Raw genomic sequence first — 133,109 nt, 5'->3', positions numbered from 1 at the left:
TGTCATCAGTTGGCCCAGTGCCTATGATCCATCCGGCTGCTAGAGATTCCCCTCCCCTGGGCAAGTCCCATTTTTTTTTTAAAGGAAAACAAAAACTAGGATTTTTGGGAAGCAATGAGACACCCATCTGAGTCCTACCAGCAGAGCTCCTGGCTGAATGGCTTATAGCTCAGCCAATCGCAGAGGCTCAGTGTGCTTAAAAGAGCTGGCGCGGAGAGCAGCTGGGAAGGACCCACAGGGAGACCCACAGACACATAGACACGGGAGAGAGAGGAGGAGAGAGACAGAGACAAAGGCACAGCGGAAGGAGGCAGAGAAAGGGCAGGCACAGAGGCGAAGCCAGAAAGAGTCTGAGGGAGTACAGAGGGAGAGGCCAGAGAAGCTGCAGAAGGCACAGGCAGGGAGAGACAAAGATCCAGGAGAGGAGGGTGTGGGAAGAGAGTTTGGAGGAGCAAGGCCACTAGGCACTGCTCCTAAGCCTAAGGGCCAAGTTTTCTCCATCTCCTCTGAAGGTCCCCAGCCCCTCTGAAAACTCTGTCTCTGACTCTGGCATGAGTCTGAGCCCCCAACCTGCAGAGAGGAGCTTTCCAAAGCCAGGGTGTGAAGGACTTAGTGCCCAGACGGCCTCGGTCCCTCCCAGCTGCAGCATCAGTGCCATGTCCCGGACGGACTCGCATCCCGGGAGGGGCTTGGCGGGCTGCTGGCTGTGGGGAGTCCAACCCTGCCTGCTGCTCCCCACCGTGCCCGTCTCTGGGCTGGCGCAGCTGCTTCTGCTGCTGCTGGCCTGCCTCCTGCCCTCAGCCCGGCCAGCCAGCCCCCTCCCCCGGGAGGAGGAGATCGTGTTTCCAGAGAAGCTCAATGGTAGCGTCCTGCCTGGTTTGGGTGCCCCTGCCAGGCTGTTGTACCGCTTGCCTGCCTTTGGGGAGACGCTGCTACTAGAGCTGGAGCAGGACCCCGGCGTGCGGGTCGAGGGGCTGACGGTGCAGTACCTGGGCCGGGCACCTGAGCTGCTTGGCGGGGCAGAGCCGGGCACCTACCTCACCGGCACCATCAACGGAGATCCGGAGTCAGTGGCATCTCTGCACTGGGATGGGGGAGCCCTGTTAGGGGTGCTGCAGTATCGGGGGACCGAACTCCACATCCAGCCCCTGGACGGAGGCACCCCGAACTCTGCCGGGGGACCTGGGGCTCACATTCTACGCCGGAAGAGTCCTGCCAGCGACCAGGGCCCCATGTGCAACGTCCAGGCTCCTCACGGGAACCCCAGTCCCAGGCCCCGAAGAGCCAAGGTAGGCAGCCCTGGAGTCTGTGTCCTGCAGTGTCCTCCCGCCGTATCTGTCCTACTGACCCCTATTCACCCTCTCTCCACCCACTTCCACTTCTGGCCATTCTGCTGCTTCCCTCCCTTCTGCCTGCCTTTCCTCTTTGCACTAGTTTCCTTTCTTGGGAAGGCTCTGGCTTCTCCCTGGCCCAACCCTTCTCCTGGCCAGACCACTGATTCCAAGGAGGGTTCCCAGAGGTGGGTCAGAGCCTCTGTGCTGGGAGTGACTGCTCCCTCTCCCCACCCCTCCTCTGCCTGGCCATGGCATCCTACCGGCACAGTCCCCAGCATAAGGCTCTCCTAACGGCCCGTTGGCCTTGACTCTTTTCTATGCCCCAGATTTGATTTTTACCCCACCAGCTAAAGAAGTGAAGTTTGAGGCCCAAGGGATTGGCCTCTGGCTTCTGATGCTGCCTTCAAAATTGTTTTGACAAACTGCAAACTAGGGTAGGAGTGAACAGAGCAGGAAAGGCATCCCATTCCCCCTTCTGGTCGGTCCCTTTCCCACACTGTGGACTGACTGCAGAGCTGCCTGAGGCTCCATCCTTTCCTCTTTCCCACTGCCAGTCTCCCCCTTCTTCCCTCCCTCCCTCCCTCTCTAGCTTTAATCCAGACCAGACGCTCCCTCTACACCCGCCACGCTGAGATCTGGCCCTCGCCCTAGCTGCTGACTGAATTGTTCCTCCAACCACACAGAGCAGACACGTTGCAGCCCAGCCCTCTAGCCCCAGTCCTGCAGGCCCCCAGCCACATTCAGGCCTGGGGGACCCCAAAGCCCCTCCTAGAGGCAGTCCCAGCTGCTTTTCACCTCTGGGGCCCACACAGCCCTGGGACGTGGCACCTCCCCCTCCTCCCCTTCTCAGAAGCAACAGCTGATTTCTCAGAGTTACCACAGAAGCCCTGGGATTTGGGGTTGGGGGGAGGGCCCAACCAAGACCCATCAAGAATCCTGTGGGGTATGTACAGCCAAGCTGGCTCTGCTGAGTTCCAGACCCAGGGAGTAAGGGAGGGGAGAAGGGATCCATGCGTCTGGAAGGCTATTTCAGGATCTTCCTCTCCTTTTGTCTCTCCAGCGCTTTGCTTCACTGAGCAGGTTTGTGGAGACCCTGGTGGTGGCAGATGACAAGATGGCAGCATTTCATGGTGCGGGGCTAAAGCGTTACCTGCTGACAGTTATGGCAGCAGCAGCCAAGGCCTTCAAGCACCCAAGCATCCGCAACCCTGTCAGCTTGGTGGTGACTCGGCTAGTGATTCTGGGACCTGGCGAGGAAGGGCCCCAAGTGGGACCCAGTGCCGCCCAGACCCTGCGCAGCTTCTGTGCCTGGCAGCGAGGTCTCAACACCCCTGAGGACTCGGACCCTGACCACTTTGACACAGCCATTCTGTTTACCCGTCAGGTGAGGCCCCCATCAGCACCACAGGCCACCCACTGCACAACTCCAAGAAGCACCACTGCGTAGACTGTGATGTAAATGGTGCCCCTGGAGTTGTGCAACATAGTGCCTGGGCCCAGCCATACCACCAATGCTGTCTGGGCCCTGGCGGTGCTGGGTACTCAGTGCCCAGGTCCCCATTAATCAGGATCCCAGCCCAATGGACTGAACCCAATAGTGTCTTGGTTCCTCATGCATCTTCTATGATCCCTCTCCACAGGACCTGTGTGGAGTCTCTACTTGTGACACTCTGGGCATGGCTGATGTGGGCACTGTGTGTGACCCAGCTCGGAGCTGTGCTATTGTGGAGGATGATGGGCTCCAATCGGCCTTCACTGCTGCTCATGAACTGGGTAAGGTGGGGGTGGGGTCAGTGGGCACCTGGGATGGATGGGAGAGGTATCAGGGGTGAGGTGAGGAGACAGTGAGCTCACCAGAGTGCAAATGGGGATCACAAGGTGTTTCTTCCTCCTCCCCAGGCCTAGGTCCAGGGCCATTATCCTTCTCTGTTCTGGGTGTAGACAAACATTTAGATTTTTCTATTAAATGAGATAGTGTATGGAAACCTACTGTGAGTTCTGTGTGTATATGTGTTTGGAGGGGGATGGTATAGTATTGAGAGAGATATTATTCACAAGAGTCAGTGATGGAAATGGATGGGTTCAGCGTTGGTAATGTTGACTACAAGGAAAAGTTGGTAGAAAAGGCCCTGAGTGTATGTTGGAGGAACAGGAGACAGAGCAGTGGGGGCTACATATTGAGGAGCCCTCAGAGCACCAGAAGGGGATTGGGGTCAGGGTGGGATGGGGAATGGATCTGACTGTCCACAGCTGCAACCAGATTTATGATGGGCCTGCAGCCACCTGAGGGCACAGGGATGGGACCCTTGGACCCTAACAGAGCCCCTGCTCTCACAGGCCACGTCTTCAACATGCTCCATGACAACTCAAAGCCATGTGTCGGTCTGAATGGGCCTGGGGGCACCTCCCGCCATGTCATGGCTCCTGTGATGGCTCATGTGGATCCTGAGGAGCCTTGGTCCCCCTGCAGTGCCCGCTTCATCACTGACTTCCTGGACAATGGCTATGGTAAGTAGATGGTACTCCCCTTTCCCTGTGCAGGACTCAGTTCATGGCCCCGACTGTACTGTGTCTTCCGCTGCATTTTTCCTAAGCCAAATTGACTCCCTCAAATGTGCTCCCTCTGCAGTATGGGCTGGAGTGACAAATGCTACTGTCATTGCGTGGTTCCCACTTCCTCCCAGAATAAATAGCACAGCTAAGGGAGGCAAAATTTGGCTCAATAGAATTAGAACTGACTTTCTAAGGGCCAGAACTATCCAACACTGGACTGGGCTGGCTGTGAAGGAGGTGACTGCCTTGTCACTTGAGGTGTGCAAGCCCAGCAGGATGACTACTACTGGGCAGGGTTGTTGATGAGAAGCAGACTCAAGAATTCTGTAGCTGGTTAGAAGAGGTTGGGAGACTTAGTGCTTTGGGCTCCTATCCTGATTCTGTCCTTTAGCTGTGTGACTGTGTAGATGTGTGAATGTGTAGATGTGTGACTGTGTAGATGTGACTGTGAGTAAGTTACTTCATCCCTGTGTAGCTGGTCTATACAATAGGCATTATAATGGTAACTACCTCATAAGTGTTGGCCATGATTAAATGAAATAGTGTTGGTCAAGCATTTAGCCAATGCTTATCACATAATAAGTATCCAATAAATTGTAGCTGCTATTTTAAGCTTCTTCCAGCCCTAGGATTTGGATTTTAGGATCCCTCAGGCCCCAGGGAGCCCAAGCCTTCGGTGGCAATCAGTTGACACCCGTCAACCCATCGCTGACATCATACCCCTACCTCCTTCCCAGGGCACTGTCTCTTAGACAAGCCAGAGGCTCCCCTGCATCTGCCGGTGACTTTCCCTGGCAAGGACTATGATGCTGACCGCCAGTGCCAGCTGACTTTTGGGCCTGACTCACGCCATTGTCCGCAGCTGCCACCGCCCTGTGCTGCCCTCTGGTGCTCTGGCCATCTCAATGGCCATGCCATGTGCCAGACCAAGCATTCACCCTGGGCCGATGGCACCCCCTGCGGGCCCGCACAGGCTTGCATGGGTGGCCGCTGCCTCCACATGGACCAGCTGCAGGACTTCAATGTGAGATCCCAGGGCAGGGGTGGGGCAGAGGGCCTGGGGGAGTGCGGACTGGCCCTGAGCCCAGAAGAGTATATTTATCCCACCCTTCCCTTCTGTGCTTTTGCAGATCCCACAGGCTGGTGGCTGGGGTCCCTGGGGATCATGGGGCGACTGCTCTCGGAGCTGTGGGGGTGGTGTCCAGTTCTCCTCCCGCGACTGCACGCGGCCCGTCCCCCGAAATGGTGGCAAGTACTGTGAGGGCCGCCGAACCCGCTTCCGTTCCTGCAACACTCAGGACTGCCCAACTGGCTCAGGTGAGGAATGGGAGGCCTGGGAGCCCTTGAGAGGGATTGGTAGAGCAGGAACGATTGTTGCTTGAGTGTGGGGACCAAGGAGGTATTGACTGTCCCTGCTGTTGAGGGGAGTGACTCTACCCTTCAGGAACCTTCCCTGGCAGTTTGGGGGAGAGAGAGGTGCCATGCTGTCTGGAGGTCTGAGGGGCTAGCTGGAGGCGCTGGTGGGGCAGTGTGAGGAGAGAGGATTCTGACTGTGCATTCTACCCCTACAGCATTGACCTTCCGTGAAGAGCAGTGTGCTGCCTACAACCACCGCACTGACCTCTTCAAGAGCTTCCCAGGGCCCATGGACTGGGTCCCTCGCTATGCGGGTGTGGCCCCCCGGGACCAGTGCAAACTCACCTGCCAGGCCCAGGCACTGGGCTACTATTATGTGCTGGAGCCACGGGTGAGGACCAAGATGCCCCCAGGCCCCTCTGCTCACACATTCCCCAGCAGTCCCTCTGCTTTCTGTTGGTAAAGATCCTCCCAAACAGCATCACTGCTGGCATTCCCACAACCAGGCCAGGCCAGCCCGGGGGGCCACTCAGACTTATCCATCCATGGGTATTTGGAAAACCTGTTAGCCCGGGACTCTGGAGAAGTTGCCAGTCAGGCTGCTCTTGCCTGCCCCATCTCCCTCGGTTTCTTTTCCTCTCTCTCCCTATCTTCCAGTGCTCTATCTCACTTCCGGTGAGAAGGGAAGTATGTGCCTTTCTGGGCAAGTCTTCAACCCCCTTTCCTTGGGCTCCTCTGTCAAATTACAGTGGTGGTCTCATTCAGCTCAGGGACGGCCCGCCCCTCACTGGACAGGCCTCTTGGAGACCGTCCCTGTACTCCCTCTCTGTGATAGGGTGGGAGGTTGGAGGCTGAAGAAGAAAGAACAAGCCCTAGCAGTTTTGCTCCCTCACCCCTTCCCTGGGGAGAATTCCTACATGTTGGCTGCCCTCTAGTGTCCATCTGGGATGCTACCATCAAGGTTTAGGGCTTGGTATTCAGACTCAGACAGACCTGCAGTTCCCATCTTGGCTCCTCCACTTGCCAGTTGCCTGCAAGTTCCTTAATCTTTCTAAACCTCAGTGTTCCGTCTCTAGAAACCTCAAATAGTGGTTGTGAGATTTATATTCATGTTTATAAAACACTTAGCACAGTGCCTGATTCATAGTGAGTGCTCTGAAAATGGCAGCTTTTATCATCATTATTGTCATTACAATTATCATCCTTTAGTGACTGCCGCTCACTCCACACACTCCGTCCACATCCCCTCCCTCACTCGACTTTCCTGACATCCTCTGCCTGATGGGATGTGGGTCTTGCTTGGCTTACCATCCCCTCTTGACTTAGCAATAACCTTTTGCATCACTTTTTCTCTTCTCCTCAGGTGGTAGACGGGACCCCCTGTTCCCCGGACAGCTCCTCGGTCTGTGTCCAGGGCCGCTGCATCCATGCCGGCTGTGATCGCGTCATTGGCTCCAAAAAGAAGTTTGACAAGTGCATGGTGTGCGGTGGGGATGGTTCTGGCTGCAGCAAGCAGTCTGGCTCCTTCAAAAAATTCAGGTTCGTTCACTATTTGTTTCCTCCTCCCACCTTCCTGGACACTGTTCTGGGCCCTGGGGATACAGAGGTGAACTCAACACTGTTTGTCCTCTCAAAGAGCTTACAATCTGGGGTGGGGTACACAGGCAAATAAGCAGGTTCGGCACAATGTCCCACCTATTCAACAGGTGTCAGCCTGGGCTGCTGTGAGGGCCCTTGTGAGCATCAGGGAAGGCTTCCCCAAGAGGTGACCTTCTTCCTGGAGGGAGAGTGGGAACTGGACAGGCACCGACAAAGTGGGCTTAGAAGGGCATCTCAATAAGGAGGCAGCAGGTGTAAAGCCCCAGAGATAAGGAGAGGGAGGAGGGCATATTTGCATGTAGCTCAGATCTAGGCTGGATGGCCCACATAGGTCTGGGGAAACAACCCTCTACAAAACCCATATACATGCATATGATCACACAAACACAGCTCAGAAAGGCTGAGGAGACCCAGGAAGATGCTGAGCCCCCCTCTACTCCTTCCACATAGGTACGGATACAACGATGTGGTCACTATTCCTGCGGGGGCCACCCACATCCTTGTCCGGCAGCAGGGGACCCCTGGTCTCCGGAGCCTCTACCTGGCCCTGAAGCTCGCAGATGGCTCCTATGCACTCAATGGTGAATACACGCTGATGCCCTCCCCCACAGACGTGGCACTGCCCGGAGCAGTCAGCTTGCGCTACAGTGGGGCCACTGCAGCCTCCGAGACACTGTCAGGCCATGGGCCACTGGCCCAGCCCTTAACACTGCAGGTCCTGGTGGCTGGCAACCCCCAGAAGGCACGCCTCCGATACAGCTTCTTCGTGCCCCGGCCAGCCCCTTCAACGCCACGCCCCCCTCCCCAGGACTGGCTGCACCGCAAGGCACAGATTCTGGAGATCCTCCGGCGGCGCCCCTGGGCGGGCAGGAAATAACCTCACCATCCCGGCTGCCCTTTCTGGGCACCGGGGCCTCGGACTTAGCTGGGAGAAAGAAGGGGCTTCTGCAGCTGCCTCACGCTACGACCCAGTGGGGGGAGGGACTGTGAGGGTGAGCCCCGCCCCTCCTCTATTCCTAATTCGCAGGCTGGTCCTGCCCTGGTTTTCTGCCCTGGAAGGCAGTGATGGGTGATGGATGGAAGCGGCTGGGAGACATTCTTCTATCTAAACTGCCCCCTCTGCCCTGCTGGTCACAGGAGGGAGGGGGAAGGCAGGGTGGGCCCCAGTTGTATTTATTTAGTATTTATTCACTTTTATTTAGCACCAGGGAAGGAGATGAGGGCTAGGGTCCTGGGAAAACTGACCCCCACCCCTCATAGCCCTCACTCTGGCTAGGAAATCCAGGGTGGTAATGATAGGCATAAGTGATCTGTGTGTGTTTGCGTGTGAGAAAATGTGTGTGTGTGTGTATGTGGGTGGGTGTATGTTTATGTATGAGGTACATCCTGCCCTGCTTTCCTCTCCCTGAATTTTATTTTCTGGGAAAGGAAGAGTCAAGGGTAGGATAGGCCTTCAGGGAGTAAGAGATTATCATATTTTTAAAGTATAAATTGAATTCTATTTATGTTCTCCTTTTGGAGTCAGACAGATGTGGGTTGTACCCTGGCTCCTCATCTCTGAAGATTAGTTTTCTTACTTGTCAATAATAATACCTCTCTTGGAAATTTGTTGTGAGGATTAAATAATCTAAATAAAGAACTAGCATAATGCCTTGCACTTGATAAGTGCTCAACAGATAGCAGGTACCGTTAGTTATTGTCGTCACCTTTCTGTCCACCTCCACTGTCCATGGAGTTTGCAATGCACTTGAAGGTGGTGAAGATCCACTTCAGTGGTGCCTGCCTTTACCCCAGGCTCAGTTCCTTTGGTTGGCAGAACGCTATCGTGGGTTCTAAGGGACTGTCAGAAAAGGACAATTCTGTCCTGATCTCTGGAGGCTCCTGATCATGGAGACATGATAAACACTTGGCTACAAGCACAATTGATAAGAACGGTGAAGGGGCAAAGATAACAAGAACAACTACTTCAACACAAACAAGCAGCTTAGTTAGTGCGAGTCAAGGGCTCTGGGGGAACTGTTGTGGTAGCAAGAGCACCGGAGTGGGAGCCACTGGGTCTGAATTTGAGTTGGGGTTCAGCATCTTATTAGCTGGTAGTGTTGGGAAGTCACTGATGCTGTGCCTTAGGTTGCTCATATGTGCAAGGGGGCTAATAATACCTGTTCCCACAGGGTGTTCTGGGAACAAATGTTACAATATTTTCAAAATAGTACAGGCTGTGCCCATGGGTCAGGTTACCCATGGGCACTATGACTACTGAGTGCCTGGGACAGGATCCCCAGAATCAGCCATGGTAAACCCAGCAGACTTTGAAGATGTGAGATTAGAATGGAATTTAATAAGAGGAACAGGACATGGTTTGGTAGGGGATTGTCAGGAGGGTAAGAAGAATGGCATGGAGAAGGATCTGAGGTGAGGGGGAGCCAGGTGTTCAGTGGTGGCAGAACACCTGAAGGGCAGTAGGGTACTAGAAACTGGTCTACTTTTCCTTCTGAGCAGGTGACTTTGCTTAAGAAAGAACTTGGGCAGTCCTGTGTGTGTCATGGCGGGAACGGGGTTGGGAAAGGGGGGCAGGTGGACCCTGCAAAAATTCTTGAGTGACGGTACCGGGACTGCTAGGGATTCGGGAAGGGACTGAATGTGGAGGTGAGGGAACGAGGAGGTAAAGAAGACCCTGAGTTGGGGATGGAAGAGGGGAGAGTGGGGGAATAGAATGCTTCACTCTGCCGTTACAGCTCCTGGCTGGGCTGCCAAACATTGCTTGGGATCTGGAGCTGGGACTAGGGGGTTGAGGCAGGCTGTGGAGGTTGTGGCGGTTGTGTGTGCTGTGCACACTGGGGCTGGGCTTTGCTGATCAAGTTCTGTACCAGGCAGTGCCTTACACAGTGCCCTGTACGTTACGCCACCCAGCACAGCGCCTACTCCCTCGGCAGCAATGGGAACAGGGCCACACCCTCTCCTCTCTCCGGTATACATGGCCTCCACTGCTGTTCTTGGCCCCTGGCCCTTCCTCCTGTCCTCCTACCAACCAGGCCAGAAGAGGTAGAAAGAGGAGAGTGGACAAGGCCAGAGTGATCTTCAACTGTTTCATCTAGTTAGCAAAATTGGACCACCCATAACATGTTTACAGACCTTAATACTATGAGCTCATGGTCCAGTAAGCAGAGCTCTGTGCTAAGTAGATGTGAGGTACAAACACAAACAAGATATGACCAAAGAAACTCACTGTGTGCCTGGGGAGGTTGTGTACTATACCTCCACGAAGAGAAACAATGAGATAGTACAAAGAACTGTCTGATAAGGGCCAAATGAACTGTGCAGAGACTGAGCCTGGGCTTAAAGGGCTATGAGGCTTCTGGAGGGTGAGTCTTGGGCTGGGCCCTGAGCATCACGTCATCATGATAGCCCTTCTTACCTTTCTTTAGTGCTCATGGTAATTCACCCTTTGTAAATCACTTTCATATGTGTTATTTTAAGAGGAAGCTCTTTATTCACTGACTGGCATAAAGAAGTTATTCCTAGAAAAGGACTGAGCTTAGAAGCCATGTCTGTGATTGCGTAGGTGGGTGAAAGAGGAGGAGAGAGTGAACTAGCTCCTCAAAGAGAAGTGATGGGTGTCCCAGCCCTCAGGCCCAGGCAAAGCCTGACCCCTTTTGGGAACGCTCTCCCCCATATCACCCTTCCCAGACCCAGACTATAGACTCTGCCTAATATCCTGAAGTCAGGGGTCCAACAAGTTCTTGCTATGGATGTGGGGAGTGCATACCTTCCTCCAAGAGCCAAGATGAGCTCTTTTTCTCCTGTCTGCCTACTTATTGCCTTCATGGGCCTAAGCTGGGGTGTGGGTGTATCAACAGGAGGAGTAACAAGAATAACAGGCAGGAAAGTGGCACCAAGACAGTTCAAGTATCTGGTCTGGTCTTAGAGGGGAAAAGAGGGAACAACGACAAGGTGGAGAAAGAAGAACCAATGACTGCTGAGGCAGTGAGTGCCCTGTCCCTGGAGAAGTTTAAGCAGAGTTTGGACTACCATTTTACGGGATGGCAAGTGCCGTGCATGTGCATTTGAAGTGGGGGAGGAGGTTGAAGCAATAACTGTGAGTTGGGCCAATTTCTTGAAGCTCTTTCTGCCTCTGAGATTCTCTGCCTCTGTGGTTCAAGCAGAGGAAATCTGGGCATTTGTCCAAACACTATTTTTGCGGTGGAGGTGGGAGAGCCAGCTTTTCTGGAGGGTGTTGTGGAATGGGCTACTCATTTACACTTCTACTCCATCACTAGCCCCACTCCTTTAATCTCCATATAGTATTACAGTATTTTGTTTTCTAAAATAGCAGATTGACAGTAAGTGACAAAACCAGCATCTCATTGGTCAGGGCTTGTGGGGGAGGAAGAGAGAAGAAAATGGAACTCAATGTATTAACATTTTATTGGCTAAGAGGTTGCTTCTGAACCAATTGAATACCTTCCCCATTGACTGTTGCTGGGGGGAAGCCAAAATCTTTGGCAGCAAGAGTAACCAGCTGACAGCTGGGAGAAACCACCAGTTCTAAAAAATGCTCACAAAGAGGCGGGTGAGGGGAGGGAGGGAGCAGAGCAGCTACACTGAGCAACTTCCCCAGACAGGGGACAGGCCCAGAGTACTTAAGCAGCCTTAGGAAGGAAAGGGAGGGGAGGAAGTAGATTTCAGGTATCCTCCACAGTCTTTGGGCAACCAGCAGCAGGCCCTACAAACCCAGTAATAAACAAGTATACAAACAGCGAAACACATTGACATACACATGTCTCACTTCATAGAGATACACTGGCACATTGATAATGTAGATGCAAATAAGCACTGAGAAGCTGAGAATTTTGGCCTGAAAATGAGTCTGAGGAAACTATATTAATTGACCTAATTTCCCAATTAGAATTAACTGTTTATTCCATTTATTTGCTCAATAAATAAACCATTGGGTTACAAATTGGAATCAAAGCATGCTCTCTCAGCATCTGGAAAGGACACAGATTTTTGGAGTCAGACTGAATCTAAGCTTTGCTACTTACGTGTAATGTGATCTTAAATTACTTGATCTCTGTGAGCTTCAGTTTCTTTATCTGTAAAACAGGTATATTACTACCTGTCTTATGGAGAGGCTGTCAGAATTTAAGAATATAATGATGTAAATACTTGGCCCTATGTCTGGCTTCCAGTAAGTGTCAATACATGCTGATTCTCTTTTTCAAAATCTCTTCCTTTGTCCCCTTCCCACTCCTGTATTAGCATGAGAAAATAATTATACCAAGGAACTGTTGGATCTAAGGTGGGCTATTTTGTGTGCAAAAGGTCTGAGTTACATTCAGGAGATGATAAAAGGGAAGACACTGTCCCTGTCCTCAGAGTGTTCACGATCTGGTGGCTGAGACAGGTAAGACAAAAATTGCAAACCTGTGTGATAGATGCCATGATAAAGGAGGCACACCTAGCATAGAATATGGGGTCACAGAAGTGTTCCTGGAGAAGGTGTCTGCCTCCCCTTTTAGAAGTAAGCTGTAAACCTGCAGGGACCCCCTGGAGAGTAGGGTGATGTGGAGGAATAAAGAATTTCAGCTTGCTAGGTCAGCTCCAGTGCCTTTCTCTGTTACGCAAAACCAAAGTGAAGTAAAGACAACATACTTGAAGCTGGAAGATAATACTGTAAGGACTTGAGTGGGATTCGAAGGGATAGGTTTGGGGAGAAGCTACCATCTAGGTGGACAATGTTGAATGGGAGAGAGAGGATTTTAAAGACATTGGGCTGTGCATTAAAATGTGCTCCTGCTCCACTCTGCCCTCTCCCACGCCTCTGATGTTTCCTTGAGAAACTAAGTAGAGATTTATATTATTTTAAAATAGTTTTTGATTACTAGACTGGGTTTCTTCTATTGTGTTGTGTGTCATGACTGGGCCACTAGGGGCCCCAGGATTTATTCAGAATATAGAAATACAGGATGTTGTGGTGGAAACCAGCATACTAGAATTTAAGTTTTCAGAAATGTAGCAATTCTAGGTGATGACTAAGTCCAGGGCGTGGCCAGGGTGAGATGGAATGGAAGTGAAGTTTCTTGAAAATTGGGAGCTTACAAATGAAGGTAGGGGAGTTATCAGAAAATGGTAGATACAGAGGAGGGATAGAAGGTGAAGGTCAGTTTTATAAGAACAGAACACTATGGAGGAGTAGAGGCTCAGAAGAAGGGTCCTCTAGGAGAACCAGATTTCAACTATCTGTATGGGTCTGTCTTTTCCGCTACACAGTGAGCTCCTTAAAAAAAATCAGGGCTTTTACTCAACTCCTACTTTGTCCTCAAAATTCAGATGTACTGAATATCTGCTGTCTGTTGGCACTTTTCCATAGTTCTCACTAATTATCACAAAACACTTTAAGGTGGGGTGCATTTTACAGATGAAACCCAGAGAGTGTATTGCTCAGCATCACACAGCCAGTGGATTCCAAAGCTGGCATTGTACTCAAACCCAGTATTATCTCATTTTGAGCCTCCACAGGTACCTCAGACTCACAAAGTCCAAAATTTACTTGTCATCTCTACCATTTCCCCCTAAATGTACCTTTTCTAAGTTTTGTTTCTCGTTAAATGGCACCATCATCCATCCAGTGGTCCACAATAGAAATCTGGGAGTCATCTTGGAGTCCTCTAACTGACTGACGTGGCACATCCAGACAGTCACCAAATCCTGTTTGCCTCCTAAAAACTCTCAAAGATATCCTCTTTCCTCTAGTCCCACTGATATTACCTTATTTTGCATTAGCTTCACCTCACTTCTGGATTTCTGCAGTAACCTCCTAAATGGTGTCGCTGCTTCCGGTCTTGACCACTTTAATTAACGCTCCACATTTCCACCAGAGTTAACTTCCTAAAGTTCTGAGCATACTCTCTGTTTAGAGCATTTTAATGCCTTCCTCTTGCCCTCAGGATCAAACTCAAACTCTTTTAATGTGATTTATGGAGTCTTTCATTATCTGGCACCTATTTGCCTCTCCAGTCTCAACTCTCTATTCCCTTCACTCTATTGTCCAGCCTTACTGATCCATTTTTAATTTACCAAACTCCTTAATTTCTTCCTTATTTCCAGGAAATGAGGTTTATGGTTTCCTCTGCCCAGAACACTATTTATCTGTCGAAATGCAATTTTCAGAAAAAGGTAAAATTATGACTCTCACACTGTTAAAGGAAGAATTATTCTGACACTTGTTAAAATGGTAGGGAAGACTTCATTCAGGAGTGTTGCCATAGGTGTCAAGACTGTCCCAGTCGCAGAGAAATTGGGCTCAACTCTGAACACAGCACAGACAAGTAGATATTTATAGCCAATGAACAAAATGAGAGTCAGTGGATGGAAAATTACATCAAGGGTAGGGAAATTCTTGCTAAACTGACTTAAAATTCTTGCTGACAGCAGGCTAGGGTGATTAGACGTTAAGGGTGGGTGATTCTCACTAAACTGACTCAGCAGGATTCTAGCTAAAAGTGGCTAGGGGCCCAAAGACGAGTCCTGTTGAAAGCAGGGCTCAAAGGAGCCTGTCTAAAGTTTGGTCAAGGAGAGTTTTTGTCAATACTTACATAAAAAAGAACACATATTAAAGATTTTATTTATTTATTTTTGAAAAAAATTTTTTTTATAATTTTATTTATTTATTTTTTCCCCCAAAGCCCCAGTAGATAGTTGTATGTCATAGCTGCACATCCTTCTAGTTGCTGTATGTGGGTCGCGGCCTCAGCATGGCCAGAGACGCGGTACGTCGGTGGCTACGTGGGATCCAAACCGGTGCGGCCAGCAGTAGAGGCGCGCACCTAACCGCTAAGCCACGGGCCTGCCCCATAAAGATTTTATTTAACTTGTGAGGAACCGGACGATGTTATTACTGGTTCAAAAGAATATCTAAAGAAGAGACACATTTACAGATCGAGAATACAGAAACGAATATGAAAATGGAGGCAAAAACTTTTTTCCACAATGTGGGGAGTAGGGGGTTAACTGAACCTCTATGAGACAGGACTGGAATTTGCATGTCTATCAATTTCCTACATAGAGCTGTAAAATCTCCCCCATGGAAACTGAATCTTATAAAGCATAAGGATGTGCAATAGACAAGTCCTTCAGGTTTCCCATTAGCCATCACTTCTTCTGGGAAGGCTTTCCGGATTTCCACATGTGAATGAAGTGCAACTTCTGGGCTATCATATTTATCACACTATTGGTTACAACCCTCCGTTCCTCCCATACAAGCACACAAGACCATGAGCTTTCTGAGGCAGACACTGTGAGTTATTCAAGTTTCCTCAGTGTGAACATCTGCTTCTAAGGAACACAATATGCTAACGGAGTAGTGGAAGCCACAAGATAAACATATTGCATATTAATGGAGTGTCCATTTTACTCTAATATCTGGGGAAACACATTTTTACATTAAAGCAGACGCGCTTCTTCCCTCCACACTCAATGTTTCCTTGTTTTATTAACTGTTTCTATTTTAAGGCCTGCGGGATACCATGGGATACAAAAACGCTCCAGAGCAGTCAGCAGTGATGCACCCTGACAAGAAACAATTTTGAAACTAAATGGCGCTTGGTTGCAAGCCCGGGGTGATAGTGAGGCCTTGGGAAGCGCCCGAAATTGTCCCACCGGCCTCTCGGTCAGTCTCGGCCCAGAGGAAAGTCCTGGTTTGAGCTGCTGTTTTTACAAGTCTGCGGGGTGGGAAATGGAATCCCCCTAGGAGTCGGTCCTGTGGGGATGAGCCGCCGCGCAGCCTCCCCAAGGGGTCGAGCCCTTTCCGGCCCACGGCACAGCCTCCTCCCAGCCCCGCCGGGCAGCGCTCCGGCACCCCCATGCCCGGCCGCGGGATGCTCGGATCCCGCGCTCCACCAGCCCGGGCGGCCCCACCCGAGGCCCCGCCCCGTGACGCGAGGCCCCGCCCCCGCAGCGCCAGCTTCCAAGATGGCGGCAGCGATGCCTGCCCGGCTGTCAGAGTGGCGGTGACGACGGGAAGCTGAAGATCAGGTATGTGGGCTCGGGGTGGTGGGGTGAGGGGCCCGGGAGAAAGGTTCGGGCGATTGGGAGGATGAGAAGTTTTGGGTAAAGGCTGAAGACAAGCTTGAGCAGGGAGGGGGTCCCAGATGGAAGTATGGACAGAGGCCGGGTGGGCTCACATTGCAAGGTAGGGCAAACGCAAGAGGAGGTTGGGGTGGAATGGGGGTGCTGCGAAAGAACTGGGCTGTAACCCGCTGCAGAGCGCTGACCACGCCCCTCTAGGTGAGTTAGCCCAGGTACTCTGGACAGGTTCTGTCCAGCCCGCCCTCTCCCTATCTTCCTTTAGCAGTAACCCTCCTCCCCACCCCCCAGGACTGAGGAAGGGTAGAAAAGGTAGAGGACGCCTCCCCCACCCTACTCCCCGCCGCGCTCCAGGGCTGTTTGCTTGCAGCTCCCAGGTGGTCACACTCCCTGCACCTGGGGAGCTAGCTCCCAGGCACGTGAAGAACGGAAAGGAGCCTGTTTCCTACTCCACCCTGGGTTCTCTTGAAGCCACTCTACAGTCCTGTCATGACTGCGTCACCCCCTGTCGAAAATGTCTCCATTAGCTGCCCTGTCCCCACTCCCCAAACAGGTTGGTCCTGTTGGGGTAGGGGAATGGTTAAGTACCGATTGAACCTGACACTCCAGGATAGCCCCGGGGAGAGGCCAGCGACCTAACCTCTCCTGCTCCCCCCTCTTTTCTTTCCAACCACTTTCCCTCACATCCCCTGCTGGGAAACCGGCTTCACCCTGATCCTGATCTCTGCCCCTCTGTGGGTGGCTGGTTATCCTTGACCAGCTTCTGTTCCAGCTGGTCCCAGGGTCACTGTTGGAGTGCTAGATGGAGCCTTTCTCTGTCCTCTGTGACATTTCCAATTTTAGATAATGCCTCACATCTCTGTCCCCCCGGGACCTCCTGGAGCCCCCATGATCCAGAAGAAGACAGCTTGAACCTAGGTGAGTCTTTCTCTTCCCCTCTAAAACTGGAAGAAAGGTTCTCCAGAGACTCCTCTGATATGGACTTGGGACCTGAATGATGTAAGCATTCTTGAGAGTGGGGACTGAGTAGATGCAGGAGTGGTTTGAGAAGGGGGTGGAGGAGAGTGAAACTTGGGCTGAAGTGACAGGTGGTAGAGCTGCTGGTGGTTACATTCTATGTCTTTTTCTTGCATGACCGGACACGTTTGTGGTCCCTTCTGTGACTTTATTTTTTGCCTCTTTTTCCTCTTTACCCCTGGCACCACCTTCAGCCCTACCCGATGATTTCTGTGCTGGCTTGATCTCTTCCTGCCCACCTCCAGAACTCTCCTCTCTCCCTCCTCAGACCTCACCCCAGGATGTTGCGGAGGCTGTTGGAGAGGCCCTGTACACTGGCCCTGCTTGTGGGCTCCCAGCTGGCCGTCATGATGTACCTGTCACTGGGGGGCTTCCGAAGCCTCAGTGCCCTATTTGGCCGAGAGCAGGGGCCGACATTTGACTATTCTCATCCCCATGATGTCTACAGTAACCTCACTCACCTGCCTGGAGCCCCTGCTGCCCCAGGGGGCCCTCCAGCTCCTCAAGGTCTGCCATACTGTCCAGAACGATCTCCTCTCTTAGGTGAGTGCGGAAGGAACGAGGAAGTGAAGGGAAAGCCGAGATGTGGGGGCAAGGAGGCTTGGGCAGGCAGAGGGTGGCAGAAGTAGGACTCAGAACAGGAGGTTAATGCAATTGGAAGATGGGCCGAGGCTGAGATATAGTGGACTCTGAATTTAGAGTTTAGATTGGGCTCTTGGATTGAGCCACAACTTTCTATTGCCTGCCCATTTATGAGCTCTTCCTGCCTTGGGTTAAGAATTGCTTCCTTTGTAGATGAGACCAGGCTTAGTTAGTTAGTTGGAAGTCTTTCTGTTCTCTCCATCCCTTAACTATAGCTTCCAACCTTGTGAGGCAGGAGAGAGTTATGGAACCCTAAAATACAAAGGTAGACTAGGTTAAGGAGCCTGCATCTTCCAGACTTTGCAAAGCTCTCCCAATGATGGTGAACTCAAGGCTGTGAAATTTCTGAGTCAGCCCTTAGGGGAGCTGAGCCTCAGAACCAGACTATGGGGGCCTGAGGTGTTCCCAGGCCCTGGCGGTCCTTCTTTTCTCCCTGCCCCTCTAATCCCTGACCTTGCCATTCCCTCCCAACAGTGGGTCCCGTGTCCGTGTCCTTTAGTCCAGTGCCGTCGCTGGCAGAGATTGTGGAGAGGAATCCCCGAGTGGAACCGGGGGGCCGGTACCACCCCGCAGGGTGTGAGCCCCGCTCCAGAACAGCCATCATTGTGCCCCACCGTGCCCGGGAGCACCACCTGCGCCTGCTGCTCTACCACCTGCACCCCTTCTTGCAGCGCCAGCAGCTTGCTTACGGCATCTATGTCATCCACCAGGTATCCCCAGTCCCCACTCCACTCTCTTTTTTGTAAGGCAACTTCAAGTAAATGCCACTCCACTCTCATATAGTGGGTCCCGGGAATAATTTTAAAAGTCAGACTGTTGAATGTGGGAAAGCACCTGGCACTGCTCTGCCGACTTGTTAGTTATTCTGTTTAGGGTATTCCCACTGTCCTGTACTCTCCCATGATTTTTCCTTTGTTGAATTTGGAATTGTGCAAATTTGGAATTGGACAGATTTGGGCTAAAATTCTATTTCTTCCATTTGTCCCATATGTGACCTTGAGCAAGACGTTTAACCCCCTAAAATGAGGCAAAGAACGATAACTAATATACATCTGTTTCCCATGGTTGTTGTCAGGATTAAATGCTAAACAGCAGCATGTAAGTATCAGGCACATAACGATGCTCAAAAAAATTTTGTTGAATAAAAAAATGAAAGATAGTTTGTCTTTCTCTTGATTCTCCTTGCCCCACAGCCCACTTTGGTTTCTCTCTTTTCACTTTTATACTCTGCCCCCTCTTCTCCATGCTACCTACAGACATAGTCTGGTCCTCTTCCATTATTATATTCCAGGCTGGAAATGGAACATTTAACAGGGCAAAGCTGCTGAATGTTGGAGTGCGGGAGGCCCTGCGTGATGAAGAGTGGGACTGCCTGTTCTTGCATGATGTTGACCTCCTGCCAGAGAATGACCACAATCTGTATGTGTGTGATCCCCGGGGACCCCGGCATGTTGCTGTTGCCATGAACAAGTTTGGATACAGGTAGAGGGCATGAGAGGGTGCTGGAAAGGAGGTAAACCCACTATCCATTGGAAGGAGGAGAGCTGAGGGGATTGTGGGTAGGAGTGTCTCCCCAGACTTGTGGAATTCAAGGATCTTTCTCTCTCTAGCCTCCCGTACCCCCAGTACTTTGGAGGGGTCTCGGCGCTCACTCCTGACCAGTACCTGAAGATAAATGGCTTCCCCAATGAATATTGGGGCTGGGGTGGTGAAGATGACGACATTGCTACCAGGTCAGACTTCCTGCCATGGCATCCCTCCCTCACCCCAGCCTGGATCCCTGTCCTCTGAGACCACCCCTGGCCATAGCCTTTTAACACTAACTTTTAGCTCCCTGATCCTGCACTGTGCCCATTCCTCCTTCTTAGTCTTTTCAGTCTACCCAGGTCAGGCTTTGCATGCAGCCCCCCATTCTGTCATCCTTCAGTCTCCCAGATCTGGTTAATTATGTTCCTACGAGAGAGGATAAGATCAATAGGCTATAGTGTCATGGGATTCCAGAGCTGGAAAGGGGCCTAGAGATAGTTTAGTCCTGCCTTCTGCTAGGGTTGCATCCAGAGCACTTCCTATGAGGCTGGGGGAGGAAGGGCTCTCCTCCATAGAGCCCAGAATCACTTTTTTTTTTTAAGCCTGTGCCATTGTCATAATGTCAACTCATTTTTAGCATGTGAAACATTTTGACCTTCAGCCTCAGCTGACCTAATTTCATATCTGTGGTGTGGTGTGAATATTTGGGCTTGATATGCTGGATCCATTGCCTGCCCTCTCCCTGTGTCCTTTGGGATGACATCTCTGTGAATTCTGGTCCTCTGTATGTGTGTAAAGTACCCAGCAATTTCTAAATGTATGTATTCTTTCAGTACCTTCCCAGGCCATCTTCACGTCTTGCTTCTGTGTGTCAGAGTTGGGATTTGTTTCTCGGTCCTGATTACGTGGTTCCGCCCTTTTCTTAACATTGTGGTGGGGCCAGGGTGTGGGGGGGTGGGGGGTGGGCAGGGGCTGCTGGGCAGAGGAGTTGAGGCAGACCAGCCGCTATTCTAAATAAGAATTGCTGAGCTTGGGTCTTAAACTCTCGGTCTTGTCCTGTCCTTTTGACAAAATGGCTCCTCTCCCTGTCCTTCCCAGACTGCAAGGGCAGCTCTGGGCGCCAGTTAGGAAACAAAGATGGGAGGTGCAAACCTACCTCTGCCAATTGTTTAAAGGCCCCAGGGTGCCTGGCACTAGGCCCTGAGGATTTCGATACATCCAGCTTTTACATTCTCTTCAGCCATTTCCTTCTTTGTTTAAGTCTCTCCCCTTCCAGTACTGGGCACTTTTTTGTCTAACTAGTAATAGTTGCTCTTTGTGTACAGAAACATGCCATCCCTTCCTTGCTGGCATTAGTTCTTCTTGCTCGCCTGTCAGCAGCTTTCCTCCACTCTGGATCCTCCAAGGTGCCCTCACTTTTCCCATAGGGTACGCCTGGCTGGGATGAAGATCTCTCGCCCCCCCACGTCTGTGGGACACTATAAGATGGTGAAGCACCGAGGAGATAAGGGCAACGAGGAAAATCCACACAGGTAGGAAGGGAGGACTGCCTGGGAATTGTTTCTGGATCCTTGGGGTTCTGCATCCTAGCCAGGAAGTTCCTAAAGGTCCCTAGATTCCTGGCTGTTCCTTTCTGGGTCTTAGTCTCCAACCTCTAACCCTCAGATTTGACCTCCTGGTCCGTACCCAGAATTCATGGACGCAAGATGGGATGAACTCACTGACCTACCGATTGCTGGCTCGAGAGCTGGGCCCTCTCTATACCAATATCACAGCAGACATTGGAACAGACCCTCGGGGTCCTCGGACTCTCTCTGGTCCCCGTTACCCACCTGGTTCCTCCCAGGCCTTCCGTCAAGAGATGCTGCAGCGCCGGCCCCCAGCCAGGCCTGACCCGCCACCTACTGCCAACCACACAGCCCCCCATGGTTCACACTGACTCCTCCTTCCTGCCTACCTTCAGGAATCAGAGGGGTTGTATTCTCCCTACCCTCAGCTCCTCACTGCTCAGAGAGATGTGGGGGAACTGAACGCTAGTGCTGTGCTGGGGGCAGGGGCCTCTCCCCACTGCTGGACTGGAGCTGGGCTCCTCTAGACCTGGGAGTCCCTCTTTCTAGGGTCACTTGCCAGGGCTTAAGACTGTGAATCCTTGGTGTCATGATTTTATGTGATGACTCCTGGGAGTCTCCTGCCCCTGGGGCAGAAGGAGGGCTGGACCCCAAGTCCCTTCCTCTTCAGTGGAGAGAAGAGTGATCTGGCTTCTGGAGGGACCTCTGTGAATATTTATTCTATTTATGGTTCCCAGGAAGTGTGTTTGTTGAAGGAAGCCCCTCCCTGGGTACTTTCTGCCAGTGCTGGAATAGCTCCCTCTTCTGGACCTGGCTCAGGGGGCTGGGATTTTGATATATTTTCTAATAAAGGACTTTGTCTCGCCTCTGCTCCTGCTTTGTGAGTCCCAGGCACCCTTTGCCTGTCTTTGCCCCCCACCCCACAAGCCCACAGGTGACAGAACAGCCAGACCACGCCAAGTTCCAGCAACTTTTATTTTCATGGGTGAGAGAATTCCCGCCAGCAGGGGCAGGAAGAGGTGAGAGCTGCGGATTAGCTATTAGGTTCTGTGCCCAGGACTCGAAATGCTGCCTGGCGCCCACTCTCTATACAGTCATTGACAGCAACCCCCTCATAGGAGGCTCCGGCCAGAGTCAGGGGCAGCCTTTGAGCAGCCAGGAATTGGGTAGCTGACTCTGGAAAGAAAGGATAAAAGGAAAGTTACAGCTGGGGGTCTAATTTCCTTGGTCCTCCACAACCCAGGTGCCTTCCCAACTTACCTAGTTTTTGCCAGTGGCCTAGTGTATACTGGGGGATGCAGTTCTGCGGGAAGAAGAGGAGATACAGGGAAAAGTTTATTATTATTATTATTTTTTTTTAATAATTTTATTTATTTTTTCCCCCAAAGCCCCAGTAGATAGTTGTATGTCATAGCTGCACATCCTTCTACTTGCTGTATGTGGGACGCGGCCTCAGCATGGCCGGAGAAGCGGTGTGTTGGTACGCACCCGGGATCTGAACCCAGGCCACCAGCAGCGGAGCGCGCGGACTTAACCGCTAACCCACGGGGCCGGCCCGGGAAAAGTTTATTATTGATGTCCCAGGTCTTGGTGGACAGTGACAAAGATACCAGTCCCTGCCTTCAAGGCCTTCAGTGGGGAGCTGAGGGGCGTTTACCCCAACTCACCTTGTGTAGATGGACCAAACAGTGACTTGGTGGCTCCTTCAGTCCTAATTGTGTGGCAGCTGCTTCCTGTGCTTGCTGTTGGAATAGCTCCCGAGATAATACACAGCCCCTGGCTTCCAGTGTCTGTAACCAGGAACCTCCCAGCATCACCTAGGGAGGGAATATAGCACTGACCAGCCTGGCCTTACCTACACTGGGGCACAGAAGGTCCCTTGGGAAACCCCCATAAACAAAGCTGCTTTCTCTCACAGTCACTCTGAGGCCAGGGGGGCTCCCATCCTGCTCAGGGAAAGCAACTGAGTCGTACACAATTCCCAGGGTGCTTGGGTCTTCTGAGGATGGCACCAAATGTCCAAATCCCTGGAGAAAAGGAAGAGACCGGGTCAAGTGGGGAGGGTCCCAGTTGAGCCCATGTCTCCCCTTCCTCTGGGTCACACCTGGACAGGCAGACAAGCTCCTCGGTACTGCAGATTCACCACAGCCACAGACACAGCAGTGATGGTACTCAGGGCACGAGCCAGAGGCGCAGCCTCAACAGGGAGTAGCTGGCTCAACACTGGAAGAGAGCAGGCAGAGACCTGCCTTAGGAGGCATTCACACTGCAGTTTCATCAACCCTCCTTGGGATGAGACTCCCATAGGGATGACCAATTCAGGGGCATGGTATGGTCCTGCTGGCCCAGAGAGCTACAGCTTGCCTCAACCTGGCAATGGCGGGGGTGGGGGGTGGGTGGGGGGGGCAGCTACCCCATTACCTGAAGCTGGAACAGCACTAATGATGTGGTCAGCGTCCAGACTGCTGTCCCCTAGAGACACCTGAGAGGATGAAAACATTTGAGAGAGACAGAGGTAATGGAAATTTTGCCTCAGTTTCCCAGGCACCCAAGTGGCAGGACAGACTGGTACTGACCCAGGATGAAGAGATAAGTGATGTGCAGTCAGCACAAAAATCACTCCCCTATTACTCTAGGAAGTGGGCCAGACTGAGGCCAGTGTGGCCACTCTGAAATGTTTAATGGAGCTGGGTTGTTTCTTCCCCTATCTCTGAGCCACTTATAAGCACTACTTCTATCCACAGACTTGGATCATACAGGTCTTGGAGGAAGGTCCAACAGTAAGGCCTAAGAACCTGGGGGAGCCCATGTTAAATAGTTTCTAGGGCAAGAAAACAATGAGTAAGCCCGGTCCTGCCAGCCCTGGCCTGGTTAAAACATTGAGGCAAAGACGGAAACTCTAACACACAGGTTCATTACACTCAAGGGGGCTCTCCTACCTTCCAGCGCCCTTCTGCCTGGAGGCTGAGCCCACAGACCGGCCGGCCTCTGAGAACACTGACCCCCCTACTAGTCAGGTGGGTGTTAAGGGCCTGGGGCAACGTCTCCAATCCTCCACGGAGTGACCACTGGCTCCAGCGCTCAGCCCGGGCCTGGCGAATGAGTGCTGAGTCTGGCTGTGGGCTCCGCCCTGCAGAGGAGGAAGCAGAGAAGAATCAATAAAATAGCATCCCTTGCCTCCATTCCCTCACTCTGGCAGTCCTTAATATCTTCACCCCTTGAACCAATCCCCCCCTCACCTGCCCCCAGCAGAAGCCCCAGTAACACGGAACGATGGGTTTGCTCAGCTTGGAAGAGACTGGGAAAGCAGGACCTGATGCTGAGCTCACGGCTGTTGCCTGCAAACACTCCACGGCAAAGACTGTCCATGGCTAGAGACGCCACCTTAAGGGTGAGACTGGGACTGAGAGGCCAAGGAATAAGCTACGCTGGTTTCCACTGCCCCTACTTGGTAGGGAATGGGGGTGGGGTAGGGTTTGGTTTGGGGAGCAGTCCCACTATAACTTATGAGAAGGAAGTGAAGGCATTCACTGCTACCACTGAGTTTTGGGGACTACTGGGTAGAAAGAGAAGATGGCATTCCCAAATGATACAGAAGAGCTCCTAGGTAGCAGGTTTGAGCAGGGGGCTCTGCAGCTGGTTTAGGAGGGGAGGGATTTGGGGCCTCCTGGCAGTGTCACCTCAGGTCCAAGGCGGCGCTGGGTAAAACTGTGCACAGTCTCATCAGGGTCTTTGCCTCGGGGCGTGATCAACTCCCTCAGTCCAGCCCAGAACAGAGGTTTGGAGAAGGGAGGTGAAGGGCGGAGTAGCCCCCTGCATGGAGGAAGGCATAATGAGGAGGGAGCTCTCATTTACCTCCCAGCTCCAGGGGGTCATTTCCATTCACTTGGCCCCTTTTGCTGGGAGGGCTGACAAACTGGGAGATGAGAAAATGGAAGGAATATGAGGATGGGGGCACAGTAGAAGAATGTGCAGTAAGGAGGTGATAGTGTTACCTGAGACCAGTGGGCAGGGCGTGCAGGGCACCGCCTACATACAGGAACCTGTTCTGGGCAGCTGGATGGTCTCCCCGGACAGGTAACACTTCTGAGTCCAAGCCAAGCTCAGAAATCTGCTCTCCGCACATCCTCAAGAAGAGGAGAAACTAAGGAAACGACTGACCACCAAATATACTTTTTCGCCTCCCCTCACCTCTATCCTCTAGTGAAGGCCCTTGTGAACCTCTCCTGGCATTCCAGAAGCCTCTCACCATGAGCAAGGTCCGGGCTCCTAGGGCTCCCGCCGGCCGAATTCCTCGAGGTCCAAGTTCAAAGATAGCACCATCCGGACCTCGTACTGAGCGGATCCAGCCTCCCAGACGCTCGCTGCCCTCCACCAGGACCACCTGGGGACGAGACGGAGCCACTGCAGCACCGCCTACAGCCGTGGGGTAAAAAGTGTGGAGGAAAAGGGGGCGGCGATTCCGCGGGCCAGGATCCACCTTTTGCTGGAAATGGGAGAAGGGTATTAAAGGGGGCTCCCTCGGACACAGTAGGGCACTCACCTTGGGTGGACAGGGGGCCCGGCTCAGGTGGTAACTGGCGGCCAAGCCGCTGATGCCTCCGCCCAGCACGACCACAGTCCGACCCATTGGGAAGCCTGAGGGAGAAGGAGCGATAAAGACAGGCTGACCGGGGGACACCCTGCTCTCCAGAAGCCCGGCCGATACCGCGTTCCACCCCCGGCCATTCACTGCTTTAGGGGAAACTAAGGCAGAGCCGGAGAATGGGGTGGTGGAACGGTGAAGTCCCCGCCCAGAGCCCATGACTCACCACGAGAGGGACGAGAGAAAAGGAAGGAGAAAGAGGTAGAAGTCTCAAGACTTCACCCAGCCGGCACTCCGCGGGGAGGCCGATAAGGGCCACACCCACGCTATCTGCCGGCGCGGGGCTCGGGGCGCCGATCGGCCGCCTGAGCTCTGAGGCGCTCTGCCTGTCGCGCCTCACTAGGCCTAGTGCTTTGAGTCCGCTACCTCCTCCCCCAACCCTTTCGGCCTCTCCGACCTTCCGTCCACTCTATTCTCGCGGCACGCTCCCGCCGCTGTCTTTCCTGCTCCTCCATTGGTGGGTCCTGGAAAGCCCCGGATCACATTCACCAATGAAAACGCTAGGCTGGCAGTGCCCAGCGTAGGCGGAGGGACGGCGTCTTCAAGGGGCTGCTCGCTGGAGCTGGAGCTTAACTGGTTCCGTGCCGGGTTAGAGTGAGCAGCTGTATCTGGCGCTGCCCTCCCCCAGGGCTGGGGCGGGGAGAGCTGAATCGGGGTTAGCATTCCCCAGCTCAAACTTCCCAGGCCCAGCTGGGGTGGGAACCCTGGAGGGAGGGCCTCATGAGCTTTGGTTGTAGGGAGAGTGGATAGGGGCACTGGAGGCTGGTCCGTGGGGAGGCGGCTCCATAAACAGCTCCTTGATATTAGCAACAGCCTGGGCCTACGGGAGCCAGGGCCGCCCGGCAACGTACCCAGTGTTTGTCAACATGGGTCCTTGGGTGGCTCGCCCTCGAGGGGCAGCCCCTTTACCTGCAAAACCCGTCGCCCCAGTGCCTGCACTCTAGTTCCAGGCTTTCCCGCAGCTTCAAAAGTCTCAAGTTTGCCTTCCCTTTTTTCCTCCCAACGTAAACATTCATTGCTTGGGCAAACGTTGGCATAAACGTGTCCGGGTCCGGCACCACCATCCCCACGCCCGCCCGGCTCCGAGAGCACCCCCATCTGTTTAGAGAGGGAACTGGGTCCCAGGAAGACTCCAATTCGGCCCAGTTCTGTATCTCCACACCCTAAGCACAAACATAAGTGACATCACTTTTTCTTAATAAATTTATTCACAAAAAGTGAGATTGTAGAGGTTCTGGGGGCTGTACACGGGCAGGGGCCTGGGGAGCTCTGTAGATGGGGCCGGGAGACAAGGGACCCTCCAGATGGAAAGGTACTTTTTAATAAAAATAATGGGAGCTACAACCACCCCCTCCCCCCTCCCCGATTAAAAAGACACAAAAATAGACGTCTCTGAGGTAAACGGGGAGCCTGGGGCTTAAGGGTGTTGAAAGGGTTTCACAGGTGCCAGGGCTTAAAGGGGGTGTCACAGGCACCGGGGTGGCTCCTGCATCAGTTGGTAGAACAGCACGTAGCCTTCACTGGATGCCACCTGGTTTTCACTGACAGGGGAGACACTAGGAAGAAGGGAGATGGGGAGGGGGTTGTGATCATTCCTGTATATTCCCTCCTCCCCACAAGATCAATCTCACAGTAAACAGGAAGAGATCAGGAGAGACCCCACCTGTCCTTTCACCAGGCACTCTGTTCTCCTGGGGCTTCATATTAGGGAGAGGGGTGAGGGCTGCAGTGGGAACGGGGCAGGAGTTGAATAGGAGGCTGTTCTCACCGAGAGTCATTGTAGACATGCCAACCAGACTGGCACCGGCACAGGGCTGTGTAGTGGCCATAGTGGACACTGCCCGAGTGGTTGCAAAGGGCGTACAGCTGATATATGGGGCTTCCTGCAGGGTTAGAGATGATCAAATTCCGCAGAGCTGTGCCCCACTCCCACTCTCTCCCTCCCCTTCGTGGGGCTCCTTAGGACCTTCCCTACCAGACTCACCCGCTTTGTCACTAGCAAAGTCCCCTAGGCTCAGTCGCTGCAACGGGAAGTCTACACCTATTGAACTTTTCTTGATGGAGCCTCGGGAGGCTGAAAATCGATTAAGATCTAAGCCCTGGTTAAGGAGCATCTGGGAGGCAGAGGGCCCCTGAGGAGGACTGAGGTCTTGAATGCTGCCCACTCCCCTCCCTGAACACACACTGGGAGCACGGTAGGGAAAGGTGGAGTGGCAGGCTTTTCCTAAGGAAATTTCAATGCCCAAATGTCCAGCCTCCACAAACATGGAGAATGAGAAAAAAGAATGGATAGGAGAAATAAGAATTTGAAGATTAGGATACGGAGCACGAGGATTCGGGGGAATCTTTGTACTGTCAACTTTTTGGTACTTCGTGTTTTCTGCCGACATCGGTCACACACCTGAATAAACGTCAAATAAGGTTCCGTTAATGTACTCCTCACTTCAATTGGCTTTTCCAACACCCTTACTCACATACCAATTTACTATGCTCCCCAATACTTCTGTATCCTCTGGGCCACTCCCCCTTTGCCCTAGAAGTATGAGGACATATCTGAGACTCCAACACAAATCCAGACATATATTATTCCCTATACTAAAGCATCATGGAATCCCTTTTACCCATATGCAGCTCCCTACCCCAGGTCTCCCACCCCTACTATATCCCTTGTGAACCCCCACATACTGGGGCATTCTCCGACTCTAGCTCTTCTTCCTTGGTGAAAAGGCTGAAACAATCCCGCAGAGACACCTTGCCCCCAGCAAATCCTTTCTGGGGGGGAAGGGGAATGAAGGGTCAGCATGTTCTGAATTTCCTTTTCCAACTCTTCTCAATCAATCCAGGATTCGATTCTGCTCCAGAGACCCACAGGGTTCCCTCCCACACTCTGGGGGTGGGTAGGGTTGGGTCACAGAGCCCATGTCCCATCCACCCCTGGAATCCTCTGGAATCCCACCTTGGGGATGGGCAGGGACAGGTCACAAAAAACCTCGAAGGTCGTGGAGCGATACCCACAGGCCTGGCACTTGAGACAACTTTTCAACTGGCCCACAAACAGGTCTAGACAGAAGCAAACAGGCAGGAGAAACAGTCACTGTGGGATGCCTAAGATGCTTCCTTGGATTCCCGCCTCTTCCCATCCCTCCGCCTGACCCTTCCTTTCCCACCACCACCACTCCTAACAAAGCCCTCACACCTTTTCCACATTTTCATCATCCAGTCTTGTTCTCACACCCCTTGACAGCAGCAGTTTTTCTCCCAAGCCTGCACCCCCACACACTAATTTTCCGCCACTGCTCTGCCCCATTCCATACCCACAATCTTGCTGTCCTCTCGCTCCAGGTAACGCTTCCACATTAGGTTGGCTCGGTCATCATCACTACCACAGATCAAGGGAAGTGGGGAGCACCCATGAGACAGCAGGAACACTGGGCCCCCAACACCACTGAAATGATCCAGAGCCCTGTACCCCATCCATACCCCAGCTCCTTCTCTAAATTTCAAGGAAGAGTCAAAGGAGTAATGCTTTGGAGGACTTTGGGGGAATCCAAGGTGAGAAGAAGAGAAAGGCATGTAGACAAAGGAAGAATGTGCTGTCTTCCTCTACCTGGCCTCAAACCCTTTATGTACCCGGTTGTAAATTAATTATCCCCTCCTCCCTCAATATGGTGACATCCCTAGCACTCTCCTCTGCCTCCATCTGCACCCCTCAGCCTCCCTCCTCCTCCTAGCTTCCTCCTACTTCTGCACTGCTTCTCAAACCATTTCCTAGGCAAAGTGTTTCCCTAGACCCTACCTCCTCAATCTTGACTAGCTCAGTTCTGTGAATATGAATGCTGCTGATAAACTACTGGGGAGAAGAGGGAGGGAGGGCAACCTTACCTTAACTCAGGTTCTTCTAGCAGAGCCCCTCCGCGGCGGGGTGCAGAGGGAGCTGGACTGTTGGCCAAGATTGGTGGAGCCCGGCGGCCTCGTCGGTTGATTTCAAGGTGTAGACGCTCCATGAGGAGCTTCAGGAACTCTTGGGCATCCTGCTGGCTACAGCCGGACAGAGTATGGGCAACTGGCCCCTGCCTAGTCCACAGACACTATCCCCTACCTAGACATTGGTCCCCACTTCCTGGATGAAGAACATCTCAAGGCTCAGAACAATGCTGCCAGGGCCCCTGATCGGCCCTACCCCCAGATATGGCCAGAGAGAAATCCCATACCCTTCAGCTCTCCCACCTGTATCCAGAGAAGGAGGGAACGTATTTCTGGAAGACAGCTCGGAATCGAGTAGGATTCACAGCTTCGCAGGAGTCAGGGTGCCACAGGGCACCAATCACATCTGCAAAGGCTATTGGGGTGGGAGTAGGGAAGGGAAACAAAGGTTAATGACTGGAAGAGACAAGCAAGAGGAGGCTCAGAGGGTGGAAAACAACCTCTAGGAAAGCAGGTATTGGGAAAAACAGATGCAAATGCCAGATTTAAGGGCTGGGGCCACTAGCACTGGCAGATGGATCTGAAAGGGGCTGGGGAAAAGAGGACTTGAAAGGAGGCGCAGGAGTTGTTGCCCCACCTTCAGTGAGCTCTTGGGCTCGGCCCCCTCCAGGCACCTCTTGCCGGAAGTCCCTTCGCAGACAGAAGTCCCGAAGAGGCCGAGTGCTGCTCAAACACTGTAGCACAGCATTCAGGAAGCACTGGGGAGCAGCAGAGACACTGCCATTATCTCTCCAGACCAGTGCCCAGGAAGCCTCAGAAGAGCTTCAGTGCTCTCCTTCCCCCTGCCCCCAGCACCATTTCACATTCCTGTTAGAGAGGAAGGACAGGAGAATGACTCTCACCGTGTTTCCCAGATTTCGGAGGCCAACATGGCCAGAGCCCAGAAGCAGTGTGTGGTGAGCCTGGAAGGTCAGAGTACAGTCAGGAGGTTCCCGTATGTCCCAGCTGGCACTTTACCCTTTCAACAGCATGCTGCCCACTGCCTCCCCCACCCCTGCTTCACCCCCAAACTCTACCCTCTTTCCCTCACTGGGTATTGGGGTCTCCCTACCTCACTGGCCATGAGCAGTAAGCCCATCACAGCTGAGTGTACCACGGACTCAGCCATGGCTGTCCCACCTGTCCACCACTTACTCCTCTGCCCAGCTAGCCGGCGTTGCAGCTCCTGGGGCAACTCCCCAAGCACTGGCATGGTTGCCCAGCTGCTCCCCACCCCCACCTTGCTGCCCCCAAGGCCCCCTCCTGCCCCCGTGGCCCCTTCCTGCACCCTTTCCTGATGGCTCCGACTGCAATCAGCCTAGCTCACTTAGCTCGGGAAATGGGCAACCACACTATCTCAGCTGTTCTGAGCCCGCCCCTCTTCAGCTCCAGAGATTAATTAGGCCTAGGCAGCGTCCTAGGAGAGAAGGTGCAGCAAGGGAAAGTAAGGGCCCGGAGACCCAAAGAAGAATTCCAAACAGTTGGGTTAATTCCCTGGGGACTAAAATGGCACACCATGCTGGGAAGTCACAGACAACCCCGAAAAGGGTCTATGAGGCTCCAGAGTACTTAAGTAAGGGAGAAGAGAGTCCAAACTGCTGTAACTAGGGGTTGAGAAAGGAGCTTGGAGTAAAGCGGGAAAGGAAAGCCGTATGATGGCAAGAAAGCTGGAGGCATGGAGGAACACCGGCATGGAAGGCCACATGTGTTGGCAAGTCCTCACCATCTTGTCATCGAAGTAGAAAGGCTCAGAGGGCCGGGCAGATATCACATGGAAGGAGCCATGGGAAGTAGGGGGCTCCGTCCGTATGCTGAGCAAGGTGGGGGGCCCAGGAAAGCCCCCGAGGCGGCGGAGAGAGGTGCTACGTCTCAAAGTGGGTGGCTCAGGTCGGAGTGCCAAGCGGCTCAGTGCAGCCCCTAGCTCTCCAGCGCCACGGTGCCCTCCCAAGGCAATCCCCATTGGACGCAAGTCTCCACTGCTCACAGACTTGGAACGGGCTAGGTTGGTCCTGGATGGGACAGGCAGAGCCACAGTTGGGGGTGGTGAGCCAGGAAGGGGAACTCCATGATCTGCCCGAAGGGGTCCTCTGGGACGAGGGCCTGAGGTCCGTCCTCGTCCCAGCTCCAGTTTCTTGAGCCGTTCCTCAGGAGGACCTGGCCGGGGAGGCAGAGGTCGGAACACGGGGTTCGGCCCAGGGGCTGGGTTTCGGCGCTCCTTGCTGCGGGCCCGGGGGGCAAATGGTAGCTTGGATCCCACTCTGGGCTGGACATTAACAGGTGGCTCTCGGGTCCGGCCCAGGCGGTGCTCAGAGGCCTGGGGCATTGCGGACACCACAGGCTGGACCTGGGAGGAGAAGAGAGGGTCAGAATTTGAATATGGAGGGAGGTAAGAACCTAGGCTACCATATTAGCTTCTACAGGCACTGAGGGTAGGAACCACGTGTACCATATCAGTCATTGCATTCCCCAGTACCTAGCATAGTATGTGGCACAAAGTAAATACTCAGTATCCATTGAGTAAATAAATGAATGAAAGATAGCAGTCCATGGCTTTGACTTTATATTCCTCACCCCCTTCCTGCAAAATACATCTTTACTGAACAAGCCAATGACTGATAGTCCCTATCTTGTCTGTCTATAATCTAAACGCTCATGACAAGGGCCCCCATACCTGGCTAGTCAAGTGGGATGTGCCCTGGGTCACTTAAGACCTCTGGCCAAATGGGGGTGTGGATGCAAGGATAAGAGTCCAAAAGACAGCATTCCACCCTCAAACCCCGGCCCCCCACCCCGGGGTGCAAATGAAGCAGACTAAATGGGTGACTTGCGAATCACTCCCTCCCCCACCTTTGAGCGCCTACGTGTTGTCGGGGCTCAGGGGCAGTGGCGGAGAGGGAGGACAAACAACTCCCTGGCCCCTTATCTCTGCACATCTCCCACCACAGCAGTGCTTTAGTCGGGTCCGCCCCCCTCGAGGGCAGAAAGGCCGAGGCCGCTGATTGGCTACGGGGTCTGGCGGCGTATTCCCCGCGGTCCATGGACGCTGTCCCTCCAGCCCAGTTCTCCCAGGCCTGCTGGGCCCCCCGCGCATCTGCCTTTGTGGAGGGCGTCGCCTCGGGTCTGGAGCAGTCTTCCCTCGGCCCCCCACGCCATAGCGCCCCGGACCGTACCTGTCCCCCGGTGAGGCGGCGGGGGAGGCCAGCCAGGACCAGGCCCCAGCTCAGGGCCACCCCCTACTACCCCCGTGCAGCCCCCCCGCGGGCCCGGCTGCAGCTTTAGCCGCAGCTCTTGCCCAGATCTCTCCCGCCGCAGGGGCCGCCGCCATCTTTGCTGGTCCCGCCCAGCCACCGGCCACCGGCTTCACCGTCTCTCACAGCGCCTGCGCACCCACACTCGGAATCCACCCACCTGCTTCCTTGGCGCTTGCGTGAGCCCGCCCCCTTGGCTTCGCCGCCGACACCATGGAAACGCAGCCAACTTTAGGACAGCCAGTTCCCAGCTCTGCCCGGGATTTCTTTAAACCATCGCTCCAAAGCAAGTTCCTGAAGGATAGATTTCCGTCGCCCCATCCTGTAGTCCATAGGGACGTAGATCTAACAGTCGTAGTATGGCCCCCAGGCTTGCAGCACAGATCCTTCCCAGGGAGCAGGGGTGCGAGTGTGGGAGGCTGCAGGGCCCGGGTCCAGCCAGCGGACCTCTGGGGAAGCATCCAGCACTCCACACAGGAATGGGAAGATCCCTGGAGGGCAGGGAATGTTGGCCCTGCAAAATCATTCATCAGGCACCTTGCAGGCCAAAGCAGTAGGTTCCTTGCTAAAGGACAGAGGCAGATCTCAGCAGCAGGGAGAGCAGTCAAGATTTCCTTTCATTCCCCAGCTCCTGACCGGAACATCCTCCATTTCCCCCTCCCTCCCAAACTAGTGTAGTTGTACATGTGCTTTGGGTCTTGGCCTGCTCACCCTTAACCTGCTCACCCTCTGTCAACAGCCACCAATGAGAACCATAGGCCACCAGAGGAAGCAGCTTTTATTGATGAGTTATCTTCAGAAACCAAAAAGACTATGTACCCACTTTCAGTCATCCCCTGTCCCTCCAGGATCTCACATTGTTCCACCTGGGAAAGGGATATAAATTGCCTTTTGGTTTTCCAAAGTCCCAGTCCTTCTACTCCCTGTGTAGCCAAACTTAGAAATTCAGTAGGAACACTGTTGGGTTTTTTTTCCCAGCACTGCCTGCTGCAGCCACTTCATAACAATTACGAGTGAATGGGTGTGGGGGGAAGCAGCTAGATGAGCAAGAAGAGTAATGCACAGGAAAACAGGAACGTAGCCAATCAAAGGTCCCTCTGTCCTGCCTCAGTGGCTTGATCCTTCATTGGTTGCATTTCTCTTTATGCTGAATCACACCCTTCTGAATCAGATCCGGGATTTCCACTGCCAGCCATGGACCCAGCTGAAATACAAGGGAGACCCTGTGAGATTACTACCACCGAGTCAATGCCTCTTATTTCATCAGAAGCTCCTTCCTAGAGAGATTCTAGGGGAACATGCCCAAAGGAAGACACTGTTATTCTTTGTTTACTCTCAGATACTTTTCTTACACCGCTCAGGGTCTAACCTATTTGTCCCCTTATATACCAAATACTCCAAACTTACCCCCAGAGCCATGAGATGAGCTAGTCCAAACTTGGGCACGTTCCTGGCCCACAAAGGCTTAAAGTGATCTGTCAGGCATATTTTGCCACCCCTATGAGAGGGACAAGAGGAAGAAGGTGTTGACATGCAAGGTTTACCATATAGCATAGCAGCCTCTTGGGAGCACAGGAAGACTACTTGTAATCAGAATTGAGAACAAAGTCTGCTAAGTAGTTTGCCCAGGCTTAGCAGAGGGAGGCCTGGAGCCCCTCTAGGTCAGCAGATTCTGGGAAAATTCCTGCCTCCCACAGTTCTTCCCTAAGGCCTTCTTTGACCTTTTCCCATCTCCTATTCAGTCCTACCTGTACATCTTTGCTGTTTTTCCATCCAGTTCAGGGACAGCAATTTCTGGAGCAGTAGTGGGATATGTGATAGGAATCTGGAGGAATTATAAAGCCTCAATAAAATAGAATCAGGATAGAAAGGAACTAATCTAATCAGACATACACATTTCTTGGTTGAACTGAAATGTCTGGCAAACTCCCCAAGCAGCATGTACACACTAGGATTCTGGACATGGAGATGAGTAACTGTAACCTATGCTTGCTTCGAATCTCAGCTTTTCCCTCCCATTTTAAAAGTTTTCTTTGGTCCCTCCAAGAAAGGTTTGCTTGTTAACAATCACCTAATCTCTCCCCTCCATGTTTCCCACTCTATCATACTCACGTCAAACTCGATGTCAAACTCATATTTGAGGAGGTCATGGATGTACCAGCATTTTCCAAACCACCTGTAACAAAGACCAAACCTCAGTCCAATTTGCCCATTCTTCTCATACTCAAATGACATGTTCTTCACTTAGGCGACCAGCCTGGGAGACTTATGGGATGGGAATTGGAGAACTCCGGAGCTGTGGGAGTGGAGACAGCTAATATCAGGCAGAGAAGGCCTGGAAGTGGGCTTTGGGACACTAAAATGCTCAAGCCATGTAAGATTCCCACCCCCACACCTCCCGAGAGGGTCTGCCTACCGAGTCCCTTCCTTGTTGGACTCCAGTCGGAACCAATCATTGTCCGCATTCTTGTTGTTTTCCACATACTAAAAGCAGAGAATGAGGTCTTTGAGGAAGGAGTTGGGGCCAAAGGCAGTCCCCCTTCCCTCAAAAGAAAAGTGTGATTACTTTCTCTCAATATGTTTACCCAACTTTTCTGACATAAGCAAACCTGAAGACAAAGCTATGCTGATAAGTAGTGGATTTGCCCTGGGCAGAGGAGAGTGCTTGGGTTCCACTCAATTTAGCAGGCCCAAAAGACTCGATGATATCGCCTGGGTTCTTTTCTCCCTTCTGATAGTGTCTGCCCTCAGCCCACAACTCATTTTATGGTATATCACCTCCACAGAGGACCATATAGTCCTGGTTTTGACTAGCACCCACATGCTGATGACTTCCAAATCTTTATCTTTAATCCAGACATTTTCTTAGAGCTTCAGGCTCTAGTATCCAACTATATATTGAAATTTCTACCTTTATTTCACAGATACCTCAAACTCAGCATTTCCTCCTCATCCTTCAGACCGGTTTCTTCATTGCATCAATCTCAGGTAGCAGTATTAATATTCACTCAGTCACTCAAGCCAAAAACCTTGGAATCATCCTTGACCCTCTCTCTCTACTTCATCAATCCTTCATGACGTCCTGCTGATTTTATCTTCTGAATATTCTTCAAATCGACCTTTCCTCTCTATCCTCACCATAACTGCTGAGTTTAGATATCATCTTTCTTTTGCCTGGATTAATGACAGCCTCCTAACTTGTCTACCTTCAATCTTCTCCCTGTCAATTCTATTTTCCTCTTTACCGCCGCTGTGATTGATCTAAACCCAAATCTGACCATGTCACTCCTTAAAATCCTTTAAAGGTATCCCAATGCCTCCAAGATAAAATTCAAGTGCTCAAACCTATCTCTCAAGCCTTGTCTACCACTCCCTGCCACACATTTGATGCTCTAGCAACTCTGAACTACTTGTGTTTCTTTGTACACATCATGGTATTTCTACCTTCTATGCCTTTGCTCATGCTGTTCCTTTTGACTTGAATGTCCGTCTCTTACCCTCATGTTTTATCAGGTTGATTTACGTTTACCCTTTAAGTCTCAGCTCAAGCATTGCCTCTTTTAGAAAGCCTTCTCTGACTAGACCCAAGCTGGATTAAGTATCTCACCTCCTACTTCAAAACATCCTAGCAATTTCTCTGTCTCCCTCTCCCTGTCTCTTGCCACCTCCTGTATTATAATGATTTCTGTCTACCTCAGTAGGCTCCACCTTAGTCGGCTTTGGATCCCCTTCCTAGGACTAGGTCTACAATAAATGTGTCTTTTTTTTTTTTTTTTTTAGTGAATATGAATACATGCAGCAGGAGAGCTGCTGGCTTTTGAAACAGACAGAGACCACTGCAAGGAAGACAAACTTCTTCTCCGTCCACAGAAGGGAGATTAGCAGAGAAGATGTCTCGCTCCTGTATGCTCAGCTCCTCAACTCTCAACTCTCTGCAACCAAGACCTACTTGAATTTTCAACTATAACGTGTCTCTCTCCCTCAGGAAGAGCGAAGGAGGGAGCAGAGAGATGCAGACCGCGACTTAGGGCCCCAGAAATTCCTTCTGACCACCTCCCCTACATCCAGGAGAGCGAACACCTGGAGCCAGAGGGACACGTCACCTTCTGTGGAGGCATATCCCTCGAATAACTGCTGCTTTCAGCCAGCAATTCTGGCCCCACTGTGACTTCTAAACTGAGTCTCTTCTGCCACCTCCCTACCATTCCCCGCTCAGTCCCCCAGCCCCGCAATCGTCCAGTTTCTATAATTTGTGGAGATAAACTTTAAAACCGGAAGCGGCTTCCACACGGAGCCTATTCCTAAGGACACCTGATTACCCCCAAAACTTCTGAGACGCAGTCGGGCGCGGAAGCACAACTGACCCGGATAAGAGACTGATATTCCTCCTTGAGTCGCTGCACCCACAACTCCCGATCTCGAGGTCCGGCGTTAGTCTTCAGCACCGGGATCTCCGACACGACACGCCGGGTAGCCTCGTCCGCCATCTTGGACGAGGGCGTAAGAGAAATGCGGAAGTGGTATTACGTGTGGTTTACATTGGAGGTGCCGCCATCTTTACTATGGGAAGATGAGCAGTTGGGCTACCTTAAGACGTCTTTGAATTCGATCTTTATATTCTAGTAACAAAGGCAAATTCGTCACCTGATCACCTGCTTGTGGGTACAACAGGAAGAACAGAATGGAAACGGATTGCTCTGTCCTGAATATGGCACCTATCATTTAAAAAAAAACAAAACGCAGACTACTCCAAGGCTGACTTCCGCTCATGCTCAGAGAAGTAACCTCAGAAAACCCTTCCGGACACCTTCCCAAACTTGGAGAGCCGTTAGAATTGCAGGCTGTTCTAGGCGCTGTTCCGGGCACTGGTTTCCTAAAACGCGCGATTCTTATGTTTCCGCTTGGAATAAGCTTACTTAGCTTCCATGTAGTCCGGCTGAATTAGCAGAGGCCAATGCACTCGTCTGATGGAAGGGTATTGTACTCCTGATCATTATTGGAAACCATGAAGAATCAAAGTATAATATATAGTCTCGGCCCTGAAAAATTAACACAATCGAATTAGAGAATTCTTAAGTGCCAAAGGAGTTTAGAGGTCACAGGAAGGCTTGCCTTAGTCTAGCCTAGACATTTTCGGGTCTGGAATTAACTCATCTAGGAAGGAATCATATCTCTATCTCTAGTGAATGGCACGCAGTCGGTACCCAGTAATCCTTTTGCAGAATTTTGTATCTTTTAGTTGGTTTTTAACCCTAAATACATTAATTTTGGCTTTAATTTAATATCTTGTTTACTCCGTTAATCCTTCCAGCCTGTGGCAGTAATTTTGGATCAGATTCTATTAATCATCAAATTCTATAGTCCATCTACAAATTTGATAAGCATACTATAACTTAATTTCTAATGGCTGAGATCTCCAGTACAATGTTGAATAAAAGTGTTGGGAGCAGATATTCTTGTCTTGTTCTGATTTGAGGGGGGAAAACATTGCCTTTCTTCATCAAGTACAATTTTAGCTGTAGGCTTTTCATAGATGCCCTTTATCAGGTTAAGAAAGTTCTCTTCTGTTCCTAGTGTTGAGGGTTTTTATCATGAATGGATATTGGATTCTTTTCCAAATTTTTTTTTCATTGAGATGATGTGGTTTTTGTCTTTTATTGGCATGCTATATATTTCTTTCTTAAAAATATTGGTTATTAGATAAGGCTAAGGCAAAGCTTTGTAATATCTCGCTAGAGATCTCTCTCCTATGGGAAAAAAAGATTTATTCCCTTTTGGGTGTAGGCACTGTGGTGTGGTACAGAGTGCAGAAATTTGGAATGAGACTTTTTGATTTAAACGTCATAAGAATTTGGAGATGGGGGAGGGAGAAATGGGAAAATGTAGGTCAAACGATACAAACTTTCAGTTATAAGAAGAATAAATTCTGAGGATCTACTGTACAGCATAGTGACTACAGTTAATAATACGGTATTGTATATTTGAAAGTTGCTGAGAGTAGATCTTAAGCTTTCTCACCACAGATACACACACAAAAAAGAGTTAGCTATGTGCGGTGATTGATGTGTTAATTATCTTGATCTTAGTAATCATTCCACAATGTATGTCTATAAAATCATCAGGTGTATATGTATATGATATACATGTACATGTATATCAAATCATCACTTTAAATATATACAATTATATTTGTTAATTATTCCTCAAAGTTGGGGCGAAAAAAGACTTTGGAGAATTACTTTAACTCTGTGAAATGCATTTTCTCACCTATAAAAGGAGGATAGTAATGCTTATAGGGTTAGTTGTAACTATATATACAATGTCTTTTCATTCAGTCACACAATAGACTTTCAGGATGAAATTCAGATTCAATATATGGCAGTAATTTTCAAACGTTTTTTAGTAGTGGAGCCAGGTTTATAAACAAAATCTTACTTGGAATCTCAAAATACAAAAGTGATCAATGCAGAGCTGCTCTCATTCAAGCGCAGGCAGAAAACCTCCATTCCTTAGAATACTTGCCCTGGGCCGACCCCGTGGCTTAGCAGTTGAGTGCGCGTGCTCTGCTGCTGGCGCCCAGGGTTCGGATCCGGGCGCGCGCCGATGCACCACTTCTCCGGCCATGCTGAGGCCGCGTCCCACGTACAGCAGCTGGAAGGATGTGCATCTATGACATGCAACTATCTACTGGGGCTTTGGGGGGAAAAATAAATAAATAAAATAATAAAAAAAGAATACTTCTCCTATGGTAACCACTCATCACACTTTATTAATTGTTTAATTGTCTTGAAAGACTGGAAGCTCAGGGTAGGGATTGTGTGTATCTTATTCATTGCTGTATTTCTAAAACCTAATACTGTAATGCCTGGTACAAAGGAAGTAATCAATATTTTAAAAATAAATGAGTATCTTGATGAGTAAGGTATGCGCCAGAAAATCTGTCTTTTTAAATCTGCATTTTATTTTTCTTGCATTGTTTTGGAAAATTGCCTTATTAGACCACCTTAGTAAAGCAGAGCTCATAATATGTATGATAATACAAAGGGCTGTTTCTATTATGAACATATGGCTGTCTCTATTGTAGGCATAGTCGTGTCTCTGTAGAGTATATTTCTTTTAGATAAGTGTTTATTTTTAAATTATGGATCTAGCTTAATTAGTTCTCACAAGAGATCAGAAGCTAAGATCAAGAAGACTTAAAGATGAGTGTGTAGGCCTGAACTGCATCCTTTTTCAAAGGAAGAGCTCATTCATAAGCAAATGTTTATGGGGTTCCTACTACATCCAGGCATTGGAAATATGTAGTGCACAAGGCAGGCAGAGTCCTTGCCCTCATGGAAATTATCCTAAAACAGTTATAAAAAGGAATTGGGCAGGACTGATCGGATAACTCAATTCTCAGAAATACACTGATGTCAGACCATTGTTTTGATGGGATAGTACAATTGAGTACGGGGGAGCCCCTGAAAGTAGTTAAAGGTCCCACTGTCAGTCACCATGGGAAAAGGTAGCCCTGGGACAGAAGGAGAAATAAACACTGGATTAGGGAAATAAACCCTGGATTACGGAAGGAATTGAAAATTTTCCTCCATCTGGTCTTTTTTTTTTTTTTGAGGAAGATCAGCCCTGGGCTAACATCCATGCTAATCCTCTTCTTTTTGCTGAGGAAGACCGGCTCTGAACTAACATCTATTGCCAATCCTCCTCCTTTTTTTCCCCCCGCCAAAGCCCCAGTAGATAGTTGTATGTCATAGTTGCACATCCTCCTAGTTGCTGTATGTGGGATGCAGCCTCAGCATAGCCAGATAAGCAGTGCGTCGGTGCGCACCTGGGATCCGAACCCGGGCCGCCAGTAGCAGAGTGCGTGCACTTAACCGCTAAGCCACAGGGCCAGCCCTCCTCCCTCTGGTCTTTATTTTATTTTATTTAATTTTGGTGAGGAGGATTAGCCCTGAGCTAACATCTGTTGCCAATCCTCCTCTTTTTGCTGAGGAAGATTGGCCCTGGGCTAACATCCGTGCCCATCTTCCTCTACTTTATATGTGGGACGCCTGCCACAGCATGGCTTGATAAGTTGTATGTAGGTCTGTGCCAGGGATCTGAACCTGCAAACCCCAGGCCAGCAAAGCAGAGCGTGCGAACTCAACCACTACCCCACCAAGCCGGCCCCTCTCCCTCTGGTCTTTAAAGAGTTGGTCTGGACTCCAATATGCTGGAAGATACCTCAGAGGGAAATGCCGGCTCTACTGCAGGGAGGGAGCCACCCTATAGAGGATCAGTGTAGATGGGTAGCCAGTTTTGGAAAATGTTCTCTTTTGTTATTTCCTTTAATTATTCTGGAGACTTCAGCAAAGAGTTATTGTAAATTATAACTTGGCTTCTGTTATACTGTGGGGAATTAGGTCCACATTTAAAAGAACTTGGTAAAGAGAATGATAAACACTAACAGTGCTTACTATGTGCTAGACACTGTCCTAAACATTTTACAAAATTAGCTCCTTTAATTCTGGCAACAACCTTAAGATAGGTACTCTCATTATCCTCATTTACATTTGAAGAAATAATTTTTGAGGAACAACATTTGAGAAACAACAAGGTCAAATGAAAGAAAGCCTTATATCACACAGCCGGTAAATAGTAGAACTGGAATTCAATCCCAGGCATAGTCGGGCTCTAGAGATCACATCCTTAACCAGCTGATATGCCTTTTTATCATTTCCAGGCCAATGTGAAATTAGCAGCAGGAGTCTGAGGGGTTGGAGGTGGCGGCGGGGGACTAATGATGGCCCTCAAAGGGCAGACAGCTATCAGTAATGAACCTGTTTCTGAAAACACAAAGAGTCACTGGTGATTCTAAAGCAAGCAGAGTAGAGCTTCAGGAACACATATGAGACAACCAACCCCCTCCCTGGAATGGGCTAAAGTGTGCACAGGACCCTCTGAGGTGTTGGTATCACCCACAGGGTGGAACTGTGGACTCTGAGTTGAACTGTTAATGTGATTTCACCTCTACTGACTAGCTAGTAAGATCTGGGCAAGGGTTGGGGGTGCCAGAAGGTTTGGTTAACAAAGATGGAAAGACATAGTCTTTGGGGAGGAGAAACTAATATGCAGAGAATTACCATAAAATAAGAAATCTCTATTCTGGAGGCATACAAAGTACTGTCTGAGTAAGTATGCCTAAGAGAATTGAGTAAGGCTGATAGCATTTGAACTGGAACTCTTAGGATGCGTCCATTGGACATGCAGGCAAAGGAGAGATCAGGGGAAGTACAGCATTCTAGGCAGACAAAAGAGCATGTATAAGGCAGGAAGGCATGAAGGAATATAGTATTATATTAATAAAAGCAAATATCCAGTGCATTACTTATAAGAGACGGGAAAAAAGCTCCTAGAAACCATTAATGTTATAGTATCAATTCTATGCAATATGCTATATGGAAATATTTGCGAGATAAATATGATAAAATCAGAACAAAATTTTACATACATGTGGTTTTAAAATATTTATTTTTGAATAGGTAACCCATGCACCTGCTCAAAATTCAAAAGGTGCAAAAGGATGTAGAGTGAAACATAAGTTTCCCTCTTAACCCCATTCCTTAGCTGCTTAGTTCTCTTCCCCAGGGCCCCCTCCCCTCCAGCTAGTTTTTTGTATATCCTTCCAGGTATATTCTATGCATTTACCAATACACATATCAATGCATTTACCATTTACACATATACATTCTTTTAAAACTTTTTATACAAACGGTAGCATACTATACACGTTTCTGCACCTTGCTTTTTCACTGAATAATATATCTTGGAGGCTGCTCCATAGTAATGCATATAGAACTACCTCATTCTTTTTTCCTTCTCTCCCTCCCTTTCTTCCTTCTTCTTTAACAGATGCATCCCATTATATGGATCTACCATAATTTATTCAACCAGACGCACATGGATGGATATTTAGATTATGTTCAGTCTTTTGCTATTACAAACAGTGCTGCAGTTAATAGCCATGTCATCTCATCATTTTGTACATGTGCAATAAATACTTAGATATGGAACTGTTGCCTCGAAAAACTTGTGCATTTTAGATTTTGTTAAATGTTGCCAAATTGCCCTCCATAAAGATTAAACCAATTTGTATTACTATTAGCAATATATAAAATGACGAGGTTTCCCCAAAAGCAAATCAGAGTATTAACAACAGAGTTGTTTTTGCCAATTCCATGACAGAAATAGAATTTCAAGACGATTTTAATATCCATTTCTCTTATTATGAGTAAGGCTGAATACCTTTTCATAGGTTTGGTATCCATTTTGTATTTCCTTTTCTGTAAATTCTTGTATCCTTTGCTCCTTATAAATTGTCATTGATTTTTTTTCTTACTGATTTGTATGAGGTTTTTTTTTTTAATGAAAGAGATTAGCCATTTGTGATAAGTTGTAAATATTTTTCCCAGTTTGCCATTTGTCTTTTTGCTTTTGTTCATGGTATTTTTTTTTTTTTTTTTTTGTGAGGAGGACCAGCCCTGAGCTAACATCCAATGGCAATCCTCCTCTTTTTTGCTGAGGAAGACTGGCCCTGGGCTAACACGCATGCCCATCTTCCTCCACTTTATATGGGACTCCACCACAGCATGGCTTAACAAGCGGTGCGTCAGTGCGTGCCTGGGATCCGAACCAGCGAACCCCGGGCCTCCGCAGCGGAGCACCATGCACTTAACTGCTTGCGCCACCAGGCTGGCCCCAATTCATGGTATTTTTAACCACATGGAAAATTTTCATATATGAAGTTGAGTTTATCAGTCTTTTTGCTTATAGCTTCTGGTGTGTGTCACAAGAATAGTCTAGAGTTAAAAAAAAAATTATATTATGTTTTCCTCTAGTAACTTTTCCCCTAAAATGAAAATGGTTTTGTTTGTTCCAGCTTATTTAAACAATACAGAAAAATAAAATTAATTCATATTCCTTCCCTACGAGAGAAAAACTGCTATCATTTTAAGTATATATCCTTCCAGATACTTCTATGTGCACATTTCCTTTCTTCTATTTTTTTGGGGGGTTTGACTGTTACACATTCTTGAGATGGATGCAAAACTCTTGAATTTTCAGCTTCTCTTTTTCTCAAATATGTACACTTACTATACATTTTCTTGTAAGCACAGCTTTAGCCACATCCCATAAGTTTTGGTATGTAGTATTTTTATCATCATTCAATTCAAATTATTTTCTAACTCCAATTGTGATTTCTTTTCTTTTTTGGGGGGGGGTTATTTAGAAGTGTATTTTATAACTTCTAAATACAGAGACTTTATAGTTACCTTTTTGTTACTGATTTCTAGCTTAACTGCAATGAGGGCAAGGAACTTTGTATAATTTCAGTCCTTTGAAATTTGTTGAAACTTGCTTTATAGCACAACATGGTCAGTTTTTAAAATGTTCCAAGTGTGCCTGAAAATAATTTGTAATTTGCAGTTGTTGGGTACAGTGGACTATATATGCTTGTTGAATCCAATTTTCTGCTCAGATGTTATTTTTTTTATATCCTTACTGATTTTTTTTTTGGGGGGGTCTCTTGGTTCTGAAAGAGGCATGCTCTATCAGTGAATGACAGATGTGTTAAATCTCCTATTATGATCATGAATTTGTCTATTTTTTCTTGTAGTTCCGTAGCTCTATATAATTTGAGGTTATTTTATTAAGTGCATACAAATTTATAACTTCTTGGTAAATTGCACTTATTGATATGAATGTCCTTCTTTATTTCTAGTAATGCTTTTTGCCTGCAAGTCTACTATATCTGTTATTATATAATTTTCTTTTGGTTTATGTTTACATAGTATATCTTTTACCACTTTTACTGTCAACCTTTTTGTACCCTTATGTTTTAGATGCTATTTTATATAAGTTATATATAAGTATTTTATATTAATTATGACTGGCTATTAATCCATATGGAATTAATTTTGGTGAAGGGTATGATCAAGGGATCCAACATTTTTTCCTTAGATGTCTATTCAGTTGTTTCAACACCATTTATTAAATACTACATATTCTTTCCACTGATCTAAGGTGACACCTTTGTCAATACAAAATTTCCATACGTATTTGGGCCTGTCACTGGGCCTTCTATTCTCTGCCACCAATTTATCTATTCACAGGGCATTACTCTACTGTTGTAATCATTGTAGCTTTATAACACATCTGTTTTTTTTTTTGTGTGTGTGTGAGGAAGGTTAGCCCCGAGCTAACATCTGTTGCCAATCTTCCTCTTTTTGCTGAGGAAGACTGGCCCTGGGCTAACATCTGTGCCCATCTTCCTCCACTTTATATGTGGGACACCTGTCACAGCATGGCTTGACAATCGGTGCATCGGTGCGTGCCTGGGATCCAAACCCTGGGCCGGTGCAGCGGAGCGTGCGCACTTAACCACTACGCCACCTGGCCGGCCCTATAACACATCTTATATCTGGTTGGGCTGGCTTCTATTCACCGCTTGTCTTTTTCAGAATTTTCCTTTTAATTCTTCCTTATTTTTCCATGTGAACTTCAAATAAGCCTGTTTTATTTTTAAAAATCTTGCAGGTATTTTGATCTAGATCATATAAATCTATAAATTAACATCATTATATGTTCTCTGTATCCAAGGACAGGTGTTACTTTCCATTTGTTCAAGTTTTCTCTTATACGGGTAGCATTTTAAAATTTCATTCATATAGATCTTTCACATTCTTGTTAAGGTTATTCCTAGGCATTTTGTTTTGTTGCTATTGGGTATTTTCTTCAATTATATCTTTAACTTACTGTTTGTATATATAAAGGATATTTATTTCTGCATGTTACTTCCCCTCACCTTACTAAATTCTGTTATTATTTGCAATAATTTTTAAGTTGATTCTCATGAGTTATGTAGGTAAATAAGCTATCATCTGCTATAATGATAATTATATTATTATTTTAGCTACATAAAAATGTATAAATAGCTAAAGCTTGGAAGAACACATGAAGAAATGAGGTAACGCAAGGAGTTAGGAAAATTCTTTTTGTTAGTTATAAGTTCATTAATGATTAACTAAAATAGTAACAGGATTCTTAGCATTTTAAATGAGTTCAGGGCCTGGACACATGGTATTCTAGAAATAAGAAGTATTACATAAGTGAAATTGTGTCCCCTTTAAGTAATCTGAGGAACTCACAATATGGCAAATGTCCACATTGCAAAGAGGGAAATTCTAGATGGTGAATTCTGGAAACTAAAAAACTAAGATTATTAATTCTTAGTAAAACTATAGGACAATTATTAAAGAGTAATTTATGAGCAATGAGAAAAGCAAGCAGCGATCCCCAGATGTCTACAGTGGTTCATCATGATGTGATTCAGTCTCCCAGGGCGTCAGATCTTCCTTGCGTCCAGGTTTTTTGCAGATGTCCTTTCAGCCCAGGATACTCCTCCCCATTCTCCGAAAGATGGCTGGCTCCTTCATGTCCCTTGCGTCTCAGCTTCCATGTCACCTCCTCAAAGAGACGCTTTCCCTGATCATTCATTTTTCTGTCACAGCATGCTGTTCTTTTCCTTCACAGCACCTATCTCAACTCAGAATGATATATTTGTTATTTTCTTAGTGTCTGTCTACCTATGTAAAGAGTGAGCTCCACGACGACATGTCTGTTTTGTTCACCACTGTGTATCCTATCCTATATGTCTATCACAGTACCTGACATTAGTAAATGCTTCACATATATTAATTAAGTGAATGACTGAGTGACTTTCCTTGCCAGTGTTACTCTAGAAGCAAACTAGGAGAACATCATAGAGGCAGTATATCCTGATTGCAGAAAAACATAACAGTTTCCTGATGTTTTTTGAAAAACATAGACAATGGGATAGAATATAGAAGCATTTTTATTTGATTGAACAACAAACCAAAGAAGAACTGATTAATTTTCTAATTAGCTGGTGGGTTGGTGAGACAGGGCTGTTTTTGTCCGGGCCTGCAGGACTTGAAAAGTCATCCCCATGGGGGCAGCAGAGAGCATTGATAAAGAACCTACTGAATTTCTGAAACCTGAAACATATATACTGTTACATATAAATACTAGGTAACAGTTATCGAGCACTTACAATAAGTTAGGCCCTGTGTTAACAATTCATATATATTATTGAACATAATCATTAAAACAATGACCTATGAGGTGGATGTTATATTTGCCCCTTTTACAGGTAAGAAAACAAGCTCAGAGAAGTTAAGGAATTTGCCCAAAGTCATATTAGTGAGGGTCAGAGCTGGTGAATGAAGAAAATAAAACAGGTTAAGGAGAATTCTAGACAGCAGATCATTAGGATTCAGTGACTGATTGTGGTCCCTATTCTATTCAGGAGCCAGGAGACATCAGAAGTCTAGCTAAGGGCTTACAGCTAGGTTTGAAGCTCAACTGAAATTAGGAGCCAGTACGAAGTCTGGGTGAAAATGAATAACCAGAGCAGCTTGGAGTTAACGGGGAGCCAAGAACTAGAGAGGAATGTCAGGTCAATAAGTCACTGTAGGATAAAGTTCAAGAGGAAAGCCCAGGCAGGGACACAGGGATCAGAGTGGGCCTGGAAGCATCAAGAGGATACTCATCCGAACAGGTTGCTAACAGGGTATAGACTTTTTTAAGGGAATGTCTGGTTTGAAATGATCTTAATTCTGGCAGAGCTGGAGAACAGCATGAACTGGGACAAGTAGCCTTAATAGAGTATTCAGATCAAGAAAGATAACGGATCTACTATACTTTGAATTGGTACTACCACTGCTGTGGAAAAAAATATTTAGTAAGGACACAGTAGTTTTCTTAAGGGTTGACATATAGCTACGATATGTTGATCCACAGAGAAAAAATAGGACCAATAAACGGAAGTTACAAAGAGATAGATTTTTCTAAGTACAGAAAAGGGCTTTTCTAATCACTGAGAACTACAGTTAGTTGAGAACTATAGCACAGGACGTAGTGGAAATAGAGCATGTGAAAGGTAGCTGAAGGATGTCAGGTTAAAGAGTTAGTGAAGGAAGAGATAATGGTGGGAATAGAGTGTGTTGAGAAGCAGAAAAGCATGGGAATCAGCGTCAGGCTGAAGGGGCCAGTCTTTGAAAGCTGGAGGGAGTTTTCTCCACTGAGGTTCCAAGGAAGAGACAGGAATTGATGTAAAGGAAGGGATGTGAAAGACAGAGGACTTTGAGTAACAAGAAAATCATACACAGGGTTCTCAATCTTCTCAGTGGAGTTTTCTCAAGTTTTTAGATGAATCAAGGAGAGGATGGAAAAAGAACATAAGGCAAAAGAGGAAGTTTTTGCTGTAACTATTGATGTATAGTTTAAGCCAAGGGGGAACAGGTGTTTAGCTATGGCTAATGAAAAATCTTTAAAGTGTTTGAAAGATTTCTATGCCCATCTCTACACAGGTCTCCTTGGTTTAGCTAGTTGTTACTCCATTTCACCTCAGGAAATCTGCTCAGCTCTCTTATTGGCATTATGATCTCTTCAGCACCTATTAAATCTCAAGTGAACTCCCAGGGCCACTCAAACAGAAAACACTCCTACAAATGCAACCATGAGTGGACTGATTAGCTTAGGAACAGCTGGCCAGACAATGTCTGTCCCAACTGTCTGGAATTCGTAAAATTTAGTTGTTAAGGTATAGCTCCAGGGAAAAAGATTGAGTCCTACGAGTCCTGTAAAGGCAGAGGGATTATTTTGAAAGGCTGATGAAGACAAATCCCAGCCCTTCCTTTACCTTTCCATTCTGAGTGAAGAGGGCAATATGTTTTTCCTCCCATAGGCTGCAATGAGTGGACTGGACACCACACTATTAGAGAAGGCCGTCTTCAGTATGGACTTTTCTGTCTAATCCTCTAAATGGGGTTGGGTTAGCTTTGGAGAGGAGAGGTGGGCTCACAGAAAGGAATTACTACCATGATGCCAAGATTACTAGGTGTCAAACCACTTCAGAATATGGATACGGAGAGAATATGATTCTATTTTAGGAAGTAGTGCCTGTGCCTGCCTCTTTCGTGGACTTATGTGGGTGGGGCACATTCCACTTCCATACACCATGGCTACCTCTGTCCTGATGACTCTTCCTCTAGGAAAAGCTAGGGAGTAATCTGTGAGGAAAATTAGGATATAGGGGAGGTTGTTTACAAAGGAACAGAGTTGCAGTGGGTATAGGGGGAAAGATGGGTAGGGTAGAAATTTTTGGCTTTTTCTAACGGACACTTTTTCCCTCAACATTCTAAAATAGAGGCTGTTCATTCTAGCACTCCTGTAGGAAAGGGTGACAGAGTATCATCCTTCTCTTTGCTATCCACTGCTACTTTTAGACTACTGTGCTTCCATCCTCTTGCAAAAACTCTTCCCTCTTTAAGCTTATGCCATTTGGCTCAACTACCCTTTAGCCCTCAAGCTTACTGAGGACTTCAGCACCTATTAAATAACCTCTCTGTGCCAACTCTTCCTATCTTTCAAGGTGGTTTTAGGAAAATCCATGTGATCCCTAGTTAGTTCCTGACCTCCTCAACTCCAATTTATACTCCTACTTTCAAATCCTTAACTTCACATTTTGGCAACACAGGTTTTTCTTGATGGCAGCTTCAAGGCCATAGTAAGGAATGGGAGAGGTAGCATTCTTAAGTGTGGAAACACTGATGATGCCAGAGCTGGCTGGTGTTGACTTCAAAACCCATTGAAAGACTGGGACTGGCAGCCACGATGCATAAGGGTGGAATAGCATGGGGGTCAGATTCCACATGATACTTGGGGGAAGGTTCAAGATCTGGATTTCACCTTTGTGCCAAGCTTCCAGGAAACCTGGGTCTGGAGCTAAAAGCATCTTTCCTGTTAGCTGTCTTTCTGGAGCCATCTAACACTTTTAACGACTTCCATCCTCTTGAAACACTCTCTTCCCTCTGATTTTGTGCCAATTTATCACCTAGTTTTTGTTCTTCCTTATTGGCTATTCCTTTTCTTTTTTTTTTTATTAGTTTTTTTTTTTATTGGTTTATAACATTGTAAAAATTTCAGGTGTACATCATTGTACTTCTATTTCTGCATGGACTGCATCATGTTCACCACCAAAATACTAATTACAACCCATCACCACACACATGTACCGCATTATCCCTTTCACCCTCCTCCCTCCCCCCTTCCCCTCTGGTAACCACCAATCCAATCTCTGTCCCTATGTGTTTGTTTATTGTTGTTATTATCTACTACTTAATGAAGGAAATCATACGGTATTTGACCTTCTCCCTCTGACTTATTTCACTTTGCATTATACCCTCAACAATTGGGAGAAGATATTTGCAAACCATACATCTGATAAGGGCTTAATCTCCAAAATATATAAAGAACTCATGCATCTCAACAACAAAAAAACTACCAACCCAATTAAAAAATGGGCAAAAGACCTGAACAGACATTTCTTCAAAGAAGATATACAGATGGCCAACAGACACATGAAAAGATGTTCAAAATCACTAACTATCAGGGAAATGCAAATCAAAACTACAATGAGATATCACCTCACGCCCGTCAGAATGGCTATAATTAACAAGACAGGAAACAACATGTGTTGGAGAGGATGTGGAGAAAAGGGAACTCTCATACACTGCTGGTGGGAGTGCAAACTGGTGCAGCCACTATGGAAAACAGTATGGAGATTCCTCAAAAAATCAAGGATAGAACTACCATATGATCCAGCTATTCCACTGTAGGGTATTTATCCAACGAACTTGAAAACACCAATTTGCAAAGGTACATGCACCCCTGTGTTCATTGCAGCGTTATTCACAATAGCCAAGACTTGGAAGCAACCTAAGTGCCCATCAAGGGACGAATGGATAAAGAAGATGTGGTATATATACACAATGGAATACTACTCAGCCATAAGAAACGATGAAATCCAGGCATTTGTGGCTATTCCTTTTCAAAGATTCTCCAGTGGCTCTTCTTCTACTCGTGCCTTAAATGTTGGAATTCCCCAGAACACTCTTCTTAGCCCTCTGCTGTTCTCTGGGGAGCTTCTATAAATCTATGGCTTCAACTACCACTGAGATGTGCGTGATTCAAAATTTCTGGCTACAGCCTATGGCCATACTACTCTGATACATCTGATCTCATCAGAATTTCTGGCTATATACATTGAAGTTTTTAAAAAGTACTTTTCTATAAAAATAATATACATACACAGTAAAACCAATCCCAACTGTAAAGACACATCTAAAATAAAAAGTATACGTTTCATCCCTCCTAGGCCCACTCTTCATGGTTAACTTTTCAATGCCCGTGTAAATGTGCCATATGTATTCTTCTGCACTAGCTTTTTTCCCATTTAATATATTTTTTCTCCTACATTTTATTTTAAAAAATTTTACTTATTTATTTTTCCCCCAAAGCTCCAGTAGATAGTTGTATGTCATAGCTGCACATCCTTCTAGTTGCTGTATGTGGGACACGGCCTCAGCATGGCCAGAGAAGCAGTGCGTCATGTGCGCCCCCAGGACCGAACCAGGGCCGCCAGCAGCGGAGCCCACGCACTTAACCTCTAAGGCACGGGGCGGCCCTCTCCTACATTTTAGATCTGTATATTCAACTGCCATTAAGACATCTCCATCTGGCTGCCCCACAGGCACCTAAAACTCCTTTCCTTTCTCTGGAATTCTCCCTCATTCTACTGTTAGCCTCTTGTTACAGTCAACACCATCAAAAAAATTGTTTTTATACATTGTGCCTTTCCAGACACACTTTACCTCAGTCTGGTTTCCAGCCCACCGGATCTCTGAAACAGCTTTCTCCAAAATTACTAAATGACTTCCTTGTTGCAAAATCCAATGGACACATTTTAGTCCACATCTTACCTGATCTGTAACGTTTAACACTTTGACCAGTTTCTTTGATATTTCTCTCCTGGTTACATTCTTTCCTTTCTGTTTGCCCCTGCTCAGTGTTCTCTTTTCGGCTTCTTTCCCTCATCTCATCCCTCAAAGGCAGATATTCCTCTCACTAGGCCATCTTATCCACTTCCACGGCTTCAACAACCATCCATATTCACAGGCACTCGAGCGCACCCCCCCCCAAACCTTTCTTTTGGGTCCCCAACCCAAATTATCTAATATTCAGTCGTCTAATAGATATCTCACAGGCACCTAAAACTCATTCTCTCCCCCAAACAAAAAAGAAAATGGCATCATTATTGCTCAGTTGCCCAAGTCAGAACAGCGGGAAATATCTGGGATTCCTCCCTCTGCCTTATTCTCATTTCCCATCTATTTTCCCCGTCTGCACTTCCCTTTCTATTGGAGAGAACACAGTCGTCTCTTGCCTAGAAAAGATCTTCCCAATTGTTCTCCTTGCCTCTAACTTCGTCCCTTCTAATCCATTCTCCCCATGGCAACCAGTGATCTTTCCAAAATCCAAATATAATTTGTCACACCTCTGCTAAGACTCTTCAATGCCTATTCACTGCCCTTAGGATAAAATCAACTAATTTACAAGGCCTTGCGTAAACCGGCCCCTCTCAATCTCACAGGCCTCATCTATTACCTCTCTTAAAACCACACCAGGATACTAGCGGCTCCAGAAAGTACCCAGCCCCCACCCCCCAATCCCAATAGTCCAGGATTCAGCTTAGGAGACACTTCCTTCAGGAAGCGGGTGCTCAAAAAGCAAATGCTCAAAGCATGAAATCCGAGAGGGCACCTGAGCAGCGCTTTCTGCTCCAGACCCAGGTTTACGGAACGTCCGGGTTACCAGGAAGCTCAGAGCAAAGGTCAAATCCAGATCATGAACCTTCCCCCAAGTTCGCGGGGCCAGCCGACCCCCGTAATATTCCGCCCTTATGCGTCATGGCTGCCAATGCCAGTCTTTCGATGGGTCTTGAAGTCGACACCAACCAGCTCTGGCGCCACCAATGTTTCTAAACTCAAGAATGCAATCCTTTCTCATTACTACGGCCCTGAAGCCGCCGTCAAGAAAAACTTGCGTTGCCAGCTTGCCCCAAAGCAAGATGGCTGCCATTGTCTATTCTCTCCTCTCGAAGTGAAGCTATCCACTCCCCGTTTAACGCCGCTGCCAGGCTGCCCTCACCTAGCATGGCTACTCCAGCTCATGCCTCACTATGGTCTCGAAGCCACCACGAACCGGCCAGGTTCCGGGAGGCGCTGTTCAGGATGCAGCCACCCCCGCCCGCCTCTCCCCTCCCCCACGCCCGCGGCGGCGGCGGCGGCGGCGGCGGCTGAAGCCCGGATGCGGCGCGGTGAGACAGCCCCGGGAGAGCGGCGCGGATGGATCCAACATGGCGGCGCCGAGTCTGAGCCGAGAGTGAGGCGGCGGGGCGGCCGGAGTGGGGAGGGGGAGTCGAGCGGGACGGGGCGGGGCCGGGTGGGGCCGCAAAGGGCTTGGGGAAGGAAAGTGGAGGGGGAGGCGGTGGCGACGTCCAGCCTGAGAACCTCAAGAGAGGGAGGTGACGGGACGCTGCGAGGTGGGGGAGGGGAGCGGCCGAGGGGGGCGTGCGGGGGAGGTGGCAACTGTGGCAGAGGGCAGGGGTCGAGGCGGAGGAGGGGGGCATGGGGAGGGGCGTAAACAAGGGCCGAGGCTGGGCCAGGCTGGGGGTATTAGAGAGGCCGAGGTGGGGAGTGGGGCTGCGATCCCGCCGGGTTGAGGGGGGTAGGAGCGGGATTGAGGGGCTGAGGGTGAGAAGGGGAAGGGGGCTTGTGGCTTGTGGTTGGGAGGAGGACGGGACTCTGAAGGGTGTTGGGAAGAGGTGGGAAGAGGTGAGAATTGGACTTAAGACGTTTGGGGGGAGGTTTTGAAAGTGTTAAATTGGAGGTGGGAGGGGGAAGGGCCTAGGGGAGAATTTGGGTGGAAAACGAGAGAACGGAGGTTTGGGGAATGGAGAGCGTGTCGGTGTGACGAGGTAATGGAGAAAGTGAGAGACTAGGAGGAAAGTTTGGGAGGAAAGGGAATGGGATGGGAGATAGGACGGTGGAGCTGCACGGGTGGTAGAGGTTCGGGGGTTTCCCTTTCCCCTGTGGAAAGGAAGAGAGAGCAGAGTTAAGCACCATCAGTTGCAGCCAATTCTAATTGCTAGGCCTTTAGCTTTTAATGGAGTGGGAAGGGCAGAAAGGAATGGTCATGTGGGTTTGGAGAATTGGGGTTGGATGAGGGTTCAACTGGATTTGCTTTCCAAAGGCTCTCTAGCTTACTGCTCCCTTGTTTTTCCTGGTTACAAGAACGGAAAATGGGGAAGCTGGTGTCGCCGCCAGTGTGTGGAAGGAGTAAAGGACTTTTGTAGTTTTTAGCAATTAGCAATGCAAGAATGGGGAAACAGCCATGCTCTGTTGGAGCCGTATACGCTAAGGTGGAGGCTCTGGAAGTCTGAGAAAGGGAGCAGAAAACACAGGATGGCATCTAGGCAGCCAGGCTAATTAAATGAGTGTTTTAGTTTCCAGACCCTTCTTTTGCTGCTTAAGTGCTAGGAGGGAGGGATCGGTATTCATAGACAGAAAACATTTCCTGGTGAAATGTAGATGTATGAGTGGATGCTGCCCTGGTGGATATTTTGTTCTCACTGTGTGCTAGGTAAGGGAAAGGGCAAAGATAGAATTTGGAGGATAGTTCTGGTCTGAAAAGGGAGGTGATGGAAAGAAAGTGCTTTCTTTTGCTGTAACCACTTTCCTCCCACTTCTACCTAAAGTTGAAAGTCAAGGTTAATATTGTAACAAAACAGGTGAGTCTCATAAGGAATTGAGGAGTCAGGTGAGAAGCTGTCAGAGGATAATTGGTTTTCCCACAAGTTGTTGAATTTGGGACCGTTGTTGCTATGAGCCATTGAGGCTGGAAATTCTCAGAGTTGGTATTGTCTTGTGAATTGGCTAGTAGAGAGTTAGGGAAGCCTGGGACTTTGTTGAGGGTGAGTTCTCTCATTTAGCTTGGAGTAGATCATTTCAACAGAAATGGCTTTAGGCTTGTCTGTGTATTTTTGGCAACTGAGATTGACTAATGCTTTGGGCCTGTGAGGTTTCAAAATAAAGCTTGAAAATTGACTCTCTTTTCCCCCTTATTTGTTTTTGTTTTGCTGCTGGCTTTGAACCTTGTGCTAGGAAGAGACCTGGGAAATTAAGTTTCTTGCAGAGGTAAGTCTGGAACTTTTTATTGTTTTCAAACAATGGAAGGGAATAGAAATAGCATGAGAAATGTATGGCGGTTCAGCCCAGTAATGGGGCAGATGCCAGGGAAAATGAGTTTCAGCCACCTAGCTGAGGGCGTAAGATCTGTTGCAGTCACTGTCTCTTTGGGTTACTAGAGATTGGTAGGAGGGAAAGAAGAGCAGAAATTAGGTGTTTGGGGGCAAGCCCCCAGCTTTGTTTTGTTGTTATCTAGTCTTCTTGGTTAGCTCTGAGAGAAACATTTATTTTTTTTTAACATATGCAACATTGTACTCTAGTACAGTGTCTACTAAATACTACCCTTGGAGGGTCGCTGAGGTGCCTTCGATGGGAAGGCTTTTCCTCTAGCTTACTCTTTTTCTAGTTGTTCAGGGTTCCTGGAATCTTCCTTTTGAAAACATACTTATGTAATTCTGACTTCCAGATACTTGGTTACATTTTCCTATCCCACCAGCAAGAGGTTTCTTTATGTACTCTTAGCCATCTTTAAGTTTTCCATGTTGTTTTCATTTCAAGTTTCAAGACATAACTCTTTTTTAGTTCTTCCACATGACTTTCCTCTTTAAGAGCTTCTGAGAGAGTCAAATACCTCTAGTCCTGTGAAGATACAGATATCACCCCTGTTGGGATGAAACTAGACTATCGTTTTCATTTCAAGGCATCACTCTTGATTATTTCTTCCACAGGACTTTCCTCTAAGGGCTTCCGAGACAGTCAGATACCTCAAAAAATACAGATATCATCCCTGGTTGGGGTGAGACTACACTTTGCTTGGAAATAGAAACCTAATACAGAACGACCAATCAAGAGGAAATCCTGTAGATACATACAGACTGTCCATTGGCCCTTGACTGGCTTGGAGCTTCCTAAAGAAAACAAACAAACAAACAAACTACAACTCTAGGAAATGCTGCAATTCATCAGAATAAAGAATTATTCTTGGGAAACTGTAGGGGGGACCCATATGTTAGGATCTCAAATGGACTCAAACCAGCCAGCGGGATCAGAACTCTTGTTTACTGGAGTGTTTGTCTCTTGGTATCTGGCAATATTTCAGACACCAAGACTCAAGAGTTCCTTTTGATCTTCTGTTTGTTTATTTATTTTTTTTTATTGTGAGGAGGACTAGCCCTGAGCTAACATTCGATGCCAATCCTCCCCTTTTTTCTCGAGGAAGAGTGGCCCTGAGCTAACATCCGTGCCCATCTTCCTCCACTTTATATGGGACGCCGCCACAGCATGGCCTACCAAGCGGTGCATCGGTGCACGCCCGGGATCCAAACCTGCAAACCCGGGCCGCCGAAGCAGAGCGCGCGCACTTAACCACTTGCGCCGCTGAGCCGGCCTCCTGATCTTCTGTTTAGAGGGGTTACATTCTTCTCGCTACTCTGATACCTTTCATCTAGGATCACTGTATAATTTAAGCTGAGTTCCCTTACTTCACTGCCACAGAAAGCTGAGTATATTTTGGTTTAAGAGGAAGTTGGCCTCGTTCTTTTAATGCTGAAGTTCAGTAGATTCTTGGAACCCCTATCTGGATTGCTGAGTGAGTGAACTCACCATCCTAGACGATAATTAAGTGGGGAAGCCTGCCTACTAGCCTATATGCCAGCCTTCTGACTGTTCTCCCAAGGACATGGCCTTGGGAAACTTATACCCCTTATTGAATAAGCAGTATAAGTCTGTTTAGTAACCTAACAAGGGAGGGTCTGCTACTGATCTAGTTTCAGGACTTTAAAGATGGCTGTGAGGGTTTAGTGCAGGATCCTTTTTGTCTGTCTTGCAGAGGATGGCATTTTTCTTATCTTCACAGAGATCAAGATTGAACTAGGTCAAATGAGACCTCCTGGGATGGGGCAGAAGGGAGTGTAGCCCTACCAACCTGCTGTTCACCTGAATGGCAACAGCAGGTGATAGAGAAGCCAAGGTTGGAGTGGGATGGAACTCATTAGTGCTAGTTGGACTTAAGAGTTAAATGAGCCTATGTCTGACTGGCTTTTCTTTACTTCCGGAATATTGTTTGATGAGTTAGGGTCAGAGGGACCAAATGGCTTCCTTTTCCAGATCTAGGGTGGCAAGTGACAATGCTGTCTCTTTTCCTTTTGACCTGTCATCATGCTCCATGTAGAACAGTTTCTCATCCTCAGCATTATTGACATTTTTGGGCTGGATAATTTTTTGTTGTGGGGGACTGTCCTGTGCGTTATAGGATGTTTAGTGGCATCCATGGTCTCTACTTACTGTATGCTAGTAGCACCCTCCCTAACCCCCCTAGTCAGGACAATCTAAAATGTCTCCAGACATTGGCAAATGTCTCCTAGGGGGCAGAGTCGCTCCTCGTTGAGAACTACTGACCTAGAAGCTCTGATAATTCCTGGCACCTTGAATGGTCCAGCCTGGGAATCTAGGCCTTAAAAGTGGCTGTTTTTCTTTTCCCCTCAAATGTAGGGAGTTAATCCTGAGAGGATTGAGGCCTATTGTAGAATTGTATCCATTGATGAATAATTAGGACCATAGTGCTTTCCTGTGTTGTGCCTCATTTTCCAGTGGCCAGGTATGTGGGGACAATATTTCTTCCTTTCCTGGGGTTTACAGTCAGTACGCTTTGAATTAGGGAGCTCTGGAGCAACCTGCTCTTCTGATTGGTTGAATATAAAATCTGCCCATCTGCTTTTTCTGGGATCCTCATAATCAACAGCTGGCCAAAGGGAACAGGTGGCATAGGGAACAACGAGAAATTGTAGGGGCTCTAAGGAGGCTCAGGTTTCTCATGTTGCCTGCTATGAGCTAGAAGTTATCTTCCTTCAGTCCCTTCCATTTGTACCCAGTGACTGTAGCAGGTGAAACAAGAAAGGAAGAGACAGGGAAGACCAGTCTATAGTTGAATAGCTATTTTCCCAGCTATTTCTCATGCTCTGGGTGGGGCATTTGGGCTCTCATAGCTAGATATGGGCTATATTTCCTGTCCACATATCAGAACCCATGGTATGGGGCTAAGTGATTCCAGGGTGGACCTCCCCTTTTCTTAAGGGTACAAGTCTTTTTGTGCTTCCACTTGAGGATTACTGAGGAAGAGAGGACCAGGTCCTACTTGCTCTTCAGTTTTCCAAGACTCCGTCAGCTTGGTTCTTCGTAACTTAATCATTTTATTCTCTTTCTTAACCTAGCCTCAGTTTCTTGGTGCTTAAAATGGACAGAACAGCCTGTGTCATTGTTGAGTAGGGTGCTGTGGTGTGGGTAGTTCTGCACAGTGTAGGGGAGGTTATAGCTAGAGTACAGTACAGTCATATATCACTTAACAATAGGGTTATTTTCTGAGAAATGGGTCATTAGGCGATTTTGTCGTGCGAACATCATAGAATGTACTTACCTGAACCTAGGTGGTATAGCCTACTACACACCAAGGCTGTCTGGTACTAATCTTATGGGACCACCATTGTCCATGTGGTCCATCATTGACCAAAATGTCATTATGTGGTGCATGACTGTATATGCATGGTAAGTGAGTTGCAGGTATCTATTTTTAATGGGGTCCTCTCATTTTTGGACCTATGTGAGTTTGTTTCTTAATTGGTATCGTTCATGGTGATCTCTTGGAGATTAAGTTCAGTTCAAAAATAGGTTGCTCCTACTATGTGCCAGCCTCTATCCATTGCTAGGCACTAGGGATATAAAGATGAATATGACTTAGTTCCTCTACATGAGTTGCTTCAGATCTAATGGGATAATAAATACACAAATGATTCTAGTACACTTTGATAAATGGTTTAAAGGAATTATGCAGTGTTCCATAGGCACACAGAGGAGGTCTACTTATACCAGCATGGGGGTGTAGAGAATGAATTTGAAGATGGCTTCTGAGCTGACTCTTAAAGGATGAGTAGGAGTTAGCCATCTGAAAAAGGGTGGTGATGGGGGTGAGGAATAGAGAAGGGAGAGGGGCATTCAGGCAAAGGGAGTAGCCTGAAGAAAGGTAAAGAGAAATGAATTGTATGATGTATGTGAATGATAAACAAGCTGATAAAGTTAGAGAATAAAAAGTGGGTTATGAGGTTGAAAGGTAGGCAAGGCCCAATCTTGGAAGGTTTAGTGTGTTGTGTAAGGACTTGGGAGTGTTCTTATAGGTCTTAAGCAGAAAAGTGATGTGATCAGTTGTGCATTTTGGATAGCTAATTCAGCTGGATGTGGAGGATGGATTTAGGTGGGCTAAGATTGGTGGTATGGAGAGCCCTTAAAGAAGCTGTTGTAATAGTCCAGAGACATTATTGGACCTGAACCAGGGCAGTGGCAGTGGAGGTGGAAAGGTGAGGCAGTTTAAGGAATATTTGGAAGTAGCATCAACAGGAATTTATAATTGATTGGGTGACTGAAGGTTGTGGTCAGAGGGTGGAGCAGTGTTGGGTAGTACTATCTGGTGGGGCAGTAAGTATGACTGACTAGTTGTTATTAGTGCCGTTGAATTGATTCTGACTTGTAGTGATCCTGGGTATAGTAGAACGGAACTCTGCCAAGTCTTTTTGTTCCATCCTCTCACCTTCTGGCGCTATGTCAGACAATGCTCCGCTGCTATTCATAGGGTTTTCATGGCCAATTTTTTCAGAAGTGGGTGGTGAGGTCCTTCTTCTTAGTCTGGAAGCTTTGCTGAAATCTGTCCATCATGGGTGATCCTGCTGGTATTTGAAATACCAGTGGCATAGCTTTCAGCATCACAGTAACACGCAGCTGCCACAGTATGACAACTGACAGATGGGAGGTGTGGTTCCCTGACTGGGAAATGAACCAGGGCCATGGCAGTGAGAGTGCTGAATCTTAACCATTAGACCACGAGGGCTGGCCAGTATAAGTGACTGCAGTGGAGGTAAAAGTTGTTGGACTTCAGGATTGGATATTGGCTGGGTCATTGACATTACCCAGGATGATGGAGGAACTTTGTGAATCAAGTCCCAAATTATATAATGAATGTAGGGCTATGATTGGTCATTTTTTTTTTTTAATGAGGAAGATCGGCCCTGAGCTAACATTTGCCAATCCTCCTCTTTTTTTTTGCTGAGGAAGACTGGCCCTGGGCTAACATCCATGCCTATCCTCCTCCACTTTATATGGGACGCCGCCACAGCATGGCTTGCCAAGCGGTGTGTCGGGGCACTCCCGGGATCCGAACCTGTGAACCCCGGGCTGCCGCAGCGGAGCGCGTGCACTTAACCGCTTGTGCCACCGGGCTGGCCCTGATTGGTCATTGACAGATTGGTAAATGACAACCATGAGGAAAGATTAGAAGGTGGTATATCCAAATGGTGTCTGAACATCAAGGGTGTACAAGTGGCATAGGAGGATTATAAGCATGCTCAACATAGAAGCTTAATAACATTTGATTTAAATCTATGAGTTTTGGTGAATATTAATAACCTGAGCAGTTATGCTTCTGGATTTGGTTGGATTATGGGAAAAATGAGGATAGGTTTGTGGAAGGATGGGTCTGGGCTGCAGAGGTCAAGGATGCTTATCTCTTTGAAATCTCTTTCACCACCATTTGTATAAGGCTTACAAGGTGATTTCACATGTATTTTCTCATTGGATTCCTAACAAGTCTGAGTAGTGGTTTGTTTCATCCCTGTTTTGTAGATGAGGGCAGTGAGACTTTGAAGTTAAGTGACTTGCTTATGGTCACACAGCTTGTTAATGATACAGACAGAATTGAAACTAGTTTTTGTGTGTGTGTGTGAGGAAGATCAGCCCTGAGCTAACATCTGATGCCTATCCTCCTCTTTTTTGCTGAGGAAGATTGGCCCTGGGCTAACATCCGTGCCCATCTTCCTTTACTTTATATGGGACACTGCCACAGCATGGCTTGACAAGGGGTGCATTGGTGCGTGCCGGGGATCCGAACCTGTGAACCCCGGGCTGCCAGAAGCGGAGTGTGCGCACTTAACCGCTATGCCACCGGGCTTGCCCTGAAACTAGTTCTAACCCTAAAGATTTTCAGTTTCCCTACTATCGGTCCTTAAGTTCGTCTGCTGCAGCTTTCATATTAGAAATGAGAGTGAACTCTCTTCTACTACTCAATTTTGCCTACATTTAAGACGTGAACTGGTTGGGGGTGGTGGGGAGAGCACAGTTCTCAAGGGACCAAAAGCAGTGTTTTGGTGGCAGGAAGAACAATTGAGGTAATGTCTAATAGCACCTTCTGCTGGATATATAGCACTAAAATTGCATATAACATTCTCACTTAGAGGAAGTGACTATATTTCTCCAGTAGGGTTTGGACTATATTTCTGCAGTAGCATCTGTTGGGTATGGAGAGCTCTAGGCTTTTTTTAATAAACACATTTTTTGGGGGGGTAAGGAAGATTAGCCCTGAGCTAACATCTGCTGCCAATCCTCCTCTTTTTGCTGAGGAAGATTGGCCCTGGGCTAACATCAGTGCCCATCTTCCTCTACTTTATATGTGGGACGCCTGCCACAGCATGGCTTGATAAGCCATGTGTAGGTCTGTGCCCGGGATCCGAACCTGTGAACCCCAGGCCACCAAAGCAGAGCACATGAACTTAACCACTATGCCACTGGGCTGGCCCCCAATAAACACTTTTTAAAATTTAATAAATACTTACTAAGCACTACACTGCACCAGGCATTGTGTTAGGCAATGGGAATATAAGAATGAACAAGACCAGTTCTTGCCATTGAGTGGCTCATAGGTTTTTTCCTTTCCTTACAGTATAGTGGGGATTGCAGCTGCTGAGCAGGGATTCTGGAAAGCATTGCATACCTGAGCCCCCAGCATGGCGGGCCTAAAGCGGCGGGCAAGCCAAGTGTGGCCAGAAGAACATGGTGAGCAGGAGCATGGGCTGTATAGCCTGCACCGCATGTTTGACATCGTGGGCACCCACCTGACACACAGAGATGTGCGTGTTCTTTCCTTCCTCTTTGTTGACGTCATTGATGACCACGAGCGTGGCCTCATCCGAAATGGACGTGACTTCTTATTGGCACTGGAGCGCCAGGGCCGCTGTGATGAGAGTAACTTCCGCCAGGTGCTGCAGCTGCTGCGCATCATCACTCGCCATGACCTGCTTCCCTACGTCACCCTCAAGAGGAGACGGGCTGGTGAGGGTGCACTGGGGGCTGGGTACACAGGAATCAGGCAAGAGTTGTGGGAACCTAGGAGTGAGCAGCATAGGAGTCCAAGTGGGAGGAGACATTGATTCTGGGGAGTACCTAGGAGAGTAAGTTATGAGGCCCGTTGGACAGTTGGACTAGGAGAAGGGAGGGGTGTATCTTTTCCTGAATGACTCCCTCTCCCCCTACAGTGTGCCCTGATCTTGTAGACAAGTATCTGGAGGAGACATCAATTCGCTATGTGACCCCCAGAGCCCTCAGCGATCCAGAACCGAGGCCTCCCCAACCCCCTAAAACAGGTGAGAAGACATTAACTTATTTCCATAATCAAGAAAGAGGACACTGAACCCATCATATTCCCAGCTTTGCCAGCTTAAATGAAAGGACATTGTCCCCCCATATCTAGCCCCATAAAAATCAGGTGAGGCGTTAATGCTTCACTTAGGTCCTATAATTGTTCCCACGGTGTGTCTGCCTTTCGATCACATTATTGCTATTGCTTTTAATGCTAAGTGTAAATGATTCCTTCCTCATTCCAAGAGAAGTGTTTGAAGTGCTGCCTTTACCCTACTATGTCTTCTCCCCTTTTGCCCTCTGGTCAGTGCCTCCCCACTATCCTGTGGTGTGCTGCCCCACTTCAGGCCCTCAGATGTGTAGCAAGCGGCCAGCTCGAGGGAGAGCCACACTTGGGAGCCAGCGAAAACGCCGGAAGTCAGTGACACCAGATCCCAAGGAAAAGCAGACATGTGGTGAGGAAGTTCAGGGGTTCCAGAGGTGGAGTAGACTTGAGGGGAAATACAAAGAACTGCTGGGATGCTGGGCAGTTTATGCTTTTCAGTGCAAGGTTCACTTTGATTGCTGTTGCAAAGTGAGGTTGAGTGGTTTAGTCTCTAGGGGGAGAATTCCTCTATCTTTGTGGCAGAGTACATTTCAGCTGTTTTAGTTAATACTAGATCCAAAGGATGCCGTTATGATATCCTTATGGTAGGGTGAACCAAGTCATGCTAGAGTATTAAAATGAACTTCTGTGCCTGTTAATTGGAAAAATATCTCCTAGAAGCAAAAGGTGCTGTTTGAGTGATGGGAATAACCTGACTTGGGCATGGCCCAATCAAGGGAACCTTCTGCATTCAGGCAAGGATTTCAGAGGTACATAGAAAAGAACTAGTCCTGGGGAAGAGGTAGAGCTGCTGTCTGGTGATGTTCCCGACTGTGCTACTCTGCTATTTAACCTTTCAAACTTGGGTTGTAAACTCACCCCTTACTGCAACCACTCCTATGTATCTTCTCTTCCCCACAGACATCAGACTGCGGGTTCGAGCTGAATACTGCCAGCACGAGACTGCTCTGCAGGGCAATGTCTTCTCTAACAAGCAGGACCCACTTGAGCGCCAGTTTGAGCGCTTTAACCAGGCCAACACCATCCTCAAGTCCCGGGACCTGGGCTCCATCATCTGTGATATCAAGTTCTCTGAGCTCACCTACCTCGATGCATTCTGGCGCGACTACATCAATGGCTCATTACTAGAGGCACTTAAAGGTGTCTTTATCACAGACTCCCTCAAGCAGGCTGTGGGCCATGAAGCCATTAAGCTGCTGGTGAATGTGGATGAGGAGGACTATGAGCTGGGCCGACAGAAACTCCTGAGGAACTTGATGCTGCAAGCATTGCCCTGACCTTTTCCCCTTTCTCACTTCTCTGGGGGACTGTTCCCACCACCCACCTCTGGAGCTTACATACTGTTCTGGGGTTTGTTCTCTACCCTTCCAACCAATCACACCCCTGCCTTTTTTTTTTTTTTTTAAAGGAAAAGACAAAGGAAAATGGAAGTGGTGTTCCCCACCCCTCCCTGCACCCATGTGCCTGGGCTTCCCCTTTGTTCCCCTTTTCCACTTATCCCCCTAATGTATGTCTCTACAGCCACCTTGCCACTGAGCCGTAAGACAAATGTATAGAGAGAAGCAAAGTCTATGGAACATAGTCTTTGTAAGGGATTGAAGTGAACACTGCTTTTGGGTGCATTGAGGGGTTATCAGTACTTCTGGCTTTATGGGGGCTCTTAAATTTTGTCTGAAAAACCAAAGGGCTGTGAGTAAGGGAGCTATGTGGAAGGTGGGACTCTGAAGTGTATTTTGGAAATTAATCACCACCCTCTCCCAAATTATAGAATTTTTAAAAAACAAAGAAGCTGTGGCCCTTTCCACTCTCTCCTGGCCTCTGGTGCTGCTCCTCTCTGCCTTGTTTCCTCCATTCCATGGCTTGAAACCTCTGCCTGGTGTGGTTCCTTTTCTTCCTTTGTCAAACCCTCTTCAAGGGAGTAATAGGTAAGAGGACTAGGTCAGCCTAGTCGCCTCTCCCAACTGTGGTGTGTGTGTGTACACACATACACAGGGTGGATGGAGAAGTTGTTGCTAATTAAAATACACTCCCCCTAAAAAGGGGAAGGGGGAGTGTGACACTTTCCTTCCATGTTCAAGTGAAAATAAATAATGTACCCTGCAGCCCTTTTCCCCTTTGCTTTCTTATGACTTGGGCAAAGGGCATCATAGGTGAAAGTGAAGTAATTCAATATCAACTCCTTTCTTCTTTTTCCTTCCCCATCCTCTACCCCCAATCCCACTCCCAAGCTTGGGAGCATGGGGCTGGGACATGCACTGAGTGTTGCACTTTTATTTAGGTGGGGAGGCATGTTGAGTGAGCCAGGAAGCCTAGAACTGGAGCCCAGTCCAGCTGGTACAATACCACCTCCCTTTCAGCTCCCAGAGGAGATGTCCAGACACAGACTTTATGATTATATTTTTTTCAATGCCAGTGCTGCTCAGCCCTCAGCGTAACTTCAGTTTTCATGAAATAAACAGTGACTACATAAAATTCCACTTTTCTGAAACTGAAATCTGAGCTCAGGTGCAAGTTTCTTCTTTCCCAAGAAGCTGAGCCTGTGTTCCATCAAGAGAGTCAAGGTTCCCCAAGTGAGGGGAGCTGTGCCTGGGTCCTGCCTACAAGTCACAGCAACACCAGCTCACAATGGGGGTCTCAACTCACAGAAGTCAAAAGTCTTAAGACCGTGGGTGACCCAGATTGCCATAGAGGTCAGGCCTGCGATGCTGGAATACAGGCAGGTGTTGGCGCAACTGTCGCAGATAATTGAGGTCAATTCGGGCAAGGCAGAGGCCTTGTCCCTCAGAGCAGCGGGCCACCACTGTTCCCCAGGGATCCACCACCATGCTCTGGCCATAACTTGATCTCTTCTCATGGTGGCGTCCACACTGTGCTGCTGCCACTACATAGCACTGGGTTTCAATGGCACGTGCCCGCAGCAACACCTGGGGATGAGGAGATGTGTGTTCGCGTAAGTAGACACAGGTGCTAGTGGGGAAGTGATAAGCAATGGACATTACAGGCCAATATACCCATCGGGGCCATTCTGATAATTGTTTAGGAATGATTTATTTATTCTTTAACATAAGTTAGGCAACGATCTGGGGAATGAATTTTCTCACTAGCTGGGAAGGGGAAGAAAGTCTTTCAACTGGTAGGGCCAAGGGAGAAGAATGAGGTCAAGAGAAGGCCCTTATATTTTGAAGAGGTGTCCTCTTACCTCCCAGTGGGCTGGGCCTGTTACAGATCCAAAAGCTGAAGGGTAGGTAAGTATTTCTGCTCCAGCCTGAGCCAATGCCAGAGACAGTTCAGGGAACCGCATGTCATAGCAGATAGCTAGACCAACCTGGAAAGAAAACGAGCCTAGTTAGCCCCCCTGTCCTGTGTGTCACAGCATCTAGTTATACCCCTGCTACCCATTCCTTAGGGCTTTCTATCCTCTACTACCAGGTCAAAGTATTCCTAATTCCCCTCCCTCTTGTTTGCCCACCCTTATCCTTTCACAACTCCCACCTTGCCTGCTGGTGTGCTGACAGGTGACTCAAGACTGGGCCCAGGCAGGGTAGAATTGCTTTCACGCATAGGTCCCTGCCCTGGAATCTCTACGTCACACAGATGTGTCTTCCTGTAAGTGGCCACTACTGACCCTAGAATAAGAGAGAGAAGGAATACTCAGTGCTGGTGCTTTAGAAGCTCAGCTTAGTTCTTCTCCTCCCAAGGAGGAGACAGTTTATAGGTATGAACAGAAGTACAAACACCCTGAAACCCTAGGCCGAGGAAATAGAGTTGAGAAACAAAACAGAATTCTGGAGAATCTTAGTTTAGGTAGAAGAGCCTGCGAAGAGGCAGGCTAAAGAGTTATGAAGTCTCACCCTTGCTGTTCAGAAGCACATGACAATTGTAGATTTTCTGAGTCTGCTCCCAGTCTTGGCCACGCTCATGGAAACCACCCAAGGACAGCCAGAGTCCACATTCCCTGGGAGGAAGGGACACTGACAACTCTTCTCAAGGCTCTACTCATATCTGGCAATCCAGGGACACTGCCCAACAAAGAAACTACCTCTCCCTCCCCCTTTCCCTGATACCTGGCAAGCTGGGTATATTCTCCCAAAAGGTTCCCATCCAGTGGCTCAGACAGGCGTAGCGTCTCTGCAGGATCTCGTGCAATGAAGTCAAATGCCTCAGGCAGAAAAGCCAGGCAAGAGCCCAGTCTGGCAGCCTCTCGAACTAGCTCAGCACAAGTTTTAAAGTTCTGCTGTTTGTCAGGTGTCGATGTTACCTGGCACACAGCCACAAGGGGCAGTTCACAGGAGGAGGAGGAGATAGCCATGGCTCTGGGTCTGTGGATGGCACAGGCAGGACTCACTTCCCAGCATGGGGAAATCCAAGTTTGATGATGAAGGGATCAAATGGGGAGGAAGGAAGGCTGAACTGCCCTTTGATTCTGTTCTCACAAGGCACAATGACCCACCAATCAAATGTTCTGTGGATGGCTGGTAGCCCAGTGTTTCCCACCATCCATTCATTTAACAAACACTTATTGAGCACCTGCGATGCGCCAGGCATTGAGGACACAACAAAACACGGTTACCTGGGCTGAGCACAAAGTACTGAGAGTCGAGGTAGCCGGAGTCCAGGACACAAAAGAAGGGACAGGAGCTGGTGAGGAGGCCTGATGATGAAGCCCAGCCTGAGGAAGATGAGAAATCAGGAAACCAACCCGTCCCTCAAGCGATAAATCTCTCGGATTTTCTGACTTCTCTCTTCATACTGTGAGGCTAAATCAGGGCTCTGCCAGGAAAAACTCCCGTCTTCAAAACACTCTTTACTATAAATAATTATGGGCTACAGGAAGAGATCATAAAGTGGGAAGATGGAGAAAAGGGCTCTGCTCGGCACCTGAATACCTCGACTTCTAGTGATCTCACATTAACCTGAAGCCCTTGTCCTCTGCCAAACTTTTCTGCAGTTCAAAAGTCACCCCCGAGAAATTTCCTTGGTTTTCTCAGCCTCTCTCCTTGACTGTGCACCTGCACAGCCTTACTGACTCAAAGCATATTTTCCCCATTACACCACAATCTCTGAGTGGAAGTTCACCCTCCCTGGTTCCCCACCACCCCGTGGTAGGCAAGGGGCACCGGCACCCGAATCCCAACCCGCGCCCCCACTCTCCAGTTGGCCCGTCCTTCCCCGCCTCCCTCAGGGGTAGCGTCTCTGCTGCACAAGTTAAAGCACCACAGGTGGAATTCACCGCGGCCAGCGGGCTAGGAAGCAGGTCCTACATGAAGGTACTGCCAAAACCATTCGCAGGATCCGAACCGAAAAGCGGCCTGGAAGCAGAGGCGCCGGGGGCGAGTGGGCGGTAACTCCGAGACCGGACGTGACGCAAGGCGGGGGCTGAGCTGCGCACGCCGGGAAGCCAGCAGGCGGCGAAGATGGCGGAGAGCAGCGGTCGCGCCGGCAAGAGCAGCGGGAGTGGCGCGGGGAAGGGGGCGGTGTCGGCAGAGCAGGTGAGGCGCGGAGAACGCGGAGGGGGCCAACGCGGCTGGGCGTGGAGTCGATGCGAGAAGAGCGGGGAGCCTGAGGCTGGTGCAGGCCCACATTTGCGTGGCCGCCGAGAGAGGGGAGGGTACTTGGAGAAGCTAGCCGAACCCCCGGGGAGAGAGTGGGCGGGTTGGTGGGTGAAAGCCACGCCCCCCTTGGGGTGTTGGTGAGCCTGGGGGAGGGGAAAGCCCTGAGATGCAGGGTCTGGGAGGATGCACAGGTCTGAGGGGAGATAGTCGTCACTTTCCCCACCTCTCCGCACCCTCAGACGGGGTGTGTATGGCAGGGCAAGACAGCTGGTAACGGATCTCAGGGTATTAGTCAACGGGCTGGTTGTGTAGTTTGTTACGTGACCCTGAAACCACGTTGACAGTCGCCGTCACTCTGCAGAGCCACGTGCGTGACTCACATACTCGATAAGTCTAGTGTTCCATACTATTTTAATTTGGGAGTCATTGTTAGATTGAATTTCTTTAGAGACCAGAAACCGTTTTTAATCCGAGTTTGCATTTCCCCCAGTGCCTGACATCGAGAAACGTTTGATAAATTAATTAGAAAGCCCTTTGAGGCTTGGGAAACCATGGTTTGCTGATAGTGGGGCTAGTGTTTAATAGAGGTAAGAAACCTACATAATATAAAGAAAAACGCAGTTAAACAACAGCTCTTTAAATTATAGTTTTATTTATCAGTTATTTGTTGAACAATTACTACAGGCGAGGGTATCTGCATAAAGATTTTTCAAACTGACCTATGCAGTCAAAGAGCTCATAGTCTGGTGGGAAAATAAGACATACAAAATGCTAATATGAGGCAGAAGATAAATTTTATCTTTAATAAAATTTATATTATAAAATTTATAAATTAAATATGAGGTATAAAGTGCTATGGGGTTTTGGGGAGGGGGGAAAGAGAGAGTTTCTGGCTTAAGGGAAAAAAGGGAAGTGAGAGGGAACCTAATACCCTTTTTGAGGGTCTGCCATGTGCCAGGAGCTCTGGTGGGTACAGGGAAACAGATAAATGAAATAGACTTTGTTTTCAAGTTAGCTCCAGACTCATTTGAGAAAAGACAAACGAAACAATAAGATGTACAGGGTTACACAAAGGCCCTTCTTTATGGCAGCTAGAGGAGGGACCTCTAACTAAGCAGGAGGTTATGGGATTTGAGGCATGGGTGGAGAAGGCAAGCTGTGGTATAGTGGGGTGGCCAAGAGTGTCAGAAGTGCACTGGGGTCAGTGGGGTGGGTCAAACCTGTGTTTGAATCACATTTCTCCTGCTTACTGTCTATAGATGACCTCCCATGAGTTAATTCTCTCCACCTTCCCCTCCTATAAAAACATAATGGTACCTACCTCATCACTGCGTTTGATTATTAGGCAAGACAATGCATGCAGTGTTTTGCACAGTGACTGTAATATACTGTGTATTTAATAAGTGCTAGTTATTTTGTTTTCTAGAGGAAATAATCCTTCAGCTCAATTCTAAAGGATGAGAGAAGTTAGTGAAGCAAAGAAGGAAGTGAAGGATTTTCTAGCTAGAGAGAATAATGTGTTTAAGAGCACTAAGGCATGAAACTGCCTGACATGTTTGGGGTGCAGGTGGAGTTAAAGTTTAGGATGGACTACCAGACTTGAATGTGGAGAAAAAGGGATAAAAGAGGATGTGTCTCAAGTTTTTGTCTTTGATGGATGCTGGTGCCATAGGGAATGTAGGAAGATGGACCAGTTTGGGGGGAAAATAAGTTCATTTTAGGATTTTGAGTTTGGGTTTCTTGTGGGACATCCTGGTAGAGACATTTAGAAGGCGGTTTGATTTATAAATCTTGAATTACAGAAAGAAATCTGAGTTGGAGATTCAGATTAGAGAACTATGAGTTTATGAATGGTAGATGAAACCATGATTGTTGATGAAGTCATCGGGGATTTGTACAGAAAGTGAAAAAAGAAGCAGAACAAGGGTGGAACCAATAGTTAAGGGGTTAAAGAAAGAGAGCCCTCAGAAGGGACTGAGGAGTTGTGATAATTGAGTTCTGAGGCTGTTCCTTGCTTAACATTCTCTTGCCTTTGTGCTTGTGTTCCAGAGAGAACACTGGGTAAAAAATAGAAGATTTATCACTGCTGCAAGTTTGATCCACATATGTCCCTTATAAACAAGATGGAAGCAAGTAACACATTGTGCTAGGCACTTCACTTGTTTTATCTTCTGTTATTTAATTACAGCCATTCGAAGTAGGTTGTATTGTCCTCCCTTTATAGATAAGGACATTTGAGTTTCAGGGGCTTCAGTGAATTTACCCAAAGTCAGTAACTGGAAGTGCAGGGCTTTTAATTGAGGGACTTGAGAAGCAGACCTATTTTTTCCGTCTATACTATGATCATATTAGAGATATTTGGGCTGAACCTGAAGGATTGGATAGATTTGAACAGGCGGTACTGGAAATAGAATGTAGGGACAGAGTAGGAAGAGGAGAGCTAGGGAAAGCTTAACTTGACACAAAGTGCAGTGACTGCTAAATTTGTTTAGCTAAATCATGAGGTGTAAGTCAGAAAGATGTGGCCATTAAGGCAAGCTGAGTCTTTGCATGGCAGAGAATTTAGGACTTTTTAATGTAAGCAGTGAGGGAGTCACAGAACGATATATATTATACTATTGACTTTTTTTCCCTGTTACATAAAATAATACATGTTCATTGTAGAAAATGTAAAAACACAGGAAAAAGTACAAAATAAGAAATAAATTACCCATGATGGTACTAGTAGTATCCAGAGATAACTGTTCTTACCATTTTGGAGTATATCCTTTGAGAGGTTTTTCCTCCCTCCTTTATGTTTTTGTATATGTGTGTGTAGATGGAAAGAGAAGGCATGTGTATTTTATGTATTTATGTATTTTGTTTTATAAAATTAGTATTATACAGTATATACTGTTTTGTAATCTACTTTTTAAGCCTAATAATATATCATGAACATTTTTCTGTGTCATCCAAGTGTTAGGAAAATTAAATTAGCAGTAGTGTGTAGGATGGATTTGGAGAGTCCAAAAATAGGGAGATAATTTAGAAGACTCTTGCAGTAGTTCAGACAAGAGATGATGAAGACCTGAACTAGGGTGATGTTAGTGAGCCTAGGAAAAATTGCTGATGCAATAAATCTAGCAGTTGATGGGATAAAGGTGTGTTCGAAGATGAAACCAGGGTTTCCTACCTGAAGGGCTAAAGTGGTGTCGTTAGCAGAAATAGGGGAGACAAGAAGAGGAACAATTAAAACGAGGTAAAAGACGATCAGTTCAGCTTTTGAATGACCTGAGTTTAAGGTATCCATAGGACATTTAGGTGGAGATGTTCTGTAATAATAGCAGCTACTATTTATTGACAACTTGTTATATGCTGGATGTTGTCCTAAGTCCTTGATGTAATTAATTAATCCTCACAACATCCTGTGAGACAGATATTATCTCTACTTTATGGGTAAAGAAACTTAGATTCAAAAAAGAAGTAACTTGCTCATGGTCAGACTTGGAAGCCATTTCTGTCTGACTCCAAAGCTCCTTCCTCTAACTTGGAAATTGGGTTTAGAATTTCTGAGAAGGCTTGGGTTTGCAGGCAATTATAGTAAAGGCAATTGTTGAAACCATAGAAGTAGCTAAGAATACCAGTTGAAATAGTGTAGGTAATAAAGGGAGAAATATTATGAACAGAATCTTAGATCCTGTCTCCATTGTAGGAGCGAGCGGAAGAACGTTCAGAAGGGAGAAAGGAGAGTTGAGAGAAGTAACAGAACCAGAGAACTGAAGGGTCCTGGAAACTACAGGAGAGTAGGGGACCTGCATTGTGTCAGGCACTTGCCATATTATCTCAATTTAGTTATCATTGTTACCATTTGGCAGTGGTTCTCAGCCGGCTGTGATTTTGCCCCCTAGGAAGCATTTGGCGATGCCTGGAGACATTTTGGTTGTCACAAGTAGGAGTTGCTATTGGCTTTTAGTGGGTAGAAGCCAGGGATGTTGCTAAGTATCCTACAATGCACAGGACAGCCCCCCATAACAAAGAATTATCCAGCCCAAAATATCAGTAGTGCTGATGTTGAGAAACCCTGCTCTATGGTATATTAGCTTCGTTTTATAAATGAGGAAACCAAGAGGAGTTAAGTAACTCAGTTATCTAGCAAGTAAATGGCAAAACTATTTGAACCCAGGTCAGAGTCTAAAGTTTGAGCTCTTTCCACCATATCATGGTGCTACTTAAGGAAGAGAATTTCAAGAAGCAGATTGAAGATTGAGAAAAGGTCGTTGGATCATGCAGTTAGGTAGCAGCCCATTCATGATCTTTGAGAAGATAGTTTAATAACTAACAATAGTTTAATAACTGGTATAGATAGAAGACAATTAAAAGGGAATTTAAAGTGGGTTAGGAGTGAATGGGAGTTAAGAAAGTAGAGGCAGTGAGTATAGACTAGTCCTAAAAAAATTTGATGAAGAAAAGGGATGAGAAGCATTATTGATGGAATAGTGGATGGAGTGAGTAGTAAGGTCAGAGAAGTTTTTAGAGTTGAGTATGTTTGTCAGAAAGGGGGTACTGAATTGAAAAGAAGATGTTTAGTGGAGCAATACCCCATAAAATGCTTTTCCCGATGCATCCAATCATAATTCTCTACCTCTTCTATCTATTCTGCTGTTGAACCCAATAAGAGTAAATATGTAGGAAAGAAGGCCAGAGGACGTTTTGGGGATCAAGGTAATGATTGTAGATTTTTCCTGAAGTTATCCAAACTATATGGTATTGATTAAACAAAAAAGAAAACAAGAAAATAAGTCAAATGGAAATAGTTTGACTTTTATAAGAGATTATATATGGCAGCCAGGAGTAATGCCTCAATAGAAATGGATTCTTAGGGGGCCAGCCTGGTGGCGTAGTGGTTAAGTTCGCGCACTGTGCTTCGGCGGCGGGGGTTCACAGGTTCAGATCCCGGGTGTGGACCTACGCACTACTTATCAAGCCATGCTGTGGCAGGCGTCCCACATAAAGTAGAGGACAATGGGCACAGGTGTTAGCTCAGGGCCAATCTTCCTCAGCAAAAAGAGAAAGATTAGCAACAGAGGTTAGCTCAGGGCTAATCTTTGTCACACACACAAAAAAAATGGATGCTTGGAATTAGACAAACCTGGGTACCATTACCAGTTCTTCAACTCACTGTGTTATTTTACCCCCCGACTACTCCACCAGTCTTGGTCTCCTAATCTGTAAAATCAAGGTACATGTCTTATAATAGTGTTTTTTTGTTTGTGTTAGAGTTGAATGAGATAAAGAGTCTAGCACAGTGCCTAGCACATAGTAGTGTTCCTTTACTATACAAACTATGGAAGGAAGGCAGATTATTGTAGGACTATGAAAGAAATAGGTATTTAAAAAGAGGTTGTATTTGCATATTTAAAATTTTCAAAGATTAGAAGGCAGGCTGCATGGTGGAAAATAAGGAACACAATATAAATAGAAAAGATTTTCTATTAGAAAATTTAAGGAATTGATATGCATTTATATGTGAGCACATAGAAGGGGTTAAGATATGGGAGTAGGGGATGGCCAGAACTGCTTTGCAGAAGAATCCTGAAGAAAGAATTAGAGTTAGGCAGAGAAAATAGAGTGAGAGAGGTTTGGAAAAGTGTGCCAGGTAGCATGAAGATTCTATGCAAATACCTGAAGACAAATGATTAGGGGAACTACAAGTGGTTTAAGACAGCACGAGTGCTGAGTGTAAGAGGTGGAGGGAAGGACTGATTGGGAGAAGTCAGCAGGGACCAGGTCTTGACAGGACTTTCTTCTGCTGTGTTTGGATTTTATTCTGATTTGAGCGGTAGGAACCATTCCAGTTTAAGGCATAGGAATAATATGGTTCGATTTAAATTTTAGGTGCCACAGTGTAGGGAATGGATTGAAGGGGGCAGATCTGGAGGCAGTGTGGACCTCAGCTAGGAGGCTACAATAGTATAGGTGAGAGATGACAGTGAGATAGAAGTGGATGGATTTGAGGTATTTAGCAGATGTGACTTAGAGATTAATTGGATGTGGATAGTGAGTCAAGGATGATTCCAGAGTTTCTGAAGTTAAGATCTCTTCCAACTCTAAAAATTATTAAATTAACAAAAATAATAAAAGCTATCATTAGGGCTCTGGGGAAACAGGTACAATCGTGACACTGCTGGTAGCACAGTAAATTCATCTGGTCATCTTGGAGAGCTTTATAGCAACATGCAGTAGAAGCTATGACAATGTTAATAAACTTTGACTCATTAATCTCACTTTTGAGAATATGATTCAAGAAAAGTGGCTATAAAATTTTTGTACTATTTGTCCAGATGTTAAAAATCAATGCTATTTGGGCCGGCCCCGTGGCTTGGCAGTTAAGTGCACGCGCTCCGCTGCTGGCGGCCCGGGTTCGGATCCCGGGCGCGCACCGACGCACCACTTCTCCGGCCATGCTGAGGCCGCGTCCCACATACAACAACTAGAAGGATGTGCAGCTATGACATACAACTATCTACTGGGGATTTGGGGGAAAAAATAAATAAATAAAATCTAGAAAAAAAAAATCAATGCTATTTATTACAGAAAAGTTGGAAACAACCTAAATGTCCCAATAACAGAGGAATAGTTAGATGGTTTTTAAAAGTATATGAATAGGGTATGAATGCTGTAGCCCTTAAAAATAAGAAAACTAGGGGCCAGCCTGGTGGCGTAGTGGTTAAGTTTGCACACTCTGCTTTGGCAGCCCAGGGTTTGTGGGTTCGGATCCCAGGCACAGACTTACACAATGCTCATCAAGCCATGCTGTGGCAGCGTCTCGCATACAAAATAGAGGAAGATTGGCACAGATGTTAGCTCAGGGCCAATCTTCCTCACGGAAAAGAAGAATAATAATAAAATCATGTCCTGCAGATGAATCAATAGAGAAAATGTGATCCATACACACACCCCCCCCCCCCACACACACGAATATTATTCAGTCATAAAAAAGAAGGAAATCTTGCCATTTGTGACAACACGGATGAGCCTTGAGGGCTTTATGTTGAGTGAAAATAAGTCAGAGAAGGACAAATACTGTATGATCCTGTTTATATGTGGAATCTAAAAAAAAATGGACTCATAGAAACAGTAGATCAGTGGTTGCTTGGGCCGGGGAGGCTGGTGATGAGTGAAGGTGGTCAGAGGGACAAACTTGAAGTTATAACATGAATTAGCTCTGGGGACCTAATGTACATCATAGTGAGTATAGTTAACAATACTGTATTGTATACTTGAAAGTTGCCAAGAGAATAGATCTTAAAAGTTCTTGCCACAAAAACAAAAGGTGACTATGTGAGGTGATGGATGTGTTAACTAACTTTATTGTAGTAATCATTTTGCAATATATACATATATCAAATCATAATGTTGTATACCTTAAACTTACACAATGTTAAATGTCAATTATATCTCAATAAAGCTGAAAAAAAAAAACATGCCCTGTATAAAATTGTTTGTACATGCCATTTATGAGAAGGTAAAGAGCTCTGTATAGTTACAAGTATTGAAGTTACTTTTGAATAGGATAAATAGTTGGTATTTTAGTTTAATTGAATTCTTTTTCAGTATGGATGTTTACATGTAAGATGATGATTTAATAGGGCTGAGAGAATCAACACTAACCTGACCATCCCGGCTTATGCCAGACAACTTCAGGAAAACAAAGAATAAAGGAAAGAGAAGGAAAGTTAGGTCTAGCAGTAGGGGAGAAGACCATTAGAAAATTTGTATTTTAAGAGGAAAAATGTGGGAATAGATCACAGCCTCTCTGTCTTCATTACCTGGCAGACTCCAGAGATGGCAGGTTAATATCAGCTTATTTTGCATTTAACTTAAAGTTAGGTTGCAGTTAGCTGCTAAGAGATTTCATTTCCTTTAAGTGCATGAGTGGCTGAAATTTTCCGTAATAACTGTGGATAACTCATACGTTTAACTAGATTTATTTTAGTTTGGTATTTGATTAAAAGTTCGTAAACCAGACCAAGAGGAATTAGGGATTGTTAATTAGCTAGAATGTTTGAAGAAAAGTTGGAATTAAAAAAAAATCTTTTTTTTGCCTTTAGTTGTGTTAAATTAGTGGTTGAAAAGTAGATTCCTACTAATTACTAAGGAAAATAAGTTCAGGCCTCAGAAATTTTAGACACTTAAGCTGATTTCACTGATATATTTAACAATATACATCCAAAGGAATGGGTCATTTGGGTTCTAAGGAGAACATCTAGAATCTGGCTTAGTCATAGAATTTTTTTAGATGAAATTATTTTGATCTGTGACATTGACAATGGAGAAAAAGCTAACTATAAATGGAATAGTTTTGATATAGGCAATGAAGGTGTAGGAAAAGCAACCTGTAGATGACTGAGATTTCCAGGGCATTTGTTGAAACGAGTGGATGAGATTGCCAAGACATTTGTTGAAGTGAGTGGGTGAAAGTAGATTGAAAGGATGATGGATGGGAGAAGGAAGCAAGTTGCTAGAATGAGAAGTTCCTAGTCAGATTTATTCCTTGGTTTATTGGGCTGTAGAAGGGATGTAGGGGTGGTACACATCAGCCATTTGGATTATATTAGCTGTATATGAACCTTGCAGAGAGAGAGCTAGAGATGAGGGACCCTGGTAAAGATGAGGTGGTTAGTCATCAATGGCGGTGAGACTGGAGATGATGTAAATGAGATTGAGAGATTTGGTATGGTTTGGATGGATGGGCCCACTGCTCTCAGCTGACCAGGAGGGTCCAAGGGGCACGTCTGGGTTTGGAGAAAAGGCCATGATAGTAATTAATGTACTTCACTGCTTACAAAGCCATTTCACACTAATTAGTTCATGTGATACAACAGCCCCATGAAGTAGGTATCATTGTCTCCATTTCACAGGTGAGAAAAAACTGAGGCCTGGGCCTCACTTCCGGTGATTGTGTAATTGTTCTGAGGCTTCACTATTCATGCTTTCAAAATACCCCCCTGGTGATTCTAACATGTAGCCAGGGTTGAGAACCATAGGTTAAATGTCTGTCCAAGGCCATAAAGCCACTATGTGGCAGAGACAAAACTTGAAACTTAGTCTTTTGTCTCTGAGCCTTATGTTTTTATTTCTTTTTTTCCCCCAGTGCCCACCCCACCCCCCCATTTTCTTTTCTCATTGCATCTCTTACCTTTCATCAGATATTTCTTTCCAAATATAGTCATCAGGGCCTTATACTGGAGGTGATGATGGTGGTCATATTAGTACCCAGTCTGGTTTTCACACTGTTTTAATTCTCTGCTCAGTTTCTAGGGAACAAGGAGCTGGTAGGAATCACTTCTCTGGGCCTTTACGTATGTTATTTCTTGTGCCTCTTTGGCACACTACTCCCCTACCTCCAATTTTTCATCCTTCAGTCTTCATTTAAGGCATTATCTGTCAGAAAGGCTATATCAGTTGGGGTTTATAGACTGTAGAAACTGACTCTGGGCAGCTTATTATTATCATTATTTTTTAAGGAGTGTTTTAGAAGGATAGTGGGTAGGTCACAGAATTGAACACAAGGAAAAGAAAGCTTAAATAACTAGGCCACACAAAGTTCAAGAACTAGGGCAGCTTTGGGGATTTCAGGAATAGGAATGGATCATCTCTGTAGGACAACTAGGTGTCTTAGCTCCAACTGCCTTCTGTACCTGTTTGTTTCTACCCAAAATTCAGTTCCTGTAGAAAGACTCTAGTACAGAATAGGTCACTACCCCTGTGGTCAAGGAGCAAGTGTCCTGTGATTAGTAGCCCCACAAGAACCCTACTGAGTTAAAGAGGGGCAGTTCCCTAATGGAGGGGTGCTGGGCAGACCCAAACAAGAGTTACTTGTTACAAAACCTTTCCTGACAGCCCTCTTTACCTGCAAGTCTAAGCTCCCCTGTAGGTGCTCCAGGAGCTCTCCACCCCCATCCCTATATTACAAATGCCTATTCCTCACCAAACTGTAAGCTGCAAGATGGCCTGGCAAATATCTCACACCTAGTAGGCACACAGTGTTGGGTGAATGGAATTCCAGACAGACTTAAGTTAGAAATTGCAAACTTGTAGGTGTCCACTACTGCATCTTTGTAAAGCCTGCCATCCTATGTCGTTTCTTGACCTTCTGCCATTTCCACTGTCCCCTCTCTCACCTCGTCTCTTTCTCACTTTCTTAGGTCATTGCTGGCTTCAACCGCCTTCGGCAGGAACAGCGGGGCCTGGCATCCAAAGCAGCTGAGCTGGAGATGGAGTTGAATGAGCACAGGTGAGGAAGCCGGAAGAAGCAAACAACAGGAGAGTTGGATGGGCCATTTTGTAAGGGAGGGTTGCAGTAGAGTGGAACTGAATTCTCAGATCCTGCCTTGTCCTGCTACCCCAGCCTAGTGATCGATACGCTGAAGGAGGTGGATGAAACCCGCAAGTGCTATCGCATGGTTGGAGGAGTGCTGGTGGAGCGGACTGTCAAAGAGGTGCTGCCTGCTTTGGAGAACAACAAGGAGCAGGTGAGCAGGAATCCCTGGGTAGAAGCTCTGGGCAACAAAGGGGTAAGGAAGGGGAGGCCAGGGATTTAGGGGATATGGTGGAGGAAAGTCTGGGTAGGAACTCCTCTTGAAGACAGCATTAATAGTCTATTAGCTTATACTCTTTATGCTATGCTATGCTAAGTATAACTCCTTAGACAAGAGGAGGTGCTGGCTGTATGCCTCTTTCCATGGGCTCTGTGACTGGCTGATTTGGGGGAGGGGAGGTGGTTAAAGCAGTGCTTCTCACAGTGTAGTCCAGGGATACCTGCATCCATGTCACCCAGAGGACTAATTTAAAAATGCAACTTCCTGGACCCTCTCCTGGACCCACTGATTCAGAACCTTTAGGGATAGAGCCCCATGAAGGGGCAGTTAAATAAGCAGCCCAGGTGATTCTTATGTACACTAAAGTTGGTAAACTATTGTGTTTGAGAAAGGAATAATTTTAGTGTCTGGGCTCTACTATTAATACTTGGTTAAAGGTGAGGTTGGAGGTATCATCTGTCCTTCACTTCCCCCAACCATAGTCCATACCAGGTGGGGGAAGGGAGTCCTGAAATCCTTATATAATCCCTGTCGTTTTCCCTTTAGATACAGAAGATCATTGAGACACTGACACAGCAGCTTCAGGCAAAGGGAAAAGAACTAAATGAATTCCGGGAAAAGCACAACATTCGTCTCATGGGGGAAGACGAGAAGCCAGCAGCCAAGGAAAACTCAGAAGGGGCTGGGGCTAAGGCCAGCTCAGCTGGAGTGTTGGTCTCCTAGGGACCAAGGCCTTTGCATTTTTTTTTTACCCTGACTCCCATTTCTTCTAATTTCTCTTTATTGTTATTATTATTATTTTCTCTGCTATTGTAATATTTTTTTGTTAATTAAATGTTTTGGTCAGAATGCTTAGCTCTAGCCTGAAGCTTTCTTCCAGTATCAGGGATGGTATTTGTATGGCGCACAGAAAAGTATATGATTTGTGGTTTTTGGTTCCCTCAGTTTAATGGCTCACAATATCAGAAGAGGTCCCATATTTTATCCTTTCCCTTGCAAATAAAAATATATCTACTTATTTACTGCCCTCCCCCCAAAAAGATTCAGAGACAAATGTTAACTCTCAGATTGAACTTTAATAAGCATTTGAAATGAGGCAGATAGCTCTGGTGATAATGCTTTATGAGTTTGCAACAAAATAGAGGCTTGGCAGTCTGTCTTGGCACTTCTTTAGATAAAGAGGTCCAGGATGCAAACCTGTGGACTAGCTGTCCTCCCATCCTCACCAAAACCCCCAACCAGGTAAAGCTGATCATTCCAAAGGCAGGTCCGATGGCCCACGCGTTTCAGCCCACGGTCTGCACAGGGGAAGTGGAACCACAGAGAAGGAGACTTGCCTGTTGGGTAAGGGCAGAGGGGGGTTATTAAGGCAGTATCACATTGGCACCCGAGGGGCTCTTAATAAGACTAAAGTCTTGCCCGTTTTTTTCTCATTTGATTTGTGGGCCTCTTCAAAATTTAATATTCTGTGTATTCCTTTAGCTTGTCAACTAATTCTTCCTCCTCTCTCCCCCATCACTCCATTCTGTTTATGTAGTCTTCTATCTTCCCACCTTTTCCCCTCCTCAACCATTAAGCCGGCTCTCACGGGTATCATAGATGTAGAGGTCATTGCAGATGGTGTCTCTAGCTCTGGTCAGAGTTTCTCCACCAAACAGCACAGCAAAGGGCCCCACCACAGAACATGAGTGATGCCGTAGTCCCTGAGGCCCCTGCCGGGACCCCTGCCCACTGCTCACAAGCCTTGCAAGCTGTTCCATCAAATGGGGGGCAACAGGTGGTTCCTCCTTTGGGGAGAAAGAAGGGATTGTCTGGAGGGATTTGGGCATCACAAGTTCAGCCCCCTTCCCACCCTTAAGCAAGATGTGGGTAGATCATACCTTAATCTTCCCATGACTCCAATGCCCAGCTACTTCTGGTTCAGCTGAGTTGCAACCCCCAAAGAGCAATAGCTGGTGACTCGGGTGGGGCCCAGGAGTTTGGAGCAGGGCAGCACAGTGACCTGAGCGTGAGACTGTGTGGCAGCCTTCTTCCTTGTAGCTGTGGATTTGCAGAAATTCAAGCCTGAGTTGGGTTGGTACAGTAAGTGCTGTACTGCTTCCCTCCCTCTCCACTGCCAAGGATAGAGGGGAGGCATGGGACAGTGCGGTAGGTCCGATGAGAGGGAGGGTAATATTGGTGGAGAGTTCAGCTATCTCACACATGGTAGATTCCCAGGGAGAGAGGGTGCTAGGGTGAGGATGTGGATAAGTGGCCTGCGAAATTGTTTAGGCTTTGCTTTTCCAGAGTGTAGATGAAGGGAGGGTGAAAAGTTTTGGGTAGGGGGTGCCATACCAATAGGTGTGGGCGCGGGGGTCCAGCCTTAACGTGTAGATGCTTCCATAGCGACGCTGAGTGCGGGTCCCTCCCTCCCGGCCTGCCACCCGCAGCTCTCGGTCGGAGAGGCGGGTACAGGTGTGACTGCTGAGGCCAGCAGGGGGGCAGTTGCCAGAGGCTGCGGTCCACGCCTCCCACACTCCGCGCTCCGTGTCCAGGGCGGCCACTGTGGCCAGGCGACGCGACCCGTCCCAGCCGCCCACCACGCAGAGCCAGCGCCCGCCCACGGGCACCGCGTCGTGATGGCTGCGCCTCGGGCCGCCCCGGGCTCCCACCCGCACGGCCAGACCCGCAGCCGGGTCGAAGACCACCGTATCACTGCTCGGCTCTCTCGCCCCTCCGGCTAGGACACCTCCCACCAGATAGAACCGTCCCCGCAGTTCGGTGCATGAGTGGAAGGCCCGCGCCAAAAGCGCATCCCCAGCCACCGGCCGCCAGGTCCAGCCCGAGCCCCCCGCCCCACCCTGGGGCACCGCCACCGCCATGCGCCCGGGGAAGGGGGCGGGCTGCGGTGCCGGGGGCCCGGGGGGCGCCCCCACATGGGGGCCAGGCACCTCGCCTTCCGCGGGCTGCCCCCGGGAACCGCCCCTCCCGGAACCCGGGTCCCCACCTCAAGCCACCGGCTTCTCTCCGCCGTCGCCCAGCAACCGCTGCAGCGGCTGCAGCACGACCGCGGCAAACTGAAGGTCGCAAAGCACCGGTTACTGTGGAGACAGGAGACCTGGATAGGTACCAGAATCGTACAGTGTTGTCACCGTGGCGACAGGAGCTGTGCGAGGTCAACAAAATTCCTGAAAGATTGTTAACCTTGGAAAGTCGGAGGACAGCCAGTTCATCAGAAGGACCCCTGTTATCTAAGCTGGGAACTGATTTGGGATTATGACATTTGACGTGCAGATGTTGCTCTGCGGGGGCCAGTGAGGGACCGTGTACTTTTGGCTTCGCGTTTCTAATTCGTATACTGACCTCCCCAGGGATGAGCTAGGAAGGAAAGACAGAAGTCAGAGGGTGAGGCAGTGAAAGTGAACTGAGCACTGGCCTGGGGGCTTTGGTCCCAACTATGCCCCTGACTCTCAAAGTGGCTGTTTCCTAGGCCTCCTCAGCTTTCTCGTTTATAAAATGTGCTGTTGGTTTATCCCTTAGGTGTCTTCCAGGCGGTCATTCTCTGGCAGACTTGAAGGTCCTGAGTGATTGGGTGGGAAGGTCCTTTCCGCTCTGGCCACTAGAGGGGGGTAGAACCCAGTCTCTCAGGGCACATTGTAAGAGCGTGTGTGTGTCTGTGTGTGTCTGTGTGTGTCTGTGTCTGTGTCTGTCGGGGGTGAGGGGAAATACCTAAGGCGTACTTCACCTTCGAGCACTTTCCACTACTTCGAGCGTCCTAGGAAGAGTAGTTCCTTATTTCATCTTGCCTCATAGGCTCACACAACAAGGAAACTGAGGTATTGTGGCATCTGGAACTCAAGATTAAAGGGCAGGGAGTTTCTCCTGATAAGATCCAGGGCAGAAACTGCCCAGCCTTAGAAGCTGGATGGGGGGGAAGTGGGGGAGGGGTGAGAAAAACAGACTCCTGCCCCTCCTTGGTATCTTCCTTTTATTCAAGCCTGAGCTTCTTAACTCTATTTCTCCAGGACCCAGTGAAGAAAGAAGAGGCCCAGATCCAAGCTGACTAGTTTCAGCTATAGGAGGAAATGAAGACAGATTTCTACTCACAGCACAGCTAAGGTGGGACAGAAACAAGACTTATGTCCCCCAGGGCTGGGCTGTAAACGGGAGTGATGACTGTCACTTTTGCCTTTGGTTTCTACACATCAACTTGATCCCCATCATACTCAGAAGTTGAGGCCATAGAGAGAGGCGAGGGTTGCACTGGGCATGGACAAGTAATTCAGGGCTCTGATAGCACAGCAGGGCTTTCCCCCTCCTGATCCTAACTCTTGGTCCTCAGGGAAAGCAGCATGGGGAGGGGATGGGCAAGAAGGCACAGTTAGAAAGACTGGAGAGTTACCAGGACCTGTTCTCCACCTGTACCTTTAAGCTGAGACCCAATAATAGTTTTGAAAGTCTCTGCCCACTCAACTACAGCTTTCCCTGAGTCTGACAAGGAGGATCCTCAATTTTCCCAGATCATGGTAAAAAATCTCTACAAAGTCACTAACTTGTAATGTCCTTGGCTGAAATCTGAAAGCCAGTCTTCTTCCTAAGGCTTCTGACTGGCTAACCTCCCAACAGCTGGATTCAGATCTGTCACACTCCTAGGATTCAGGCAGGAGCTGCCTAGTGGGTGGGGTCATTTTGCTTAAATCTTATTGGCCTATATACCCATTTTAGGCTGTTGCTTTTGCCTAAGTCTTTAGCTGTTCTGCCAGACTCATTTTTTGCCTCTCCTGGATAGAACAGGAAACTCCCCACCCCAGGGGCCTTTCCAGCTCCTCTCTCCCAGCTTTGTTTTCCTTCTCCTTCCAGCTTCCACTGTGACTCTGAGTCCTCAGCAGTGCGCATTTCACTTGGACATGGAGCCTGAACTTCACATACTCCTTGGCTGTACCCCCTCCAGTTCTGTACCTCCTCCAGTTCCACCTAGTAGCCAGAGGCATCTATCCATTGCTCCTCCAAATATAGACCCAGGGGGAGGAGCTGCCCAGGATTCCTACCTCCCCTCACTAGTCTGAATCAAGCCCATATTTTGGAGAAGGCAGAAAAGAATCCAGCAAAAATAAAAAAAGAAGAAGAAGAAAAGAGAGAGAGAAAGAAAACAAGCTGATCTGCATTTGTATGACACATTCTTCACACCCCAGGACAGCATCAAAAGTGGTCTGTAATGACCCTGTCAATGATACAAAAAGTGGAAGGGCATTAAGATAGAGTCAAGGGTAGACTTGAGAGAGAACTGTGAGAGGTAAGGAGAAGAAGGGCAACCAAGGCTCCTCCTCTGGACCTGCTTTCACTTACTAATAATATCCAGGGATAATCTCTGTCCAGGAAGAGGGTGGGGGCAGATCATCCTGAAAGTCTCATAATCCTGCCATGATCCTGTGAGTTTGGTCTCAGTTGGCCATTTCTGGCAAGCAAGGACCCCTACAGCCCAGCTTCCCAGTCTTAGATGTCTGTCCCAACCCCAAATCTATACCCCCTTGTCTCAAACCTTCACGAAACTCTTAGTCGCTTTTCTCCTTCCTGTAACCCCATTTTCTGACCCTGGAACCATCATCCCTGGTTCTCAGCATTGTTCAGTACACACAGAAAGCCAACGGTTGGACTTTAGGGGTCTTAGTCACACTCTCAAGACTCCCTCAATTCCCTCTGCGTACATCTCCCAGGCTGTCCCACCCGTCAGCCCCTCTCTCTGGCTCTTTCTCTATTGTCCTTTGACTCTTCTACATTTTTCCCACAGCTCATTCTGGCCAGTTGACTTCCTGGCCCCATGCCTTTCTGGCCCCAATTCTAGCTCTTGGCTCTCAGCTCAGCCAGAATAAGGACATGGACAAACAGAAGGACAGAGGAATGACCAAGGAAAGAGACTGCAAGAGGTCATACCTTGAGAGCTCCTCTGACTGAGATGTGATCTGGAAGGAGTTTGAGAGAAAGGTGGAACTGTAAGCAGACTTGGGGTGAGGGGAGTGGGAATCAGGCAAGTTAGAGAATGATGGAGAGATGGGGTAAGCATGGGGAAGAACTTGAATTTTGGGGGGACTTGGCAGTATTAAGTAGGAAAGTATCCTTGGGTCATTGTTGAGTGGTCAAAATTGAGGGCAGAAGAGGGAAATACCTGAGTGATCCCAGCAGTGGGCAAGTAGGCGTCCAGAAATTTCTCTTTAGGTCTTTCTGTCTCTGTTTCAGATTTCATCCCAGCTTCTTTGTCTCTTTGAGTTACTCCTCTTCATTAACTCTGTGTGTGTGCGTGCGTGTGTATGTGTGTGTGTGTGTGTGTGTGTGTATGTATGTTTGTATCCCCCCTCCTCCCCGTATCTATCTTTCTCTAGGGTTCCACTTATCTCACTGTGCTGTGAGATCTGTCTCTCACCATCTCTACTGTTGTGTTTTTCTCTCTCTGGGTATGCCCTTTTCTCTCTTTATCCCTGTACTGCTGAACAGAGCCAACCATCTGACTTTCCTGGAAAGAGCTTTGGGACTTTCCAGGAGTGGCCAGGCTTCTCCCCTTTGGCTGTATTCTGAAACCATAGAACCAGTTTTGGGGTCCCTGGGCACAGTCATAGGGTATTGATTACTGATGAGGACCTGAGTGAGCATCAACATATGGGGCTTTTTCAGGGAGTGGGATTTCCTCAGAGAAGACTTTAGAGCATGGAGGCCTGGGCTCGGGGAGGGAAGCAGCCTGGCAAGGGGAGGTTAGACTCCAGTCTTTGTTCCTCTACCCTTTCCTTATGGCTCATGGACTGGTGCTTCCTGATCTTGCTAATTATCAGAGGCAGGGGAATCTTGCTCTGTTTTTTGATTCCTAGCTCTTCTTCTTTTATGCCACTTCTAGAATTGAAGGAGAAATTGAGGTTCAGAAAGATTTCAAGGTGAGGCTGGTGGGGGGTTACTAGGGGTTCCTGCAAGGAAGGCACTGAAGTTCATCGTGGGGGGTGTGGTGGGAGATGCTCAGAAGGGAGTCAGGGGCATGCTCTACTCGACTTCCACCCTGCCTCTCCCAAGGAGCAGGACTTACCTCCTCTGTCCTCATCTCAAAGGCTCCCAACCTCACTGTCTCCGGGACTGAAAACTGATGCAGGACGGGGTCCAAGTTTCCAGGTGCAGTGGAAGCAAGGCCAAGAACTGGTCCTGCTGCAGCAGGGCCTTGGGGACATCTTAAAATTGGAAGACCTGGCCCCTGCTTTCCAAGACCAGGCAGAGACAGAGCCTGGGGCACCTGGGACTAGGGACTCATCTGCAGCTGCACCACATCCTGGCCTATGACCAGGGCAACTACACCTGCCTGCTGAGCACTGAGCACTGATGATGGAAACAGGTGGAGCTGCAGGTCTGAGGTGACTTTGGGTCCTGGTGGAGGGAGAAAGGAGGGAATTAGGGTTTACAAGAGGGAGAGGTGAATACTCCTGGGCCATACAGAAGGAGGATTATGCTAACAGATTTCAAAAGAAAATCTGCCCTCAAATTACAGGAATCCCCAGTTCCTACCAATTCCCCTACTTGCCACCTCCCCCTTGTGTCCTCTCAGCTTCTGCTCTAATGTTGTCTAATGTCTTCCCTTAGGGACCTTTCAACACTTGCCCTCTCCCCTCAGGGTCTTCCCTACTGTTTTCCCTGCGCTCCCACCCCTTCTAGGCTTCTCACAGCCCCTGGGTCTCATGGTATCTTTCTTGATCCACAGCCCCATTTTTTGCTCTGCAGCTGTCCTGTCACCCCCAGTGCCCAGTCCAAGGATGATGCTTGATTGTAGGGCCTCAGGAGGCTTTTCCCGGGGGAAGCGGAGTTGGGTGATGGCAAGAGCTCAGGCTGATGGCCAGGAAGGAGTTCGTCTTTGGTTTGGAGAGGAACCACACCCTCAGCATCCCAGCTGAGAAGCTATAAAGGCCAGGTGTTACCTGCAGATGCCCCTGGTGATGCAGGCTCTGTGGGCTGGCCCGGGCCCTGGGGGCTGCCTCCATGTTTCCCAACAGGTGGGCTCCCTGGGAGAAGCCTGGCCCTTTCTGTGGTTGGGATGGAGATGGGAGAATACAGGGGAACACAGTTTGGGGTCCTCACTAGAATCCATTTTCTCATCAAATTCTCAAGACCCCGCCTAACCTTTCCTCCTACCTCCTCTTTGCTGCTACATCTTCTGCTGCCGTTGTCACCACCTGGAGGACTCTGATTTCCACCAGGGCTCTTACTCTTGTCCTAGACCACCCAGGGCCTATTTCTAGACCCTTCTAAAAATGCTAGCCCATCTAGAGACACTTGGTCAAAGAATAAAGGCATCTGCCTCTTAACCCATGTCGTGGTCCCTGATTTCATGGTTGTGTATTTACAGAAGCTTGGTGAGTTCATGGGGTGAGAGCAAAGAGGAGGGGCTCTGCACACAATGGCCTCCTGAGAAACAGGGCCCAAATGTGCCTTATGTTCAGCTCTCTCCTCCCCTGGGTGGTTCACTCCAGCTTGGGCTCTTTAGGAACAAGCTCAGGGGGCTCCAAGGGATGTTGTTAGGCAAGCAGGAAGTGTGATTGTCATTAAAGGATGGGGCTGGGTACTGGGATCAGTGGGCCCACAGGATAAGCATATAGAACAGCATAGCACAGAGCAAAGTTTAGATGGCATCTCTTGGAAAACAGGATGCCACCATCCTAATACTGGGCACAGTGAAGCTCCAGCTGGAGAGGAGCAAAGGTGTTTTTCAGTGGAGGAAAAGCTGCTGGAGCCCCTGTTTTCTTTATGGGGACCCTCCCCAGCCCTCCATGGGTGAGGAATGTCCTAGGGAGAAGCAGGAGTGACCTTGAAGTTTCTACCTGAAATAGCCTTGGTCCTGGGGGTGGAATCAAGTCCCAAATCAGAAATCCCCCACCACAATGTCAATCAGCCCCCCAACACCTTTCTATATAAACTGCAGAAACCAAGGCAACGAGCAGATCAGGAACAGCTTAATATTACAGAGAAACAAAGCTGTGTAGAAATGGATCGCACACATCTTGTCCACACCCCTGCTTCAAACTATTTCCATTCTGATTTATTATCCACTCTCATGTCTCCCAAAGCCCAACGGTTTCCCCCTAACCCTCTGACTCTGCTCTGACCTGAGATCTTGCTGCAAACAAACAGGATATTACTTACTAAAGAGCACTCTCATTTACTCCTACCCCAACCCCATCCTCCTGACACACCACCCCCATCCCTTCGCACCCTGACCCACTCCCTCCTTCCCCCACTCACTCAATCTGACCCTCACTCTCACTCTTCTTCTCCTCCACACCACCCCACCCATTCTTGTCCCTCCCTGACTCACCTCCAAGTCCCATTGACACAAACAAAAATTTCAGCACAACCCACTCCAACCGGTTTGGCTTAGGTGTGCAGCCTGCCATGGGGACAGACACGGGTTACACACGGATGCTTGGACACATGGAGATAATGAACATCTGCAGATATGCACACAGAGATAGTCCTGAGTATGGGCATGGCATGTATACATACAGAGACATGTAGGAAATGCATGATGGTGGGATACGGCGTGTTATAATTGTTTATGTTTGTCTCTCATGATTGAGGGCTCCTTAAGGTCAGGGACCCGTGCGTTATGTGTCTCTGTCCCCTCCCTGGAGCCTGGCACAAAGTGGTGCTCACTAAATGTCTGTTGAATGAACTAAGGCGTGCAGGCATGCACACAGTGATGTCGCTCAGACAAATACACATGCTAAAGATGCCACCTTGGCTTGAATCGTTCCCATTCTTAGGGCCCAGAATGTGGGTGGGAGGAGGATAGGTATTGAGGCATGAGGGGAATGGGGGTTCAATGAGGAAGAAAGTGAAAAGTCTGGAAAGTCTTCCCCAACCAAATACTTTCTTCCAGCCCTAGCCCTGGAGTCTGCCTTCCACAGGCTTCATCCTAGAAGAGGGCAGGAAAGGCCTATGTATGAGGGCAAATTCCCCAAGAGCACAGCCCTTGTGAGACACACAGGACTGAGGGCGCAAGGGGACAGAGGGATTGGAGATAGGTATTTGTTAGATAAGGAGGAGAAAGACTCCTACCTCAAGCAAAGGCCTGGAGTGGGCTGCCTGGCTCAAGTGCTCCCTCTCAGGCCCAATGGTGCCCTTAGCCCTCAAGGCCACCTCTGTTGTTTACAAACACCAGAACATACCCATGAAAAAATATTGGGTAAATCATAAAAAAATCCCAGGTTTAACACCACCTGGAGAGTCCTGCCTCCCTCAGTGCTCCATATGGCTAGAGTTTGGGATGAGTGATTGAGGGTCCCAACCAGGGGCTCACACACTTCCTGACGGGTAGCACTGTGGAGAGGTAAGGGTATGTTGTGAATGGGAAGGCCAAAGGAGACTTAGGGACTAACTGCTTTCCCAACCTCATGCCTCAGTTTCTCCTGTGGTTTCTTGGACCAGGAGGGATGAATCCGTGGGAAGGAAAGGAGCTCCTCTGAAGCCATGTGATAGGATCTAAGGTGTGATAACTATAATTATAACACAGGATTCTCCCCCCGCCCTTTCCCCCCAGCCCTACCCCACCCCTGCCACAATGGATCTCAAAGCAGCATTGAGGTGGGGCTGCTCCCCTGGCCTAGGTGGGGAGCTGAGTCCTCAAGAGGGGAAAGGGTTCACCAAGGCAGAGATGGAGAGAAAATGGGGAGTTTTGGCCTCCGGCCTGGCCCTTGAGGCTACTCCTGACCTATGAGTAATAGCCCGCGAAGAAGAGGTCACTACCATGGTCATGGCTGAGAATTGGGATCTAGAGCCAGAGTTGGGGTCATGTCCAGAGGCAGGGTTAAAGTCCGGGTCACAAACAAGGTCCAGGAGAGTCAAGATCTCCACTTCACTAACCCTTTTCCATACTGACATCCATTCATTCATAAATTCATGCCTTCAACAAAATGTATTCAGTCCCCATTAAGTCCTGTGGATTGTCCCAGCACGGGTGACTGAGACAAGATCCTAAAACAAGCCCAACTTTCAAGGAGTTCACAGACTACAGCTCTCGTCTTGTCCCTCAATTTAACATGTTTACTGAATCCCTGGCATGTAGCAGGCTTCAATCAATGTTTCTTGAATCGAAGCTTACAATTTAGTTAAGGAGATAAGATGTGCACAAATTATGAGTACAGAAGCTATAATAAAGGGACTAGCAGAGGCTGAGGAAGAACAGAAGGGAGAAAGATTAATTTTGGCTGGGAGGAGCTGAGAAGTCTTCGTGGAAGATGTGGCATTTGAGGTCAGCTTTTAAAGATGAATAAGGTTTTGACAGGTAGAGTTGGGGGCTGGGTGTGTGTGCAGAATATTCTACATGAAGTGATTTCCCTTACTGCTCTTGATTCCTCCTTCCTGCCCCTCTCCAGACAAAAGGGTCCTGCTGCAAGATTTTAACCCGTATTTTTTTCTTCTCTCGTGTGTCTCTCTATTGCCCTGTGTTTTTAGCCCTAGCTGATCTTGCCCCTCCCCTTCGCTCAGTTTTCAGGGAGTTCAGAGTTGTCCCCCGTCCTCTGGCTCTCCCAGAGAGGCCAGTAAGGTTTTGTGTAACTTGGTGGTTACATTTTATGCATCCAAAATGAAAACACATGGTCTTGCAAGTATAAGAATACTTACAGGAATATGGGGACAGAATATTTGAAATCACGATTGTCCTTGCAAAGTCCAGACATGTGGTCTTGTTCAATGACCATGGATAAATGGCTAAAGTGACCATGGAGATGGTGGAAAGGAACTCCTTTCCACTCAAGGAGTGCTGATGCACTTTTGGGACTCCTGGCCAAGTAACGAGAAGGGGCTGATGCTGAGAGAGGGCCCTGCTAGGGAGGCCAGGGATCTGTAGGCCTGATTCCTTGGTCAGTCCCTTGGCTTCTCCTATATAGGAGTGAGGTCCATGGGGTCACTTAAGCTCCTTCTCAGGGGTTTTTGAACTAGCTCCCTGCCTCAGGGATAGACGTGTCTGAGCAAACCGTGATACTACCTAAGCTGTGTGTCCTCCAGTAAGCCCCTTCCGCTCTCTGAGCCTCTGTCTTCTCATCTGAAGGATGAGGTGTATGGGCCAGCACTGTTTTCAGTTCTGGCCTTCTCTGATTCTGTGGTTCCAAAGATGAGCCCCTCCGGGAGATTGGGGAACTTGGCAAGGCCTTGGGGAGGCAGCAAGGCTGTCTGGGGTGTGGGATGCTTGGGTTCCTTTCCACCCGCAAGGGCCTTGCCCCTGTTCCTCCTGGCCTGGTGCCTCCCTCTTTGAGCCACCATGGGCCTTCTCTTACCCTGCCCCCCCCCACCCCTCCCACCTTGCCTCTCCCTTAACAGCCCCTTCCACACACTGCCAGGTAAAGCCTGGAGCTGATGACGAGATCCCACCCCACCAGGTCCTTCCCTCCTTCCCTCCCTCCCTGGCGCCCATTAGCCAGCCCAGGCCGTGGGGGCGGTGGCTGCTGAGTCTCCGTGCCAGGCCCAGCCCCCGGAGACGCACCTGTTCTGACCTGCTGAGCAGGTTCCCAGGTTTCTGCCGTCGTTGTTGGTCACGGCGTGGGAAGCAGCTCTGGGGGAGCTCGGAGCTCCCAATCACAGCGTCTTGGGGGTAGCTACAGCTGAGTGGGCAGAACAGGGCCGGGTCCCCTAGTGGAGACCCCAGCGGGACAGGCAGGTGCGTCGGTGCCTGAGGACTCTGACTTCCTGCCTTCTGGGTCGGTGCCCTATCCAGCTCTAGAGCCGGCTCCCAGGGAGAACTTGGTGGAACTTCAGAAACACTGGGCAGCTCTGCCTTTCGACCAATGCCCCTGTCCCTGGGAGCCGAAATGTGGGGGCCTGAGGCCTGGCTGCTGCTGCTGCTCCTGGCATCATTTACAGGTAGGACTGGCCTGAACCATCAGGACCCTTACTTCTGAGCCCAAGCGGGCACGGACACAAACACATACACACACACATGCACATATACATATTCTCTTTCCTTTGAGTCTGGACTGAGGAACCAATCTCTCTCTCCCCCTCCCAGCTGCCAGCATTGCCCCCAGAAGAGCCAGTGTAGCTCTTCCCTTCGTGTCCCCTTCCAGCCCCAGGCCAGGTCACTATGTCTGGGGCCCCTGACTACATCTGCCAGAGCCTTGCCTGGGCTGGAGCTGCCTCTGGGGGAAGAGATATGATGACCCAGTGCAGGTGGGCAGGGAAGTGGAACTGGTGGGGACCCTTTCACCCCAGGGTTTCCCGGAGGATCCTTCACTTACCCCCGGGCTCCAGAACTGCTGACTGCAGCTGGGGCTGACTCAGAGCTGAGCTGGTTTCAGCAGTCATCAGGGTGTAGGAAGCCTGGTGCCCAGAGAGTGGACACAGTATTTCTGTCTCCTTCTCCTCCCTCCGTGATGTCTTGGAGTACCAGGACTGGAGTACCTGTTGGGGGCTGTCGGGGAGCTGGAAGCCCCTCTCACTCTGGCCTCTCTCTTTGCTGGGTGCACTATTAGGCGTGAGTGGGAAGAAAGGTGGTTACTTAGATGAGTGGGTCTAGGGTAGGGTACCTTCTAGATAGGGTGTGGTCCCCTTTTGTTTATCACCTGTTCCCCCATTTTCTCAACTAGATGCCTTATATTATTCCTGTCTAATGTATATGTAGCAGATATAAATGATAGGAATTTATCATCTTCAGAGTGGGGGACAGAATGTGTGTGTGTGTGTGTGTTTGTGTGTGTAAGCGTGTTTGTACACAATGAGACCACAGTGAGATCCCATAGGCTGTTTCCAGGGTAATGAGTAACTGGAAAATCTTTCTCCATGGAAAGACAGGGCCCTATCTGGACAGGACAGTTTGATTCCCAGTCCCAGGAGCAGGAGCAAGGCAGCCTCTGTTGTCCAGCAGGGCCCAGCAGTGATTTCCCCCCACTACATCCCCAGCTGAAGCTATCAGGAGGAGAGCAGGCCTAGGTGTATGGTCAGGTGGGGGCTGCTCTCTCTCTGATCTTATAATGGAAGGGTCGTTGGCCCAGCATCCAATCACAGGACAGTAAGCTCTAACCCCTGCCATTCCCCGGTCCTCCCCAACCCCATCTTAATTCCCATCTTCCAGACAACCCTTCTCACTTGCTGAGGCCAAGAGGGTGGGGCCTGGTTGCTGGGCCAGGGAAATCTGCAGTCACTTTCCTGTAGGATCTACCCACACCTAAAGAATGGAGCCATGATGTCTCAGGACTTGGAAGGATCAAAGAGATCACCGCTCCAACTCCCTCATTTTACAGATGGGAAAACCGAGAGACATAGATAGGCAAGTGAGATCTCAAGATTACTCAGTGTTAGACACACCGGGGTTCGTGTCTTGGTCTTCTGAATCCTAGTTCATTAAAGGATAGTACATCTGAGTGCACATTGGGTACAGCTAGGGCACTAGATGCTGGAGATGCAGTGATGAACAAGACATGGTCCCTGCCTTCTTCTTCCACAAAACAAAGCTGTTCTTTCTAAGAGAAGCCCAGGGAAGGAGACAAGAGACCCCTTCCAGTTAAGGCTTCACCCCGACATTGCCCAATGCCTGATGGACAGGTGCTATGGCGTGGGAGGCAACCTGGCTCCAAGATTGCCCCAGGAAGCTGGTGCCCAGTGAGCCACTGCTCTGCTGCGGCTGCTGCTATAACCTGCACAGCGCTAGGGGCTCTGAGGGCTGGAACTCAGCCCCAGGCTCCCAGCCTGAGGATCAGATGGGCCTGCCTCCACTGCTACCCCCATTCTGGTTCCTCTGTGTGTAGGCATCTCCTCAGTGGCCCCCAGGAAGCTGGAGTGTTTCTTGTCTCTGAAAATGCCTTGGACTGGAAAGTCAGGAGTCTTGGGTTCTGGCCCCATTTCTGCTATTAATTTGCTAGGTGACCTTGGGCAACTAAGGAACTAGACTTCAGTAGACCAAGAGGTAGGACCAGATGATGTCTACAAGCTTTCCTTCTCTGAAATTCTGTGGCTGTGTGGTTGTCCAGCCCCTGACTAAAGGGGGGCTGCCAGGTGCTGGAAGAGGCGGTCAGTCCAAGGGGGGTGATAGGAGGAGGGGAAAGGTCTTGGCCCCATCTCTCAGTGGGGACCAAGGGTAACTTTTCCCTGGATACTGCCTTCTGCCGCTGCCCTGCTGCAAATTAGTGCCCCCCCAACTCCTGGGCCATTAGAGCTCTGAGCCGCAGGGCCCTGCCCCACCCCTGACAGGGAGAGGAGCCCAGGCTTGGGAGGCGCCTTGACACCACAGCTCTTTGTCTCTCTTTAATGGGATGAGTTTCCGGGTGAGGTCCCCTCCCTTTTCCCTCCCCCGTCTGCTGCCCTGGGGCTGATGGGCCCAAATCTACAGACACCCCTCCAATAGCATCCTGGTTCCTAGCTCTTTGTCTGGGCCCAGCTGGGCCCTGTAGGACCACAGGGTGAGGGGTTCTCTGAATTCTGAGGTCTGTCCTCTGAGGGTTAGGATCAACTTTCCTCTGAGGTTAGTTTCCTAGAAAGGGAGGGGCCCCATCCCTGCTTTTCTCCTCCTATTTACAGAGGGGGGCAGTCCCTTTCCTCTAGGACCTACCAAACCCAGGAAAGCCAGAAAGGGAGGCTAGTTCCCCGCCCAAGGTGGGGAGAGGTAGGAGAATCCCATGGAAGCCCTGTGGCCACAGTGACCTTGGTCCCACCCTAGTGTTTCAGTGGGCTAGGCTAAGGGGACCCCAGCCACAGTGATGGCAGTGAGGAATCACAGCAGGGTCCACGGCCCCAGCGTCAAGACTACAGCCTCAGGATCCTGGGGTCTTCCAGGCAAAGTGAAGGGGGGCCAGCCACTGTGGGGAGCAAGCCTGGTGAGGAGAGAAGGCCTAGGCTTTCTGGCCTCCAAAACTTGCCCCTGTGCTGACCGAAGTCTAGGCAGAGAGAAGGGATGGGAGCGGGGTGGGGAGCTGAGTCAGGACGGAAGGGACTAGAGAAGCCTAGGGGCTGGATCTGGGAACAGAATCTAAAATGCAAAAGTCAAGTTCAGAACTGGGGGCCAGCCACCAAGCCTCCCAGAGGAGGGCTGTGGAGGTGGTTGGGATCACTCTTCCACTAGGACAGAGAGCCTCTGGCCTCAGGAGCTTTTCCCATAGTTTTCTGGCCAGCATCCCCCCTCATCCCTCATTCCTTGCCTTTAAAACTGGTGTGGCCTGAGAGCTGAGTTGAGGCTGTGATTTGGGGTGGGGCAGAGCTGGCCGCACTTGACGGGGGTTAGCTGGTAGGATTTGGGGTGGGGGTGGGGGCTAGGATCTCAGGAGTTTGGGAGAAGCTGAATTCTGGGTCTCCCACCCACAGTGTGGCTGTTGTGGTGACTCAGCCGGGCTCAGACTCTGGCTCCGGGGGGTTTAGGGGACTTATCTGTGCTGGGAGCTGTGTCTGGGCCAGAGCTGGGGCTGCCTCAAGGCCTGTCCTCCCCCATTGTTCTCATCTCCCTTTGTGACTGGTGTGCCCACCCCCCTAGACACTAATCTGTGGGTGGGCGCTTTGCCCGGGTTGGGAAGCTCTCGCTAAGCTGGGGGGCTTAGGACAATGGGGGGTAAATGAGGGAGGTGGATGAAGGCGGAGGGAGAATCTCCTGGTTTTCAAAGTGCCTTGGCACTCCAAGGCCAAGGTTATGGGGGGAAGGGTGGAAGGAAAAGGGCTTGCTGGGGTATTTATGTCACTTGTCCTGAATGCATGGGTTTCAGGGCTCCCCTCCCAGGTCCTTTCTTATCCCAAACTCATCCGCATATTCCAGCTGTCTGGAGGAGGCTGCTGCTGTGGGGTGAGGGGAGGCAAGAGTTAACAAAGGAGAATGAGACCCTAGACAGGACCCCTCCCCTTAGCTCCAGGCAGGATCCCCCCCTTCCCACCAAACCCACACTAGACAACCCTTACCCCAGGCCTGGAGCTAGAGCTGGTTTTTCTGGTGGTGGCAGCAGCCAGGCCTGACAGAGATTCCCAGGGAAAGGCCTCCTTGGGGGGCCAGAGGTGCTGGGGGCCCAGGGGGGTGGCTGAGGGAGTGAGCGGGGTGGGAGTCCTTCTGGTAGGAACCTGAGGAGCAAGGGTAGAGAGTTCTTGTTTTGTTCTGTTGGGGAGGCCTTGATGGCAATTTCCCATCACCCGGAGGAACAGTGACCTCATCTTTGGGTACCTCCACCTGAGATGAATCTGCCCTCCAGTCTCAGGGTGAGGCGGGGAGGGCTGCCTGGGCGACACTCCAGACGCAGAAGCAAAGGCACAGAGCCACACACCGCTGACCAAGGGCAGCTGAGACAGACAGACACGCGGAAGCCAAGAGAAACTGACATCAAAATATTTACTATGTGTGCAGAGTTCCACAGGAAAGGAATGCACGCCACACGTACAGATGCGTGAGAGGCACATGGAATGGGGTGTGCACACACGTTTACACACACACTACTCCATAGCTCTTCTCTCTGGATGCAGACAAGTACATACGCTCTCCTGAAGAAAAGGCATAAACACATACATGTGCAGAACACCAAGTTCATGCAAGGAGACAGCCTCACATGCACGTGAACCAGCACTGAGCCAGGCCCTCGCCCAAAGATACACATTCAGACACAAAAGACTCACACCTACTCCTTTCCTCCTCCTCACAGACCCACCTCTGGGACCCCTACGTGTACCCCTATATGTACTAGCAGGGGATGCTGACGGAGAAAGGCCCCTCATAAAGAAAAGCCTCCTTCCCCAGACATGCTGTTATCTGCAGCTGCCAGCCTCAGTTTCCCCTCCTGATCAGAGGCCAGGCCTCACATATAGAGGAAAGTTGGGACCCAGGCACAGGGTGGGGGCAGGCAGCCAGCCCAAGCCAGGAATGGAGGGCCTGTCTGGGAGTGGGCGGGGTACACAGAGGGCAGGGCCCCAAAGAGGCCCGTGGGGGCCTGGCCAGGGGTGGGGGAGGCCAAGGGCAGGGATCCCGTCTGGCCAGTTGGGCCTGTTCTCTCCCTTGCGCAAGGTGGTGGCTGGTGGCGGCTGTGGCTAGGCCTGCTGCTGTGCAGCAGGGGCTGAATCACCAAGGCTCCTGACCAGCGTCCTGGTGCTCCAGGGAGGAGGGCGGGAGCAGCAGAGTCCACCAGCCTCAGCAAACAATTTGCAGCAGAAGGGTCCGTGGGCTTGGCCTGGCCTGGCCACTACATGCCCGCAGGGTGACCTCACTAGGCAGGCGGTGTGTCTCCTTTGCTCTGGTGACATCATCATGCTGACACCAGGCGGGCACTGGGTGGGGGAGAGAAGCAGGAGGCAGTCCTGGCCTGCCCTGGTGGAGTCTGGGCTTCTGGGTCCCTGTAGTCCAAGATAGGGATTCTAGGGCCCAAGTTCTCCTTTTCTTTTCCTTGTCTTGCAGCCTGTATGTGTGTGTGTGTATGTGTGAACTGGAGGAGGGTGTTGCCCCAAGCTGAGTTGCTCCCACTATTAAATAATGGATTTAGGACAATGGCGACTGTGGGGGAGCTCCAGAAGGGACTTTCCTGTTTCACTGGGTTCCTCGTCCTGCAAAGCTTGGGCTTGTCACTTGGTTGTGGGGATCTGGGACTTACAGGTAGGCCATGGAGGATTGGGACTCAGTCCTGTGCTGGGTGCCCTATGCCTATCATGCCCTAAGAGGGTATATTTTGGGGAAAATGTGGGTGATTAGTGGTGGGGAGGGGGCAGATGGTTGGCAAGTGTAGGGATGGGGATGGAAAATATGCCATCTGACACTGTCCCAGAAATAGCCTTTAGAAGGGTTTGAGTGTCCCAATGGAGCAGGGCTTAGGATCTCTGTGGCCTGCACAGACACCAGTGTTGGAAGCAGAAAACGTACCAGGAAACCCCTATCTCAGGCCCACCTCTAGCCCTTCCTTGGCAGCCCTGCTTCCTTCAGGGCTGGAAGGAGGTGCCTGGGAGGGGTGCGGTGGCTAGCTGGACTCCCAGGCTGGGCTGGGTGGGACCAACACCAGCTTAGGCAGGTCAGGGCCCTGGTATCTGGCCCTGCAAGTCTGTCCCGTCCTGATTGGGCCCTCCCAGCTCCCAACAGCATCCTCCCTCCCTCTGCCCGTGCTAGCAGGGCCACAGGACCCCCTTCCTCTGCCTCATGCCCTGCCTCACTGGAACCCTCTGGTCCACTCTAGTGGGGCTTCACTTTCTCCCTCCATGCCTGCCCCTCTCCATCACCTTCTTTCTCCCTATGTCCAGTCCAGAGGTGCTCCCTTTGGCAGCCAACCCAGATAGCCCACCTATCCTGCCTCCACCCCAAGGTTGTCATGCCAACCCATCCCTACCCAGCCCAACCAGAGACTGCTCATTCTTCCTCGTTCCACCCCTTCCTTCTTCTGCCCATGTCTCATTCATTCATTCACCCACTCATTCATTCATTCAGTCAGTCAATAAACATTAATTGAGCACCAATTATGTGCCAGGGTTGCAGACCACATGCCACTGAGCACTAAATCAGAAACCATGTTTCCATATGTGATGTGAGACCCAGTTTCTACTCTTGAGGAGCTCAGCCTGCTGGGAGAGGCAGACAAGAAAATAGCAAATACAACCTATGGGAGCAAGTGCTATGATGGGGTAAAAGCAGGGTGCTAGGAGAGAAGAGAGGAAGGGCACCTAACCCTGCCTGAGGTGTGGCGGGGAGGAGGGAGGACTCCAGGAGGAAGTGATGTCTAAGCGGAATCGTCAAGGATGAGTAGGAGTTATCCAGACAGCGATGAGTAGGAGCTCCCAGACACGGGGCTGAGGGCATTCCAGGCAAGGGCACAGCGTGAGCAAGGTGAGGGACACAGTAGGTGTGTGAAGTGCTGACTAGAGGCAGGGGCTGTGAACTTTTGGGAGTTGCTAGATATACGTTCCAAGGCAAGGAGCTCGTGTATCCCAGAGAGCCTTCATCCTGCCCCCAGCCCTATATTTCACATGGTTTGTTCCACAACTCCAAATTTATTTCTTCCCAGCCCTGAGTTTCCCCAGGCCCTGCATCGCTCATAAGTTATTCATTCTAGGAACCTAGGAGCTGTCTTTGAGTCTTTCCTTCTCTTATCTCTCTTTCTGGTCAGTGGCCAAATCCTGACAAGTTTCTCCCAGGGACTGTCCTCTCCTTCCTGCCTCGGCAGCACCACGCAGGGCGGCAGCTGCAGGTTCCTAGTGAGTCTCTTGTCTTCAGTCTTCCTACTTTCTAGTCGGAGGATGCATCACCACTGGCCTCACACTTTGGTGACTCCCCATTTCCTCTTGACCAGCTCTGATTTCCTTTGCCTGGTGTGGTAGGTCCCGGGTGATTTGGTCCCAACCCTGTTCCACTCCTGCTCAACACACACCCCCTGGCTTAGCTGCGCCCTGTGAACCAGCCAGCCTCTCTGCCCCCTTGGGGTTGGCCCATATTGGTCCCTCACCTGGACTCCCTTTTCGGGTCTCTCCTCCTCCTGATCCTACCCAACTCATGCATGAGGCCCTCCTACATAACTCGGGTCCACAGTGACTGTCCCATCCCACAACTGGCCTGCAACACACCACTGAGCACTAAACAAGAAACCATCACACATGTTTCCGTATCTGTTGCCATATGTATCTCTTCCTCCTAAACAGATCCCGAGTTCCATGAGGGCAGGAAATGGATCCTTCTTTGCAGATAAGGTTACATAATAGATACCCCTGAGTGCTTCATACCGTTCCTTGTCAATGCACAAAACACCTGCCCTTTGTCGCTGGTCCCCGTCTCTGGTCCTCTGATTCTGGCTCACCTCTCTGACCCTGTCGCTGTGTGTCTGTCCTGACCTCATCTCTCTGGGCCTCTGACCTGGGGCCTTTCTCTCTTCAGTGACTTGCTCATTCCTGCCTCTAGCCTTGGTTCATGCCGTTCCTCCCACATAGAATACCTTCTTCTCTCTGGGAATCCAGGTCTCTCATCTTCAAGCCATGAAAAGAATGTTTTGAGGGGCCTACTGAGATGGACCCTTCCCACACTACGTGCCCCACCCCAGACACCAGCTGTTCTGAACCCTTGCCTTGGCTCCTGGCCACACTTCCTGAAAGCATTCACTTTTACCCTCTGGGTAGGTTGAGCCTTCTGTGAAAGTTTGTCTGTGGCTTCCCCTGTTTTTGTGCACATAAAACCCATTTCCCTGAGAGGACTGTGAGCTCCCTGAGGGCAGAGGCTGGGACTCTCCTCCTATGATAGCCGCCCACCTTGCAATTGCTCAGGATACGATGCTGCGCTGGGAGAAGGTGTGACTCTTCCATGCATCTTCTGTGTGGCCTTCGGAAAGTCACTTCCTCTCTTTGGGTCTCAGTTTCCTCATCTGTTAAATGGCGATAATAATGCCTACCTCTTGGGAACGTTTTGTGGATCTAATGAGGTAAAGTGCTGAACGTGCTTTGCAAGCATAAAATCCTCCAGAAGTTCCGGCTGCCTTTGCTGTCATTATCATTATGAATAAATGTTCCCCTTGCTCTGGCAGCGCCCCTAATCCTGGCTGCTCCTGTCTGCCCCCTGCAGGCCGGTGCCTGGCGGGCGAGCTGGAGACCTCGGACCTGGTGACCGTGGTGCTAGGCCAGGACGCAAAGCTGCCCTGCTTCTACCGAGGGGACCCCGATGAGCAGGTGGGGCAGGTGGCATGGGCTCGGGTGGATGCGGGCGAGGGCGCCCGGGAGCTGGCACTACTGAACTCCAAATACGGGTTGCACGTTGGCTCGGCCTACGAGGGCCGCGTGGAACAGCCGCCGCCCCCACGGGACCCCTTGGATGGCGCAGTGCTCCTGCGCAACGCTGTGCAGGCCGACGAGGGCGAGTACGAGTGCCGTGTCAGCACCTTCCCTGCCGGCAGCTTCCAGGTGCGGCTCCGCCTCCGCGTGCTGGGTAAGTGGGCCAGCTGTGGACGGTGAGGGGACGGGGTGCTGTGTGTGTGCAGGGGCACCAGGACCTCAGGCCCTGGGTGTCGGAGGGCGGAAGCCGGAGGCGGGGGCGTGCAGAGATGGATGGGGCAGAGACAGAAGAGGAATAAGAGGTGAGATCCTGTAGGGATGAGCAAGCCTCATCCAGCCCATCCTCCCACCCTAGCCAGAAATTATCTCCAGTTGACCCCAACAGCTGATACAGCTTGGTCAGCCTTGAGGAAAAATCCATTTATTTGGAAGTTCTTCTTCCGTTGACCTGAAATCTCCCTCTCGGTTACTTTTGCCCTCTGCAGCAATATGGCACAGGCTTATCGTCTCTTGGCTGTGACCTGTCCTCTCTGTTTCCTGAACCAGCCAGCCTCTCCACCACCACCCCAGCGTGTGCCCACTTTGGTCTTCACCTGGCATGCCTTTCTGGATCTTTCCCTCTCCTGATCCCACCCAACTCATGCATAAGGCCCTCCTACATGACTCCAGTCTACAGTAACTGTCCCACAACAGTCTTTCAAAGAGCTGGGGACCTTGTCAGGCCCCACTGAAATCTCTTCTCCTAGCTGAACTTGGTTTCTGCAACAGTTTTACTGAAGACACTCATTTAAAGCCCCCCTCGCCATGCTGGCCTCCACGGTCTTAAAGTGTGGGGCCTAGATGTGGACACGCAGGCCCAGGTATGACCAGTGTAGCCATGCCTGACCAGTGGGGCTAATACCTTCCTTGATCTGGACCTTCAGTAAATGTGGTTGGAGACCTCAATCACATTTTAAAACACCACTTTGTACTGTGGGCACCCATGGTCTTTCCATTCTCTCTTTTCCATTCTGTGCTTGGGTTGTTAATGTTATAAAGATAAAAATAAAGGCCTTTATATTTTCCCTTTATCCACATGGCAGTTAGTAACACCAGCCTCAGAGTAGAAAAACCTGAGTGTGAATCTGGGCTTCATCACCTAATGGCTAATCATCTAAGACAAATCATTTAACCTCCCTGAGCTTCAGTTTCTTTAGCTGTAAAATAGGGATAATAGTAAGTACCTCACTGGTTTGTTGACAGGATTAAATGAGATAACGTTTGTAAAGTGTTTAGCATAGTACTTGGCACATAGTAAGTGCTTAATAAATGGTGGCTATTGTTATTATATAGATATCTGGTTAGTTTTTTAATTACTTCATTGTTTTTATTAAAAAATGACCCATGCTCATCGTAAAGAAATCAAACAATGGAGAAAGGTATAAAATCAGCTGAAATTCTACCACTCATTTGGTGTCTTTGTTGGTGAAATAAGAGAAGAAAAAGGGGCCTGAAATTTTGCATCTGTGCAAGACTGAACTGAGACAGGGTGGGGCCTCCTGACAGGGGCTGTGCAGACTGTGACCTCCGCCTCCCCCCATCTGCAGTGCCTCCCCTGCCCTCACTGAATCCTGGTCCAGCACTAGAAGAGGGCCAGGGCCTGACACTGGCAGCCTCCTGTACAGCAGAAGGCAGCCCGGCCCCCAACGTGACCTGGGACACAGAGGTCAAAGGCACGACGTCCAGCCGCTCCTTTACACACTCCCGCTCAGCTGCTGTCACTTCAGAGTTCCATCTGGTGCCGAGCCGCAGCATGAACGGGCAGCCACTTACCTGCGTGGTGTCCCACCCTGGCCTGCTCCAGGACCAAAGGATCACCCACATCCTCCAAGTGGCCTGTGAGTACTTGGATCTTGGGTAGGGAGCCCCCATGGGCTCTGAGAGGATTGGTGAGATACCGAGAGACCGTGAGCTACACTGGCTGGCCAGCCCAGGTCCTGGAGGCCACTTTGTGTGGCTGAGAGCGCACTAGTCCAAAGACGGAAGACTTGGAGCCTATCCAAGATGACCTTGGAAAATCACTTAGACCTCTCTGACCTTCAGTGTCCTCCTCTTTACAATGGAGATTGTCCTACTTCACAGGGTTGTTGGGAGAATTAAATATAAACATGGAATTGAAAGCAGTTAGTAAAATATACGGTTTAGGATTTGGAGACAGATAGACTTGGGACAAGCCCTACTTCTGCTATTTACCAGCTGTTAGTCAATATCATTAGGCTTCATTGTCTTCAGAATGAATATAATTATACCAGCTTTCCAGGATTCTGATGGGAATTAGAAACCACTAATGCAAAGCATCAGGCACAGTGTTTAGTGCATAGAAGGTGCTCAGTAAACAGTAGATACTGTTTTCCCAGCATTAGACTTGGAGCCTCTGGGGGGATAGGACTGTCTTCTGTTCATACTAACCCAGCATTTGGCACAAAGTGGGTCCTCAACAAATGTTTGTTAAAGAAGTGAATCAAGTAGTAGGATTATTAAGCCTTCGAAGAATCCGGGAGCATTTACTGAGCACCTGTTCTGTGAGTAGCACTATGCTAGGACCACAGGGGATTCAGAAAAAGTGTGACACATCGCTACACTGAGAGACTTGTAGGCTCATTGCACAGGTAAACCAATAAGGACTCTCTGAGTTTAGAGAGGGGAGCGAGCTGTCAGCAAGGTGGGGCTGGGCTAGGCTTGGCAGCAGATGAGTAGGATGGAGAAGGGCAGAGGGAGGCTATTTCAGGCAGGGTGGGGCATGGCTGGGGGCCCTTCGAGGAACAACATGATCAAAGGCATCATTTTCATTCTTTCTCCTCCCACCTTCCATTCCAGTCCTGGCTGAGGCCTCTGTGAGGGGCTTTGAGGACCAAAAGCTGTGGCAGGTTGGCAGGGAAGGAGCTATGCTCAAGTGCCTGAGTGAAGGGCAGCCTCCGCCGTCATACAACTGGACACGGTAAGGGCCTGGGCCTGGGGGAGGGCCTAGCTTGGGGCCAACGTCCTTCCCTCTAGGGCCAGCATGTACTCATTATGGGCTGGGACAGTGTATTCTGAACCCTGCATAAATTGGGGCACCTGTTCAGACCAATACAAGAATATGCACGGTCACCACATATTCTTCTTGGTTTACACCACAGAGTCTACAACACATGGTCATTGGTAGGGAATAAGCTAATAAGTCCATGGCTTTTTTTCCCTAACTTTTAAATTATGAAATATAATATAGTATTTAAATATTAATATTTTATATATTTATGTAAGTGCCTAAAGTGGACAAGACAAAAGGATACAGCTGACTATAACTGTTGTTAAACCAACACTCCTATAACCACTGCAGCGTTGCCAGCACCTCGGAAGCACCCACCCGCCTCCACCAGTTCCCTCAAGGAGTCCTTGGCTTTTTTCCAGGGTCTGAGATGTCCAGAGAATCAGGGAGGGATCAGGCGCACATGCGTGTGAGCCCATGACAGGCATGTTCTCACATGTGAGCAGATGAGCTTTGCATGTGGCCCTGTGCCTGGGGCTCTGTGCGTGTGCCCTGCCATAATATCAGGGGTGTCAGGGCATGCAGTCACATTTTCCAAGGACATCTGAGCCCAGATAGGAATGGAGCGTCCTGTTGTGTGGACTTTATGCCGTGTGTACCTGGTACCCAGTGCCGGATGACGTGATGCCTGTGGGAGCATGTGGGATGGCACGCGTGTGGGTCTTCCCCGGGTGTGTGTGTGGGGTGTCCGGGTCAAGCTGGGTGGTAGGGAGAAGGGGCCACTGCCTAGACCTGCCTAGGGGAGGGAGGGGCACCGTGGGAACAGCCTGTGGCTCTGGGTGACGTCATGGGGAGGGAGATGGAAAGCTGCCTGGGCACGTCGGGTGGTGGCAGCCTCAGCCCTCCCCAGCCGGCACCCATCAGCTTCCCTGTCCTCCAGGCTGGACGGGCCTCTGCCCAGTGGGGTACGAGTGGAAGGGGACACTCTGGGCTTTCCTCCGCTGACCCCTGAGCACAGTGGCGTCTATGTCTGCCACGTCAGCAATGAGCTCTCCTCGAGGGATTCTCAGGTCACTGTGAATGTTCTTGGTAAGCACCGGGACAGGGACAGGGACGTGAGCCAAGGGCCTGGTGGGGGCAGCAGGAAGCAAGACAGAGACAGTGAATTGGGAGAGTGTTTATTAGAGGCGGGGACTGCATGTATTTTGCAGAGGGTCCTGCTGAGGGGGTGGTTTTAGATGTGTTCTGTGAGGACACTGGGCCGGGGGGCTGTGGGGTCTAGCAGGGGTCAGGGATCTGGGCATCCACCTCAGACAGTGACCTGTCTCAGCAGACCCTCAGGATGCCCCAGGGAAGCAGGTGGACCTGGTGTCGGCCTCCGTGGTGGTGGTGGGGGTGATCGCTGCGCTCCTGTTTTGCCTTCTGGTGGTGGTGGTGGTGCTCATGTCCCGATACCATCGACGCAAGGCCCAGCAGATGACCCAGAAATAGTGAGTACTGGCTGCTCCGGGCAGGTAGAGGTAAGCTGGGAACACAGAGGAGGCACGCAGGAGGTGGGCCAGGACCCAGGAGCGAGAGGAGACTGGGTGGCCGGACATCTGGGGAGCTTATGGACCAGAGGTGGGCAGAGTCTTTCGGGAGGTGAGAAGGAGTTTGGGGCTTGGACCGCTGCTGAAGGAGGGGAACCATACTGCCGGAGTGAAGGTCAGATCCATATGCCTGGGTGTCACCAAGTTCACACACTCGGCACACACACATGCTCTATAGCCACACCGCCACCTGCAGCCACTCACTCACACTGCAGGGACGGCACAGCACCCACACCTTCCAGCCCCATCTCACAGAGGCTGGGCCAGGCTAGGTTCACCTTGGGAGGCCACCACTACCCTCAGCTCCTGACAAGGGGGTGTCTTTCCCAGTGAGGAGGAGCTGACCCTGACCAGGGAGAACTCCATCCGGAGGCTGCATTCTCACCATGCTGACTCCAGGAACCAGGTGTGTGCCAAGGTTGGCTGCCTTCATGGGGCCAGGGCCCCCGTGCAGACCAGGAGCACAGCCCTGCACCAGGTCTGGCTGCTGACTCATAGCTAGGGCTGGGCTGGGGTCAGAGTTGGGGGGGTGTGGACACTTCGGGTCTGCTGGGGTCCTCGGAAAGGCTCCCCTCAGCACTGGCCTGGGGGCTGCTCTGGGAAGCCACTATCAGCACTGATTCCAGGATGGGATTAGGGTGGGGGTGGGGGAATGAGGAGAGGATGGACCTGTTGGGCTGGGGGAAAGGTGATTAGGGAAGAGGCTGCTGGAGGACAGAGGTGAAGAGGCTGAGGGGAGGAGACTGAGCCTTGTTCTGACTCCTCCTCCATGTCCGGGCCCCGCAGCCGGAGGAGAGTGTAGGGCTGAGAGCCGAGGGCCACCCTGATAGTCTCAAGGACAACAGTAGCTGCTCTGTGATGGTGAGGCCCCCGGCCCCACCGGTGTCCCCACCACTCTCCTCAGGCCCCTCTCCTGGTCCCAGATGTGGTGCGTCAGCAGCCCCCTCACCAGTCCCTCTCGCCTCAGCCCTGGCTCACACGGCCCAGCCTCACACCTCTGCTATGCCTTTGTTCTCGTGTCTCCCCTTCCCCATGCCTAACAGTCCTTCCTCCCCGCCCCCATCTCTGAGCCCCTATGCCTCTGAGACAAACCCTAACCCCTGCTGTGCCTGACCTCTGACCCCACCGTGCCCTAACCAGCCCCCCTTGTGTCTGGCTGCCCTGCCTTGGTTCCTGACTGGTCTCTGCCCTTGGTTTCCAGAGTGAAGAGCCAGAGGGCCGCAGTTACTCCACGCTGACCACGGTGAGGGAGATTGAAACTCAGACTGAACTGCTGTCTCCTGGCTCCGGGCGGGCAGAGGAGGAGGAAGATCGGGATGAAGGCATCAAACAGGCCATGAACCATTTTGTTCAGGAGAATGGGACTCTGCGGGCCAAGCCCACGGGCAATGGCATCTACATCAATGGGCGGGGACACCTGGTCTGACCCAGGCCTGCCTCCCTCCCCTAAGCCTGGCTCCTTCTGCTGACAAGGGGAAATTTCAGCTCATCTTGGGGGCCTCCCTAAACACCCCGTTTCTTGAGGAAGATGCTCCCTACCCCACTGACTGCTCGACCTTTTCCTCCAACCCTTCTGTTCAACGACGGGAGGGCTCCACTGGGTGAGTCCCTCCCACCGTGTGTGCAGGTCACTGTGTGTGCATTTGTGCTTGCGTGAGTGTTCACTGACAGTGTGTGCGTGGAGGGGTGACTGTGCCCATGGTGTGCATCGTGTTGTCATGTAAGAGTCCAAGTGAACCATGGTGTGTGTGTCACAGGATTCCCGTGGCTGCGTGGGAAACGCCGTTGGGGTTTGGTTTGTGTGTTGTGTGGCTGTGTGGCCTTTGCCTGTAAATGCAGGTGTTTTCCTCAGACCCCAGAGCAGTATTAATGATGCAGAGGTTGGAGGCGAGAGGTGGAGACTGGGGGCCAGGGCCAGGCGTGCGGGCGTAGCTGGAGCTGGAATCTGGCCTCCTGAGTGGGGGAGCCGGGCTCCCACCACTTGGGAGCTGTTGGGGCAAGTGTGAAGCAGCTGGCCTAGGGGTCGGCCAGAGGCTCCAACTGTTACAGAAGAAGCCCTCTGCCCTCTGGTGGCCTCTGGGCCTGCTGCATGTACATATTTTCTGTAAGTAAACCCTCCCAGGGGAGCTTCTTTAAGGAATACTACACCAAACTCTTTAATAAGAGAAAAGACTTTTTAACAAACTTTTGATTTATCTGGATGTTCGTTATTACTAGGATTGCTTGAAATGAGGCTAGACTATACAGGAATTCAGCAAAGCTAGACCTTGCTCGACCCCACCCCAGGGGGTTAATTCCTGTGGTTCTGAAAGGTGCTCCTTCTTCTTCTTCTTCTTTTTTTTTTTTTTTGGTGAAGAATACTAGCCCTGAGCTAACATCTGTTGCCAATCCTCCTCTTTTTGCTGAGGAAGATTGGCCCCGGGCTAACATCCGTGCCCATCTTCCTCTACTTTTTATATGTGGGGCGCCTGCTACAGCATGACTTGATGAGCCGTGCATGGGTCTGTGCCCAGGATCCGAACCCGCGAACCCCAGGCTGCCAAAACAGAGTGTGTGAACTTAACCACTATGCCACTGGGCCAGCCTCTGAAAGGTGCTCCTTCTAAGGCATATTAATCTAGGCAGCCTCTTAGGAGGGAGCCTGGGGCTGGTGGAGTCTGAATTAGTGACCTGAGCCCTGCGGTTAGCGGCTACGGGAGGACAGGGTAGGGTCCTTGGCCCTCGTGGCTCTTCAGCTCTTCCCCTCCCCTCATCTCTTTTCTTACTTGTATCCACAGTTGTTTGTGGTCCCTTGGGGGGTTCCTGGGGCTTAGTGTCAGGGGCTCCTGGTTCAGTTGTGGGGTAGGGGAGAGAGGGTAGTGATTACACACCAAGCAGGTGAGCTGAAAGAGCTACTGGGGGCAAGAATGTCTCCTTTCCCCCAGGAGTCTTGGGATCACTAAGTTGGGCTCTTCTGGCATTTTCTCTGGGTGGGGACTGGGGTTAGGTAAGGTCCATTTTTGTCAGGCCACCCAAACACACTCAGCCTAAATACCTACATTTAGCACCCAAACCCTGTGTGGCCTGAAATCTGCTGGATTTCTGAACCAAAGGAGAGACGCCCATGCCCCATTCCCCAGCCAGCCCAGGACTCTGGATTTGGAACCCAAAGATCTGGGGTCCTAGTATGTACATCTGTGTAAATATGTGCATATTTGTACATAAAATGATATTCTGTTTTTAAATAAACAGATAAAACCTGTTCTGTCTGGTTTCTGTCTTGCCTCCTGAACCGTGTGAGCCCTGAACTCCTATGTTCTCTGTCTCAGCGCCATCCTCCCTGTGGTCCCAAGTAGAGGAGTCAGGATGCCTGTGGCCCGGAGGGAGAGGGGGAAGAAGTGGCCTCCACGAGCTTCAACTGTCTCTGAGCGTCTCCGGGTAGGACTGTGGAGCTAAGAGCCCCTTCCAGGATAGGCAGTGCCTTAGTTTGCCGTGTTGTAAATCCCGTACTGTGTTGGGGTCTCCCCACAACAGGCCTGGGAGGTGGACAGCAGGGCACAGTTTTTATAGACAAGCTAAAACTCAAATGAGTTCCACAGAATGTTAGAGTTGGAAAAATTTAAAGATCATCTAACCACTCCCTTCATTTTCACATGTGTGGAAACTGAGGCTCAGCAAAGTAATGTGACTTGACTGAGATTTTGGCCCCATCAGGAGCAGAGCCTGGGCATCCTCCCTCCTGGTTGTGCTTTGCACAGCCCTGTGCTGCCATGCTCCCAGGCCAGCCTCCAGTCTCTACCTCAGACCCCCGAAATTCTGGTCTCTAAGGGTGTCAGTCACCTGCTCACGCCCCAGGCGCCACCACCCCACCCCAGGGCTCTGACATCACCTCCGCTTGACCAATGAGCGAAGTCCCAGCCGTGAGTGAGGATGTGAATGTCAGCTACCTCCCCCACCCCAGGTCCTGTGGTTGCAAAGATGCTCTAACAGGAAGCGGGTTTGAGGAGCTGCACAGCTTCCTGCCCCCCCCAGGGCTGAGCGGGGCGACAAGGGCGAGTGCCAGGCCGGCCACGAGACACAGCTTCTTGCCAGGGTCCTGGCAGCTTCCTCTTCCACAGGCACTTCCGTGTGGCCGGGGCCCCAGAGGCAGGAGCTGCTGCCCGTTGCCCAGGCCACCCTCCACCCCCAGGTCGGAGCCCTGCCCCCCTGGGGCCGGGCCAAGCCCAGAGGCTGGCTTGGGATCCCATGGGGGACTGGTAGGGCAAAGGTCTTGGGGGACAGAGGTGGCTGGGCCAGAGCCCTGGGGCTCCGGCCATGAAGTCTCGGCAGAAAGGAAAGAAGAAGGGCAGCTCGAAGGAGCGGGTGTTTGGGTGTGACCTGCAGGAGCACCTGCAGCACTCAGGCCAGGAGGGTAAGGAGGCCCCTTAGAGCTGCTGTTGGGGGTGGGGAGTGCGGAGCTTTTCCAGCCTGAGGGGCAGAAGCAGCTTCTGGGTGCTCCTGGAAAAGGGGCAGTGGCTTGGGATCACCACCCAGGAGGCCGATGAACAGGTAAGGCAGGACATGTGGCTCGGCGAAGAAGGCAGGGTAGCGGATGGGGAGGCTGAGGGGATGAGAATGGGAGCACCAAGGGAGCACTGAGGGGAGAGGATGGAGAGACTGGAGACCTGGAGAGGTAGAAGAAACAGAGGTGAGGGGTGACTACTGCGGACAGGAGAGGGAGGCTGAGGGGATAGGGTCAGGAGATGAGCAGCAGGAGGGGCAAAGGACAGTCCTTGGGTCTGAAAGAAAGGAGACAGGAGAAGGGCCTGGAGAGTCTGAGGATGGCACTTGGGAGGCGGGGGTTTCCTGGTTGGAGGAGAGGCAGGGACAAAGTTGCCGGGCTCTGGCCCCTCTGCAGACTTGCTGGGCCACAAGTGAGGATGTGGGTGGGGATAGCCCCCTCCTTCAGTCTCTGTGATTCTCTTGTTCTCCCTGTGCAAAGGAGAAACGGATTCAAAGTGGAGGGCCAAGGGAAAAGCTGCTGAAATGGGGAATACCAGAAGAGTAAGAGAGAGGGCTTGAGTCCTGGTTTGAAGATGAGGGTGGAGGGTGCATAGGAGAGTAGGTGTGGAGGCTGTCTGTGGGGCTTGCCCAGCTCCTTCCTGAGTTACTTTGGACGGGGCTTGGAAACCAGCAGGCCAGTGACAACATTGGGCTCATCCTTGCATGGAGTAGCCACTCAACAAATTTCTTGATTTGATTTGAAACTGAATGCAAGTATCCCAGCTGCCCAGCCCAGCTTGGTTTTGGCACTTCAAGCTCCTCCCAGAGAAGGGCACGATTCTTACCCCCCACCCCCACCCCACCCCAATCTGTCATTTCCTCTTTGTCCTCTGCTCTGGGCTGTGGTGCCTGCAGCGGAGGGAGGGTGATGGTGGTTCCCAGCTCATTTCCTGCTCTTAGCCCCGCCCCCAGGTCCCCAGACACCTCCTTCCCCTTTTCTCCTCCCCTAGAGGCCCCCATCCCCACTGGCCTCTGTTAAGGGAAAGCCAGGGCCCCAAGAAAGAGTGTTAAACATCTGAAGTGGCTTCTCTGTGCCTTTCTCTTCTCACTGGGCAGAGCCCAGCTGCCAGTTCAGGGCTGACTCCTTTACAAGGAATTCCTCTTGAGAATGATGACTCTTGGCCAAGGCCCACATGATTTATTTGAAGCTAATGTTCTTCCCTCAGTTCTCTGCAAACCTTCAGTTCAGCCTCCTCATCCTGGTGCTGCCCTTCCCTGGGGCCCCCCTGCCAACCCCATGTTGAAACACTGAACCCACATCCAGCCCAGACCCCATTCCTGTAACCTTTCCTGGCCCCTGTCTGCATTCCCAGCTGGTGAGGGGCATGTTCTCTGGAAGGGATAGACATCTGGTTGCTGGGTCTTGATCCTAGTGCATCCCAGAGCAGGAGAGAAGCATCTCCTGCCCCTCATCAGAACCTCACAGGAGCCCCAGGGTGGTGTAATCTTGGGCACCAGTGCAGCAGTGGCAGCCATCTCCCCGTCCCCCAGCTCCTCCTGGCACAGACAGGTGGAGAGTGGAAGGACAAAGAGAGGCTGGTTACGGCTTCTCTCTTTAACCCAAGACTCAGCAAAAATGAAAGCCCATGCCAGTGGAGATCTGTGTGCCTGGTTAATTTATCCTCCCTGATTATCTTGGTTTCCCCTATCCTGACACCCTTGTTCCATCTCAGTGCCCTCTCCCAGATCTTTGCCCCAGGTGGGTCTGCTCCTTCCCCAAGCCCTGTATGTATTGAGTCCTTCCTTTTCCTAATCTTTATCTCTTTGTTATCTTGTTCAGGCTTCTGATTCTCCAGGTCCCCAAGCCTTGGGTCCTCCTCCCTGACCCACCCCCATTTCCTTGATGTCTCCATCCCTTTGACTCCATCACCTCAATCCTGTCTCTAACTTTTACCTCTGACCCCATCTCTCTGATCTCTATCTCCTTGACTCCCCTATCTTTCTGACCCTGTTATCTCTTCCCTCATCTCCTTGACTCATTTCCTCTATCGCTCTGACTCCTTAGGCTCTCAAATCCCTTCTTTAAGGGCCTTTTCTGGAGGTTCAAAATCAACAGAGAAGGACAGGATAGAGAAGATCTGGCTTGGTTGCAGTTCATGTGAAAAGGACCTGGGGTTTAGGTGACAGTGGACTATTTATGAGTCAACTGAGAAATGCGGTGGCCAAAAGAGTTGGTGTAGCATTAGTCACCCAAGAGTAGAGCAGCAAGGAGGACCTGCCCCATCTCTGCATTCAGTGCTGGGAACCTGAGGTCGGGAGACCCTGGCAAATGGGCACAGGTCCTGAAGGGATGGATGGCAACCTGTAGGGCCAGGTCTAAGGTGAGGCAAGAGAGGTGACTGGGGTGCAAAATTTAAGGAAGCTGTCATTCTCAAGGCTGGGCAAGTGCCCTAGGTGCCTCTTTCTTAAGGAGGCGTTCACTGTCAAGATCGTGCATGTGCACAGTTGCCACTTGTGCAACCCTAAGAGTGAGTGCTACCTTAAATTATGCACCCTTGGTGCTGCCTTTGTCTCCCCCAAGTCCTCGCTCTGGGGTGCAGGAGGGCAAAGGATGTGGACACCAGGTCATATGAGGAGGGTTTAAAATGGATTTATTGATTATTTCCTTCATTCCATATTTCCATCTTACTTAATTCCATGGGCTTGGGATGGATGACTTCCAAAACACAAAACTTTACAAAAAGATAGAATAAATGACTGAAGGAATTGGGTTGAAGGGAAAGCAAGAGGAAGGGTAAGATCAGTACCCAGAAATGCATATCAAGTGGTTTTCTATGGTTCCTAGATGTGGGATCTGAGCTTCTAGTGGTTAAAGTAAAGAAGTAAACACAATTAGGCAGAAGACTTATAAAGCCCATAAGAAAACAAAAAGATGGCTTAGAAGTAACAAAGCTTTTCTGACACTGACACATGAGATGGATTTCTCTGGTGAGTCTCAGTTAATAGGACTCAATGTTTTGTCTTAGGCAATATTGTTTATTAAATCTCCAAGGGATGTCACCAATCCTCATAATTGATTGATTAATTCATTGAGTCATTTAATAAACATTTATTGGGCACCTGCTCTATTTCAACACTGTGCTAGATGCTGGAGAGGATGTTACTATTTGTCAGAAGGTATAGATACAAAAGAAACTAATCGTAACAAAATGTAATAAGTACTATAACACGGATATAAACGAAGGACTGTAGGAACCATAAGAAGAGATGAGCAAAGAGTTCAGAATTGGAGGTGAAGTTTGAGGTGCGTTTTGAAGAATGCATAGGAGTTCACCAGGCAGAGAAAGAGGGGAGGGCATTTCAGGCAAGGGAATAACAGGAGTGATGGTACCAAGGCTTGTTCATGGAGTAGCAAAGGACTAGATCATAGGACTCTTTGGGGAGTTGGTTGGAGCTGAAGCTGGAATGGCAGCTGGACCAGATTTGTGAAGGGTCTTAAATACTATGCTGAGGAGATTATATTTTATTCTGTATTGGTAAGGTAAGCAATGAAGTTTGGATGGATGAGGGTGTATATGCAGCAAAGGACTTGAAGCAGGGAAGTGCTTAGATACAACTATGTGGCCTTGTGGAGGTGGGATTCCACACACGGTTTTTGAGAGTGTCCCATGTCTGAGACACCATGTCAGATAATATGAGGAATATCAAGACGGGTCACACTTTGATCTTGTCCTTAAGGAGCTTACAGGTTAGTCACAGGGGACGGGGTCTGGAGTTGGGAGACATAATACAGCTTTTTGCACTCTTGGATTTGAAGACTGGCTCTAGCTGGGTGATACTGGGCACCCGTTACGTCTTTGATCCTCATTTTTCTTGCCTGTAAAATGGGGACTAGAATACCTAATGCACAGTCTTGACACATAGGTGCTTCTCTCCTGAACTGACCTACTTGAAAGTCTGTCACAATTTTGTGTACCTTCCCATGACAGATCTAATATCCATGCACTTGCTTACCAGAGGGGGTGCGTCACAATAATCCCCAGCAGCCCTGTTCCATGTTGGTTGGGACAACTAATGTTCCTTTATTTTATGTGAAGTATTATATAAATGCTCTTTCAAGACCAGCCCTTTACCCTGAGTCCCCTTCCAACCAGATTGCTGCCCCTTTAAAAATTCTGGAGTAGCAACTAGTAATTACAGAGAGACAAATTTTGGTTCAACAAAGGCAGAACTTTCTAACAGGAATGTGCATTGTGGAGAGGCAGTGAGCTCCTCCTCCTTCAGGGGTTTATGCCGAGGCTCCAGACCCAATGGGCAGAGATATTGTAGAGGGGTGGCAGGCTGGAGCTGATGCCCCGTAAGGATCTTTCTGTCAAGTTTTTATTCTGTGAGCTTTGTCCCCAAACCTCCTTCCCTGATGCTTCCATTTCCCTGACCCCCTGTGGTCTCTGACCTCCCGGACCTTCTGATTTCTCTTTCTCTGCCCCATCTGTGTCCCCAGTGCCCCAGGTGCTAAGGAGCTGTGCAGAGTTTGTGGAGGAGTACGGAGTGGTGGATGGGATCTATCGCCTCTCAGGGATCTCCTCCAACATCCAGAAGCTTCGGTGAGTCAGGCAGTGCGGGGAAGGCTCTGTGGCCAGAAGGTCAGGGAGCCAGAGTGGTGAGGGGACATGGGGAGAAGGAAACATAGATGCTAGGTACTAAGGGAGGAGCTCTAGAGTCTCCTCAAGAAAGACTGAGACCATGAACCTCACTCCCCTAGGCTAGCGCACGCACACACACAGACCCCTCCACTCCCACATACACCACTCTCACATACACCCACTTAGCATTTTAAAAAATTTAGATATGAATCACATACCATACAATTCACCATTTAAAAATGTACAATTCAGTGGTTTTTACTGTATTCACAGGTTGTGCAACCATCACTACTATCTAATTCTCTATGTCTCTTCTGAACATTTCGCATACATGGAATCATATCGTTGTAATGTTTTGTGTCTGGCTTTTTTCACTTAGCATGTTTTCATGGTTCCTGCATGTTGTTGTATGTACCACTTGTTGAATGTACCAGTACTTCATTTCTTTTTATGTCTGAATAATATTCCATTATATGGCTATACCACACTTTGTTTATCCATTCATCAGTTGATGGCTATTTGGGTTGTTTCCACCTTTTGGCTGTTATAAATAATGTTGCTGTAAACATTCGTGTACAAGTATTTGTGTGGACATATGGTTTCAATTCTCTTGAGTATGTGCTTAGGAGTGGAATTGCTGGATCATATGGTAACTCTCTGTTGAATTTTTAAGGAACTGCCAAACTGTTTTCCATAGCAGTTGCATCATTTTACATTCCCATCAGCAATGTATGAGCATTTCAATTTCTTCATATCCCTGCCAACACTTGTAACTGTGTGTCTTTTTATTATAGCCATCTTAATGGGTGTGAAGTGATATCTCATCTATATTTGCATTTCCCTAATAGCTAATAATATTGAATATCTTTTCATGTGCTTATTGGTCACTTGTATATTTTCTTTGGAGAAATGCTGTTCAAATTCTTTGCCCATTTTTAAATTAGGTTGTCTTTTTTGTGTTATAAGAGTTCTACATATATTCTGGATATTAGGCCCTTATTAGATCTACGACTTGCAAATATTTTCTCCCATTCTGTGGGTTGTCTTCATTTTCTTGATAGTATCCTTTGACAGAGAAAAGCTTGTAATTTTATGTTCAATTTGTCTATCTTTTCTTTGTTTGCTTGTGCTTTTGAAGTCTTAACTAAGAAACTGTTACCTAATCCAAGGTCATGAAGATTTACACTTATGTTTCCTTTTAAGAGCTACACTCATCCATCTTCACATGTACGCAGAAACACACATTTAGTCTCCTCTCCCGTACTTCTACTGACTCCTACACACCCCTACGTTGCTTCTCACACATGCAGCCAGCTCTCTGACATGCATCCCTGTTCATACACAGATCCACTTACCTATCCACCTACCCTTCCTCACATCCACTCTACACGTCAACATATACAACGCCTTATACTTGCTGCCTCATGTTTATACTCGCCCCAATGTTCTCCTTCCAAGTCCCACGCATGTTGACCCTTGACCCTGCCTGGAATCCATCTCTACAGCTCCCACCTCTCCCCCATTTCCCCTGACTCCCACCACTCCTGACCACTCTGCACCTCCCCAGGCAGGAGTTTGAGGCAGAGCGGAAGCCAGACCTGCGGCGAGATGTTTACCTCCAGGACATTCACTGTGTCTCCTCCCTGTGCAAGGCCTATTTCAGAGAACTGCCAGACCCCCTACTCACTTACCGGCTCTACGACAAGTTTGCTGTGAGTTGAGAGGCAGGGGGGTGGAAAAGAAGGCTGAGGGGGTGGCTGCTCTGGTTTTGACATCCCAGGTGTGTCCAATGCCAGACAGAGTCCTAGTGATCCTGAATGACAGAGACCACATGGAAATGAAAAGACCTCTCCCCCACAAACCTCCTAGCCCCACAACCTCCGCCCTCCCCTGTCCCTCTTCTTTTCATTCTCCCTCCTTTCCCCAAGGTCTGCAGATCGCACACAGCACAGGGGTGAGACGGGGAGACTAGAGGCCAGGTGGTCAGAGCTGGAAGGCCCTTAGGAAATCACCTAGACCAGAGCTTCCCTACATTTAAGAAAAGGAAAATCCTTTTTAGAAGTCAAAACTTTTTCAAGCATGCCCCTCCATGAGCTGAAGATGTTTTGAGTAAGAAAACAAATGACAAAAATGCTATGCTGAATTGAGTAACACTTTTTAAATAAGCCGCATTTTATTGAGCACAACAGCATGTAGAGATCCTGAGCAGCAGCTACACGCCATTCAGCCCACACAGGCTGGTATGGGTGGGCATAGGCCTTCCTGGACACATTGGGATAACTCCACAGCCCCTGGGGCACCCACAGGGTAGGACCACTTGATGTATTCCAGCACCAGGTTGTTACCGATGAGGATGCTAAGGAAGAGAGTGGCAGTGAGTTGCTCAAGGTCACAAAGCTATTAAGTGGTATAGCCAAGATTCAGCTGCAGGTCTTGTGGGCCCCATATTCTGAGCTCTCTCTGTCAGGGCACTTTGGAAGACCTGCGGTGAGGGATGTGTGGGGTACAGCACACATTGTTCCTGAGAGTTTGGCTCAGAGCTCTGGGGAGTGGGCAGGCGCACTGCTGGGTCACTGACTCCTGCTTCTTGAACCCTTCCCCCTAATCAGGAGGCCGTGGCAGTGCAATTGGAGCCTGAGCGCTTGGTCAAGATCCTAGAAGTGCTTCGAGAACTCCCTGTCCCAAACTACAGGTGTGTGGGGCTCCTCCCCACCCAGAGTCCTGACTCCCCACACAGCCCAGGCTCTCTCTCCACCTGGGGCCTTGACTTGTCCCTTCTCTTCCAGCTCCCGGGTCCCAGCCCTACTCCTGCCCTGGGTGTTCCCTGTGTGACCCCTGCCCCATGACACCCCTTTTCTGCAGGACCCTGGAGTTCCTCATGCGGCACTTGGTGCACATGGCCTCATTCAGTGCCGAGACCAACATGCACGCCCGCAACCTGGCCATCGTGTGGGCCCCCAACCTGCTGAGGTGGGCACGTGCGTGAGCAGTGTGTGGGGATCCTGGCAGAGACTAGCCCCAGGAGGCTACTCCAGGATGGGGTGTGGCTGTGTGGGTGCACTGGAGAGAGGCATGGGGTCTCATGGAGCCCAGTGAGAAAGAGGAACGTTCACGATTACATTGAGTGAGATGGGCTCACCCACCTGAGCCCCTTCTCTGAGCTTGAGTAAAGGCCCTAAGGGCAGGGTTTTTGAGTTTTCTTACATTGTATATGAGCTCAGGGACTGGAACAGGACAGGTCCTTGTCAAATGTTTGTTGAGCAAATGTCTTGCAGTCTATGGGAGAACTGGCCTGCATATCACTTCCTGTGGTGCAAGGTGGACTATGAGAAGTCCTGATATTCATTATAAACAAGGCACCCTGGTGTGCAAAGGAAGTAGAGCTTAATCCTGAGGAGGGCCTGGAGGCTTCCTGGAGGAAGTGGCATTTGAGACTTGAATCATGCATATGGTTTAAGAGGGGGAGGTGGGGTTAAGGGCATACAGGGGAGACGGTATAAGGTACTTTTAGGGAGAAGTCAGATGGGGAAGTGTGGTGGGTCCGGGGGGGAGAACAACTCCACGTCTCCACAGGTCTAAGGACATAGAGGCCTCAGGCTTCAATGGGACAGCAGCCTTCATGGAGGTGCGTGTGCAATCCATCGTCGTCGAGTTCATCCTCACGCATGTGAACCAGCTCTTTGGGGGCGCTGCCCTCTCTGGTCAGTGTCCTTCTTGCCCACCACATCACCACTCTTTGTCTGGGGAGTCATGTCAGAGTTATAGAGGGCCTGAAAGATCATCTAGCTCAGTCTCCCCGTTTTGCAGATGAGAAAACAGAGTCTTATAGAGAGATGTTGCTTATGGTCACATGGAGAAGACCCTGGAGAGATAATGGTGCAGTCAGGACTTAAGCAGGCCTCTTCTGCTCTCAGTCCAGGGTGTAACTTGACCTATTAATCATTGTCCTGGCTCTCAAGGCTAGTGACGGATCATTCCACCCCCAGCCCACCAGGCCAATGTCCTGGGATCTCCTTGCCCTCTGTGCTCCTGAGGACTCCCTCTTGAGGAGCTAGACATGGAGGGTGTGTCTCCAGAGGTCTCTGAGTATATCCCTAACAGGGTAGTTGGTGAGTGGGAGGGTACAATGAGGAGCTGGGTACCTGAGGGCCCTCTCTCATCTCTGTTCCTGGCTGGCCAATACTTCTTTTTTCCTAGGTGGTGAGGTGGAGAGTGCATGGCGATCACTTCCAGGGGCCCGGGCATCAGGCAGCCCTGAGGACCTTATGCCCAGGTCCCTGCCCTACCACCTGCCTAGTGTCCTGCAGGCTGGCGATGGCCCCCCACAGATGCGGCCCTACCACACTATCATTGAGATTGCAGAGCACAAGTAAGGCCTCCTTCCTGGACGCTCCTCCCCTGCACTGACCACCAGGCCCCAACCCCAGTGATTTCTCTATTCCCTCCAGGAGGAAGGGGTCTTTGAAGGTCAGGAAGTGGAGATCTATCTTCAATCTGGGTCGCTCTGGCCATGAGACCAAGCGTAAACTTCTGCGGGGTGCTGAGGACAGGGGTAAGTCTGGGGAGATGTACGGGGAGCTCTGCTGAGGGTGTGCCAGGCCCTGGCTCTGTAAGCATCCCTGTCTTGCAGAGGACAAATCCGATAAGGGGACTCTGCGGCCAGCCAAGAGCATGGACTCACTGAGTGCTGCGGCTGGGGCTAGTGATGGTGAGTATAGGTGTGCACTCCTGTGTATGTGTGTGTGTGTGGGTGTGTGTGTGCCTGTGAGCATCTGTGTGCGAGCATGTCTGTGGATGTGTCTGCAAGGGAGTAACAGTATTATGGAGGACACCACTGTGTGCGCATTCCTGTGTGTGTGTGTGTGTGTGTGTGTGTGTGTTTGTATGTGTGGCCAAGTGTGCTCACTAATTTCAAAAGTATGTAATGAGTCCCTATTATACACTAGCCACAGTGCTGGATGCTAGGTTTACAGTGGTGAGCTTATTTAATCTATGGATGTGTTCATATGAGTGTACATAGAGGGACAGGGTGGTGCATGTGTGTGTGTGTGTTGGGGGCAGTAGTGATGGCCAGTGACTATATCTGCAGGGAGGGAAGGGGGTTTCTAGGACTGTGTAGGTGCGATGATCTTTAACCTGCTGGCTGTGAAGGGTCTGCAGTAGCGGTCAAGGAAAGCTGGGCCTGGTGCCTCCCAGGCTGTCCTTCCTCTCATGCTCGAGAAAGCAGGGGTCATTCTCCAGAGCCTTCCTGAGGTGTCCAGGCCCCTTGCCGCTGAGGCTATTGCCTTCCTTTCTCTCCTCCACAGAGCCAGAGGGGCTGGTGGGACCCAGCAGCCCTCGGCCAAGCCCGCTGCTGCCGGAGAGCTTGGAGAATTACTCTGTGGAGGCAGCAGAAGGTGAACAGGAGCCTGAGGCAGAGGCACTGGGTTGCACGAACTCTGAGCCAGGCACACCACGAGCTGGGCGGTCAGCGATCCGTGCTGGGGGCAGCAGCCGTGCAGAGCGCTGTGCTGGTGTCCACATATCAGATCCCTACAATGTCAACCTTCCACTACACATCACCTCTATCCTCAGTGTGCCCCCAAACATCATCTCGAACGTCTCCTTGGCCAGGCTCACTCGTGGCCTTGAGTGCCCCGCCCTACAGCCCCGGACAAGCCCTGCCTCTGGCCCTGGCCGTGGCCCCGGCCCCCCAGGTGAGGACCCAAGGAATACCCAGGATTAGGAGAGGGGACTAGAACTCTAGGCTGAAGCTCTGATGCTGGGGATCTGCCCTGGGAAGGGCAGAGGCCTCAGCCCTGGGGCTGAAGTTTACTTTCAACTGCCTCCCTGGATTTGAGGTTGGGGGAATCCAGTAATATTATCAGATTGTGTGAAATTCATGGGGAGAGGATCTCTGGCAGCCTTCAGATCACTGATATACCCAAGAATGGGGGTCTGTGTCAGACACATATAGCAGGGATTACTAAGTACAAGGTGGGAATATATAATAGATGATGGTAATAACAATAATAACATTAATACTAATAGCTAACAATTATCAAGGGCTTACTATGAGCCAAGTGCTGTGTTAAGGACTTCGCAGGCATTAGCTTATTTCATTTTCTCATAATCTCATCACACAGGTATGGTGGTTATCCTTATGTTACAGCAGTGGAACCTGAGACCTAGGTTAAGCAATTTGCTATTAATTTAGGTAGGAGGTGGTGGAGGTGGGATCTGATCTTTGCTCTGACTCCGGTTCCTGAAGTGTCACTGATGAGAAGTACCAAGGCAGCACAGGGTAGTGGGTAAGGATGTGGGCTACAGAGTTAAGCAGACTTGAGTTGAAATTTTGGCTGTGCCACTTACTGTTTTTGTGATCTTAGACAAATCTCTCTGAGTCTCAGCTTTCTCAAATGTAACATGGGGATAAAACCCCTATATTATAGGGTTGTTTTGTGGGGGAAATAAGATGATGCATTGTAAAATATATAGCAAGGTGCTTGGCACCTGGTGGGAGCTCAGTAAAGGCAGCTATGAGCCAATAGTTAGGGATATTGGTCTGAAAGGATCAGCCACATGGAGCATCTATGCTGGGAGTACCAGGGCCATATTGTAGCAATGCTAGGAAGACCCACATTGGAAAGGGTCAGGGCTGGTCTTGACCTTTGTATTCCTGGGACACCTCTCTCTCAACAGATGAGAAGTCGGAGGCAAGTCCAGTCCCAGGTCCCCTGGCTGACTCAGGCCCAGCGGACGTGGCCCCTGCCCTGGAGGACTGCCTGTCCCAGGAGGTGCAGGATTCCTTCTCCTTCCTAGAGGACTCAAGCAGCTCAGAGCCGGAGTGGGTGGGGGCGGAGGATGGGGAGGTAGCCAAGGCAGGAGCAGCAGGAGCAGCCTTCTCCCCTGGGGAGGACGACCCTGGGATGGGCTACCTGGAGGAGCTCCTGGGAGTTGGGCCTCAGGTAAGGAGGAGCTGTGCTGGGTTTGGGGGTGGTAAGAATCCAGAGGGTGGACAGGGCCACCTGGTCCTGAGCCATAATGTGTGTCTACAGGTGGAGGAGTTCTCCGTGGAGCCGCCCCTGGATGACCTGTCTCTGGATGAGGCGCAGTTTGTCCTGGCTCCCAGCTGCTGTTCCCTGGACTCTGTTGACCCGGGGCCCGAAGCAGAGGAAGAAAGTGGGGAGGAAGTCTTCCTGAGTGCCTATGATGACCTAAGTCCCCTTCTGGGGCCCAAATCCCCAACCTGGGAGGGTCCAGGCAGTCTGGAAGAAGAGGTAGCAGCGTGTGAAAGACAGGAGGCTCTAGGAAAGGCTGAGGGAGAGCAGGCATGCTGGGAAGTTGGAGAGGATACAGAGGCTGAGCCTGGAAGCAGATGGGATATCAGGGAGGAGGCTGAGGGGAGTCCAGAGAGTGAGGTGGAGGATGGAGAGGCTGGTGAGAAAGAAGGGGAAGCTAGGGGAAGCCAAGAGATGATGGCCCACTTGAGAGAAGAGAGTGGGGAAGAGAAAGAGGCCAAGAGAGAGGAGTCCAAGGGTCAGTGGGAGGATGAGAGTATGGAAGAAGCTAAGAGTGTAGAGGAAGTAGGAGGAAGGCAAGGTAAAGACAAGGAGAAGGAAAGAAAGACTGAGAGAGAGGAAGAGGCTAAGGAAGGAGAGGAAGCCCAGGTAGAAGCTGGAAGGGACCCAGAGCACAGGGCCCGCGAAAACCAAGTTGCTGAGGAGAGCTGGGAAGTCGTCCACAAACAAGAAGCTGTCGGAGGCAGAGAGGATGAGGTCAAGGGACAGAGCGGGGATGGGGACCAAGAGGCAAGAGAAGACCAAGGAGATGGTGAAGATAGCAAGAGCCCGGACGCAGCAGCTGAAGGAGGAGTAGGGGAGGTGAGCAAGGAACGAGAGAGTGGGGATGGAGAGGCTGAGGGAGACCAGAGGGCTGGAGGTGACCATTTAGAAGAGGCCTCCCTCCCTGAAGGGTCACATGTAGAGTCCCTGGAGGTTGATAGTGCCAAAGAGGGCAATGCCCAGTCCTCTGAGACAGAACAGGCAGTCCCACAGCCACCCCGGCCAGAAGAGATGGAGCCTGAGGGGCAGCCCAGTCCAGAGGGCTGCAATCTGTGCCCCTGTCCCTTTGGCTCAGCTGGAGGTGTGGGCATGCGCCTGGCTTCCACCTTGGTTCAGGTCCAACAGGTCCGCTCTGTGCCTGTGGTGCCCCCCAAACCACAGTTCGCCAAGATGCCCAGTGCAATGTGTAGCAAGATCCATGTGGCACCTGCAAACCCATGCCCGAGGCCTGGCCGGCTTGATGGGACTCCTCGGGAAAGGGCTTGGGGGTCCCGAGCCTCCCGATCCTCTTGGAGGAATGGGGGCAGTCTTTCCTTTGATGCTGCTGTGGCCCTGGCCCGGGACCGCCAGAGGACTGAGGCTCAGGGAATTCGGCGGACCCAGACCTGTACTGGGAGTGAGGACTACAGCCTCAACCCCAGAACCTCCCCCTGTAGCATGATCCCTGCTCATTCTCTTCGGCCCTTTAGCTGCCTGGAACTCCAATCTGAAGGCACAGAAGGGTCTGGACCCCGGAGTCGGCTTAGTCTTCCCCCCAGAGAACCACAGCCCCCTGACCCCCTTACACCCCCCCAGCGCCGATCCTATGCATTTGAAACACAGGCTAACCCTGGGAAAGGTGAGAGACTGTGATTAGGACCAGAGCACTGGGCAAAGGGGACAGTAAGTTGTCTTGAATCTCTGGGGTCCCTGACTAGCTGTCTCTTCTGCAGCCCGAGCAGCTATAGTGCCCAACTCTATAGGCTTTGGCCCTCCAGCTTCTCTTTTTGACTGTGGGAGGCACTGCCTTGGTTGGTTTACCTGAGCTTGTCTCAGACACAAAGCACTTATCCCTTAGGAGATTCCCAAGCAAGTCACCAAGATCCTGTTCCCAGGGAGTGAGGTCATTGGCCAAAGGGAACAAAGAGCAGGCAGAAAACTTAGAGGTTTCTCAAAGTGAAGAAAGAAGGGGGAACTCCAGCGAAGTTCCTGCCCTCCTCTGAGGCTGTGAACTTCTCTTCATGCAAGCCCAGGGTGGAGGTGGGGAGGACAGGGCCAGGTCAGAGCCTATTACACCCAAACAGTTCTAGAGCTTCCCATCGTTGTTCTGCTCTTGGGCTCTTGGATACCTCCTGACCCTCTTAGCTCCACACTAGGAGGAACATGTCCAGAAAGCTCTTTGAAGCCCTCGGTGTTTGTTGGAGGGACTGACCCCCTTTCCAGCCCCGCCACTCTCTGCCTCTGGTCACATTAAGGATGAGAGGTCCTGTACAGATCTCTCTGGCCTCTCCTTTTTCCTTTGGAATAACTTCCTCCTATTTCAGGGAAGGGAAATGGAGTCACTAAGGCTCTGGGACTGCTTCTCCAGATAGGCTGGGGCTACAGGTCCCATTCTAGTAAGGGGTGATGTCTCAGAATAAAAGTTGTACTTTTACATGTAAATAGTGTGAAGTCTCATTATTCTTATTAAAGTCTCCGGTGATAGGTATCACATTTTCATAAGTTTGGCCAATCGTTGTCTTCTACTTTTGTTGTTTGTCTGCTCTTCCTCAGTTGTTGTCATGGAGACCTGTGGCTAGAAACTAGAGCTGGGTTCATGGTGGTGAGGAAATGGGGAAGAGAAACTTATATTTACATAATGCTCATTATGTGCCAGTAAAGGCTAGGTAGTCTACGTGCATAGAATCTATGCCCTTGATTTTATTCAGTCCACCTAACAATTCTGTAAGGTTGGTACTGGTACCTCCACTTTACAGGTGAGGAAACTAAAGCTAATTAAGTCAAAGGTTTGCCAAAGATCTCAGAGGTAAGAAGTGGCAGAGAAAGGTCTGAGACCCGAGTTTATCTCGCTCCAGAGACTGAACTCCAGAGTCTGAACTCTTCCCATTACACCACACTACTCCAAATCCATTAAGGGTAGGTCCTGACTGAGAAGAATGGGAATAAGGATACCTCTCACAGAAACTGAGCGTCACAAAAACTGAAGGCCTTGGAGGTCTCTGGGAGAGTGATTGCTGACGCTAATACAAAGGAGCACGCCCAGATCTATGTATGCCTAGATATGTCCTAATTTCCAATAGGAGACACTTCAAAAAGGTGTCCTGATCCAAGATGGCCTCCCAAATAGCCCTTGTTAAAGATGGCGCCTCCGTCCGACGTCCCTCCCTTGCTCTAAGCTGGCCTCTCATTCCTTTTTCCTTGAACTAAAATGGCCGTGTCCAGCAGAAAGACAGCACAACTTAGTCGACTTTCTCCCGTTCTTGCCGAAACAGACCAGGCCTTCAGCGTCATTCCCCCCACGGTCCCGGCAAATTGCTTCTTCCCGACCCCAGAGACGCCCCCAACTCCGCACCTACAGCCCCTATCAAGATGGAGCGAACGGAAGTGGTGCGGCTCAGAGGCTCAGTGGGCTGGGCGGGTCAACCGAGACACTTCCGCCCCTCACCAACATGGCCACGGGCTGGAAGTGCGCATGAGCAGCTGTTCATGGAGATACCCAGGTCCGGAGAGGGAGAACACGGTCCGGGAAAATTGGCGGCTGGGGCGGCCGTGGCCGGTGAGTGCAGGACCGGACGGAGTCTGGAGACTGGATGCGCCGGCAGGGCGGGGCAACCTTGATTTTGTTTCAGTTTTTCAGGTTAGGGCACTCCTGGGGAGGAAGCCTTTGTTTTGAGGGACGGGGCCGTGCCCGGTTCTTTACCTCCTACCCCTCTTTGTGGGCCGAACTCACTCCCCGCCCCCGAGCGCGCACGTCCCCGCCCTCCTGCGCTGCCAGCCGCGGGCCGGGGACCCCGGGGCCGCCGAGCCCGGGGCTGGCTTTCCTGCCTCCTCTGCGGAGCAGCGCGGGCGCGGGGTGAGCGCAGCGGGGCTGGCCGTGTCACGGCGTGGGCTCCCGGGATCGCGCCTGGCCGCCGGTCAGCGGCTAAGCGCCTGCTGGTTGGTGGGCCTGCAGGGAGACGGCGCATTCTCAGGCAAGATCTAGGCGCCTGACTTCTTTCGAGACTTGAGTATTTTTCCCTTTGTGTCCACCCTTAGCAAGGACTCTGGCTGGGCCTTCCCTCGCCTGAGGGTGCACGCCACAACATCCTATCCCGGTTTCCGTGTCGCATATCCCTAATGCTCAGAAAATGCTTCCGGATGTCCAACTAAGATTTGAATAAGTAGCCTAACCCCGTTGCTGGGTGTCCTCACCCAGAAGCTGCTCCTAGCTGACAGCTGTGGGCAATAGAGAAGCCTCCTGTGCCCTGCCCTCTTTCATTGCCTCCTCCTGCAGGCAGCGCGTCAGGTCTGGAGGGGCACTTCCTCCGCAGGTTTGAGGATGGAGAGGTAGGTGGTCCCGAAACGCTAGTGCTACTTCCCCTTGCGGACTGGGATCTTCTTGCAACGCTACTTCCTCCGGACAGTTTCACTTTCAGTCCCCCCCCCCCCCTTTTTTTTTTCGGTTAACACTTTCTTTGGATACGGGCTTTCCAAGGCTCATCTGCTGAAGATTTTCCTTGAATAAGAAAGGTTTGGGGGACTTTATGGGTAGAGAACTTAAAAAAAATCTCACCTCTTTCGTGTCGGGATTACCTTATTGCTTTGTACTATGTAGCTGTTTCTTTCGGAGGCATATCTGCTCGGCCCTTGGTTTTTCCTGTCCTCTGGTTGGGTGTCAGGGTCCTAAGGCAGGCACCTTGTAGATGGATTCCTCCCCCATTGTCTCTTCTTCGAAACCCTGAGCCTGGAGTTTTTTCACTTCTTGCTGAGGCTCAGTTGATTTGGAGTTGTCATGGCAACATTTTAGCAACTGTGTTGTTCTACAGGAAGGCTCGGTGAATAAAATAGAAGGCTTGAAGATGATACACTTGGGCTTTAGGGTCTTTAACAAATGACATAAATCTGGACACCCCAAAACTAGAGCCCTGTCAGTAGAATGGGGAATGAGGCCCAAGGTCTCATAGACAGTGGTGGTCTAAACATGGTCCTTCCTAATCCCCATGATATGGCAGATCATAAAAGCTTTAATAATAATTCATGCCGAAATACGTTGTTTCTCAGTTTTCCAGTATAATTATCCCCTCTCCACCAGGAGTTGGGTGATAACGGAGGGGTGAAGAACACTGTTTGTAGAGTTGCTTTTTCAATCACTGTAGCCCTCAGCATCATAATGGAGGAAGCTGACTGTCCCCTGCAGATGATTGGGTTATGTTCCTGGCTGTGTCTGCATGGAGCCAAGGTTCTAGAAACAGGGGCTGTTCAGTTTCCTAGACTCACTGCAGACTCCCTGATTTCTACCAGGACTTAGCACTCAGGTCTGAGAGGCAGGAGATACGAAGACTTCCAAAGAAGGACCAGTTCCTCGGATGTACCCCCTTACAGAGAGATGAAGGGGTGAGTGAAGAAGAGGTAGGGTCTGGGATGGGAGATGGGAGGCCTGGGAGAATACAAAATGCCTAAGAGCACTGGCTCTGAAGTCAGGCAGACCTAGATTCAGGCCCTAGCTCCATCACTTACTAGCTGGGTGATTTGGTTTCCCATCTATAAAATGCAAGTAGCACTACCTACCTCCTCGTGCTGTTCTTAGTATTCAGTAAGATAGTGCCTGTTAAGTGCTTAGCTAGTGCCCATGTACACAGTAAACACTCAGGAAATACTACCTGTTTTTCTAACCTAACCTACATCTAGTGGGAATGCCAATGAGTTTGGGAGCCATATGTTACTGGGCCAGTGAGCTTTTCTTTCACTTCTCCCCTTATTCTTCCTTTTGTCCCTTCACAAACAGGCAGCAGAAAACAGCTGAAACGGAAGAGGGGACAGTGCAGATTCAGGAAGGTGAGTGGTAGAAACAGACCTGAGACCAAGAGCCCATCGTGGCCTCTCCCCCTCCCCCATCGGCCCATCTCCTGTGCACCCTTCTCCTTTTGAATGACATGCAAGTGGAACAGAGGGAGAAAGGCAGTAACTCACAGACTTTTCTTTTGCTCTTTTAATTCAGGTGCGGTGGCAACTGGGGAGGACCCCACCAGTGTGGCTATCGCCAGCATCCAGTCAGCTGCCACTTTCCCTGACCCCAACGTCAAGTACGTCTTCCGAACTGAGAATGGGGGCCAGGTAAGGGAGGGGGCCAGGTGGCTGCAGGTGTTACCTGGGGTTGGGATTGAGGGAGGTAATCAAACCTGTCGTGGGGAGACCTGGCTTGGAGGATGAGGTGAAAATGTGGACTGTTGGTGGGGTGACTTAGAGTAAGAGGTTTGGAGTAGAGATTGGGGTGGGGTAGGGGCTATGCTGAAACCTCTGTATGGATAAAGAAGGGGAAATGGCTGAATCTATGTCTCTGAAGGACTCTTGTTTTGGGACCCTACTCAAGAAGCTTTATGAGGGGCCCTGAGATCTCCAGCACTTACTCTCTTATTCTCTCTTCCTCTCCTTCCCCTTTCCTCCCTGCTTCTAGGTGATGTACAGGGTAATCCAGGTGTCTGAGGGGCAGCTGGATGGCCAGACTGAGGGGACTGGCGCCATCAGTGGCTACCCTGCCACTCAATCTATGACCCAGGTACAAGGGTATGGGCTGGGAAGGGGACTAGAGCTCTGAGTAGTAAGATGAAGAAGGGAATCAATAGGATGGGGGTGAGGCTAGAGATGGTGAGGAATCTAGGCTGCCTTGTTCCAAGGCACTAGGTTCTCCCTTTCTGGATATTTCTCCCCCAAGGGATAGAAGCTGCAGAGTAGTTCAGTGGGAAGTATCTGACTGTCACTAGACTCTGTTTTCTTGCTCCCCTTCCCAGGCGGTGATCCAGGGTGCGTTCACCAGTGATGATGCAGTTGACACAGAGGGGACAGCTGCTGAGACGCACTATACTTACTTCCCCAGCACTGCAGTGGGAGATGGGGCAGGGGGTACTACATCGGGGAGTACAGCAGCTGTTGTTACTACCCAGGGCTCAGAGGCACTACTGGGGCAGGCGACCCCTCCCGGCACTGGTGAGATATTGTGTGAGGATGCTGGCTGGAGGGGCTAGGACAGGCTGTGGGACACGTCTGGTGGGCAGTGGGCCTTTACTCATGACCCTTTAATGATCAGTAAGACCTGAGCAGGCAGTGAGTCTGGGGCTGCCCTTCTAACAGGAGGCAGTACGTCCTTTTTAGAGGAGGGTCCCAGGCCCCTGGCCTCAGAGCTTGGGGAGGTTCCTAGGCCCATGTCCTGACAGAACCTGCCCTGCATCTTCACAGGTCAGTTCTTTGTGATGATGTCACCACAAGAAGTGTTGCAAGGAGGAAGCCAGCGCTCCATTGCCCCCAGGACCCACCCTTATTCCCCGTGAGTAACCCTTGTTTCTTCTCAGTTACCATGAGTGGTCTTGATCCCTGCCAAATCTTGTGTAATTCCTTATCCCAAACTCCAATCTTATTTTCTGTCCTTCCTTCACTCTGGCCACCCTGGGCTCTGTTGTTAGGAAGTCAGAAGCTCCCCGGACGACTCGGGATGAGAAACGCAGGGCTCAGCATAATGAAGGTAGGTACGATCTGGATGTGAAGCTAGCAACTGTCTGGTGGGACTGGGGACAGCAGTGATGTCTGAGGCAGGGGAGGTTAGGTCATTTTACATGGGCCTGTGGTGAGTTCTCACTGAGTCACCTTGTCCTCCACTTTGCCCTACAGTGGAGCGCCGCCGCCGAGACAAGATTAACAACTGGATTGTGCAGCTGTCTAAGATCATCCCAGACTGCTCCATGGAGAGCACCAAGTCTGGCCAGGTCATGGAAAGACCCTGGTAGTGGGCAGGATGCCTGAATTCTGTCTCCTGGTATTGCTTCCAGAAATGGTAGAGAGGGGACGCACATGGCAGTAGTCTTTTCTTATCTCTCTGAGGTTCTTGTATCCCTGGGAGATGCTATACTACCATCCTTGGGGGAAAATGAGGTCCAAAATGTGAATGTGCTTTTGGAAAGCAAGCCAGGTATCTTATATCCTAGTTCTCATTTTGTTGGCTTGTTCTTGCAGAGTAAAGGTGGAATTCTATCCAAAGCCTGTGATTATATCCAGGAACTTCGACAGAGTAACCATCGTTTGTCTGAAGAACTGCAGGGGCTTGACCAACTGCAGCTGGACAATGATGTGCTTCGACAGCAGGTCAGACCCCTATCCTTGGTATAGCCCTCCTCCACCCCCATGGCCACTGACCCAGTTTGGGATTCCCTGCTTTGTTTTCCATAGAGAAGGCTTCATCTTTTTCCTCTCACCAGTGGATGTCAGAATAAGTTCAGGAACTTGTCTGTGCCAGCTTTTCTACCCATCCCCCTTACTGCCTCCTTCCCATGTTAGGTGGAAGATCTTAAAAACAAGAATCTGATGCTGCGAGCTCAGTTGCGGCACCACGGAGTAGAAGTCGTCATCAAGAACGACAGCAACTAACGATGGGGGCTTGGGCCTGCCAGCCCCTTTCTGAGAACTGCAGATAGCCCAGGAGCAACAGGCTAACCCCATGCCCCTTTCCTTCACTGCCCACTTCTGGCATGGGACTGGGGGGAGCTCAGAAGGCGTGTCTTTGAACCGAGGCCCTGTGATAGAGCAGCCTGCAGTGGTGTGACACACACACGTGGACGTGCGCTGACAGCCTTGCCCAGCCCCACCATGCAGCCCTTGGGTCCTTGTGCTCCTTTTGCACAATGCATGTGCTGTCTCCGTGCTGGATACTGGACACACTAAACTGGGGGGCTTGCCCTGTGCTTGCTTAGGGTGCCAGCAGAGGGTCTGCTGACAAGGCTTGCCCCAGGACTCTGGCGCTTCCACTGGTTCTTCCTTTCCCTGGAGCTCAGATGTGCACCTGAGGACTCTGGGGAACAGACTTTAGCAAGAAGTGGGGGAAAGGATCCTTAGCAGTGGCTGCTGCCCCAGGAAGAGGAGGTTGGCCAGCAAGCAGCTAAGGCCTATGCAGAAATCTTGAGCCAGGGAGAACAACAGGCAGGGGCCCACTTGGGGCCTTCCCCCTTGTGGGGACGGTTTATTTTCTTTTCTTTCTTTCTTTCGTTTTTTTTTTTTTAAGATAAAATGTTCAGAGCCACAGTTGTCTCCTGTTTTTCCTCCTTTTATGGGCTCCACGGCGGAAGGGAGGGGGCACGTTGCACTTTGACCATAAGGGTTGGGCCAAGATTAGGGTGGGGTGCTGCTCCTATACTCCTTACTCTGCGTCCTAGTACCTGGGCCAGACCAGTGTGTCGTTGCCCGCCCACACCGGGCAACCGCAAAGATTTCTCTGGAGGTCGAGTGTTACTGCACCCTCACAGGTGCTGAAGGGGCAGTGCGGGAGGCGGTCCCTTCGCTTCCGGTTCCGGTCTCGGCTTCTGGAGGGCGGGAGAGATGCTGCAGGCTGGGAGGGGGCGGGCCGGGACCGCGTTCCTGCAACTCGGAATCGGGGCGCGCACCATGGCTGGAGGTACCTGCGGGGGAGACCTGGGACTTCGCCCTGTCCTACATGTGGCCCTCGGGGGCGCGTAGAGCCCCCCCTCCCCGGGTGGGGGTGTATGCGGAGGGTGGCACCGAGGGGCGTGGCTGAGAGGTGCTCACGCACTCCCCCACCGGGTTGGGATGCTTCCAGGTGAGGGGCACCGTGGCAGCCGGGCGTTGTAGTCCCGCTCCCCTCAAGACTCTCGTGCCCCTTCCTCAGTGCCCACAGTCTCGCTCCCTGAACTCCGTTCGCTACTAGCCTCGGGCCGGGCCCGACTCATCGATGTGAGATCTCGGGAAGAATCGGCAGCTGGGACCATCCCTGGGGCGCTCAACATCCCGGGTATGGGATTGAGAGGGGATGCCCAGGTGGTGGAGTAGAGACAGTCCGGGGGCGTCTTAGCTAATGGGACTTCATGCAGGATGGCATGGGAAAGGCTCTGGTTATGGGTGTCCTGCATTCCCTTAAGCCCCCACCCCGCTAAGCTTCCCTAGAGAAGGGCTGATTGGAGGCAGATCCTGGCAGTGGAACTGGCCCTTCCAGTTTGACGGGATAACAGGCCATGAGGAAGGGGCCGACCACCTTCTCTATGGTTGACCTCCCCTACCAAGGCTGGATGCCTGAGTCCGCCCTCTCCTCCTCACAACTCAGGAAGTGGCTCCTATTCAAAGGTAGTTTGGCTGACTTCCTGGGTGGGTAGGCTGTATCTTGTCCTTGAAGTTGGGGGGTGGTGGCCACCATGTGTTGTTTTGGGGCCCCCTGGAGATTTGTTCGACCACCAGGACCCAGTCCTTCCAGGCCTAACCTCACCTGAGATTGCCCAACTGCCTGCTTTGCATTCTATCCTCGACTCCTCCTCCTAGTGTCTGAGTTGGAAAGTGCCCTGCAGATGGAGCCAGCTGCTTTCCAGGCTTTGTACTCCACCGAGAAGCCAAAACTGGAAGATGAGAATCTCATTTTCTTCTGTCACTTGGGCAAGCGGGGCTTGCAGGCCACACAGTTGGCACAGGGCCTTGGATACACAGGGTACGAAGGGTGTATGGGGAAGGTGTGAATTGCTAGCTGGGCAGTGACTAGGGACTGCCTCCTGGGCCTGTCCTTCCCTCACCCTTCTTTGTCTCCACAGGGCTCGCAACTACGCAGGGGCCTATAGAGAATGGTTACAGCAAGAAGGTTAGGTAGAAGATGGCCTACTGATTGCCTCCTTCCCACCCGCACTTGCACCTTGACTAAGGGTGATGAAGGGGCTGACTTTTTGGGTTGGGCAACTCCTTATAGTGCTGTGCACACAAAAGCATCAAATAAAGAGCATTTAATCAAGTATTAGAAGCACTAAATTTGTCAGGTGGACTGAAAACTGTTCTGATCTTAATCTAGACCTCAGTTCAGCCCCGGGTCCTTCTCTTTCCAGCATTCATCTACTCTCCCAGCCCCCCACACACCAAAATAAATAAATAAATAAATTTAAAAATCCAGTAAGTGGCACAGCCAAAATTTCAACTCAAGTCTACTTAACTCTGTAGCCCACATCCTTACCCACTACCCTGTGCTGCCTTGGTACTTCTCATCAGTGACACTTCAGGAACCGGAGTCAGAGCAAAGATCAGATCCCACCTCCACCACCTCCTACCTAAATTAATAGCAAATTGCTTAACCTAGGTCTCAGGTTCCACTGCTGTAACATAAGGATAACCACCATACCTGTGTGATGAGATTATGAGAAAATGAAATAAGCTAATGCCTGCGAAGTCCTTAACACAGCACTTGGCTCATAGTAAGCCCTTGATAATTGTTAGCTATTAGTATTAATGTTATTATTGTTATTACCATCATCTATTATATATTCCCACCTTCCTCAGCAAAAAGAGGAGGATTAGCATGGATGTTAGTTCAGGGCTGATCTTCCTCTCACACACAAAAAATTTTAATGGCAGAGTTTTGCGTTCTTAAGTTTGACTTGTAAAATTTTTCTTCCTTTATTTGTGGAAGAGAAAGTTGGGTTAGAGATGGACCCAATTTTCTGATTTCTGAAGAAATTCCTTCAGTTATATAATGTTATAAACCAATGTTACTGCAATAAAAAAAAAAAAAATTCCTTAAGACATTTCCTGTATTCCTTGCCTTTCTCTCACCTCCTTTTCCTCTTCCCTTCTGACCTCTGGACTGTACCAGCCCTCCTTCGTCATTTACCTCACAGTCTACACTGCACAATCTATAAAATCTTCCATTCATCTAGGCTCTTTACCTTCTCTCACAGAGCTATCCCACTCTCTCCCTGGGCTAGTCACAAAACATTACTGTCTTAGCTTAGCTGGACATTGGGTCTGGAGGTAAAGTTGAGAATATATGAATATATGAAAGAGTCTAGCTCGAGGTCTGGCAAATAGTAGGTGTCATTCTCCCCAAATACTCAAATCTCTGGTTCTCAGACTGGTTGGGAAATTTTTCCTGGGGCCTAATTTCCCTCTTTGAGTCTTAACTGTTCTGGTCTTTTTTTTCCCTCCACAAGTATTATAACTTGATTATAGCATTTCTTTTCTTTTTTTAATTGAGGCATAATTTATTTACAATAAAATGCACAGTTCTGAAGTGTTCAGTTCATTGAGTGCTTCCTGGCCTGCCAACCCATACTGTTTGCTTTCTTCAGTTTAGCTGATGAGGGTTAAAGAGGATCCGGGAAGTAAGCTGAGCTGGCCCATTACATGACCATGCCCTCTGGCTTGATCATTGCTAAGAGAACATTCTTCTTTCTCCCTCATCTCCCTGTTTGCTTCATAATCTTGATAGGCTGTTCCTACCCATTACCTTGCCCTTTAAAGTTCTCTTTCCATTTCCTCATAGCTAACTATTTCAGCAGGGGAGGCTGAAGAGTTCCAGTTTAGGCCAGTTCTGTGTCCTTCCCTTC

The 133,109-nt window shown here is 49.6% G+C and overlaps 13 protein-coding genes and 1 long non-coding RNA gene across 39 annotated transcripts in view; 9 read left to right on the top strand and 5 right to left on the bottom strand.

Annotated features, from left to right (window-relative positions):
* Positions 1–7,777, top strand: part of ADAMTS4 (ADAM metallopeptidase with thrombospondin type 1 motif 4) — an 8,278-nt gene extending 501 nt beyond the window's left edge. Inside the window, exons 1-9 of the mRNA XM_058539621.1 lie at positions 1–1,289; positions 2,395–2,718; positions 2,975–3,107; positions 3,672–3,842; positions 4,625–4,911; positions 5,018–5,204; positions 5,459–5,634; positions 6,607–6,782; positions 7,293–7,777. The exon at positions 1–1,289 is cut by the window's left edge and continues 501 nt beyond it. Coding sequence (XP_058395604.1) covers positions 552–1,289; positions 2,395–2,718; positions 2,975–3,107; positions 3,672–3,842; positions 4,625–4,911; positions 5,018–5,204; positions 5,459–5,634; positions 6,607–6,782; positions 7,293–7,719 — 2,619 coding nt within the window. The 5' untranslated portion in view covers positions 1–551 and the 3' untranslated portion in view covers positions 7,720–7,777. The remainder of the gene's footprint in view (positions 1,290–2,394; positions 2,719–2,974; positions 3,108–3,671; positions 3,843–4,624; positions 4,912–5,017; positions 5,205–5,458; positions 5,635–6,606; positions 6,783–7,292) is intronic.
* An 8,013-nt stretch (positions 7,778–15,790) lies between these two features.
* Positions 15,791–21,071, top strand: B4GALT3 (beta-1,4-galactosyltransferase 3). 2 transcript variants are annotated; one of them, XM_058539631.1, is made up of 8 exons: positions 15,791–15,875; positions 16,770–16,844; positions 17,212–17,486; positions 18,060–18,295; positions 18,877–19,067; positions 19,196–19,318; positions 20,540–20,644; positions 20,778–21,071. In XM_058539631.1, exons 3-8 carry the CDS (start codon positions 17,225–17,227, stop codon positions 21,049–21,051), a joined length of 1,191 nt encoding a protein of 396 aa, XP_058395614.1. In that variant the 5' UTR covers positions 15,791–15,875; positions 16,770–16,844; positions 17,212–17,224; the 3' UTR covers positions 21,052–21,071. The 2 variants fall into 2 exon arrangements, with proteins under 2 accessions (XP_058395614.1, XP_058395613.1); XM_058539630.1 differs by lacking the exon at positions 15,791–15,875 and having other exon boundaries at positions 16,042–16,844.
* Positions 21,072–21,636: 565 nt separating this feature from the next.
* Positions 21,637–25,798, bottom strand: PPOX (protoporphyrinogen oxidase). Of its 5 annotated transcripts, XM_058539627.1 has the most exons (13): positions 25,492–25,790; positions 25,224–25,318; positions 24,930–25,064; positions 24,676–24,791; positions 24,361–24,493; positions 23,920–24,064; positions 23,620–23,810; positions 23,102–23,162; positions 22,785–22,903; positions 22,597–22,707; positions 22,348–22,497; positions 21,941–21,983; positions 21,637–21,856 (listed from the first exon to the last, which is right to left on the bottom strand). In XM_058539627.1, the coding sequence occupies exons 2-13, from the start codon at positions 25,308–25,310 to the stop codon at positions 21,714–21,716; spliced, it is 1,434 nt and encodes a 477-aa protein (XP_058395610.1). In that variant the 5' UTR covers positions 25,311–25,318; positions 25,492–25,790; the 3' UTR covers positions 21,637–21,713. The 5 variants fall into 5 exon arrangements, with proteins under 5 accessions (XP_058395610.1, XP_058395609.1, XP_058395607.1 ...); XM_058539626.1 differs by having other exon boundaries at positions 22,348–22,516; positions 24,930–25,318; positions 25,492–25,798; XM_058539624.1 differs by having other exon boundaries at positions 24,930–25,318; positions 25,492–25,795.
* On the top strand, positions 25,019–37,043 carry LOC131404687 (uncharacterized). Its single transcript, XR_009219827.1, has 3 exons — positions 25,019–25,109; positions 35,461–35,524; positions 36,317–37,043. It is a non-coding gene; the product is annotated as an uncharacterized LOC131404687 (long non-coding RNA).
* On the bottom strand, positions 26,497–32,648 carry USP21 (ubiquitin specific peptidase 21). 2 transcript variants are annotated; one of them, XM_058539622.1, is made up of 13 exons: positions 32,459–32,645; positions 31,012–31,632; positions 30,152–30,211; positions 29,887–30,007; positions 29,553–29,664; positions 29,208–29,363; positions 28,640–28,704; positions 28,282–28,385; positions 28,011–28,097; positions 27,648–27,726; positions 27,310–27,417; positions 27,094–27,208; positions 26,498–26,881 (listed from the first exon to the last, which is right to left on the bottom strand). In XM_058539622.1, the coding sequence occupies exons 2-13, from the start codon at positions 31,609–31,611 to the stop codon at positions 26,791–26,793; spliced, it is 1,698 nt and encodes a 565-aa protein (XP_058395605.1). In that variant the 5' UTR covers positions 31,612–31,632; positions 32,459–32,645; the 3' UTR covers positions 26,498–26,790. The 2 variants fall into 2 exon arrangements, with proteins under 2 accessions (XP_058395606.1, XP_058395605.1); XM_058539623.1 differs by lacking the exon at positions 28,011–28,097 and having other exon boundaries at positions 26,497–26,881; positions 32,459–32,648.
* UFC1 (ubiquitin-fold modifier conjugating enzyme 1) lies at positions 33,297–37,125 on the bottom strand. Its single transcript, XM_058539653.1, has 6 exons — positions 36,901–37,125; positions 34,953–35,020; positions 34,649–34,712; positions 34,285–34,361; positions 33,944–34,034; positions 33,297–33,740 (listed from the first exon to the last, which is right to left on the bottom strand). Exons 1-6 carry the CDS (start codon positions 37,021–37,023, stop codon positions 33,660–33,662), a joined length of 504 nt encoding a protein of 167 aa, XP_058395636.1. The 5' UTR covers positions 37,024–37,125; the 3' UTR covers positions 33,297–33,659.
* Positions 37,126–52,780: 15,655 nt separating this feature from the next.
* Positions 52,781–64,718, top strand: DEDD (death effector domain containing). Of its 6 annotated transcripts, XM_058539643.1 has the most exons (7): positions 52,781–52,882; positions 54,664–54,696; positions 61,445–61,631; positions 61,761–61,833; positions 62,037–62,144; positions 62,448–62,594; positions 63,146–64,718. In XM_058539643.1, exons 3-7 carry the CDS (start codon positions 61,509–61,511, stop codon positions 63,520–63,522), a joined length of 828 nt encoding a protein of 275 aa, XP_058395626.1. In that variant the 5' UTR covers positions 52,781–52,882; positions 54,664–54,696; positions 61,445–61,508; the 3' UTR covers positions 63,523–64,718. The 6 variants fall into 6 exon arrangements, with proteins under 6 accessions (XP_058395626.1, XP_058395625.1, XP_058395619.1 ...); XM_058539642.1 differs by having other exon boundaries at positions 61,445–61,833; positions 62,487–62,594; XM_058539636.1 differs by having other exon boundaries at positions 52,782–52,882; positions 61,445–61,833; positions 63,146–64,717.
* NIT1 (nitrilase 1) lies at positions 64,611–67,580 on the bottom strand. Of its 2 annotated transcripts, none has more exons than XM_058539648.1 (6): positions 66,816–67,580; positions 66,310–66,668; positions 66,097–66,200; positions 65,738–65,871; positions 65,445–65,570; positions 64,611–65,169 (listed from the first exon to the last, which is right to left on the bottom strand). In XM_058539648.1, the coding sequence occupies exons 2-6, from the start codon at positions 66,552–66,554 to the stop codon at positions 64,903–64,905; spliced, it is 876 nt and encodes a 291-aa protein (XP_058395631.1). In that variant the 5' UTR covers positions 66,555–66,668; positions 66,816–67,580; the 3' UTR covers positions 64,611–64,902. The 2 variants fall into 2 exon arrangements, with proteins under 2 accessions (XP_058395631.1, XP_058395632.1); XM_058539649.1 differs by having other exon boundaries at positions 66,310–66,564; positions 66,816–66,925.
* A 50-nt stretch (positions 67,581–67,630) lies between these two features.
* PFDN2 (prefoldin subunit 2) lies at positions 67,631–79,232 on the top strand. Its single transcript, XM_058539654.1, has 4 exons — positions 67,631–67,734; positions 77,985–78,073; positions 78,188–78,311; positions 78,924–79,232. Exons 1-4 carry the CDS (start codon positions 67,660–67,662, stop codon positions 79,098–79,100), a joined length of 465 nt encoding a protein of 154 aa, XP_058395637.1. The 5' UTR covers positions 67,631–67,659; the 3' UTR covers positions 79,101–79,232.
* Positions 79,233–79,433: 201 nt separating this feature from the next.
* KLHDC9 (kelch domain containing 9) lies at positions 79,434–81,376 on the bottom strand. Of its 4 annotated transcripts, none has more exons than XM_058539632.1 (4): positions 80,712–81,373; positions 80,258–80,417; positions 79,966–80,188; positions 79,434–79,714 (listed from the first exon to the last, which is right to left on the bottom strand). In XM_058539632.1, exons 1-4 carry the CDS (start codon positions 81,236–81,238, stop codon positions 79,548–79,550), a joined length of 1,077 nt encoding a protein of 358 aa, XP_058395615.1. In that variant the 5' UTR covers positions 81,239–81,373; the 3' UTR covers positions 79,434–79,547. The 4 variants fall into 4 exon arrangements, with proteins under 4 accessions (XP_058395615.1, XP_058395616.1, XP_058395617.1 ...); XM_058539633.1 differs by having other exon boundaries at positions 79,966–80,164; positions 80,712–81,371; XM_058539634.1 differs by having other exon boundaries at positions 79,653–79,714; positions 79,931–80,188; positions 80,712–81,376.
* A 9,525-nt stretch (positions 81,377–90,901) lies between these two features.
* Positions 90,902–107,893, top strand: NECTIN4 (nectin cell adhesion molecule 4). 4 transcript variants are annotated; one of them, XM_058539618.1, is made up of 9 exons: positions 90,902–91,235; positions 99,850–100,209; positions 101,642–101,932; positions 102,912–103,032; positions 104,003–104,151; positions 104,396–104,552; positions 104,982–105,057; positions 105,438–105,512; positions 105,853–107,893. In XM_058539618.1, the coding sequence occupies exons 1-9, from the start codon at positions 91,160–91,162 to the stop codon at positions 106,075–106,077; spliced, it is 1,530 nt and encodes a 509-aa protein (XP_058395601.1). In that variant the 5' UTR covers positions 90,902–91,159; the 3' UTR covers positions 106,078–107,893. The 4 variants fall into 4 exon arrangements, with proteins under 4 accessions (XP_058395601.1, XP_058395599.1, XP_058395603.1 ...); XM_058539616.1 differs by having other exon boundaries at positions 104,393–104,552; XM_058539620.1 differs by lacking the exon at positions 105,438–105,512.
* Positions 107,894–108,639: 746 nt separating this feature from the next.
* On the top strand, positions 108,640–123,219 carry ARHGAP30 (Rho GTPase activating protein 30). 3 transcript variants are annotated; one of them, XM_058539606.1, is made up of 12 exons: positions 108,640–109,041; positions 113,614–113,716; positions 115,323–115,467; positions 116,365–116,447; positions 116,618–116,725; positions 117,329–117,456; positions 117,953–118,124; positions 118,204–118,307; positions 118,386–118,463; positions 119,062–119,451; positions 120,437–120,531; positions 120,793–123,219. In XM_058539606.1, the coding sequence occupies exons 1-12, from the start codon at positions 108,945–108,947 to the stop codon at positions 122,428–122,430; spliced, it is 3,141 nt and encodes a 1,046-aa protein (XP_058395589.1). In that variant the 5' UTR covers positions 108,640–108,944; the 3' UTR covers positions 122,431–123,219. The 3 variants fall into 3 exon arrangements, with proteins under 3 accessions (XP_058395589.1, XP_058395588.1, XP_058395590.1); XM_058539605.1 differs by having other exon boundaries at positions 120,437–120,702; XM_058539607.1 differs by lacking the exon at positions 108,640–109,041 and having other exon boundaries at positions 113,637–113,716; positions 115,327–115,467; positions 120,437–120,702.
* Positions 123,220–124,222: 1,003 nt separating this feature from the next.
* On the top strand, positions 124,223–129,769 carry USF1 (upstream transcription factor 1). Of its 5 annotated transcripts, none has more exons than XM_058539609.1 (11): positions 124,223–124,333; positions 126,058–126,150; positions 126,542–126,591; positions 126,755–126,870; positions 127,211–127,312; positions 127,545–127,740; positions 127,990–128,077; positions 128,214–128,272; positions 128,419–128,513; positions 128,761–128,889; positions 129,082–129,769. In XM_058539609.1, exons 2-11 carry the CDS (start codon positions 126,143–126,145, stop codon positions 129,169–129,171), a joined length of 933 nt encoding a protein of 310 aa, XP_058395592.1. In that variant the 5' UTR covers positions 124,223–124,333; positions 126,058–126,142; the 3' UTR covers positions 129,172–129,769. The 5 variants fall into 5 exon arrangements, with proteins under 5 accessions (XP_058395592.1, XP_058395595.1, XP_058395593.1 ...); XM_058539612.1 differs by having other exon boundaries at positions 124,255–124,277; XM_058539610.1 differs by lacking the exon at positions 124,223–124,333 and adding an exon at positions 124,764–125,103.
* Positions 129,770–129,955: 186 nt separating this feature from the next.
* Positions 129,956–131,527, top strand: TSTD1 (thiosulfate sulfurtransferase like domain containing 1). 2 transcript variants are annotated; one of them, XM_058539614.1, is made up of 4 exons: positions 129,956–130,192; positions 130,424–130,546; positions 131,068–131,230; positions 131,331–131,527. In XM_058539614.1, the coding sequence occupies exons 1-4, from the start codon at positions 130,117–130,119 to the stop codon at positions 131,380–131,382; spliced, it is 414 nt and encodes a 137-aa protein (XP_058395597.1). In that variant the 5' UTR covers positions 129,956–130,116; the 3' UTR covers positions 131,383–131,527. The 2 variants fall into 2 exon arrangements, with proteins under 2 accessions (XP_058395597.1, XP_058395598.1); XM_058539615.1 differs by lacking the exon at positions 130,424–130,546 and having other exon boundaries at positions 129,957–130,192.
* The last annotated feature ends 1,582 nt before the right edge of the window (positions 131,528–133,109 follow it).

This window comes from Diceros bicornis, chromosome 4, assembly GCF_020826845.1.
Source record: "Diceros bicornis minor isolate mBicDic1 chromosome 4, mDicBic1.mat.cur, whole genome shotgun sequence".
NCBI lineage: Eukaryota > Metazoa > Chordata > Mammalia > Perissodactyla > Rhinocerotidae > Diceros > Diceros bicornis.
This window is presented reverse-complemented; position numbering and strand designations above follow the sequence as displayed.

Coding starts and splice junctions, on each gene's coding strand:
- B4GALT3 (XM_058539631.1), top strand. CDS start 17,225: ATGTTGCGGAGGCTGTTGGAGAGGCCCTGTACACTGGCCCTGCTTGTG. Junction 19,068..19,195: donor ATGAACAAGTTTGGATACAG/GTAGAGGGCATG, acceptor TTCTCTCTCTAG/CCTCCCGTACCCCCAGTACT. Junction 20,645..20,777: donor AACGAGGAAAATCCACACAG/GTAGGAAGGGAG, acceptor TCTAACCCTCAG/ATTTGACCTCCTGGTCCGTA.
- PPOX (XM_058539624.1), bottom strand. CDS start 25,310: ATGGGTCGGACTGTGGTCGTGCTGGGCGGAGGCATCAGCGGCTTGGCC. Junction 23,163..23,619: donor AGGCAGAAGGGCGCTGGAAG/GTAGGAGAGCCC, acceptor TCATCCTCTCAG/GTGTCTCTAGGGGACAGCAG. Junction 22,904..23,101: donor TAGTGCTGTTCCAGCTTCAG/GTAATGGGGTAG, acceptor GCTCTCTTCCAG/TGTTGAGCCAGCTACTCCCT.
- USP21 (XM_058539622.1), bottom strand. CDS start 31,611: ATGCCCCAGGCCTCTGAGCACCGCCTGGGCCGGACCCGAGAGCCACCT. Junction 29,364..29,552: donor CCCTCCTTCTCTGGATACAG/GTGGGAGAGCTG, acceptor GTCCGGCTGTAG/CCAGCAGGATGCCCAAGAGT. Junction 28,386..28,639: donor AGAGGACAGCAAGATTGTGG/GTATGGAATGGG, acceptor GCTTCTGTCTAG/ACCTGTTTGTGGGCCAGTTG.
- UFC1 (XM_058539653.1), bottom strand. CDS start 37,023: ATGGCGGACGAGGCTACCCGGCGTGTCGTGTCGGAGATCCCGGTGCTG. Junction 35,021..36,900: donor AATATCAGTCTCTTATCCGG/GTCAGTTGTGCT, acceptor CTCTGCTTTTAG/TATGTGGAAAACAACAAGAA. Junction 34,362..34,648: donor AGTTTGACATCGAGTTTGAC/GTGAGTATGATA, acceptor TAATTCCTCCAG/ATTCCTATCACATATCCCAC.
- DEDD (XM_058539636.1), top strand. CDS start 61,509: ATGGCGGGCCTAAAGCGGCGGGCAAGCCAAGTGTGGCCAGAAGAACAT. Junction 61,834..62,036: donor CCTCAAGAGGAGACGGGCTG/GTGAGGGTGCAC, acceptor CTCCCCCTACAG/TGTGCCCTGATCTTGTAGAC. Junction 62,145..62,447: donor TCCCCAACCCCCTAAAACAG/GTGAGAAGACAT, acceptor CCCTCTGGTCAG/TGCCTCCCCACTATCCTGTG.
- NIT1 (XM_058539648.1), bottom strand. CDS start 66,554: ATGGCTATCTCCTCCTCCTCCTGTGAACTGCCCCTTGTGGCTGTGTGC. Junction 65,571..65,737: donor TCAGCACACCAGCAGGCAAG/GTGGGAGTTGTG, acceptor TTTTCTTTCCAG/GTTGGTCTAGCTATCTGCTA. Junction 65,170..65,444: donor CAGGCCCAGCCCACTGGGAG/GTAAGAGGACAC, acceptor CCTCATCCCCAG/GTGTTGCTGCGGGCACGTGC.
- PFDN2 (XM_058539654.1), top strand. CDS start 67,660: ATGGCGGAGAGCAGCGGTCGCGCCGGCAAGAGCAGCGGGAGTGGCGCG. Junction 67,735..77,984: donor GGGCGGTGTCGGCAGAGCAG/GTGAGGCGCGGA, acceptor TCACTTTCTTAG/GTCATTGCTGGCTTCAACCG. Junction 78,312..78,923: donor TGGAGAACAACAAGGAGCAG/GTGAGCAGGAAT, acceptor TTTTCCCTTTAG/ATACAGAAGATCATTGAGAC.
- KLHDC9 (XM_058539632.1), bottom strand. CDS start 81,238: ATGGCGGTGGCGGTGCCCCAGGGTGGGGCGGGGGGCTCGGGCTGGACC. Junction 80,189..80,257: donor GGAGTCATGGGAAGATTAAG/GTATGATCTACC, acceptor AAATCCCTCCAG/ACAATCCCTTCTTTCTCCCC. Junction 79,715..79,965: donor CCTCTACATCTATGATACCC/GTGAGAGCCGGC, acceptor CTTACCCAACAG/GCAAGTCTCCTTCTCTGTGG.
- NECTIN4 (XM_058539616.1), top strand. CDS start 91,160: ATGCCCCTGTCCCTGGGAGCCGAAATGTGGGGGCCTGAGGCCTGGCTG. Junction 91,236..99,849: donor GCTCCTGGCATCATTTACAG/GTAGGACTGGCC, acceptor TGCCCCCTGCAG/GCCGGTGCCTGGCGGGCGAG. Junction 105,513..105,852: donor ACAGTAGCTGCTCTGTGATG/GTGAGGCCCCCG, acceptor CTTGGTTTCCAG/AGTGAAGAGCCAGAGGGCCG.
- ARHGAP30 (XM_058539605.1), top strand. CDS start 108,945: ATGAAGTCTCGGCAGAAAGGAAAGAAGAAGGGCAGCTCGAAGGAGCGG. Junction 116,726..117,328: donor TGGGCCCCCAACCTGCTGAG/GTGGGCACGTGC, acceptor ACGTCTCCACAG/GTCTAAGGACATAGAGGCCT. Junction 118,308..118,385: donor GCGGGGTGCTGAGGACAGGG/GTAAGTCTGGGG, acceptor CCTGTCTTGCAG/AGGACAAATCCGATAAGGGG.
- USF1 (XM_058539609.1), top strand. Junction 127,741..127,989: donor GGCGACCCCTCCCGGCACTG/GTGAGATATTGT, acceptor GCATCTTCACAG/GTCAGTTCTTTGTGATGATG. Junction 128,890..129,081: donor ATGATGTGCTTCGACAGCAG/GTCAGACCCCTA, acceptor TTCCCATGTTAG/GTGGAAGATCTTAAAAACAA.
- TSTD1 (XM_058539614.1), top strand. CDS start 130,117: ATGCTGCAGGCTGGGAGGGGGCGGGCCGGGACCGCGTTCCTGCAACTC. Junction 130,193..130,423: donor GGCGCGCACCATGGCTGGAG/GTACCTGCGGGG, acceptor CCCCTTCCTCAG/TGCCCACAGTCTCGCTCCCT. Junction 130,547..131,067: donor TGGGGCGCTCAACATCCCGG/GTATGGGATTGA, acceptor TCCTCCTCCTAG/TGTCTGAGTTGGAAAGTGCC.